General features: G+C 47.5%; 36 protein-coding genes across 36 annotated transcripts in view; 14 read left to right on the top strand and 22 right to left on the bottom strand.

Moving 5' to 3' along the window:
• The window catches only part of F4812DRAFT_169996 (mitochondrial branched-chain alpha-ketoacid dehydrogenase kinase-domain-containing protein), a 2,292-nt gene extending 1,628 nt beyond the window's left edge, over positions 1-664 (bottom strand). The window contains exons 1-3 of the mRNA XM_047929924.1: positions 377-664; positions 152-300; positions 1-89 (exon numbers count right to left, since the gene is read on the bottom strand). The exon at positions 1-89 is cut by the window's left edge and continues 900 nt beyond it. Of these exons, the coding sequence (XP_047793507.1) occupies positions 1-89; positions 152-300; positions 377-491 (353 nt within the window). The 5' untranslated portion in view covers positions 492-664. The remainder of the gene's footprint in view (positions 90-151; positions 301-376) is intronic.
• Positions 665-1,198: 534 nt separating this feature from the next.
• F4812DRAFT_169907 (uncharacterized protein) lies at positions 1,199-3,235 on the top strand. The gene is made up of 3 exons (XM_047929922.1): positions 1,199-2,654; positions 2,720-2,799; positions 2,866-3,235. Exons 1-3 carry the CDS (start codon positions 1,899-1,901, stop codon positions 3,116-3,118), a joined length of 1,089 nt encoding a protein of 362 aa, XP_047793506.1. The 5' UTR covers positions 1,199-1,898; the 3' UTR covers positions 3,119-3,235.
• Positions 3,236-4,780: 1,545 nt separating this feature from the next.
• Positions 4,781-7,831, top strand: F4812DRAFT_467375 (uncharacterized protein). The gene is made up of 7 exons (XM_047938647.1): positions 4,781-5,611; positions 5,677-5,703; positions 5,756-5,962; positions 6,023-6,246; positions 6,303-6,716; positions 6,777-6,902; positions 6,956-7,831. The coding sequence occupies exons 1-7, from the start codon at positions 5,080-5,082 to the stop codon at positions 7,385-7,387; spliced, it is 1,962 nt and encodes a 653-aa protein (XP_047793505.1). The 5' UTR covers positions 4,781-5,079; the 3' UTR covers positions 7,388-7,831.
• A 244-nt stretch (positions 7,832-8,075) lies between these two features.
• On the bottom strand, positions 8,076-10,548 carry F4812DRAFT_467366 (uncharacterized protein; the record flags this gene model as incomplete). The annotated part of the gene is made up of 5 exons (XM_047938646.1): positions 8,076-9,517; positions 9,667-9,772; positions 9,874-10,229; positions 10,281-10,307; positions 10,440-10,548. 5 exons carry the CDS (start codon positions 10,546-10,548, stop codon positions 8,076-8,078), a joined length of 2,040 nt encoding a protein of 679 aa, XP_047793504.1.
• An 819-nt stretch (positions 10,549-11,367) lies between these two features.
• Positions 11,368-12,510, bottom strand: F4812DRAFT_455299 (uncharacterized protein; the record flags this gene model as incomplete). The annotated part of the gene is made up of 4 exons (XM_047936800.1): positions 11,368-11,466; positions 11,517-12,137; positions 12,192-12,429; positions 12,482-12,510. The coding sequence occupies 4 exons, from the start codon at positions 12,508-12,510 to the stop codon at positions 11,368-11,370; spliced, it is 987 nt and encodes a 328-aa protein (XP_047793503.1).
• Positions 12,511-14,617: 2,107 nt separating this feature from the next.
• F4812DRAFT_455298 (uncharacterized protein) lies at positions 14,618-15,336 on the bottom strand (the record flags this gene model as incomplete). Its single annotated transcript, XM_047936799.1, has 3 exons — positions 14,618-14,866; positions 15,058-15,183; positions 15,235-15,336. 3 exons carry the CDS (start codon positions 15,334-15,336, stop codon positions 14,618-14,620), a joined length of 477 nt encoding a protein of 158 aa, XP_047793502.1.
• A 6,672-nt stretch (positions 15,337-22,008) lies between these two features.
• Positions 22,009-24,418, top strand: F4812DRAFT_455297 (Pkinase-domain-containing protein; the record flags this gene model as incomplete). Its single annotated transcript, XM_047936798.1, has 2 exons — positions 22,009-22,179; positions 22,238-24,418. The coding sequence occupies 2 exons, from the start codon at positions 22,009-22,011 to the stop codon at positions 24,416-24,418; spliced, it is 2,352 nt and encodes a 783-aa protein (XP_047793501.1).
• Positions 24,419-26,044: 1,626 nt separating this feature from the next.
• On the top strand, positions 26,045-28,664 carry F4812DRAFT_169729 (actin-like ATPase domain-containing protein). The gene is made up of 5 exons (XM_047929921.1): positions 26,045-26,374; positions 26,539-27,138; positions 27,194-27,445; positions 27,519-28,050; positions 28,212-28,664. Exons 1-5 carry the CDS (start codon positions 26,184-26,186, stop codon positions 28,545-28,547), a joined length of 1,911 nt encoding a protein of 636 aa, XP_047793500.1. The 5' UTR covers positions 26,045-26,183; the 3' UTR covers positions 28,548-28,664.
• A 2,916-nt stretch (positions 28,665-31,580) lies between these two features.
• On the bottom strand, positions 31,581-32,806 carry F4812DRAFT_169596 (uncharacterized protein). The gene has a single exon (XM_047929919.1). The coding sequence runs from the start codon at positions 32,350-32,352 to the stop codon at positions 31,663-31,665; it is 690 nt and encodes a 229-aa protein (XP_047793499.1). The 5' UTR covers positions 32,353-32,806; the 3' UTR covers positions 31,581-31,662.
• Positions 32,807-34,935: 2,129 nt separating this feature from the next.
• F4812DRAFT_169371 (uncharacterized protein) lies at positions 34,936-36,627 on the bottom strand. Its single transcript, XM_047929917.1, has 3 exons — positions 35,737-36,627; positions 35,462-35,671; positions 34,936-35,399 (listed from the first exon to the last, which is right to left on the bottom strand). Exons 1-3 carry the CDS (start codon positions 36,374-36,376, stop codon positions 34,942-34,944), a joined length of 1,308 nt encoding a protein of 435 aa, XP_047793498.1. The 5' UTR covers positions 36,377-36,627; the 3' UTR covers positions 34,936-34,941.
• A 1-nt stretch (position 36,628) lies between these two features.
• F4812DRAFT_169664 (kinase A anchor protein) lies at positions 36,629-37,872 on the bottom strand. The gene has a single exon (XM_047929920.1). The coding sequence runs from the start codon at positions 37,612-37,614 to the stop codon at positions 36,880-36,882; it is 735 nt and encodes a 244-aa protein (XP_047793497.1). The 5' UTR covers positions 37,615-37,872; the 3' UTR covers positions 36,629-36,879.
• Positions 37,873-38,816: 944 nt separating this feature from the next.
• On the bottom strand, positions 38,817-39,454 carry F4812DRAFT_455292 (histidine-phosphotransfer domain, HPT domain-containing protein; the record flags this gene model as incomplete). Its single annotated transcript, XM_047936797.1, has 3 exons — positions 38,817-39,069; positions 39,179-39,357; positions 39,437-39,454. The coding sequence occupies 3 exons, from the start codon at positions 39,452-39,454 to the stop codon at positions 38,817-38,819; spliced, it is 450 nt and encodes a 149-aa protein (XP_047793496.1).
• A 3,851-nt stretch (positions 39,455-43,305) lies between these two features.
• On the bottom strand, positions 43,306-44,418 carry F4812DRAFT_455291 (uncharacterized protein; the record flags this gene model as incomplete). The annotated part of the gene is made up of 1 exon (XM_047936796.1): positions 43,306-44,418. One exon carries the CDS (start codon positions 44,416-44,418, stop codon positions 43,306-43,308), a length of 1,113 nt encoding a protein of 370 aa, XP_047793495.1.
• Positions 44,419-46,205: 1,787 nt separating this feature from the next.
• On the bottom strand, positions 46,206-46,861 carry F4812DRAFT_467364 (uncharacterized protein; the record flags this gene model as incomplete). Its single annotated transcript, XM_047938645.1, has 1 exon — positions 46,206-46,861. The coding sequence occupies one exon, from the start codon at positions 46,859-46,861 to the stop codon at positions 46,292-46,294; it is 570 nt and encodes a 189-aa protein (XP_047793494.1). The 3' UTR covers positions 46,206-46,291.
• Positions 46,862-48,642: 1,781 nt separating this feature from the next.
• Positions 48,643-53,096, top strand: F4812DRAFT_169320 (IkappaB kinase complex, IKAP component). The gene is made up of 5 exons (XM_047929916.1): positions 48,643-49,018; positions 49,084-50,024; positions 50,075-50,860; positions 50,916-51,258; positions 51,308-53,096. The coding sequence occupies exons 1-5, from the start codon at positions 48,828-48,830 to the stop codon at positions 52,998-53,000; spliced, it is 3,954 nt and encodes a 1,317-aa protein (XP_047793493.1). The 5' UTR covers positions 48,643-48,827; the 3' UTR covers positions 53,001-53,096.
• A 26-nt stretch (positions 53,097-53,122) lies between these two features.
• On the bottom strand, positions 53,123-54,920 carry F4812DRAFT_169317 (uncharacterized protein). The gene is made up of 2 exons (XM_047929915.1): positions 54,166-54,920; positions 53,123-54,048 (listed from the first exon to the last, which is right to left on the bottom strand). The coding sequence occupies exons 1-2, from the start codon at positions 54,610-54,612 to the stop codon at positions 53,245-53,247; spliced, it is 1,251 nt and encodes a 416-aa protein (XP_047793492.1). The 5' UTR covers positions 54,613-54,920; the 3' UTR covers positions 53,123-53,244.
• A 3,308-nt stretch (positions 54,921-58,228) lies between these two features.
• F4812DRAFT_455287 (Rho type small GTPase) lies at positions 58,229-59,341 on the top strand (the record flags this gene model as incomplete). Its single annotated transcript, XM_047936795.1, has 5 exons — positions 58,229-58,296; positions 58,353-58,380; positions 58,638-58,835; positions 58,921-59,055; positions 59,186-59,341. The coding sequence occupies 5 exons, from the start codon at positions 58,229-58,231 to the stop codon at positions 59,339-59,341; spliced, it is 585 nt and encodes a 194-aa protein (XP_047793491.1).
• Positions 59,342-63,632: 4,291 nt separating this feature from the next.
• Positions 63,633-66,119, bottom strand: F4812DRAFT_467359 (transmembrane amino acid transporter protein-domain-containing protein; the record flags this gene model as incomplete). The annotated part of the gene is made up of 3 exons (XM_047938644.1): positions 63,633-64,817; positions 64,885-65,047; positions 65,121-66,119. 3 exons carry the CDS (start codon positions 66,117-66,119, stop codon positions 64,240-64,242), a joined length of 1,740 nt encoding a protein of 579 aa, XP_047793490.1. The 3' UTR covers positions 63,633-64,239.
• Positions 66,120-67,004: 885 nt separating this feature from the next.
• Positions 67,005-69,062, bottom strand: F4812DRAFT_168727 (acid protease). Its single transcript, XM_047929913.1, has 2 exons — positions 67,605-69,062; positions 67,005-67,522 (listed from the first exon to the last, which is right to left on the bottom strand). Exons 1-2 carry the CDS (start codon positions 68,905-68,907, stop codon positions 67,188-67,190), a joined length of 1,638 nt encoding a protein of 545 aa, XP_047793489.1. The 5' UTR covers positions 68,908-69,062; the 3' UTR covers positions 67,005-67,187.
• A 2,299-nt stretch (positions 69,063-71,361) lies between these two features.
• Positions 71,362-72,666, bottom strand: F4812DRAFT_168716 (protein prenylyltransferase). Its single transcript, XM_047929912.1, has one exon. It carries the CDS (start codon positions 72,404-72,406, stop codon positions 71,393-71,395), a length of 1,014 nt encoding a protein of 337 aa, XP_047793488.1. The 5' UTR covers positions 72,407-72,666; the 3' UTR covers positions 71,362-71,392.
• A 73-nt stretch (positions 72,667-72,739) lies between these two features.
• Positions 72,740-74,224, top strand: F4812DRAFT_413032 (CHD5-like protein-domain-containing protein). The gene is made up of 3 exons (XM_047932755.1): positions 72,740-72,963; positions 73,070-73,256; positions 73,366-74,224. The coding sequence occupies exons 1-3, from the start codon at positions 72,877-72,879 to the stop codon at positions 73,737-73,739; spliced, it is 648 nt and encodes a 215-aa protein (XP_047793487.1). The 5' UTR covers positions 72,740-72,876; the 3' UTR covers positions 73,740-74,224.
• Positions 74,225-74,426: 202 nt separating this feature from the next.
• Positions 74,427-75,914, top strand: F4812DRAFT_413030 (uncharacterized protein). The gene is made up of 2 exons (XM_047932754.1): positions 74,427-74,641; positions 74,746-75,914. The coding sequence occupies exons 1-2, from the start codon at positions 74,622-74,624 to the stop codon at positions 75,818-75,820; spliced, it is 1,095 nt and encodes a 364-aa protein (XP_047793486.1). The 5' UTR covers positions 74,427-74,621; the 3' UTR covers positions 75,821-75,914.
• Positions 75,833-78,714, bottom strand: F4812DRAFT_413027 (uncharacterized protein). Its single transcript, XM_047932753.1, has 5 exons — positions 78,434-78,714; positions 78,153-78,378; positions 77,924-78,075; positions 76,804-77,861; positions 75,833-76,745 (listed from the first exon to the last, which is right to left on the bottom strand). Exons 2-5 carry the CDS (start codon positions 78,187-78,189, stop codon positions 76,364-76,366), a joined length of 1,629 nt encoding a protein of 542 aa, XP_047793485.1. The 5' UTR covers positions 78,190-78,378; positions 78,434-78,714; the 3' UTR covers positions 75,833-76,363.
• A 248-nt stretch (positions 78,715-78,962) lies between these two features.
• Positions 78,963-80,713, bottom strand: F4812DRAFT_413025 (uncharacterized protein). Its single transcript, XM_047932752.1, has 4 exons — positions 80,599-80,713; positions 80,473-80,541; positions 80,030-80,413; positions 78,963-79,979 (listed from the first exon to the last, which is right to left on the bottom strand). The coding sequence occupies exons 1-4, from the start codon at positions 80,630-80,632 to the stop codon at positions 79,324-79,326; spliced, it is 1,143 nt and encodes a 380-aa protein (XP_047793484.1). The 5' UTR covers positions 80,633-80,713; the 3' UTR covers positions 78,963-79,323.
• A 132-nt stretch (positions 80,714-80,845) lies between these two features.
• F4812DRAFT_413022 (uncharacterized protein) lies at positions 80,846-82,532 on the top strand. Its single transcript, XM_047932751.1, has 5 exons — positions 80,846-81,302; positions 81,372-81,430; positions 81,540-81,618; positions 81,724-81,817; positions 81,917-82,532. Exons 1-5 carry the CDS (start codon positions 81,144-81,146, stop codon positions 82,030-82,032), a joined length of 507 nt encoding a protein of 168 aa, XP_047793483.1. The 5' UTR covers positions 80,846-81,143; the 3' UTR covers positions 82,033-82,532.
• Positions 82,533-83,726: 1,194 nt separating this feature from the next.
• F4812DRAFT_413018 (Cupredoxin) lies at positions 83,727-85,735 on the top strand. Its single transcript, XM_047932750.1, has 2 exons — positions 83,727-84,936; positions 85,007-85,735. The coding sequence occupies exons 1-2, from the start codon at positions 84,348-84,350 to the stop codon at positions 85,369-85,371; spliced, it is 954 nt and encodes a 317-aa protein (XP_047793482.1). The 5' UTR covers positions 83,727-84,347; the 3' UTR covers positions 85,372-85,735.
• Positions 85,736-87,008, bottom strand: F4812DRAFT_413016 (four F5 protein). Its single transcript, XM_047932749.1, has 3 exons — positions 86,616-87,008; positions 86,356-86,440; positions 85,736-86,201 (listed from the first exon to the last, which is right to left on the bottom strand). The coding sequence occupies exons 1-3, from the start codon at positions 86,676-86,678 to the stop codon at positions 86,158-86,160; spliced, it is 192 nt and encodes a 63-aa protein (XP_047793481.1). The 5' UTR covers positions 86,679-87,008; the 3' UTR covers positions 85,736-86,157.
• A 1,437-nt stretch (positions 87,009-88,445) lies between these two features.
• F4812DRAFT_168538 (uncharacterized protein) lies at positions 88,446-89,789 on the top strand. The gene is made up of 3 exons (XM_047929911.1): positions 88,446-88,714; positions 88,788-89,601; positions 89,669-89,789. Exons 2-3 carry the CDS (start codon positions 88,825-88,827, stop codon positions 89,681-89,683), a joined length of 792 nt encoding a protein of 263 aa, XP_047793480.1. The 5' UTR covers positions 88,446-88,714; positions 88,788-88,824; the 3' UTR covers positions 89,684-89,789.
• A 1,407-nt stretch (positions 89,790-91,196) lies between these two features.
• On the top strand, positions 91,197-93,931 carry F4812DRAFT_168520 (uncharacterized protein). Its single transcript, XM_047929910.1, has 6 exons — positions 91,197-91,702; positions 91,761-92,581; positions 92,634-92,829; positions 92,882-93,223; positions 93,290-93,394; positions 93,449-93,931. Exons 1-5 carry the CDS (start codon positions 91,316-91,318, stop codon positions 93,338-93,340), a joined length of 1,797 nt encoding a protein of 598 aa, XP_047793479.1. The 5' UTR covers positions 91,197-91,315; the 3' UTR covers positions 93,341-93,394; positions 93,449-93,931.
• Positions 93,932-95,498: 1,567 nt separating this feature from the next.
• Positions 95,499-97,614, top strand: F4812DRAFT_168457 (uncharacterized protein). The gene is made up of 4 exons (XM_047929909.1): positions 95,499-96,099; positions 96,182-96,455; positions 96,521-96,933; positions 97,051-97,614. Exons 1-4 carry the CDS (start codon positions 95,771-95,773, stop codon positions 97,604-97,606), a joined length of 1,572 nt encoding a protein of 523 aa, XP_047793478.1. The 5' UTR covers positions 95,499-95,770; the 3' UTR covers positions 97,607-97,614.
• A 5,899-nt stretch (positions 97,615-103,513) lies between these two features.
• F4812DRAFT_168273 (uncharacterized protein) lies at positions 103,514-104,597 on the bottom strand. Its single transcript, XM_047929904.1, has 2 exons — positions 104,267-104,597; positions 103,514-104,198 (listed from the first exon to the last, which is right to left on the bottom strand). Exons 1-2 carry the CDS (start codon positions 104,369-104,371, stop codon positions 103,959-103,961), a joined length of 345 nt encoding a protein of 114 aa, XP_047793477.1. The 5' UTR covers positions 104,372-104,597; the 3' UTR covers positions 103,514-103,958.
• Positions 104,598-110,672: 6,075 nt separating this feature from the next.
• On the bottom strand, positions 110,673-112,549 carry F4812DRAFT_168383 (uncharacterized protein). The gene is made up of 3 exons (XM_047929906.1): positions 112,172-112,549; positions 110,978-111,989; positions 110,673-110,930 (listed from the first exon to the last, which is right to left on the bottom strand). The coding sequence occupies exons 1-2, from the start codon at positions 112,432-112,434 to the stop codon at positions 111,323-111,325; spliced, it is 930 nt and encodes a 309-aa protein (XP_047793476.1). The 5' UTR covers positions 112,435-112,549; the 3' UTR covers positions 110,673-110,930; positions 110,978-111,322.
• A 416-nt stretch (positions 112,550-112,965) lies between these two features.
• On the top strand, positions 112,966-113,522 carry F4812DRAFT_168302 (uncharacterized protein). Its single transcript, XM_047929905.1, has 2 exons — positions 112,966-113,344; positions 113,420-113,522. The coding sequence occupies exons 1-2, from the start codon at positions 113,112-113,114 to the stop codon at positions 113,427-113,429; spliced, it is 243 nt and encodes an 80-aa protein (XP_047793475.1). The 5' UTR covers positions 112,966-113,111; the 3' UTR covers positions 113,430-113,522.
• Positions 113,523-114,138: 616 nt separating this feature from the next.
• On the bottom strand, positions 114,139-117,389 carry F4812DRAFT_412967 (P-loop containing nucleoside triphosphate hydrolase protein). Its single transcript, XM_047932748.1, has 3 exons — positions 116,761-117,389; positions 114,785-116,651; positions 114,139-114,710 (listed from the first exon to the last, which is right to left on the bottom strand). The coding sequence occupies exons 1-3, from the start codon at positions 117,135-117,137 to the stop codon at positions 114,591-114,593; spliced, it is 2,364 nt and encodes a 787-aa protein (XP_047793474.1). The 5' UTR covers positions 117,138-117,389; the 3' UTR covers positions 114,139-114,590.
• A 58-nt stretch (positions 117,390-117,447) lies between these two features.
• F4812DRAFT_412965 (uncharacterized protein) lies at positions 117,448-123,555 on the bottom strand. The gene is made up of 5 exons (XM_047932747.1): positions 122,864-123,555; positions 120,737-122,790; positions 119,345-120,685; positions 118,366-119,293; positions 117,448-118,312 (listed from the first exon to the last, which is right to left on the bottom strand). Exons 1-5 carry the CDS (start codon positions 123,263-123,265, stop codon positions 118,028-118,030), a joined length of 5,010 nt encoding a protein of 1,669 aa, XP_047793473.1. The 5' UTR covers positions 123,266-123,555; the 3' UTR covers positions 117,448-118,027.
• A 2,132-nt stretch (positions 123,556-125,687) lies between these two features.
• On the bottom strand, positions 125,688-127,651 carry F4812DRAFT_168032 (transmembrane amino acid transporter protein-domain-containing protein). Its single transcript, XM_047929901.1, has 2 exons — positions 126,085-127,651; positions 125,688-126,008 (listed from the first exon to the last, which is right to left on the bottom strand). The coding sequence occupies exons 1-2, from the start codon at positions 127,426-127,428 to the stop codon at positions 125,949-125,951; spliced, it is 1,404 nt and encodes a 467-aa protein (XP_047793472.1). The 5' UTR covers positions 127,429-127,651; the 3' UTR covers positions 125,688-125,948.
• Between the last annotated feature and the right edge of the window lie 296 nt (positions 127,652-127,947).

Below are 127,947 nucleotides of genomic sequence, written 5' to 3'. Positions count from 1 at the left end.
GGCCCTTTGCCGTTACTGAATTTCCCCGAGTTCAAGAGTCGATCTCGCACTTCTTTTGACAACTCTGGTCGCCCCAAGTTGATGATCTCCTATTATCACATGTCAGATGACTCATGCTCACGACCATCGCATTTTAAGTCAGGGAGCGTACCTCGAACGACTGCGCATACCAATCCTGGACTCTCCTGACCGATGGCATATCACTAAGTCCATCGGGAAGGCTTGTGAGCTCCTGCACTCGGTGCGCAAGGCGAATTGGTAGCTCTTCGGCGAGAAATTGAGAGGCTCGAAACAGGGTTCCTAAAACGGCAATGCAGAGTTAGCATGTTGCAATTGTAATCATGACGACAAAGAGGTGCAAAAAGTAATAACATACCAACTGACGGTCTCTCGCCAAACTGGACCATCTGCCTTAAACTTACCCCCGTGGCAGGGAAGAGGGAGTAATGGCGGATGGTGTCCATCAGCCTTTCGGATGCCTTCCACGACATGATGGGCGAGTTCGTTTGATTAACGAGGGCTCGGTGGTAGGCTTGTCGGGCCTGAAGATGTGTTGAATCTCAGGTAGGAAAGAGAAGTTCAGGCCATGAGACTCGAATTGGAAATGTGGAAGTTGGGGAAGTATGAGGCTATGAGCAATAGCACGAGACTAGATCGGAGTACCAGACCACCCCGCGGGAATTAGAATGACGTTGGATAGCAACGGGATAGCAGGGTCCTATCTGTAAAAGCTAAAGTGCCGAGGCTCTAAAAAAGAAATAAAGAGCTTTTAAAAAAGTCTAGGTTAGGTACCGGTTAGTTAGCCAGAACGCAACGTGAGACTCTTTGTGACTTCTTCTATAGACAAAAAAATTGACAAGAGATTAATAAGGATAAGAACAGCAACGAAGTAGACAATAGTTCATTATTGATGAATTGAATAGTATTGCCTCGAAGACTGAACATTTGAAAAAGATTAGGTACGTAAAATCCTAAGACCGTGTGAGATGGGCAGTTTAGACATTTGGAGAATGGAGATGGAGAACAATGGACCCGGCCATTCGTTAAGTGCAGAGTTTCGAAAGCCGTCATTGGCCGCTGGATTGTGGGGGCGCGGAGACATGGGAGGTTGGAAGTCGCACAGCTGTTTCGCCAGCTGCTTCCAGGTAAGAGGTACCTAACACAAGTTGGACAACAAAGTTTCTTTCCCCCGTATTTCCATATTTCCGTGTTTCCTACCCAGCTACCCAGCTACCCAGCTCCCTACGTTAAGCGTTAGGTACTAATGCAAAATCGGCAAGTGTTTAGGCGCCTCATTATGTACCTGCTAATGCGGGTCCCCCGCCAAATCTAGCCCTAAGTTCTAACTCTCTAACTCTCACTTTGACGGTTGACTTGATTTTTGGAGCTAGGTTTAGGTAGGTATTTGCATTGTACAACATAATCTGGAGATTTGAAATACTACTTACTAAATGCACAGGAAGTCAGTTCTTACGTTTTTTAATGTAAGAATATTGCGCAACTACCAAATATAAAACTTTATCTTACTTTAGATCTAGGAACATAGCGCCTCGACTTAAAAGGGAGTACAACAACAATAACAACAACACACACATGCTTAGTGCCCGATATGACTGCTTCGTATGCGGTTAATGTAGGCGCATGTACTTCCAATAGCTGTTGTTACAGGTGCCTTAGGCCTACACAAGACGCCAGCATTTACGGTGCACGGATCCAGGTTACATCAAACTTGCATCTATGATTTCCGACCGAAGAATATGTCACATCGTCAGGCATCTCTTGCCAGGCTCATCCATCACTCTTTGTCCAAATACGGAAGTTCTTATAAACGGCTATACGGACGTCCTTAATATAAACTGCCTATAGATATCGGACCTGTAGTTACCTTAATTTACCTTATGACGGACATAGATTCGGATGCAGAGCCGGATAGCCCTCCGGCCACGCCGGCCCTGCAAACGCCCCCTCGGAGCGCCAAGTTAGAGGAGTATCATCCCCCCTGGTCCTTATACCACGCTGCTGCAACTCCTCAATCATCACCACCAGCCTCTCCGTCCTTGCCGTCCTTGCGGCTTCACTCCTTAGGCATGTCTCCGTTCTCTCCAGCGCGTCGCCAGTTTACGTCGCCCCTTATTAAATCTGCATCCCTTGTGCATCTAACTGAGGCGGGGCGACCTGGGCGAGAATCCGTTGTACAAGACAGCAAAGACGTCCTCGTACAGCGACTAAATAATCTTGCCGCTCAGCTAAGCAAACAGGATAATATCCAAGAGCAGAATGTCAATAGACTGCATGCGAAAGTGGACGAGATGGAAAAGGCTCTATCCACGCGAGATTATCCGCCAAATCAGAAGTCTCTAAAGTCGAGACCTACCAGCATAGTACTGCAGGATAGCAGAAATGAACGCGACTCCTTCTGGGGACCGCTAACACCTGGGCATACGATGCCTAGTATTTCAACCGCGCCGTTACCTACGTACACGACTTCATCTACTCAAACTGAAGAAAGTCGTGATGCACGTGAAGTTGTCGCCGCTAAAGGGTCTCAGTTGTCGTCAGTGCAGGCTAATCGAGTCGCCGCGGAAGCACAAATTTTGTGCAAGGAACTAGAAGAGGTTGTCTCAGGACTACGCGCTCGACAGGAGGAAACAGATGTAAGAGCGTTACCAGCTCCCTTTATAAGCACATCTAGACTGATATGTATATACTACTTATGCAGCATATCCACGAACTACTTATCACACGTGCGGAACGCGCCGCGCAGAGAATCATTTACCTTGAAAAGCGGGTCAAGGAACTGTAAGTTTAGCCACGACGATCATTACCTACTCGAAGCTTTGGTTGGTGCTGACCGTTGCGGGGAAGCGAATGTGAACGAAACGAAGGTGAGATGGAGATGCTCAGCCTACAGATTCAGCTAAAGGCGATCGAGGTGCAGTGCTTAAGCTACGTGCCGAAAGATGCCGATGAGGAATTGCGAGAAAGCATTTCGGCATGGAAGACGGAGTGGTCTGCCCTGAAGCGAAAAAGGGCTCGAAGAAAAGCTAGCGCAGGCGAAGATCTAAGGACATTGGGAACTCACATCAGACAGCCGAAAAATACGAATTCCCCAGGCTGAATGAATACCGTACCGGCTACTTTTGTACATCATCGCCTGCTGAAGCCCGAATGTTTCTAGCGGTCTAGGGGTATTACTTAGAGGGGTAAACGGCGGTGGCGATCATACATATATTCCATCAGCTCGAGTTGCCCGGCAGGTGCTCGACATTGTATATATGTCAGTGTAACTAAGGCTGACTGAGGAATTCGCACAAAATCTGGTGGACCTACCAAAGAGGAATCTGGTTCGTGTATGGGTAGGACTCAGTTCAAGCTACACAGGAATTACCAGGAGGGTGGCACAAGTTGCGCAGATCCGTTTTCAGTTATAACATGCGCAAACAACGAATCCTGTGCGACAAGGCGAGGTTTCATCTACCATTTTGATGTACATATATTATTATTCCTTCTGTCTATCTGCTATGCATGCCTCGTCAAAGGTTCGGATATCACATAATTAGGAGTCTTTTTCTACTACTATCGCTCGGAACACCCCGAAGGCTTACTACAACAATGCAACGTTTAAAGTATGTTCAATACAAATTGTCACAGGGGTCTGTGTGTATGTAGGATATCAGAAATGTATACTGCATATATGAGAGGATGACAAGTATGAGAGGATGATAAGCTTATTGAAAAAGGTGCGGTTCGAGTTACGTCACAGGAAGCTGTTTAGGGATCTTGGCCAATTACATGCGGTATGTGGTATAGGTACCCCAACCTTTGAATGACATCCACTTCCTCCGCTTTCCTTTGTGTCGGGAAAAGAAATACGTATAGGTTACAATTACCTTAAGTATTCACAGCAGATCTAGGTGGAGAAGCAGAGAAGGCGCGTGCAATGGTAGAAGCTAAACCGGGTAGCTGCAAGGCTCGTGTAACAACTGATAGGTACGGGGTTAGTCTCTTACACCGAGCATAGGCATACTACATGGTACATCCATATACCGTAGGTATTGTACAGGGCAACTACCAACATCCAACATCCAACATCTTACATTGCATCTTCTACAACTTAAAAATGCCTTGACTGATTCTAAGTGTCATACCTGTCCCCCATACGAGAGCTTCAAAGTTACTTTCGATATGCATAAAACTTCATTCGGTATGGTCATGTCAGCGTATTGGCCTGGCCGTATTGGAAGCTCATTCTCTTTCACTTACATGGATAATGTGTGTGGTGCAATCTGGAAATCTTTTCGTTCCCGTTTCCGCGCAGTGTTGCTTCGAAGGATTCTAACCCCTATCACTTTTTTAATATATTCAGGCTTTCCAAGTACTGTTAACCATCGTTGTCCATGCTGCCGTTCGGATATCTGGCAAACCATGCCGGCAAAGCCTAGAACTATCTACGTCACTGTCCTCTCATTCGGCTTCTACTAGGCATCCTAGAGGGACTGATCAGGGACTGATCCATGAATTACTGCGGTTGGAAGCTTGGGGGCTCCTTGGCAAAAAGCAAAAGTTAATCGTCTTCCATTGGCTTACCCCAGGAATACTATACTTCAGCAAGCGTAGAGTCCGCACAAGTACCCCTGTCATCCCGAATAGAGCAGCACTACAAGATGACGTCGGCTCATTTTAGGGGAATCCTTCGGAGGCCCCTTTGACCAACGAGGCTCGAAGTATAGCCTTTGTACTACACTATATCCCGCCCGTCATGTATAGCTCTCACGCGATGATCGACGGTCATTTTTGCGAATAAAGGCTGCCGAGCCCGAGCCCTTGATCGAGCGTGCATATCGTTATGTGGCCCTTACTTACTGCCTTGTCCAGTTGACTGATATAATTAGTCCCGAGGCTCCCGTTCATACCTATAGTTGTTATTTTGTCTGTGTATTTTCAAGTTTTGGTTTCTTCTCCACCTTGCCAGTTAAGCTTGTATCAGCACTATATAAAGTCTCATAGGGGATGAAATAAGTAAACTGAGAACCAAAAGTTGTCTATACAGCTTCATAATCAAGTGATTAGACCAAAAACATGGCTTCCGATGCGGGAGACCCACCCAAAGATGGTCCGTCAGAGGAGAAGAGAGAGGATATCCAACCTCGGAAAGGGTCTCGCTATTCTGAAGCGTCTCCCTCCGAGCTCGAGCATCGTGAAACTAAAGACAAGATACCAGATGAAGGGGAGAGAAAACGTCTAGAAGCCACAGCCAAGCTAGAGAACCCTCTTGCTGGTCTCTCTCAGACACAGCTAGCCCAGCAAGGTGAAGAGTTCTGTGCGAAGCATGGCATTACCGATGCGGAGGACATTCGTGCTTTTCGGCTCGGCGCCATGATTGCCGGTAACTTGAATAAGTACGACACCATCGACGAGCTTACCGATCGTGAAAAGGGCATTCTCGACAAAGAGATCACACACAAATGGTCAAACCCCAAGATGCTCTATGCGGTAATTGTCATCTGCTCGCTCTGTGCCGCCGTTCAAGGTATGGATGAGACTGTAGTGAATGGTGCGCAGTCATTTTACAAAGCCGAATTTGGTATAGGAGATGCCAACTCTCAGAGGGGTAAGCTATTGAGACGATGTCACGTACACAACCCACACTACGTGCTAACCAATGCGTCCGAACAGATTCATGGCTCCTAGGCCTCGTCAATGGTAAGTCCATTCTTCCCGGCGAGCAGCTAAACAATAGCTGACAACCCTCCAGCTGCACCGTACATCTGCTGCGCCTTCGTTGGTTGCTGGCTTACAGAACCGATGAATAAGGCTTTCGGGCGCCGCGGTACCGTCTTCGTCTCTTGTGCCATATCGGCTTTAGCTTGTTTCTGGCAAGCCTTTACAAATACTTGGTGGCATATGTTCATCGCGCGTTTTGCTCTCGGTCTTGGCATTGGCCCGAAGTCAGCTACAACCCGTAAGTTGGCATTTTGGACTTACAGAACGATGGATATAAACAGCGCTAACTATCTCTAAGCCATCTTCGCTGCCGAGTGTTCCCCGCCGAAGCTTCGTGGTGCTTTGGTTATGCAGTGGCAGATGTGGACTGCTTTCGGTATCATGCTTGGATATGTAATGGATTTGGCCTTCTTCAACGTTCCGGATTTATCTGGAATTATAGGACTCAATTGGCGCCTTATGATGGGATCCGCTTTGCTACCGGCTGTCATCGTCTGCGCTATCGTATACTTTACCCCTGAGGTAGGTGACACACAGCCTCTAGAGATCCCAAGAAGTTAGTTACTAAAACACCATAGTCGCCTCGATGGTACCTTACCAAAAATCGACACGCCGATGCTTATAAGTCAATCTGCCAGCTACGGTTCGAAAAGGTCCAGGCCGCGCGCGACCTCTTCTATATGGACACCCTCCTTCAGGTCGAGAAAGAAACTATGCACATAGGCCAGAGCAAAATTAAGGAGTTCCTTACCATCCGTCGAAACCGGAATGCCATGGTTGCATCGGAGATTGTTATGTTCATGCAGCAATTCTGCGGTGTCAATGCCATTGCGTACTATTCAACAGAAATCTTCATTGAAAGTGGCTTCTCTACCCAAGAGGCTCTCGTGGCCTCGCTTGGTTTCGGTATCGTCAATTTTTTGTTCGCTCTTCCAGCGTTTTACACCATCGATACCTTTGGTCGGCGCAATCTACTTCTTACTACTTTCCCCGTAGGTCCATCTCTTTATAACTATCCATTTCATGGCAAAGTAGCTAACGTAGTAATACAGCTCATGTCTCTCTTCTTGTTCTTCACGGGCTTCAGCTTTTGGATCCCGGAAAATAGTACTGCCCATATTGGCTGTATAGCGTTAGGTATTTATCTATTCGGCGTGGTTTACTCGCCAGGAGAAGGGGTAGGATAAGCTCAATGCTTTCCGAATAATGCTTATACTAATTTACCTCTTAGCCGGTTCCATTCACATACAGTGCCGAAGCGTACCCGCTGTACATACGGCCAATCGGAATGTCGTTGGCAACAGCGACAACATGGTTCTTTAATTCCGTAATCTCTCTCACGTGGCCTGCGATGACCCAAGCATGGACGCCTCAAGGCGCCTTTTCATGGTACGCGGCGTGGAACGTTATCGGATTCTTCCTTGTGCTCTTCTTCCTTCCCGAAACGAAGGAAAAGACGCTCGAGGAGCTTGACGCCGTCTTTAACGTCCCAATCCGTAGCCTAGTGCGCTATGGCGCGGACCAGTTCATCTACTTTTGGGCCCACTACATCTTCCGTCGCGACGTCGCACCGCCTAAGGTCCCGTCCGCGACGGCGGATATCGAGTACACGAGGGAACGATTTTCTCAGGAGAAGACACACGATGCGACTTCTCGTGTCTGAAGAACTTGCGCTACCAACTTAAAGGATTGATTACCCCCTTTTTTTAAACTTTCTGTTGTCGAAGGGCCATACTCTTTTAGCTCGGACGTTTCTAGTCAAGATGATCAGTACTAGATGGGATTTAAGGATGAAGATTAATGGATACTCTTCACGCGAAATGCCTCTCATTAATTCTTTTTTTTATACCCATTTTTGAAAATCATCTTATATTGAAGGAAAATAGTAAATATGTACCTAAGGTACCTAGATGATGATGGACGGCTTGGGATATAAAACCACTACCTGAGTAACTAACCTACCTAGGCACCTTAGGTACATATAATTGAATCTTGTCATAGGAAAAGTGCCTATTAAAAGACGACTTTGTGAATTTATATTTTTAGTAGTATGATGCATAATGCTACCTTAGGTAGTAAGACTATACCGAAGTTGACAGGAAATGCCGCCTTGCTGGTATAAGTGTTCTGGTTCAATTTCCCCTTCCCGTCTTAGATATTATACGGACATTATTACTCTATACCAACGCCCTTGAGTACCTAGAAGTGGTATATAGCGAGCGAACTCTAAAGTTAGGTACCTAACTAGCCCATTCTTGTTGTTTCGTTCTTCCCCCTTTTTTCCAATCTTGCCCCACTATTCCTACTAGTACCCCCCCCCCCCCCCCCCCCATTTACCCCCTTTTCCCAACTCAATGGCTCGAGTGGTGTCGGGCATGATGATGATGATGGCTTTTCCCACCTTCCTTACTACTACTCCCTTCTGCTCTATGGTGGTGGTGGTGGTGACCGTGATTATGACCATGGTGGCTATGGTGGCTATGATCATGATGGTGATGTTGTTGATGGTGATGTTGATGAGCGTGAGGCTGAGGCTGAGAATACGAGCCCAAAGCCAACCCCGAACTAGGCGCTCTCAACACCTCCGCCCACGTCGGGCCCTTATCATCCTCCCCGTCCCGTCTTCCTCTTCCTCTCTCTCTTTCTTCGGTCGCGCTGTACCGCCGTAGCCTACCGCTGTAGCGGTGCCGCCTTTTTTCCCCGGCAGTCGATCCCAGCGCCGTGTTCTCCTCATCCTGCTCCTCATCCTGCTCCCGGACCTCCCCCGGGGGCGGGAAAGCGGGAGCGGAAGCAGTCGTGCTGGTGGTATGCACCGCCTCGATCCGCCCGCCGCTGCTCTGACGCCTCCCGCTGGCTCGTTGGGCGTGGTCCGTCGGTGAGTATGCTGCCGGAGCCGGAGCGGGGGGAGCAGGTAAGTACCCCGCTGACCGGAAGGAACTGCTACCGCTACCGCTGCCGCTGCCGCTGCCGCTGCTACTCACGATATTCGGCGCGGAGGCGCGGAACGGCCTTGTGCGCGGCGGTGGGCTTCGCGCGCGATGGGAGGCGTGGTTGTTATGGTTGTGGTTGCTGTTACTCCCCGACGACGCGATCTGGTACCGGCTAAGCTGTTTCCCGATGTAGTAGCGACTCTGCTCCCGATCGCGGTACGTTTTGCGCTCCTCCTCCTCCTCCTCCTCCTCCTCGTCGTCGTTGTAGCGTCCCGTCTCCGCGTGTTTGCTGCTGCTATATCCGTCGCCTCTCCGCTCGGGGAAGACGTACCGCCGGATTATCGGGACGATAGCACTGCTCCGGTCCTTGGTACCTTGCGGCGGCGGCGGCAATGCTGGTGGTCGTGTTGATGGTGGCATGAGTGCCAGCGAGGACCTGGGACTGCCGGGCTCGAGAAGGCGGAGATCGTACATCAAGTCGTCAAGCGCGGCGGCGAGGACCTTCTTAGACCGCGGGTCGTTTCGGACGGGGAACTGGCTGCGGAACAGCTGCCTGGGGAGCCTCTCCGGCTCGGCTGTACCCACCCCTTTACCCGTTCCTGTGCCAGTGTCGGCGTAGGCGTAGGCGGGGGCATCGGCCACGAGCTGCACGTCCGCGGCGATCCTGTCCAGCCGCCGGAACTCCTCGTCCGGGTGCGCGAGGACGCACGTGGTGAAGTAGCGGACGAAGCCGGCGGGCGTCAGGCCCGGCACGCGCGGCCGCGAGTAGGCGTTCGGCGGCACGAGGTGGTACTGGCAGTCCAGGTCCGTGAAGAAGTCGGCGAGGCGCTCGTGGACGTCCCTGGCTCGGGAGTTGAGGATTTCTAAGGTACATGTGTGTGCGTGGTTAGTTTATTCCTAGTATATACTCACTCCCATGGTCACCGGTGCGAAATCTGCAGGTCGCGGAAGACTGAGATGTAAGGTACCGGCAAAGGCAGGCTGGCAAAAAAAAAAACAAAAAAAAACTCACCGATAAAGGGGTAAATCTCCGGGTTCAGCCTATATCTCGAGTAGAGAGCGCACAGCTTCTCGGGGGTGATGACAAGGTCATTGCTTCCGGGCGCCAGATCATCGATCTACGACTCCAGACGCATTAGTCACCTAGTATCCAATTCCATACGGCAGCGTCTATCTTCCTCTCTCTCTCTATATATATCTGGGTAAATATGCAACGTACAATATACTTCGCCAGGCCCCTCAGGAACTGGTTGCTCCGCGCAGTCGCGTACCCGTTCTCGTCGAACAGCATACCCCATTCTACCACCCCCACCCCAGCGCCGGAGCCGGACCGTCGATGCACCGCCGGGAGGTGGCCGGTCGACGTTCGGGGTGGTCCGCGGTCGGTGAACCGGACCCCGGGCCTAGAGGCGTCTCCTATTGCTGGGCTCGTCGGGCTCGGTGGGGTTTTGATAGCGGCGGTTGTGCTAGTCGTACTTGTACTGTCGATGGATGAAGATATGGTTGAGCCTGAGGAACTTGATGCGGACTGTTCCTGGTGGGGCCTGGCGACCTGGTATCCCTCAGCTGCCTCGGCTGCTTGCTATTAGCGTCCGTCCACATTGAAATAATCAGGGCCGACTCCACCTTCATCTTCATCTACCCCGTGCTTATCTGTGAAATTTAAAGGTTGTTAGTCTCGAACTATTCGGGTTATACTAGCCCATCAAGCTAGAAAGGACGAGCTATCGCCATCGAGGGGTGCTTGAGGGTGGCCGCAAGAAAGCGGCCCATGCTGAGACGTACCGTTCTCCGGATACTCTGACTCCACTCCACGAATGCTCTGGGCCTCCCAGTTATGATTGTTAGTTTTCAAATGGTTGGCCTTGTCGTACGAAGGGTGTTCTTCTGCCATCATCATCATCAACTAAAGATTTAAATAGCCCTAGATACGGTTCATAAAGAAATAACGTACTTCCAGGCAAATAAAGATAACTCAAGGACATACATACCTAGCCATGATATTATCTCTGGGGACCTTTCTGAGACAAAGTGACGAAATGCCCTCCCCTTCGAAAGGGCCTCCGTGCTCCACGGGTGGTCACAGTAGAGGATTACCGTCCTTGATAGAAGCCGGGCGACAGAGTAGCATTATCAAGGGGATTATCCCTGTTCTTCGGGCATCGATATTCGGGAGAAAGATACCCAGTACGTACAACATATGATCGGTGTCACGCTCTCGGGTGGGAAAGGAAAGGAAAGGTTGGAGGTACAACGCGCGAGTCCATGAGATCGGAACCAAAAACCAAAGTGTACGAACTAGAAGACAAAGCAGCACTTATTATCATGAAGCAGAGGGTAAGCATAAATTAGAAAGCATCTACTTGCCTTATAGGCGTATAATAAAGCCCTAGTTCAGATACTAAGTCAGGGGATTTTTGGCTTAGCCATAAAACAGGATGACTTAGGCCACAATGGCAGGCCTTCATAATTCATGAGAAACGAACGAAAAATTACACTAAGAGTGAAGAAAATCACTATAATTATAGGACTATCTGTAAGAAAGCATCGCGATCGAGAACTGAAAGTACACCCATTGCTTCTGACGTTGCAGTCAGTAATTAGGCAGGGCTAACCATTTGCCAACCTTGCAAACATGCAAACTCATATATGGCAACACGAGCTATTAGAGCCACGAAAAAGTAACGCCCAATGTATCGCCATCGAGACTCGCCTAGTTATCCTCACTGTCACTGTCGGCGATGTGAGAATTCGCTAAGTCTGTCATACGATTCGCATAAGCTGGCGCCGCGTAAAATACTCGACGAGAATCCTAGAAACCGTTAGTTCCGTAGATTAGATACAGGATTCCAAAGCACTTACACCTCTGAACCATTTACCGGATTGGTCCTCCGAAACCTTTGATTCGGCCTTGCTGCTCGGTTCGCCGCTCGGTTCACCAGAGCCATCGTTCGAAGCCGTTTTGGCACTCTTACCAGAAGGGTCAAAGGGATTATAACCGTAGAGTCGATCCATGCGTGCATCCTTTCCGTCACTGGCGTTTGCGGTGGCTGTTGCAGTGGAGGTTGCAGTGGCGGTGACAGTGGAAGTATCAATCGACGGAAGGTAACCACCATCGGTAGTGTTCTCGACAGCCGGAGTGGTAGTAGCTCTTGCAGGGCCCCTGTGATCAGGATGGCTAGGCGGAAGATCGGCAGGCTGGCCGTCGGAATCGACCAACAACATGGAAGTGATGGAACGAAGCACCGACTCGTCAACTTCTCCTACCTCAACTCCGTTATCATGAGCATCATGGTCGGCTGGAAGTAGCTGGTTGGGTCTGTCCCCAAGAGCCGCACCGGGAGCCGCGAAGGCAGGAGCCTCCTCTTGTACTTCCATCGCCTGCGACAAGATGTCGTACTGCTGCATGTAAAAGCTCGGGGCTTCATCAAGAGCCTCGTCGCCGGTGAAGTTGCACGCCCAGAGGGTGCAGTCTATGCATTGCTATGATAACTAGTCAACAAAACGACAAAGTATCCATGGAGCACCGAAACTTACAGCATCAGGATTGTTACGCTGGTTCTTGCTGAAGTGATCTCTATGCTTCCATAGACCGCAAGGACCACTGCACTGGATTTCATAAGGTGCTGTAGTCTGCTTTGTGTGCTCTTTGCAGATTAATCCAGCATTGCCAGCAGTGACGCCATCCTCTCCCTTAATCCTCTCCCATTTAGCCATCTGAGTTCGAGAGAACTTGTCAGCAACAAGCCACTCGCCATCAACGGCGCACATAAACCTATTTGAGATGTTAATGAAAAATACCAGAAACCATGCCAATAAATACTTACTTCTGGGGAGAATCGTTGCTGCGCGACATCTTCGAAACTGCTCTAAGGGATGGCAAGTTCGAGAGTATGGTCAAAATTAGAATGGATATGGCCCTTAGTATGATTCCCTGTTAGTAGCCTGTGTTAGCAGAAGATACGGGCCAAGTAAACTGCAGATGGAGCATGTAAATAATAGTATAATAAAGTTTATATGACAGGTACTCAAAAGGCCCATATACCATGGCGGGGATAATGGGGGAAGAAGTGAGTTAAATATGAAAGACAGGAGGGTTAAGAGTATGGTAACGTACCTTAAGATCCCTTTCACAAGTAAACCAATCGCCCAAGTATTTGAAATATCAATCCAGGTGAAGCTGAAACGAGAATAACAAAGGGTAATGGCAAGGGATAAGTAGAGGTGTGCTTATTTTGTGTAATCAAGGCTGAAGTCGCCTTCAGTTGTAGACCTAGTAAAGACGTAAGAAGGTGCGAGAGACACTTGCACAAAGCAGAGAGAATTTAATCATGCGTGCTAGTGATAGGCAGACAGTAGTCATACGCATGGATGAAACTGGTAATAGTTAAGCCTTGTGAGGCTCTGCGATGGGGACAAATGGGAGTGCTTCCCAAGAAAGGAAAAGATAAGATATCTGCCCGAATGAGGACATCCCTTTGGGAAGCTTTATGTTGTAGAAGGGGGGACAGGGACATGGGCATAGGCATAGGCATGGGCAGTTAAATAAAATGAGATGGGGTGAACTGGTGTATAGTAGGGAGTACGGGGATCTTTGCACGAGTTTGGGGTTTTTGCTGTTGCCTTGACAAGGAAAATAAACTTACCCTAATATGAGTCTCGCTCCGTATCGTGACAGACCAAATCAATAACTAGTATTGATTAAATAGACCTATCACGTATTTGTTTAGGTACCTAAGGTATAGGTATCTAGTGGATGGGAAAATGATTGTTGTGTATGAGATGGAAGAAGTTTCGAGACAGAGGAGGAAAAACCGGAAGGTTTAATGTCGAAAAGGGAAGAAATAAACCAGGCAATAGCATGGGCCCCGCAAAAGATAAAAAAAAATAGAACCTTACATGTTTGGAAACTACCTAGGGTAAGTACCTTAGGCCCTTAGAATGCATAGAAGGCAGTAAAGGTAGGTAGGTAGGAGGAGTTGGAACCAATGCAAGAGATAGGCACCTACCTTGCCTAACCTTACAGTCGTTCTTCACCAAAATATTAATCAAGCAGCTGCCTTGGGTGCCTTATAGGTACTTATTACCTTATATTACCTAGTGTCCTCTAAAGGTATTCTCGGAGGTACCTGAGAGGTGACTTGACACTGTATTACTGTGCTTGGAGCGTCATGTGCCCCCTATTATTCACCTTCTAGATGGACAGTGAATGCATGTGAAGCTAAGGTTACAAGATCTTAAGTGGATAGAATTGAATAAAGGAACATATTGTGTTGCTCCTCTGCCATACCTGTCTCCTTTGAAGCAGTTGCATGAGAGTATGGTGATTTTTGTCCTATCCTTTTTCATATCACTGGCTAGGACTGTTTGTACAGACATCATACCACATTTGCATCTTTACCTGAGATGGATGGGCCGTGATCCTGATTGCCGCGCCTGTGGATAAAAGAAGAACAGGCAAGCAGTCCCAGGCGCTGACATTAGGCATCTAATAATAAGGAGCCACATGACATTGCTTGATGTAATTACTTACCTACCTAGGTACTTACCCTTAGGCTCCCTCTACATTCACACTTCTCAACAATAGCGTAACATACTTAGTCTGTAGCTATCATAGATGCATCTGAAACTACACGACCCCTACGGATTTATTATACCCATGAGGCCAAAAGGGGGGGATAGTCAAGCTCAACATCCATCTTGCTTTAAATGAGTTTCTCCCATATAATATATAGTTGTAAGGATACCTAGGTTAGGTAGACAACAAGAAATTCTGCATCTAAAAGGGGAAGGAATGTAGAGATTATGGTTGCCTTAGGTAGGAGATATACCCATTTCGAATAGACGATCTGTTTTAAATATGTACCTGACCTTACTACTTGAGTACCTCTATCTACACAAAACCAAATAATCACCACACCACCACCCGCACCAGACGCAAATACAACAAACAACAGTAGCTTCTACGCGCACTCTTGACTGTGCTCAGCCTCTATACCCGACCCGCTCCTATACGATGTACGAACCCTCGCCGACCCCGCGGACCCGTCGTCCCACGAGCGCACGTGGTTCTCGTAGTGCTGGAGCGCGGGCTTCGGCTCGGCGGATCCGTCTGTCGGTTGGTCCTGCTGCGGGTCGACGGTCTCGCACTCAAGCGGCTTGATGAAGATGTAGAAGCCGGACGCGAGCAGCGACCCGAGGGTCGGGCTGACCTAGTAGATCCAGTGGTAGTGGTAGTGGTAGTGGTCGAAGGAGCGCGCTGAGTTCACGCTTCCGTCGGTGTAGTAGACTCCCCTGGAAATCGTTGCGTTAACGATGTTTCTATTAGGGGGAGGGGATGAAGGGAAATTAGAATGTGGAGTATCATGAGACGGCTTAAGGGGAGATGATAAGGAAAACGTACATAAGCTCGGCAATGAACAGCGACAACCCGATCCCAACCGCCAACAGGAGCAATAAACATTCCACGATGCTTCTCAGCAGCTAGCATGAAGATAGTGAACACAAGCTTGGGCCACGAGGAACATCTCTATGGATAAGCCCTGCACGGTCGATGCCCCCACCCCAAGCTCTCGCTCACGCTCAGCGGGCCGGGTCCGCGGCTGACTCCCCCGATCTCGTGTTTACGGTGTTGGTACCGCCGAACGCGAACAGTAGGGATCTGGAGGTTTAACTCGCTCATCGCCACGATGAGGTGGTTCTTGACGTTAGGCGGGAGCCGGTCAAGGAGACGTAGTCAGGTAGGCTTCTCCGATCTTTCGTCTTCGTCATGTTTCCAGGGCCGCCGCATGCGCGTGTTGATTGATCTCTGTCTGCTCCATAGTGCTCGAGATATAGCTTTGGAAACGGGGTAGTCGAGAGCGTTAGAATAAAATGGTGAGAATCAGTGCCGACGTTCTTGAGCACTCCGGGCAAGTAGGTGATGGAAGAGTAAATTGAAGATGATCATACTTCAAGAGCGATGAGTATCTTATGTGGCTACTACTTTCATGGCATGGCCGCGGGATATTGTTTCCTAGGTACGTAGCCTACTTCCAGAGCTTACTGCAATATGATGCTGCTTTGCCCATTGCCAATGTTGGGACTACGTCAGAAGCTCCATCGACGGCGGCATCACTAGAAGTCTTTACTGGAGATCCGTCGGCATGTCGCATTTACTCCTTAGTTACATCTACTTACTACGTAGCTAAATAAGGCATCTCCCCTTTACTGATTCGTGAATCAGTTATACAGCCAAGCTAGTCTAGAAACCCTATAGACAATGCGGGTTGCGTATCGTGATGTTTTATTTAGTTACATCTAGACGCTTGCGCGTTTGTAAAGACCCGTTAATCTCCCGCCATCTACCCATCTCTAGGTGAGAATGAGACTCCGTCCATTCAAATGACTAGCCGGGCAATACTGAAAACCGTAGACCAAATATTCAAGTAACCGTCACCTATCGGGTGCGCGATTCAAAGGAGCCACATGGCTGGGTTGGGCCATGAATCGTATTTTGGTAATTCATGACATCAAACCGCACCGCGGAGGATTTGACCCAAACACTACAGAACTCGGACGATAATATTGTTTCACGTCTTCCGACTGGACACGTAACGATCTCCTCGAACGCAGTGTGTCCTTGTTCAGCCGTGTCCTACATACTTACTATCTGACGAAGATTGTCTTACAAGACGCCATCGCATCTGCGCCACTGGGCAGAGTAAACCGAGTAATATTGGCGACGGGAACGGCCCGCGTTCCACAAGCAGTTCAGCTCGATCTCGGAGAGACACACAATGCAGAGCCACCACCCTTCGCTCTGCTTCGCATCTCGTAGCCACATGGATGGTTCCACAATAAGAGGTAATTAATTAAGCCGACGAGAGAGAAAAAGAAAAAAAAAAGGAAAAAAGAAAAGTAAGTTCTGCATGTTGTCTGTCAACTTCATACTAGCAGCAGCGTACCTGGCACCTGGCGGAGAACCTGACCCGACAGCCAGAAACGCAGGAATGAAAAAGCATGGCCTTGCAGCAAAGGGGACATGTTAGTTAGGTAGTACACCCAGATCAAAGGCATCTTACATATTGTTACAAGGGAATAGATCGGCCGTCAAGGATGATAAAACACTGGCTCCACGATCCGAGCTGGAAGCCCCCCTTTCCCTTCCCCTCCCCCTGGGAGTTGGTAGTGTACTATGTATGTAATGCCGCATTCGTGCTTCTAGAAGATGGCGTCGAAGGCCCGCCAATCTGCGAGCCCCAATCCTTAGGACCGAGGGGTGTGTGTATGGCTGTGATTTGAAGGCGCGTTTTGAATTGAAAAAAAAAAAAAGGCCGACGCTCGAAAAAGACAGACCTGCAGCAAGCAAGCAATAAGCTTAAGTTAGATGATATTAGAAAACATATATCATCGACAGCCCGGTTTCTCCAGCGTATTACCGCCGATACATACGCTCTGGCCGCTCTTAAGTTTGTGCAACTTCCGTAGGGGACCCTGCGGGTTAAAGTGAACCGTGAACCGTGGATGATGATCGCCAACGGTTTAATCCCCACGGGCTTGGGCTTGGGGCTTGGGCTTGAGGTACCTAACCGAGTATCTTATCCGCAATCAATCAAGATCATTTCGAACGTAGACCGTGCAGACCGTGCAGACCGTGCAGACCGTTGCCATCGACATACACGTGCTAACGCCAGTGGGACCTAAGCGAGCTACTATTTACCAAGACTCAATAAATAGCCGTGTTTACCGTCTTTTCTCAAGTACTAGCATGGTGGTCTGTTGTTGCAGAGAGAGGAGTCGAAATGTCAACAACCACAATACACATGTTTACAGATTTTTTTTTTGTTATTGTTGCATGATTTTGGATCGTCGGAACCATATTTTGTATTAGGCACGCGTAAGAATCAAGTTTACGCGTTCCATCCTACGTCTTCCGTGACCCCGTCTGGTAAGAGCGGCAATTTTTCAAGTTTTTTTTTTGTGTTTTTGTTTTTACTTTGCGGTACCCCAAATACAGTCATCCGCATACAAATTATGTGCATAATAGATGGAACCGGTACCTAGACCTTGGTACTGTATATGTAACTTAGTACTTTATCTTACTATCATGCATTGAACTCAGGGGTTCTTTCGTGGTCTGGAAAGGGCTTAGATTGTATTGAATGGGTACAGGGAACATCGTACCGAGTATTTTTTTTATGCAGGTTTGGGGCGTTCGAACTGCCTAGGTATCGTATGGTAACTTGGTAAGAAAGGATATCTATATTACATGTCTACTGCATATAGAATATGTAGTATATTTCTACGATGTCCTCCAGATTGATTTGAGCTGAAATGATATTAGATAATTGATGTACAACGTAAGTTTGCAACTGATCGAATGATACAGTATTTGGGTTCTTTCGTGATATGCGCATTCAAGGTACCTAGATATATGTGCCTACCTCTTCTTATAGGTATTAGGTATCTAGGTACTTATTTACATGTGAGAAGTTTGGATCCGTACCAGATGTACATATACAGGTTCTCCACATCGACATGGCTTTTTCCAACGGATGGTGCCTGCTTCACCCGCGGTATGCCCCTTGCTCCGGACTTTGCCCGGAAAGGCTTAAGTTGATTGGACCGTTTTCACTCAATGTGCGCCACGTTGCCCGGTGGGGTGAGGAACGACTTCCATTGGTAGGTCTAAACGGGTAGTGGTCCCTGCGCATCATGCATTGCTCTTGACCAGAATTGGGATTTCACATTCTTCACATTCCACTCGGTCTCCCTTTTCTAATGTAGCTTAGTGGGATGCATGTACCTAGCTATGTATAATATTGCACATTTATCTTACCTAGCAGAATCGCGTCAAAAAAGATGCCCCCCAGCCAATACCTAATATTTCAAAACATACTCTTATTTTCATTGCTAATAACACTTTAGCGACATAACATATTAATTTAATATATTATTAACCTGCAGAATAATACTAAAGCTATCTTATAGTAATTTTTGATATTAAATTGACCTAGAATTGACTTTTTTACATTTAATTGAAGTTCTAGTAATATAATGGTATTTGGGTTTGGGGTGGGGCATCTTTTTTGACGCCATTCTGCCTAGTCTACCTGGAAACGTACGTAGTACATTATGTATCGTGCAGGTTATGGGCATTAGACAAATGCTAATACCTTCACGAATTGGCGGTTTACATCTACATAGGACTATGTAAAGACGGTGTGACCAATTCGTTTTCGAGTTGATTGAGACTTTTTGATCTTGTCAGCCTCCTTCTTTTTCCCTCTTTGATCATCCCCGCTTGGAACCAGCTTCTTCCCCGACCCGGCAGTGGGATGCTTATGTACTTGCTATCACGCAACTCTCGGCCCCTTTTTTTCTTCTTCGGGCTGCACAGGTACGGATCTTGATTACCTAAATTGTCTTGGAAAGTCGATGTTTGAGTTAGGGTAGGTTACATAGTAGGTTGAGAAAACCTCTAGCTTCTGTCATCCGTCGGTTGCATATATCTATACCTAATATAGTCTATCGAAGTTACATCGCCCGCCACCTGCTGTACGCCTGAGGCTTGACCAGAAGGAATACATGTATTGTCTTATTTTGGGAGAAGCCACAGGCTACTAAGGCGTAGCATATCTAAGCTGGTGAGAGTTATTTTTATTTTTTTATTACCTGCCTATGTACTACTTAGACATTTAGTATAGCAGGTATGGGTAGAATGATGAACATATACTATGTATGACGAAACAGCCATTACTCTCTGCTAGCAGAAGGAAGATCTGCCGCCGTTCATATGCATCTGAAGTATTGAAGGGAGATCGTACATAGTAGATGGAATAGGTACCTTACCTATCAGTACTTCTCATGTTTACTACGTACGTACACCGAGCTTTGCCTCTGGAGTACTTTTTATGATGCCTGTCGATCGGTCAAAAGTATTAATTGGCGAAATATGTTGAGTGCCATGGGTATTCGATAAACCCATGCTGTTTAATGTATTGCTTCGTCGTTGAACTAGAAAATAGTGTATACCTCTGTGTAGTTGCAACAGGGTAAGATCTTAACCCACGCGTCTGTTAACATGTACGCGTATTTCCCTATTAGGCAGCCCTTATTTGTTACGTATATGTGCCTTCAAATCCGTCATCTTAATAAGGTAGGTCACCTCAACCGAATGTCATACTTATATCAGCGCTGTATGCGTGCTTATTATCATCATCATCCAGTTTTTACTCTCTCAAGTGCTGAAGATGAGAAAAGTCTGCGAATAGGAGACACTTATGTCAAAAAAGGGTCTTTACCTGGTATTCACGTGGATCTCCAGCATTAACAAAACTATTGATACATACGGATTATGTACTTGACCGCGCAGACAGCAGGGACTAAGCAGGGCTAGGCTTTGACTGATGGATGATACACTACAGATTTCGTCTTATTGCACATTCAATAGCTTCTACAGTGCGTCGTACCGTTTTGGATGTGTACCTAGGTACTGAATAAAACCCGAGGTTGCTGGGATTTCGGCCCTGATAAATTCCCTTACGCCAACCAGGGCCTAACACCAAATAAATTCGATGGGGGCGGGAAGTGTTACCGGTCACTAAAAGATGGCTGGCATCGTGTAATAATACAGTAAAAATGGCCTGTATATACACTATGTACAGCGGGATATCCGAGTAACACCTCTAATGCAATTACTAACACTAATTTTCCGAACGCGTAATGGTACTTCAAAGGTTCTTTCTAGGAAGCACTTGAAACCTTTAGCTGCTTACGAGGAACTTCAGAGCAATCAGGTATACGAAATGTACCTCGGGAGGAATCACAATCACAACAATAAAAAAAAATAAAAAAAATAAAAGAGGGCATAAGGACATTAAGTATCAAAAAGGGAAAATAAGACCATAGCTAATTAAACTAAAAAAGGGGAATCCACTCGAATTGTAACTCACTAAAATTTTTCACTCTTTCTACTTTTAAACCCCTGGCCTTAAGCACAAATTGCTAAGATTGGCTCTATTTTCTTGGGCGACCCGACGTCTGGCCACAGATGAGTAAGGAAATTGGTGTCATTATGCTCCCCGGGGAACTTTATTATTCATGCTTTGCTTGTTAAAGCTGCTAAAGCTTGCTTCCAAGGGCTCCAAGGGCTTGAAGATCCCCCTTCAGGTACTTGGTATTGTACCACCTGCAACCACCTGCACCACCCACCACACCCTACCTAAACAACCCCACCCCCTCCCCCTTCCCAGTTTCCAGTCTAGCGCATGAGAAGGTCCTGTCAAACACCTCTGAAATCACTTCAGTCAATCAATCCATTCATCAATTCGTCCACTCTCATTCGAGATCCCTTCCCATCCGACCGTTCCAATTCGATCCCGTATCTTTTCTCCTCTTTCACTCTTTTTTCTCCCTCACACTCTTTTTTTCCCTTCTCAAGTAATGGTTTAGCTTTTCGCTCATATTCACATATCGAAAGGTGTTTATATGGCGCGATAAGAAAACCAACCAGTCGACTAGTTTTCACTATCCATTTTCCCCTGCTCTCATTGTACTGTTGATTCCTCTCACTCATAGATTATTTCCTGGTTCGTTCATTACCTGGCAACGAATACCTTAGGTCCGCTTTCGCTTTCGAAGCAATCAGGTTCACTTAGTCCTTTAATTCAAAGAAGCGTATTCGAAGAACTAAAAAAAAGTGACGAACTTGAAGAAAAATAATAATAAATCATAACGACCAGAAACCTTTACATTCCCTCCTTTTTTTATATATAAAAAAAAAGCAAAAAAAAAGCAAAAAAAAAGAAATTCAATACACGAAAATCGTCAATCTGTCACTCCCTTGGATCCCCCCAATACGACAACATCTGATACGCTAAGCAAGGAGCGGTGCAAGCAGTATTTCCAGAAGACCCTCCCCTACTACGCCAGCTTTGACCAAGCCTGACCCGCCCCCCCAGCATATTGGTTCTCATTAACAACCCCCTTGTTTCTTTTAATCATCCCAAACTATCCTATTAATCCATTCTCTTCCTGCTCATTTCCCGTCTTTGACCCTCTGCATATTATCTATCCTATTTATTCTATCTTGGTGGATTTTCGACGGCTCTTTTGGACATCACCGTCTAGTGTCAGCGTATCAAGTAGTTATCTTGACAACCACCCGAACCGCTTGCGCTCTATATCGACGGTTCCCGCCAAACTGAATGCACCCGTACGTCAGCATAGCTCTTCAATAGAGCTGTTAAAGAGGATATAGTGACTGTACGAGAGGAGGTAGTCGTATCTCTCTCATTCAGTAGGGTTAAAAGCAAAGAGCTATTAATAAACTAGCCATCGATATCGAACAAGAACGCAGGAAATGGTCAATATGACGGTTGCACATGATTCCCTCCGGGGGTCTTCGATACCTCAAGCGAACAAGCTACCCCTAGAGGATCGATTTGAAGTTCTAAAGGAAATCGGTGATGGAAGCTTTGGTAGTGTGGTTCTGGCCAGGGTTAGGACTGCTGGCGCGAGCGTGGCTCGTCGCGGCACTGTAGTATGTTTCGGTGAATAAGTATATCGAGTCAGGCGGTGGGCTAACTATACATCTATAGGTTGCTATCAAGACTATGAAGAAGACCTTCGAGTCCTTCACGCCGTGTCTTGAGCTTCGAGAGGTTGTTTTCTTAAGAACATTACCACCGCACAGTCATTTAGTTCCTGCTCTTGACATCTTTCTCGACCCATTCACCAAGAAACTCCACATATGTATGGAGTATATGGAAGGAAACCTATATCAGCTGATGAAGGCCCGCGATCACAAGTGCCTCGACAACGCAAGTGTGAAAAGCATCTTGTTTCAGATCATGCAAGGTCTCGAGCATATCCACGCCCACCAATTTTTCCATCGAGATATCAAACCTGAGAACATTCTCGTCACAACATCTGGACATCAAGACTCGGTGAACTCGTTTAGGAGGTATTCGGCATTGATGACGCCGCCTTCCACGCCTCCGGCATATACTGTAAAGATTGCCGATTTCGGTCTGGCGAGAGAGACGCATTCCAAATTACCTTACACCACCTATGTGTCGACACGATGGTACCGTGCCCCGGAGGTACTACTACGAGCCGGCGAATATTCCGCACCTGTAGATATCTGGGCCGTCGGTGCCATGGCAGTCGAGATTGCGACCTTGAAGCCTCTTTTCCCGGGAGGGAACGAAGTCGACCAGGTTTGGAGGGTTTGTGAGATTATGGGCAGTCCCGGGAACTGGTACAATAAGGCGGGCGCTCGAGTAGGTGGAGGAGACTGGAGAGAAGGAACACGATTGGCTGGAAAGCTTGGGTTTTCTTTCCCGAAGATGGCACCGCACTCAATGGATACGATACTACAGTCACCACAGTGGCCTGCATCTCTCAGCCAGTTTGTAACTTGGTGTTTGATGTGGGATCCTAAGAACCGACCGACGTCGACCCAGGCATTGGCTCACGAATATTTCCAAGATGCAGTCGATCCTCTGCGACCTAAATCCTCGGCGTCGAGGATACTAGGTCGGAAGCAATCCGACATAAGCCGCGGAAAAGACACCACCTCCGGGACGCCAACTTCATCGAAACCTTCATGGTTTAGAAAGTCGCTAATCGGCCGCAACGATTCCACCGAGAACTCGCCTGCACCCATCAGCGTGAAGGATATCGTCGCGGCTCCGCGCCCATCGCCAATTCACTCACCCGAAACCTTGGAAGTTCCCTCAGCCAAACCGAAACCTGCTGCTAGTAAGCGCACTACGTGGACTAATGGACCATCGAATGTTGCTCCTATGCCGATTTTGCCTACGATTCGACCTATCTCGCCCCTGTCTGATGCGGTAACTGCCCAGGCGTCAAGTCGCACTCCTTCGTATAATGATCTATATGCTAATATAAACGATAAGTCGAAGAAGATTGGTCGCCAGCTCTCGGTAGCTTCAAGTACAAACCATTATACAGAAATGCACCGACAACAAGCCGAGCGGGCTCTGAATGGCAACAGCGGGTTGGCATCCCCTCCAAGCGGACATAAAGAAAGCTTTTTTTCTCATCTACGCAAACGGGCAAGACGATTCTCCGGTAGGCATCAAACTCCTGTTTCGCCTTCGTACGAAGACCTCGAGGCACAGGCGGGCTGTGGGCCTTGGTCTAGTAACAGGTCCTCAATGGTTATTGACCAAAACGGATCTGCGGCGAAGGTGGATAATTATGAATCGTTGGATCGAACATTGCGCGACGCTCATCCCGCATTAAGTACTCCCGCCCCGCCTATTCATATGACTGCGTCGAGCGGAAACTTGAAGCGGCACCATTCTTTACCTCACCAGCAGCCCAGATCTGTTGATAACCTCATTGGCGTTGCTCGCACTCCTGGACCAATTTCTAGCCGAACGAGGAGGGCGCAAGCAACTTATGGCGTACAAAGTGATGCCTTAGACGAGGAAGACGAGTTGTTAGATGAAGCACTTCACTCTACCCACAAGGCTATGAAACGACTCGAAAAGGAGGGGAAAGCAGCCAACCTTCGGCAATCGGTTAGTAATGTTGGACTCTCAAATCCGTATCCAACACCATCGCCGTCGGCTAGTGGAAATGCTGTCCTTTTTGGGGATGGCCAGGAGTCGGTAGCACCTAAACCATTGGACCAACATAAGAATTCGGAACAAGACGCCCAACAAAAATGGCCCACGCCTCCATACGAAGAAGGCGAGTGGGCGTCTTCGGCAGCTGCTAGCATCTGGGCTGCTGGTAACAGATTCTAAACATTTCGATTGGCATTGGTTGTTTCACATGTTCCTCATGGCACGGTGTTCAGGAGTTTATTGCCAGGTTCGACGGAGTCTTAGGGCATTATATTTTGCAGCACTCATTTTCTAGCATACTTTCCCATCTTGGCTCGATTTGCGTACGTCGATCTGGAGCCCGGATTGGACATTTTGGCCAGTCGACCCTGCTCGATCCTGCGATGTAACAATCTCGAATCTCAAATACCCCCCAGCGGCTGGTTTATGGTTAAGGCCAGCTCATTTTGTGTTTTCGCCCTACTTATATTCGAGAATACCCACTATAGATTTGATTTTTTTGCAAGGTTCAAAAAGGGCATGGACCCAGCAAGAGATGATTTCCTTTGTTGGACGTGGGTGGCCTCAAGCGCGATTACTTCGTTGCATCTGACGGCGAAAAAAAAAGAAAAGAAAAAATAAGATAATTTAGGGACACATGTGGTTGTGATTACTGGGGCATACCTCAGACGGGATCGGCAACCACACCAACTGTACAAAGTAGAAAAAAAATCTGCATATGTTATTTCTGGTGTTTTGGGGGGTAGTTCGACCTGGAAGAATTTAACTTGTGTTCTAGAGATGTGTGTGGAGGTTTGCAACCCCTGATAGTTTGTCATATACGGTACGGCAACCGGAGGACAGGTATATAATGCAGCACTATTTATAACTTAACACTGGGCGATAGTGTTAGTTCTCAATCAATTCTCAAAAAGAGTCCTCTCTCTCTTTATATGGAGTAACTATTCAGGCTACCTTAGGTACCTAACTTACGCATTAGATTTTATCATCCTCGCGGTGCTAACTTAGTATATTTGGGATTAATACCACGTAACTTACTTTACCTTCTAGTTACCTCTTACCTCTTACCTCTTAATAAGTAATAAGATGTGATAAAGCAGTATACGCGCATATGTCAAGTTACATGCTACCTTTAGCGAACTTAGTATGGACCTACCAAGCTCTAGGATGGAAGCTGATTGGTGTGTAGGAACTCAGGAACAGCCCCTCTGCAGCTCTGCAGCCCTAAAGCTGATACATCGGTACAATACCTGTTTCCTTTTAACTCGGAATAGGTCCTATGTAAAAGCATGCCATCCATGTAGTTAGTAGCTTCGGTTCAGGCAGCAGAATAAAAGAGAAATCAACTCCGTATTTATGGGCAACTTCTCTCTCCTCCTCTTTCTTCTCTTAAGAGTTCTCAAAATTTCAATGCTCACAGACTTTTTTTTTTTCAGCAGAAAAAAAAAGATAATCTCGAAATTGAATGCTTAAGATACCTCTCTTTTTTTATACTAGACAGATCTGGTTAAATGCCGAGTCTTGTCTAGTACATTAGGAGAGGTCAGCCCCCGCAAGTTGCATACTAAGAAGTCTTGAGCGGCTGTGCGACGGCTGTGACTCCACGCTTCAACTTTACGATTATATTCTATTTTAATCCCCCCTTTTAATTTATTCTTTACTGCCATGGTACTTATATTTTAACTTTTCTGATCCTCAGTCTATTTGTGCTGTTCCAGATACCTACCTAGGTAGCTTTAACGTCGATTCCATCTTACGGACCTCCCTCCCTTGTCGCAAGTCTTTCCCCCGATAAGGCGTATACGCCAAGACGACAAGACCAACCACAAATATTGGGGGCCGCCCTATATATTGAACCATTGATATACACACGTATGAGTGTGACTCGAAGCTGACAAACTCGAAAAAAAGTAATACAATAAAAAAATAATAAAGAGCGGCAATAATGAATTTCAATTTACCAATTCGATCGTCCCCGAGTCCGAGGAATCAAGCTAGTAGAAACTACTTCACTAATTATACGCCGCCGGCATCAGCAGAAGCTGTCAATGGTCCGGTGCGTGAACCCGCTCGGGAGCTCCTGACTATAAATGATCGCCTCATTGTCGGGGTTGACTTCGGTACCACATTTTCTGGGTGAGTAAAGCTTCTACTATTGCAATTCTTCACATATCTTTCGGAAGTCCGGCATAGCATGAGCCTACTTTTATTTTTAAGATTATATAGTTTCCCAGATATGTCACATTGAACACATGGACAACGATAATCTATGTAGCTACAGCATACTAACTAGGATATAGAGTAGCGGCTGTATACACCTCAACGCCAGATGATATCGAGATCATCAAGACGTGGCCGGGAGGGAACGGCATCACGTCTGACAAAGTTCCCACTGAGATCTCATACGACTTCCCGCCCAACGCGCCGGCGGGGACAAGTCCCAACGTAAAATGGGGATTCCAGTTTAAGCCCGAGGAGTCGAGGTTAAGATGCATCAAGCTGTTCCTCGACCGGTCCCAGAAGCTGCCGTTCTACGTCAGCCCGCAGGAGACCGCCACGCTGCTGAAGAAGTACAATAAAACGGTCGTCGACGCCGTTAGCGATTATCTGACTGAGATCTATAAGCACACGATGAGCACCTTAACCCGGCGGTACGGAGAGTCGTTTATGGCGTCGACGAATGTGGACTTCGTACTCACCTGCCCGGCCGTATGGTCTGACGCGGCGAAAAATACAACGTTACAAGCTGCTGAAAGGGCTGGGATGGGCGTCAAATCGGAGATTCAGATGGTCAGCGAGCCGGAAGCTGCTGCTGTCTACACTCTGAAAGCCATCCAGCCCAACCATCTCAACGTGGGAGACAATTTCATCGTGTGCGATGCGGGTGGTGGGACAGTGGAGTTAGTGCTTTTATGACCCTTCAACACTCACAGAAACCATATCTAACTTGTACAGTTTAATCGCATATAAAATCATATCACTAAAGCCTCTAAGAGTTGAAGAGTCAGCTGTCGGAACCGGCGGTCTCTGTGGAAGCGCATTTCTAAACTACAGATTTGAGGAACACGTCCGAGGACGGCTCGGCCATAGCCAGTTCGAGGAGATGAAATTAAAGAAGGCCAAGACTTGGCAGATGGGCCTTCGGTACTTCGAGGAGTTCGTCAAGAGGAATTTCAACGAAGACGAGTATCAAGAGGTCAACGTTCCGTACGTCTCATCCGCCCCTAATATATTCCCACATTTTACTCTTCAAGGATAATCACTCACACATGCTCCGTAGATTCCCAGGTCTGCCTGACGATGAAGAAGCACGAGTAGACTCGGGTTTCCTCGTTTTAACGGCCGAAGAGATTAAAGAAATCTTCGAGCCTGTGGTAAAGGAAGTCTGCGACCTCGTCCAAGGTCAAGTAGACGTTATCCGCGGCAAGGGAGGCATCGTTTCGGGCATCATATTAGTCGGTGGCTTCGGCCAGAGCGACTACCTCTACCGACGCCTCAAGTCGCATTTTACAAGCACGGCACCCCCTCCTTACACAGAACGACCAACACACGCCACGACCAGCCTAGCATACGAAGGGAATGGCAATATCGAAGTGATGCAGCCCGTGTATGCGTGGACAGCGGTGGTTCGCGGAGCCGTACTACGCGGGCTCGAAGGGAATATGGTTATTAGCAGGAAAGCCCGCATGCACTACGGAACATCCTACGCGACCGTTTACGACAAAGATAAACACGACGTGAGCGAGAGGTATTGGAGTCCGTTGTGGGAACGGTGGATGGTCAGCGACCGGATGCAATGGCATATCGCAAAGGTAAGTCGTCGACCAGGGTCGGATATCTCCCCGCCTCCCTCCCCCCTATTTCCCCCTTTCTTTCGACCTTTCTTTGGTACTTCAACTTTCTTTATTACGAATATATCATTCATCACTTTGAAAATAATCATAATTCTCTAACCTAACCTTACCTATTACAGGGCGAAGCGATATCCCCGCTGTCGCCGATCGCCTTCCACTACACGCGCAACTTCCGGCCGGGGCAGTCGCTGGTGGTGACGGACGACCTGATCGCGTGCGAGGCGGACGAGCCGCCGGCGGCGTACTCGCGGGACCAGCTGGTGCACGTGTGCACGCTGACGACGGACCTGAGCGCGGTGCCGCACAGCCTGTTCACGCGGCTCACGACCACGCGCGGCGTCGAGTTCGACAACCTCGACTTCACCCTCGAGATGATCGTCGACAGCGCGGGGCTCGGGTTCGAACTGAAGGTCGACGGGGTTAGGTACGGGCGCGTCGAGGCCGAGTTTCACTGATTTCGCGGCGCTGCTTGTTTGCGCTACCTACCTACCTATCTTAAGTACCTAACCTAGGTTAGGTTAGGTATTCATAACGGCGTTGATAGCTCTTGGCTCTTCGGAGCGCAGAATTGCATTGGAAAGAAAGCAAGCGAGCGAGCGAGCGAAGAGTAGGAATTGATTCATTGATTGGTAGATAGGTAGATGAACTTTTGGATTGGATATATATAACTTGAACCGAAAACGAAGGATATGCTTGTTACGTCAGGGGAGGGAAGAGGAAAGGGGAGAGCGAGAGCTGGACACTGGTACATACATACATACCTAACCTACCTAAACATAGTAGGACCCCCATTTGAGTTTAAAGGGGGCGCTTCGGGTCGAGCCGAGGTTACACTGCTTCCGATGGTGTGGGAGGTTGTGGGAGGCGTGTGAACTAGTCGGTCGTATGTGCCGTTGGGTACCTGGTATACTTGTTATATATCGTTGGCGTGCCGTGTTGGGTCTTGTGTTTACTCGATTATGTTATACATGTACTGTGTACAGTATACTAAGATGTCTGTACAATAGGTTAGCTAGTGGACACGCGGGTTTATATTGACTAGGTACCTAACCTAGGGGGCCATGTGATGTATGTATGTATGTATTATTGGAAGAGTCCGTAGCTATCTCCTAGCCTACAGTAGGAAGAGACGTCGTAAGCTCAGAACAAGGGACGTGTAAGATAGGTACCTAGGTAACTACCTACATATCTAAATCAGCGACTAACCAACCAGCCAGCAATGCATGAAACGGATTCTTTACTGCTTATTGTTATGCATCTGTCTGGTCCTTTTTTTTTTTTTTCACTAGGCCCGACTTATATGAGAGAATAAGAGGGGCATTGTCCTAGAAAGAGCGGGATTGGGGATTCGACGAATCACAACGCACGTAGGACAATCTCGAATAGACGATGTCCTAACAAGCCGGGCGTAACGAGGAGAGAGAGAAAGAGAGAGATTAAAAAAAGAGGGTTTTTTAAATAAAAAAAAAAAATCAGGCAACAATAGAACCCACCAACCAACGACCACCGATACCCTATCAGACTATCGGATTGGGTAATAAACGGTTGCCTTGTCCTTGATTGTCCTGGGTCGATGCAGTCAGCGAAGCGACCGCATGCCCTGCCCTGCCCTGGTCTGGTCTGGTTTTTACTTTCCGTTGCAGATACCTACCTAAGGTAAGTGGATGATGAATGGTTGGTTGGTTGGTTGGTTAGGTGAGTTTTTGTCTACTTGGACTTTTGCGTACCTACCTACGACGCAAATCGCATAAGTTTATGTGAATTCCGCAGTTGTTAAGATCCATCTATACCTTAGGTAGGTACCTCCTAAGGCTAGGTAGGTAAGCAGTATGGACAGTAGACGATGTATATACCGCTTACTGCTTCTTCCAACCCGAAAAAAAAACAGTTGGTTGTCCTGTTTTTTTTTCTTGATCGACAATGGACGTTGTCCTTGAAGGCATGTCCTAGTTCTAGTCTTCTACTATAATTGGTGCAGGAGGGGGGGCTGGGTTAACTACCTACCTACCTAACCTAACCTACTCTCCCAAGCTGAGCTTTAGATATGTAGGCTAGGTAGGTAGGTATATATGGGGGGGTAATACACGAAAAGCGACGGGTAGAAGGGAAGTCAGAGTGAATATATATATATAAGTCTGAAAGTCCCTTTGATAATAGAGCTATGTACCTGAGGAATATAACATCTGGCTCCGTCGAAAGCGAATGATTGTTCCGGACGTGCGACGCCGCCTGCCACCCTGAGTACTATGTATACGATAGTTCTATACCAATGCATAAGTACCTCTACCATCATGACGCGGAACAAGATATTTACGTTTCCTCTCTCCGTCTCTTCTTTTCTTCTTCCCAATATATACTGTATAAAAAATTTCTACGTCTCGTCTTAGATTCGCCGATGGAAAGTAGACGAGTGAGCTACTGGTTGGTTAGGAAATTTTTAACTGGGCGGTCAAGTGATGGGGGCAGCGAGGCGAAGCTCCCGCTACGCCACCACGAGCATACGCAAAATTCACTCAAGGCACGGCAAAGTTGCGGTGAGATGAGCAAAACAGAAAGAGATTTTCATTATAATCATTAATAAGAAAAATAATAAAAGAAAACCCTAAAGAAAATTCCGAGTGGTATATTTGTCCCTCCGCCCCCTCCCCCTTGTTTGCATCCTCATTGTCAACCTTATTTCGACGACATCCATCCCTCCAAGGTATCATATCATAGTTGTGATCATCATGAGAGTCATTACTCGTCTCTTTCATATATCCATCCAGTTTCCAGTTCATTTGAAACATATTCAAAACGCCTCTGGCTTACAAAATAGCGCAATGGCCTCCCTGTTCACCTTAGGTGTCAAAAATTCGTGACATCGTTAGACGAGAATAAGTCGCTTCCACCAAACAAAAAAAAAAGAGAGAGAGAGAGAGAGAATACGTTTCCACCCCGGTATCCCCATAGCTGTTCAAGTACGTGTACAAACAGCGCGCCGTCCGCCTGTCCGCACTAGCTAAACGGTGTATGTGGTATGCGAGGTGCATGTCCTAGACGCGAGGCTCGGCTCTGGGGTTGGCCAAGCTTCGGAACCTTCCGACCAAGCCTCCTTGCATATGGTGCCTTGTGTTGCATCGGGACGACGCAAGCATAATTTAGACAAGGCAACCTGGGGGCCGTAAGGCTGGAAGCAATGCGCGATCCTGCCTTGCCGATCCCTCATGCATCATGCAGTGAAAGGAGGCTACCGATCTCGCATTCGTCCGCCACGTATAGCGTATATAAGATATCAGAAGACCCGTCCCCCCTTCTAGGGGTAGGGCTGTCGCTTGTTAAGTGTAGGAAGAAAATCAAAATAAGAGACCATAGCAGGGAAATAACATGGGGAAAAGAAAATCGAAACATAAAATTCGGCCAGATCTAAGCTGGCATCGAAACCGAAGAGCTGGGATCTCAACAAGGTTAAGATGTGGGTGTATGCTGCATATCGGGTCGGTCGTCCGCAGGCAATAGCGGTGGTGGTTCGCGGACCATTTTGGGGACATGCCCGCCACGCTAATAACCCCCCATGTCTCCCTCCTCACTTCATTACTTCGAACGATGACTCGGTTTGTCTCGATTTCCCTTCCCTTTGTGTGCTTTCTCTTTCTTCCGTCGCCTTTCTTCCTTATCATTGTCTACGAAGACCATCTCTGAGCGTCGCTGCCGTTCTTGCCTCTCCGGCGGCACAAAGTCACGTCGCTGGATATGCCTCATCTCTTCAATAGGGCACGGAACGTCGTTCCATCTCTTGAGGTAATGGTAGGTAGTCGTCGCGACCAGCCCATTTTTGCCCAGGTGTTCAATCATATAGAAGTCGGGGCGTATATCATGGACTGATTTACCATCTAAGAAGTGCTCGTAGATATGGTTCATCCTCAGATCGAAATTATAGCGTTGGTCGCCCCCAATATTAGGCGTGTTGCAATCAAAACGCCATGTATCGCAGAACCAGCACGCAACTATGGAAGGCAACTTGTTTCCAAGGTGGTCAGTGATCACATGCTCGGTCCAAGCATCGACTTCGTTGAAGCTGAAAGTTTCGTTGCAGCCAAGCCCGATAAACTCGCAGGGTAGACGCATCGGGGCCAGGTCCTGAAGCGTGTTCTGAGGGTTTTCGACAGCTGTATACCGAGTAGCTGTCGTGCAATAGCTACGCACTGATCCACCAGCTGAGAACGTGTCGTCATATTGGGAGCTTCCCGCGTAAGATCCATAGCCGGATCTTCCCCCAGACATGTTGCTTGGTGAGCAATTGAAGGGGTTGGGGAGGCGGTTTGGTGTGATTGGTCGTCGTTGACGATGTTAGGGCGAACTAGGGGGATACAACTAATGAAAAAAAAGGCGGGACAGCGACTAAAACCCTGCCCTCGATTATCGCTTTTATTTTACGAGACGAAATAATCACCTATCAAATATGATAGAGTACGATGGTCGGTGGAATTGTGCGTGCCAGGGAAATTTGCCGGCGGTCTCGAAGAGGTTTCGTTTAAGCTATACTTATATCGACGATGGTATATAAGCTCTTGGATCCTTGGAACCCCCTTACTCGGTGATAATGGAAGTGGTAACTTGGGATGAAGAATGTGTTACACAAACGTTGGCTATCATCGACTTGCTTTTTTTTTTCGACCATGCAGACATACAGTTCCCATATGTAAAGCTCGGAACTGGACTGGCATGGCCCACTTTGCTGCAGATGCTGATTTGCAACAATTGTGGCGGCCCCAAGTCCCAAGTGAGATGGTGAATTTGAAGGGGGGTAGAGGGGGTGAGCAACTTGGATTCGGAAATTCGGCGTAAGATGGATCTTGGTCCTGTGTAAGTTCAATATTTCTTAATTGAGATCTAGAAGGCTTGTCCAAAACCATGAGTCTCAAAGAAAAACAGGATAAGGGGCTTCTTGGATTATTATTCTCTTGAAATATCAATCTGATGAACCAGAGCATTTAGTGTTTACCGGCAGGGATAATAATATGACTTACCACACCCAGAACGAATGATCACCTTTCAATCAGGATCCGGGGTGTTGGTGCCCACCACCGACTGTTTCTAGGTGTACATTCAACCCTCCAGAGCTGCATGACAAGCTCCCACACCCACCCTGGGCCACGCACATAATGCAGCTACGCTACCTGGAGACGTGGATATCTTTGATCGGATGGCAGTAACGCCATTGACTCAGTATGAGGTATACTTAAAACCATCACTATCCGAAAACCGATCCGAAGATCGGCAATGCTGCCGGAAGCAGCATGCCAAAAGCGTTTACAGCAATGAGTTTCATATTCATTGCTTGTTATGATTCTAGGCCACTCATCGAAGCCATACTGAGGAGAGGGGGATAGCCTCCTGAGATCTGAATGGTTCACAAGAGATTTCCGTGCCAATCATGATCCCCTGAGTTACAAAGTGGGTTATCGTGGGGGAGAGGTCAGCTGTGCACAAACAAGTCGTTATAGATGCAGAAGAGCCGCGCAGACGATTCGTCATCTCTTTATCATGACGGCGAGGCGCTTTTCTCGCGGTATCAGCAGTCATACGCTGTTATTACTCGTTCTATCTCGAATTGACCAGCTCGAGTTTGGTAGGGAACCAATATACCTTGTCCAAGGTCCACTCACAAAGTCTCGAGCATTGCCTGATAGCATTAGCACCGAATGTCTGATTTCTAAACTATTTGACACCTGCGCAGCATCGTGTAGGTTGCGGTTTTCATAAGCCTGCCAAGCTATGATTTCTTTCTTTCGCAGAGCGGGTCAATGTCACACCAGTTGGCATGATTGGTCTTGATGGTCCATCATGTTGAATCCCTTCTCGTCTGTAGCTTACCTTCATGCTTGTGTTGTCAATTAGCGCATAGATGGATAAGACTAGCGTGTGATTCGGGCTTCTTCAAGATAAACCTCGGGTCAGCCAATGTTATGCACTTGCCTCGAGGCCTTATATATTAGCTTTGGACAGCTTTCTGTATCTTCTGCTGGCTTCCTCTCGTACATTGGACCATTGGCCCACATAAGTTTAAATGCCAAGGCATTTGATCAGGGAGTTAATATGTCTAGGAAGCGGAACAGTATTCCGTGTATCACAGATGCAGATCCGGTGGTCAGACAGACGCAATAGTAAAAGAGGCAACTCGCTTGGTTAGTTATCTGCGAGACCGGGGAACGGGATCGAGTAGGTGGTTTGCTCTCATAGGCTTCTTTTTTCTTAGGTGAGAAAATCATAAACTTCCTATAGCAGTGAACCTGGAACGAGGTTTACGATGTCTCCTAGACTTGGATGATATGTGTGGTAGGTGAGAGGTGATAGGTGTGCAAGGCCGTGCATACTACCAGGTATGTACGTTGCATGAGTCGAATCGCGGGTACCCATACACCCAGCGATTTGCCCCAATAGGTTCGATTGGTTTGGTTGACAAGTCAGTGAGGAGAGTTGAATCGGCAAAAAATTTCGGCCGCAGAGCCTCAATTTTGCCACCCGATGCATCCCGTTTTCCCTAGTTCTTCGTTTGAACCCCTCCTAATTCCCTGCCCCTGCCCTTGGGACGTGTCGTGTATATTTAGGATGATGATAATGCAGCTCCTAATTGGCTCAGGTTTCAACACGCCTATTGCGTGTCCCATTTTACCGTTCCGTATATGTCGTACGCATTCGAGTTCCGATATAGAGTTAGATCGTATAGGGAAAACATGGGGCACGACGTCTAGAATATGTCATCTTAAGAATTCGGGGCGAGTCGAGTTACCTATCTCGATCAAAATGTTTAAGTCACCGCCTTTTAGTCCGTCTCGGGTTTTGGTCTGGGTGAGATGAGTCGCTTCCGCTTCATTCGGGATTGCAAAGCACCCTAGCCTTTGCCACGACGTTTTTGAAATGCGGATGGTCGCCGTTCTCATCCCCCGTCTTGATAATTCCGGGGAACGTTACACAGCATATTTCACGTCCAGCCAAGTTGTCTTCGTCTTCAGCCCCAATGTCCTCCATAGTAGATGCTTCAAACAAGGTCCTTTGGTGAGGGTAGATCTTGGGCATGTAAACCTTGAATGTCGCCTTTTGCACTACCAACAAGCGTGCTAACTCAACCGAGTTATGTACCAGCGCGCGAAGCGCATTATCCCGTGCTTCCGTTGCGCTGGCATCTGTAATCGTATCTAAAATGTGATTGATCCTTGAAACGACGGACTCAATCACTAGCGTCATCTCTTCCTGCATCCGCGGGGTGGCCTCCTTTCGGAGTATAGTGAGTGTTGTCGCACGCCATTGGTTCACAGCTTCGATTGAGCCTACCAAAACGTCAGCTGTCATCCCCAAGGCGAGCCCAAAAAAAAAACTTATGGGCACCTACTAATCGACCTAAGATAATTCTCTATTTGGGTTAATTGGCGAGTTTGATCTTCAGGAAGACCAACAAAATAAGACTCGAAAACAGTCTCCACTAAGATGCTGGATACCACGTTCTGAAGGAGGTGCACTTTTGCTGATACTGCGACCTGCTCGTACATAGGAACAAGTTCTGCAAGATCGCGGATGGCCGCCTCGTCAGCATGCGTGAAATCTACTCCTCCGTTAGTTAATCTTCTGTTCGGTGCGCACATATAGTCAGTCGTTGAGCCATCCTACCAAGCTTCGCTCGCCTAAAGTGTACAATAACCCAATTCTGCAAGCCGTTCCCGAGCTTCGCCATAGAGTCTCCGAACTCTTCGTCGCTCGTCTGATGGCCTCTGGCCGTATTGGTGCTGACCCACTGTTTGAGTCCGGATATGTGGCCCTTCAAAGACCGTATTTCGTCGTCGCGTTCCTTGATCTCCTTTCGCAGACGGTCCCATCCTTCGCGCAACTCGGCTCGCTCAGCTTCTCTTACATCGACCTCGGCTCGCAGTAATTGAAGCTCAGTTTCGGTTCGTACGAGTTTCGCTTGCCAGAAGCTAGCCGTCTCGCCTTCTTTTTGAGAGAGCCTATCCAGTTCTCGCGTGAACTCGGCTTCCATCACTGTAAGTTCCCGTTTCAATTCGGCGATCTTGTCATCTTTTTCCTTGAGGAGGATGCTCTCCTTTTCTTTCGCGGCCAATGAGGAGATATTATCCTTGGTTCCGGAACTCGTGACATCTTGATTACTCTCGTTATCCGGACCGGGCGAAGACGAAGTTGAGGCTGCACGAGTAAGCTGTGCACGAGGAGGAGGAGATATTATACTGTTTCGTGACGAGGTGGAAGAACGGATGGAATGGGAATTGCCCCGCCGTTTCTCTGGTGGACTCATAGTGTGAAAATAGTAGAGTTGCGCGTAGAGTTGCGCGCGGGGCGTTGCAGGACAAATTCTACATCGGCAAAATTGGTTGTAAAAGGATGCATTTTTTTCGGTGCCTAAGCCAGCTAACGCGACTTACATGCCAATCCACATCAGCATGGAAGTTGCCAATACGGAAAGAACAGAGGAGGTGAGGTAACTTGAGGCTGTGCGAGTTGCGTAACGGCTTAAGTTCGGGTACACAGCCAGTACCTACAATACTTCAGTACAATACCTACTGCAGTACAAAACCGCGGTACAATGCAATACAATTTAGGTACCTGGCAGCTCTCTTACACCCAGACTGAAGTCCTGACTATTAGGTAGGTATATCAAGTTCAACTTTCTTATAGCGTCAAATGCATTTACTTCAGATACATATATGCACTTTTTTTTTTTCGTTACTTTTTCAAATAACAAAGAAAAAAAAATATTGACATGCAGGCATCAAGGGCTGATCATCATTATCATAATCATCAACAAGTTAGGTCAATTTCCGCTTCAACTTCGTACGCCTCATCACCGTCTTCTTGCTTCTTCGCGCCCATCTTACATATCGCAATCTTTTCTACCGGGACATCCTCCATCCATACGTGGTCGTGATAACGGTCTAGGATGTCCCTTGCGTCGATTGTCAGCTTCTCGGACCGCTTCCCGCTTTTGCGACTGCGCCCCTTGACGTATATCGTGTTCATAATCGTAGCATGCAGTAGCAAGGGGCGGTTCTCTTCTGCCATCAGTCCCGCTTCCTGGAAGGCCGACCGTAAGCTTTCGCAGAATTTGAACAGAGTGCCTTCGGTATCGACCGGCGGAGCGTAGAGCACCGACGCCTTAGACGCCGGTTGCATTGAATGTAGACCTTTCAGTGTTACAGACAGCAAAGGGGGTGGCGGTCCAGTTGGTTCTTGAGCTGGGCGTTCCGTGGATTTTAATGATTCAGCCGCCTTGATGCTTGCCATCATCTTCCTCGGCACTAGCGTCTTTAAAAGCGCCACTGCTTTATCCAACCCATCGTCCTTCGGAAAGCTCATGACCCCAATTGTGAGGTGAAGTGTACCTAATGGTCGAATAGCTTGCTCTGGCACTGCGAAATTGTCTGGGCTTGTCACATCTGCGCTAAACGCTGACAGACTTGTTGAGAGCTGGTGGCGGGATGCCCCTGTAACAAGTGGTAAGCATAAGAAGTGTGTAGGTGATGGCCGTGGTGGCATATTGAATACGGCGCGGCGCTACTTAAGATCCTAGATAAAGGTGTAGTAAAAAAACAGATTCGATATAGCCGAGCCAAACAGATAGGAAGAAAGTGTTGAGGATCGGGTAGAATCCGAGCCTCATACGTAATAGTAATTTAGTGCATATAGTTTATTAGAATATATCCTCTCTAATTACATTGGCTGGGGAAATTAAACTTAAGGTAGCTTTCTCATATAAATAACTTTTTGATACATAAATTGAAGAGGAAGGAAAAAAAAAAAGGTTGGCTCTTTGGTATATAAAGTTTATTAAAACGAGATATAACGATAAGTCTAATTTTTTGGACATTAAAGGTACCTAACCTAGCCCCGTAGCTTAGGGAATCAGATGGCACGAATTCCATGTGCAAGCCATCAATTATTAGCGAGCCGTGGCATTGGCTGGTCTCTGTATTGTGTACAATTCAAGCGCAACCTAACATTTCACCTCGAGTCCACTCTTTTAAGTCAAGCAATCAATCGATCTCCCCTACAATACTACAATATTGAGATTGCATTGTACACTGTCTGAGATCGGTTGGCGGGAGATCTACATTGATCACGTCGGAAGAGATGATCCTACAGCAGACATAAAGAGGTGTATAACGAGTATGACGTAGAGAAGTACGTCAAGATGCGTTACTACATATTAAGTGCCAGGGAAATCCAAATCTACACGTGAGGAGGCGGTGACACTCTTTCCCAGGATATGGTAATATCCATCGTGTTGAAGAAGCAAGGCCGCGGGTGAAAAATATTGGTGTATTATAGGAGCGCGACTTGTCTGTCTGATCGTAAGAAGCTTCCGCTTTCTAAGACTAAACCTAGATGATCGTACAGTGTACTGTGCTCCGAGTTACGCGCATCAACCAATTGTCGGCGATAAAACCATCATACAAAGTAAACTGCTCTTTACCAGATGATCAAAGGTGTAAAAGTACGAGAGGATAGGCGTGGGGGTATATCTGAAGTCAACTGATGGGTCAGGTAGAATAATCGGCTGCTACTTCCTTTCCCTCTGAGAACTTGGAGCAGCCATCATTTCTTGTGATGCTCGAAGCCCCTTGACAACGGTCGCGCCCCATAGAATTGTCCATGTGGTGACCATAAGTCGCAAAGGCTGCCGGTAGCATACTACAATTCGAATTCAAAACTGTAAGAACTCATCCCGCGTCCGTCGACTAGGTAGAGTTGAAGAAATTCTTGAGCGTCTGCTCTACGTCAGCGTACTCCGCCTTGACCGTCTTGAGCGTTTCTGTGATTCGAGATAGACAGAGTGCCTCATCCTTCTCCGGGCTGCCGTCGAGGTTTTCCTTTTTTCCGTAGCGCTGGATCTTCTCGCAGCTGTCCTTAACTTTGGTTAAGCCGAGAGTCGCAGATGAGCCTTTCAAAAAATGACCGAGTCGGTATAACTCCTCAAGATTTTGCGCTTCTCTATAATTAAAGAGGCCATATTAGTTCTGATCGTGCATGAAGAGGGCTGCGGGGAATACCAGAGTTCATAAAGAACATCGTAGGTGGTGACCACAAGGGTAAAGCTTACAGAGCCGTATCCATTGCCTCGAACGTCTCCTCGGCCTGTTCGAAGAAACCAAAGACAATAGATTTACTAAATTCACGGTCGTCTTCACTGTCATCCATCTCTAGAATCTGACTGAAAGTCAAAATGTCGATGGAATCCCCCAGATCGGGCAGGTTGCCAGTATCATGACCGTCATCGTTCTGCGCAGGCAGATAGGGACCTCGTTAGTTACTTGTCCAAGGATTGTTCATTCATTTAGAACTATGTTTCCATTCATACCTGGTCGTTAGCAGCCATATTGCCAGGCTGTGCGATGAAAGGACTGGTCCTGGAAAACGGCGCCAGTCAGAGAAGTCGACGTCGGTCGTGACGAAAAAGATACCCTTTATGGGATGCGCCCGAACTCAAAAATGGAAAAAGGTAGCGGCGAAATGGGTGAAATAATGTCCTGGGAAGAGGGCCGTGTGGGTGGTCTGAAAAAAACCGCGGCGACTTTAACCACTCTAGTGTTGATAGAGGAATTGTTTAGGTGGGGTCTATCGGTAGGAAGTGATGGTGATGGGTAATGGTAACAAGATGGGTTGATGGGGCGGTAGGTCGCACAGTGTATACAGGTTTATTTGCTACTAGACTATTCGCTGCCCGTCGGCACCTATGCCGAATAATACGTTGGAATAGGTGATCTTTATTTTGAATCTGGCGGGCTGCTTGGGATGCCTAGGGATGCCTAGGGATGGGATGTCCACAAGTCCACACGTCCACACGCAATTCTAGGTGTGCAGATGGTACCTAGGTAATTTATATAGGCAATGTTAAGAGGTAGGTAATGTAAAGATGTAGGAAGTAGGTAGGGAGGTTAGGTTAAATTTGTCTGAACGGTACGCTGAAATACGTGTTCGTGCGGTAGTTTGGTGCTTAGATTACGGTTTCGGCGTATTGTACCTTAGTAGGGGTTCCGTCAAGGGTCTTTAAACAACGTCACCAATGCGGAACCTGTGCAATTAAGGTAGGGGCGCAACTTATTAGGTAGCTAGAGGTAGGTACCTACCAAATTATTGTAATAAAGCATGTGCAAGCTGTGCAAACTACCTAATGATTTAGAATTTACAAATGACCCCTCGCCATTACCTAACCTTAGGTAAGTACAACTTAAGGAGAGGAAGGGCCGAAGAGTCAAAGGAAGGAGGAAAAAATCAAAAGTACAACAATAGGTACGTCTTAGTGATACCTATCGGTGGAGTACATACCTCATGTACTAGGTAATCCATCTTCCACTCTAAAAATTCTTGGCTCCAACCATCGTCAAACCCAGTCTATTGGAAGCTACTGCTGCTACCAAAAAGGAGCCGAGCGAACTCAGGAGATGAACACTATGCCCTATCCGCCGTTGTACACTATCTGCGCTTGTCGGACTTACACGATAACGCATCTACCCTACAAGCCTACCTAATAAAGGTGAAAGACCCCATCAGGTCCTACGCGGGATGATGGGACGACAAGATAGGTTACGAAAGATTTGCTAAACTAACTTTACCGCTGCTTAGATATGTACTAGGTTAGGTACTTACTTAAGACCCCCTTAGCCGCCGAGTCCTTTTTTTTTTCTGTTCATCGTTTAAAAAAAGATGTTCAACATGGACGTGTATACTTCGTGACCGGCCAGCTCGATCCCTCTTGTGAAGCCAAATATTCGCCATCAACACAACCTATATACATAGTAGTCCGGTCAAAGAGAGATGGTTGGGGGAAGACGGGAAGCCTCATCAAGCTTCCCGCCAACCACTCAGCGCAATAAGCGTCGCTGGAATCTTCTATGATCGACGTCGACGCACCTCTTTCTATGTACAATATTGCATGCTGCCCCGGTCTACTTGCGTCTTCAGGGCACATTGGACCCCGGACCGCATAGTTGCGGCCCGCCAAGCTAATCCTATCAGTCTACGGGTGTTACTACCAGACTACCTAGAGTGTATTCTAGCGGTCTTGTGCCACTTGCCAAATCCCAGGTTATTGGCAATACACTACTTAAACGTGACGGAACCAGAAGCTATATTATAGTACATGGTGCCGGTGGCCCCCGAACACAATGTACCTAAGGTAGCGCTACAGGAGGTAGTTCGCAGTTCGCTACTACGGCGTGCTGCTTGCAAAAGTCGCAACCTCAAGTGTTACCATATCTGCGGGCAACGAGCTGCGTTCAATCTCGAGCACCGTTGGCTGCGGTACGTCAGCCAAACAACCTCCACCAAAGCGATAATAAATTTCGGCACATCTATTTGTTCTTCTCGGGTTAATGGAAAAGGCTTAAACAGCCTCAACGGATGCAAGGTGTGCAAGGTGGCGGTCCAGCATTAGGATCTGTAAGAAAAAAAAATCAGTGTGTGGTATCGTTAAGCCCCTCCATATCATCACGTCGCGCCCCCCTGCACCGAGGGGTTGGTCACGTTGTTTATTCTCGAAGCTTTTCCCGGGTCTCCACATGCATCTGATGTTAAAGTGGGGGCATCTATCGGGAAAACGTCATAAGTAATCCAGACCCTGGATTCCCGTGTGACGTGACACAACACAGTGCTACCCGCACTTTCAGCATTTGTCTATCTGTTAGTCCTATCTGTTACCCGCTTGCATGTTGCATACCTACCTCTTAGGTAACCTTAGGAGGTACTTTTTCTAAGGTACACACTAATTAATTACTAACAACGATTCAAGAAGCACCAGATAATGGATCTCTACTCGGCGGAGCTCCAAAAGCCGGATCCGGACATAGGCCGGCATACTACATGATACCTATTCTCAGTACTTCGTCACAATTTACTTGTGCATGATAGCCTTAACAAGTGCAAAAAGCGGATCATCTTTACGGTTCTTACGGTTTGGCCTAAAACCCATAAAAGGCAAAGAGGAGATCTACCTAGTTTTCAGTTCCCGCGATTCTCGGCTACCACCAATCTGTATTTAATATTGGAAATATTGGAAATAATATTTTCAATACTCCTCCGCGTACGACTCCTAGGACCTAGATTCATTGGCCAATACCTGATTTCGCACGGCATATTTCGAGATTTATAATAAGTTCGACCGGTGTATTACAAAAGAACCAGCAATGTTCCTCTCATAAGCATCTTACTTGTGGCACAAAACGTTGGTGGATAAAAGGACGAGTCTTTATTTGATATCATTTCTCAAAGACCCTTCATCTATCACACTAAATAAGGCCCGTTTTCACATTTTTGCGCAGAAAGCGGAGAGTTAGCTCGATCACTAGCACCAGGACCCGGGATATAATCTGCCTAGGGGGTAGTTCCTAGCGAGCTTCGGAGCAAGGTACCTAGTAAGTGGGAAAAAAAATATCTATTGCTGATCTTGAGAGCAGTTGTACTTTTTTTTCTTTTCATTCTCCTCTCACCCCCTCGAGTAACACGCCTTATTTAAAGGCCTCGAACGTACGTTGCCTGCATTTTTATGAGTAAGAAAATCCGGTTTTGGGCCCTGCCTTAAAGCTAGCTTACCTACCTAAGACAGCTGAGCAATTCTCTCTGCGGGTTGGCTTGAGGCACCAATTCGCGGCCTTCCCCGCACCAAGACTACAGTCCTCTTTATAAATGGTCAGGTTACAGGAGAAACATTACAAAAAGCAGGCAGGGAGTAAGCGAAGCGGGCGCATGTGCATGCAACGTTTGTACGTACCTAACTAATGCTTAGGTTAGGTACTTTCGTTAAGCGCTCGCACAAGATGTGGGAGAAAACTCCTCAAAAAACCGTCAAGTAACGGTCTTAACGGTATCTAGATTCCTAGACTGATTTTAAGGATTTCCCCGCCGTATACTTCGTAGCCGTTTTCTTAACATTCTGGGGCATTAGGGCATTAAACCAGGACAGCTTCATAATCAGATTACAGAACTTCCTGTGCTATTCTTAGCACTTATACATCCCATTTCCGACAGCCAAAAGGAGGTAAACCCCCCGTCGTAGAAGTAGCTTTTCAGCACAGCTGCAGTGCGACTCTTCTTAGACGTGAGAGCTGACTGCCAATATTACACCTCTCGCCTGCTTATAAAAATGACATGCAACGTAAATGTAATAATACCTAGCTTATTAGTTCCTCGTGTTCCCCGTAAAAACACAACATCGGGATTTGTCTTAGATCGTCAAAGCAACACCTTGGACGCCACAGTCAAGAGCCACGCGGCGTCTCGCCAACCGCCTTCATCTGACTTGGGAGGTGGAATTCGTTCCTCTGGAGCGTCTGAAATGCGTTCAAAGTTCGCCGTGCTCGCGCCGCGGGGGAGATGACTTCCCTCGGTCTCGCCGTCCGACACCTCGCCGTCGTCCTCGTCCGATTCCTCGTCGTTCTCTTCGACGGAGAACAGCGACCAGACCCAGGAGCCCAGCCCGTTGTTCTTGCTGTAGACCAGCTTCCGAACCGCCGCCTCGTCCGACTTGCTCGTGTCCGCCTCGATGGCCTCGAGCTTCTCGTCCAGCCCCACGAAATCCGGGCCTGGGATGTAGTCTTCCGACGGCACCTCGTGCCCGAAGTACCCGTCGTGCGGCGTGTGCCGCTCCACCGGCGTTCTTACTAGGCGGGCCCCGCTCGCCGCTCGGCTCTGGGACCGGCTGCCGAAGCGACTGCTCGGCGAAACGATATCGTCGTCTCCGCTTGCTATGCTGCCCCGACGACTGCTCCGCCTGCTCGCGAGTTCCCTCTCCCTAGCGAGTTCCCGCTCGTATGCCTCCTCCTCGACGTCGCGCATGCCGGTCAAGCTGGTCGAGCTCGCCCTCTCGGCGAGCCAGGCCTGGCCCTTGGACTCCCGCATCCGCGCGCTGATCAGGGCTCCCGTGCGCAGGATCCAGTCATCGTCCCGCTCTTTGCTGCTCGACGGCCCGTAAGACTGGGGGAGGGGTGGCGAGGCGCCCAGGCCGGGACGTTTCGCGTGGGACGCGACAAGGTGGGTTGTAGACTTGCTCTTGGGCAGGTTCGTCGCGCCCAGCGGATCGTGCATGGAGGAGCGGCGGCGGCGGCTGGGGGAGTTGGCTCGGGTCCGGGACGGAGATTGGAGCAGCCGTGGGGTCGTGGGCGCGGACTTGCCCTGCAGGTAGGAGACGTTGTAGTGGAACGGCGCGGCGCTGAAGTCGGGCAGGTCTTCGGGGTCGGTCAGGGGGAACTTGGACGTGAGGGGCGCGAGGGACAGGTGCTGCAGATTCGTAGAGGATCTGTTTTTCCGGCGCGCCTGGTTGGCATGTTGCTTGTACGCGGCGTCCATGACTTGTTATACTTATACGTGTATGCGTATATGTGTACCTAGGTATATATGTGTATATGTGTATATCCCTAATACAAAAAAGGGGGGTGAGGGTGGGGATGAAAGGTTAAATAATAATAATAAGTTGGGGAGAAATCTCTAAGTTCGCGAGTATAAAAGGTTAAAAGCCCCAATTCTTTGAGAACAGAAAATACACGCTAGAAAAGGTTCAAATAAGGGTCCAATTGGGATTATGTACAAATTCGTAGATCGAAGAATGAATAGAATTAGTCCTACAAAACATGATACCTTGCCCTGTTGGAGATGAAATTGTTCGACGATCCGGAGCACGCCGCTTTAAGCTAGGGGCGTTTACATAATTGATAACACGACAATGAAATATGAAGATAACCGCATCATTTGTCTATCCAGAATATAATCCGTATACCAGCAAAACGGACAGCGTCAAAATAGGTGGCGCACCTATTTAGAATACCAGAACCTCATTTTTTGATAATAGGTTTTACAGCCAGTACCAACAAGAATAAAATACATAAAAATATCTTTATAAACTTCAGCTCTTATATTTTATTCTTATGGTTTATCTATTTCTCCTTAACAGTATTTATTGCGGCATTGTATTTCTAAGTTCTAGGTAACACAGGTATTCAGTTGTTTCTGGTAGAGACCGATTTATTATTCCTCCAAATAAGCTTCAGCTTTCAATATTTCTTATCAAAAGCAAGTGCCGTGTAGAATCCGTAGTAAGAAGTTCGTCGAGCAAAACTCGAGCAGCTCTGCAATGTTATAGATCCTGATCCTGATCCTGGTCCTGATTCTGGTCCTGGTCCTGGTCCTGGTCTGATATAGAAATGAGGGAGCAACGATTTTGATTTTCTGATAAGAGCCGTCAGCATATACCTATCGACTTATAAAAGAAATTAAGAAAAAAATATGCAGGGTGACTTGACGTACGAACCAACTCCAGGTACGTAATGCAGCGCTTTACAACAACAAAAGTTACAATAAAGCTCCAAACGTCATCCGTAGGCCAGGGCTCCAAGGTCCGGAACCACCACACCACACCCACCAAAAACGGCCTGGTGGGTGTACACCAGTGGATTTAGGTGGATGAGGTGGATGACTAGTACGCTAGGGCACGGGCCTTTAAATGAAGCTATCCCCAACTACTAAAAACACGTATTCAAGCCTTAGCTTAGTGTTGTAATACGTGATATTAGGTACACGTTGGTATCGTAAGCGTTAGTATTTTGTAAACGTTTAATTATAATGTTCTAGGGAAAGTTTATAAGTACTTACATATACATACAAAATTGTATGGGCAAAGCGGTACATTAGAGCGGTTAAAAGTAGTTAAGTGGACCTTTGAAGCACCGTGGACATTAGCGCCTCGAGGCTATCGATATATTAAAACAATATAAAATTGAATAACCCGCGTTTTCTTGTGTATTAATTATAGGAAAATTACATAAAAAATATAATTAAAAACGTTTTTTAAGGGTTTTTTAATGATATATATTTTGTCTTATAGGTAGTGCGTTTAGTAGATATTTTGTATAGTGATAGTGGTATTGATGTTTTTCGATTTTAGAATATAATGTTTTTACTGTTTATTTTATTAACCTTTAATATAAATTGTATTTCTTAACCATATTAAGCCTGTAACTTAAGCTATATATACTATTAGAAAGTGAAAATTTTGGGGATTCTAACGATATGAATTATCTTATTTTAAGTTTTATATTAAGCTTAAAACTTAAAGATATAATAAAATGTAAGGTAAATATTAACATCGTGGCTATGCATGGCCTAAACTCAACGTACTACTCCATACTTAACATACCCACCACACCCACCACACCTATTTCGAGCCTCATGGTGCGGTGGGTGTAAAAACGTGCACGGACGTAGAGAGACCTGGTGTGGTGTGGTGTGGTGTGGTGGGTGTACGCCAGGTGGATTTAGGTGTGGTGGTTCCGGACCTTGCAGGGCTCCAACCTTCGACAACGGGCGCGGGTACGCCTTTCGATTCGAGATCCTCCCTATCGTCCTTGAAGTTGCCCCTATCCATCTTCCGTCTAGCCAGCACGAGCCCCAGCCACACGGCAAGGACGATGCAGTCCGGGAAGACGATCCCCAAGCCGAACGCCAAGGGGTCCCACAGCGTGCCTAGGATGAAAGCCGCCGCCATGCCGAAAAGATTAAACACGCATGCGAAGCCTAGGCATAGGGCCGTCCCTTCTAGATTTTTCTTCAGAATTCCCGGGTCCGTTTCGGAGAAGATGTGTATGCATTTTGGTACGTGAAGCTTGCGCTGAGCCTGGCGGCCGCATTGGACGATCGTGTCTCGGCGTTGGACGATATGTATATCAACGAAGGCCATATAAGCGGTGGTTGCGATGGAAACAACGACTGCTGCAACCCAATCCGTCGAAAGTCCCATAGTTTTGGTCGGTCTAGTATAAAAATGCGTGGTAGGCTAGTATATGAATTTGATATACAATAGTTTGGTGATAAAAACTCACAACGGAAGGATATGGAATGGAAAATTCCAGTGGTCGGTTGTAGGGAATATATATACCACAACATAAATTACTAGGTAAGGGCTCAAGCAATAGAGAAACATTGCTCTTTGGTAGAATTTGAACTCTAAAGCTGCAAGATTCCCTTGCCACAACTTACGCACGGTTGTTGGGCAATTTGAGCTTTATGTATACGTACTATGGACACGCACTGCTGTGTGCAGCTCAGTACCAATTTCCTAGACTAATTGTATCTTCATCCGGACTCTGCATTTTCTATTTGCGATATCTTCTCTGCCCATACCAACGCTTCTTTCTTCACGAGACGTATACAGGTGCCCCTCTATATCATTCCATCTCGATACCTATCCCGAGCTCTTCTTCTTCGTTCTTCTTCTCCGGTGCTAGATGATAGAACAAAGTTCGAATGGGCGCCTCAGCTTAAACGAGGGTCGTTTTCAAAACTGAAACATCAGTATTAGACTACGTAATTGCCTGCAACTTGGGGAGGAAATGGGCAACGTGTACCTTTCTCTTCGAAACTTCGATGTGACTGGTCTTGCTATAGTGTGATTTCTATGTAGTATGCGGACTATCGAAGCTCCTTGCCATCCAAGTATTAGAGACTACCTAGGGGAAGTGTGTTAGCCAAGGTCAGTACATAAGTGTATAGGGAGATACTCCTCTAATTGATTTGAAGGCTGGACAGCAGCGTACTGTGGCAGGTTAAATTGCAAGTGGATGACAAAATAATTTACATAAATTAGAGAAGTGGCTCAAGACCTTAGCGGGTAGTATCGACATGTTCAAGTAGAAATTACATTCCTATTTCGAAGTTCTGTAATGAGCTCTTTACAATCACAATATATACCAGTAAAGTCTAAAAATGTTAGATTTAATATAATAGAGGTACCTAACGTAGGTAATAGCCAGGTACCTGATATAAAATCAAGAAAGTCCTATTGATATTATCCCTAGGGCACCTACCAGACAATAGAAATATACATGTAGTTACCTTAGGTAGGCACTTGATTTATAAATGTAAAAACGTATAAAGCAAGAATTAACAGTGTACGAGAACATATCTCCTCAAGTGCGAGAAGGCTATAGTACACGTCCCGCTTATATCAAGTAATCAAAGCTGTAAAAAGCTCTAGAATATGCCACCTTCAGAATAGTATAAAAGGTTCGAGCAATTGAATTGTTACTGGAAGCTTACATGTACCTAATGGACTGCAGTTTTCTTACACTTGAGGATATACTAAAAGCATCGTGTACTTGCATAGAGTTGGAAATGGTTAGGTACCTATTACCTGGTATGCTGGTATGTTAGGTGCCTACCTATAGACGTATGTTATGCACAAAACAGGTAATTACTATATAAGGTACGCTGCGAATGGAAGAACGGTGGAAAATAAAAGCAGCAATAGCTTTAGACCGAATTCGTTTGCAAGAAGGGTGTCCTCGCAGCCTCGGCAAGAAGTTTTGGGATGAGCTTTGACCACTGTCAGGCCAGCATTGACGACATGCCACTTGCTTTCCGAGCTCTGCCGATGCCCCACCGAGGCTTCCGATCTAACCTGATCTAACCTTGGAAGGCTAGCAGCGCAGGCAGGGGCTTTGAAGTTTGTGCACGGACCAAACTTTAATCAGATTCAAGATCTGCAAGTCGACGAGTACACAGTGCCAATAGTATCCACAAATTTTATCGCACGGAATTATAAGTCATCATTACTAGCAAAAGTTCTATATCACACTTATCGTCGCTAAGTGAGCGCAGCATAGGTGGTAACCTACTACCTACCTGCCTAATATATACATTATACATTGCCCCAAAGTGACTTAACAAGTTTATGGTCTCCTACGGCAAGACAAGGTGTTCCCAAGATGCGCAACCTTCGCAACGTTCGATATAACGCTTGGAAGTCATCGACCGATTTAAACGAAGAGGTTGTCACATCAGCATGTTGGGACCCTGCCAAAGATGAGGTCCTGTGCACTTTCGGCCCGAGCGAGAAAGATGCACGTATCCGTCTGGTAAGAATCCTCGAACACGTGAGGGCCTCGTCTATAGACATGTGAGTTTGCACCACCTGGTACGGACACCTCCGATAGTCCAAGCGCTCACCATTTATGACTATAGCGAATGTCAAGATATTGCATCATGGGATGCGCCAAGTCCAAACCCAGATTTGGTTGTTGACAGGATCGTAAGCTCACATCACTTCAGTGATACTTTGACGACATGTCTGGTCCTTGAAGGAGGCGATATAGTCGTCGTCCAAGAATCAGACGGTCCGAACCCTCAAGATGGAGTTCATATCGAGATTGAAGGTTCCGTAGATGAGGGTATCGCAGCTGCGAGCTGGTCTCCGGACGAGGAGCTGTTAGCTATCGCGACCAAAGCAAATACGGTGATCTTTATGAGCCGTAGTTTCGATTGTATAGCGGATATGACTATGAGTGCCGATGATCTCAAAGCATCTAAGCACGTTTCTGTTGGCTGGGGTAAAAAGGAAACGCAGTTTCAAGGTAGAGGCGCCAAAGCTCTACGAGATCCCACGATACCGGAAAAGGTCGATCAAGGAGTACTAAGCCCCAACGATGACGGAAGTACAACCATCAGTTGGAGAGGCGATGGTGCATATGTCGCCATCAACTCGATAGAGATTGGTATCCGCCGAGTCATTCGGGTCTATTCCCGAGATGGTGTTCTTGACAGCGTAAGCGAGCCCGTTGACGGTATGGAGTCCGCCTTAAGCTGGAGGCCAGCTGGGAATTTGATGGCATCCACACAGCGATTCGAGGACCGCGTGGATGTTGTATTCTTTGAGAGAAATGGTCTTAGACATGGCCAATTTTCCCTAAGAGCCCCTGAAGGCAGGTCAATCTCAAATGACCGAATACAACTTGAGTGGAACTCGGATTCTACAGTACTCGCCGCTATGCTTGACGACCGAATTCAACTCTGGACCATGGGGAATTACCACTGGTATCTGAAGCAAGAAATCTTTACACAGAAGCGCCCACTTTCACTTGCGTGGCATCCTGAAAAATCGCTGCGTTTTGTGTTGGCCGTTCCAGGTAAGTTTGACTCTTTATGGACGTATTTTCAACGCTAATGTTCATCATAGATAAGCTATTGCTTGCTGAGTATATCTTCGAGGTTACTAAAGGGTCTCTGACACCGCCATATGATTATGGAGCTGTTGCTGTCATTGACGGAAAGACACTTAAGCTCACCCCCTTTCGGACAGCCAATGTTCCTCCTCCAATGGCACTATTTGAACTGGAAACATCATCGCCAATTATCGATGTGGCATTTTCTCCTGCAAATACGTTCATGGCTGTTCTACATCAACTTGGTGTAGACGTATATGAATGGAAAATAAAGGGGCAGCGTTCTCTACCACCATCTCTGGTGGGTAGCATTACCTTCGCAAGAGATGATTCGGCCAATGGCTGTCTGTCTCTACAAATAGCTGTTACCGAAAACAGCGTCGTCCATTGTCTAGGGTTTGAAAATGGGCCTGTGATCCAGTCGCATCCTTTTGATCGAATCACTGGTGAATTCTCATCTAACTCGAGCATCTATGCTGGTTCGATGTTTGGTTTTGTACGTCTCACCCAGGCAGGATCCACAGAGGTGCTCGTTCAAGATTGCCTAGGTAGATTTCATGGTGTTGTCAGCCAGCAAGATGAATTGTACTCAGTCCGCCTTCCAGCCCAACTTCCGTGGAGTGAAGTTATCGACCTCGCTGGAAACGTCATTGCCGTCGGATTATCGCGAAACGGACATCTATATGCAAATTCTCGCCTCTTAATGAAGAATTGCACGTCTTTTCTTGTTACCCCAGCTCACCTAATTGTCACAACCACTAGTCACTTTGTCAAATTCATCCATTTGGTTGATGTAGAGAGTGAGTTTTAAAGATACCTGGTTTGTTCTTACCTATAGCTAACCCTGCTGTGTAGGTTTGGAGGTGCCACCAGACGATCCTGAGAAGGATGAGAGGTGTCGAAGTATCGAAAGAGGCGCAAGGCTTGTAACGGCTATGCCTACTAATATGAGCCTGGTCCTCCAGATGCCGCGTGGAAATCTGGAAACGATCTACCCCCGAGCCATGGTTGTAGCGGGAATTAGGCAACTTATAGACGCCAAAGATTATGGAACAGCATACTCATACTGCCGAACTCAACGTGTGGACATGAACATTCTTTATGATCACAGACCCCAACAATTCCTTGATAACGTTGGGCTATTCCTCGACCAAGTTGGAGACGTCTCATATATTGATCTCTTCCTTTCTTCATTACGGTAGGTAAACTTTTATCCCACATAGAGATTCATGTCTGACGCGAAGCAGAAACGAAGATGTCACGCAGACTATGTATAGAGATACCAAGGGTGTGAGGAACCAAGAGTTACCAGAAGTTACCCCCAGCGAGGTTCCTACTGGAAACAGTCCAGACAATTCAAAAGTTAACACTATCTGTGATGCGGTGCTGTCTCATCTCCAGTCTCGCAAGACTAAGGATCACGACACCTTGCAGAACATTATCACGGCCAATGTCTGTAAAGTTCCACCAGCGTACGAGGATGGACTATTGGTCGTTGCTACTCTACTGCAAGAAGATGAGCAGCTAGCCGAAAAAGCTGTCGAGCACATCTGCTTCCTCGCCGATGTTAACACCTTGTACGATGAAGCTCTTGGCCTCTATAACCTGGACTTGGCGTTACTAGTTGCGCAACAGTCTCAAAGGGACCCTCGAGAATACCTCCCATTCCACCAAAACTTGCATCAATTACCTGGCACGAGGCGGAAGTTTGCTATTGACGACCATCTTGGACGCCACGACAAAGCCCTAGCTCACCTTCAAACCCTCCAGGCACATAAGGAAGCCCAAGACTATACAGTAAAGCACGCGCTATATGCTACGGCCTTGAAGCTCTACCGTTACGACCAACTCAATCTTACCATTCTTACCGGTCTATATGCAACGTATCTTGAGACTTCGTCTCGCTTCCGAGAGGCGGGTCTTACCTATGAATCTCTTCACGACTATACAGGAGCTACGAGGTGTTACCGCGCTGCTGGTGCTTCCTGTTGGCGCGAATGTCTCTTCACGGCACAACAACAATCGCCCCCGCTGACTTCGGACGCCCTTTCTGACCTCGCAGCAACACTTGCGGAAGCCCTCTATGAAGCCAAGGACTACGCGTCTGCAGCGGCAATTCATCTTGACCACCTTGACTCTCTCGAAAATGCTATCTCTTGTTTCTGCAAAGGGTATCTGTTTGCCGATGCTATGCGTCTGGTAGCACGGCGGGGACGTCCTGAACTACTGACTAGTGCTGTCGATCCTGGTATCGCCGACTCGCTCGGTAGCAGTACCGAGTTCTTCGCAGACTGCAAGGCGCAGCTCCGCGCACAGGTCCCTCGTATTATGGAACTTCGCCGGAAAGCAGCTGAGGACCCGCTTGGTTTCTACGAGGGCGAACGCGCGGGCGCAGGCGACATCCCGGATGACGTGTCGGTGGCTGCTAGTTCGCGTATCAGTACGAGCGCTAGCTTGTTCACGCGATATACGGGTAAGGGAGCAGGAAGCGTAGGTACGGCCGGAACCGGTGTCAGTCGCGCTACGAGCAAGAACCGCCGCCGCGAGGAGAAGAAGCGCGCCCGGGGTCGCAAGGGTACGGTCTACGAGGAGGAGTACCTTGTCAATAGCGTTCGTCGACTAGTCGAACGTGTTGAGAGTGCGAAACCAGACGCCGAGCGCCTCGTCTTCGCGCTTGTACGTCGCGGCATGCACGAGCGTGCTCGTGCTCTCGAGGCCCTCGCCGCAGAGGTAGCGGACGCGTGTAAGATCGCTGTTAAGGAGGTGTTCGCGGGTGCCGGGAATAAGCAAGCCGCCGAGGAGGGCAGAGGAGACGAGGATGAGGAGTGGAGACCTATGGGTGCGGATGCGGTTCTGTACGAGAATCTCGAGGCTAAGTGGAAGAAGCAGGAACCGCCTGTTGTTACGGCCTTCGAGAGGCTATCGTTACTAGGTTCGTAGCAGGTTCGGAGGTAGTTAGGAAGTTAGGAAAGGGAAGGGGAACCAGGGCGGGGCATAGATAAAAAAAAGAAGAAGTTTACTACGATGTAGGGAATCGATCACATAGCGGGTTTACGCCCGGAATGGAATAAGAACTTTGGTTTGGATGCTCCGCGCGCTCCTGAATGCAATATGTACATTTATGTTACAGGCCTAAGTAGCGTTGTATTCTACAACCCATTTTTTATAAATTTCTTTTTTACTTTCATGCCGACGGTGGTGGGGGTTGCGTCTCTTCGGCCGTAGCCGTAGCTGCAACCGTCGTCGTTTCTGTAGGCGGTGGCGTTTCCACCGTTCCCTCCGAGGCCAGAGCGCTACTGCTGCTGCTGCTGCTGCTTTCGCCGCTGTTTTCACTCCTGCTTTGGAGGGCGCGCTCGGCAGCTTCCAGCAGGGCCTGTCCGTTGCGCGTCCTCTCCAAGTTCCTGGCCATGACCTCGCCGATCTTCTCGAGCATCTCGCGGGTGAGGCGGGGTTTGCCCTTCTTCTTCTTGCCCTCGCGCTGGGCGCGGTGGAACTCCTGGAGCGGGGTGCGCATGGACTCCTCGGTGCGGAGCTTGTGCTCGCCGGCGGCCTTCTCCTGGGCCTCGAGGCGCGCGACGTACTCGGGGTCGTGGCGGGTGCGGAAGCGGCTGTACTTGTTGCGGAGCTCGTCGATGAGGGGCGCGGGCATGGGCGGGCGGAGCAGCGTCGGCACGAACGTCTTGTCCTCGACGTCGATGCGCAGCGTGTCCACCTTGTAGTCCTTGACATCCTCCTCCTGCTTCTTGGGCCACGGGATGGCGATGTTCAGGCCGGGCACGATGCGCGACCATCGCCGCTTCCCGGACACCCGGTCGTGGAGGAACCCGCTGTGCACCAGCTGGTTGATGATGACGTCGCGGGTGACGCCCGTCGAGGGGTCTTTGATCGGGTGGACGAGGCGGATGTCGGAGATGGGTATGGGCAGCTCGATGTTGACTACGGAGGGCGATTCGGAATTGCGGAATTCGGATTGTAATCGGACGTTGCTCTATATCGTGAATTCATATCGTATCAGCTAGGTATCCACTATCTAGACTCTTCCCACTTATGCTGCTCCTGTGCTGTCTTTCTTCTTCTTCTTCTTTTTCTTCTTCTGCCAACTTACCTTGTTCAAATCCTCGACTACAACCTCGGCGTTGTCGTAATTTATGCTCTTTATCTTGCCGATGCGTCCCTTATCCGGGCCGTCGATCAGCACGACTCTGTCGCCCTCGGCGAGGTTCAGGTGGTACGCGCCGCCGGCCCACTGGCAGCGGCGATTCCGCATGGCGAGGGAGATCTTGCCGTAGCCGGCGAACCGGGCCTCGTGGATGGCGCCCTTCGCACCGGCCCACTCGCCGACGTCTCTTCGGGGAGCGAGGGGCCCTAGTTCCCACTCGTCCTTCACGGCCTGCTTCGCGGCGTCTAACTCGCTCCGGACTATAGATAGCTGCTGCTGCTGCTCCTGGAACTGATCCTTCTTCTGCTTCTTGTACCACTTGAAGTCCTTGGTCTTGGTCCGCTTGGCGACCACCCGCTCGGCGGTCGCCACACGGCGGAGGATCTTCTGCATCTCTCTCTCTCTCTTTTTTTTTTTTTCTCCCTTCTCTAGAAGACCTTCCGCAGGGAATACGGGAGGGATTGAGGTTCACGGGGGAGGAAGGGGTTGTTTTTCTTGTTTCCTTACGACCTCATCGTGTGTATGTGTGTGTGCGTTCGAACTTCGAAGCAATTGCGACTCCGGGAAACCAAAATTTTGGGATTGTATCTAATTGGTCCAATTGGGGGGGATGTAGAGCCTTGCCAGTGGGCCGTAGCCCGTTGCCCGTTGCCAGTTTGGAGGGAAAACTTAACCTAAGGTGGGGGTGAATTAAAAAAGAAAAAAAAAGGGCGGAAAATCTAGACTCCGATTAAGTAAGACCTGTCATTGGAAGGTACCTTATCTTATCTATGTACATATTATACATAGGTACATTATCCCCTTTCGATGCCAAGACCCCATGGGACCCGTGGTCGTGACCATGTCGTGACTTAGTGACCTAGTCGCAAAAACATGTCGTCGGCCTATCGTGCAGATTTAGTGTCGTAGTTGAGCTTGAGCTTAAGCTTATCAGTAACATTTGTTCCTGTCCGACCTTCCTGTTCAAACTTTGACAGGATATCAATCCACTATAGCGAAGGATATTATTGTATTCGATGGTATTTTCCCAGAGCAGGATCCGTTATTCTACAAATAAATAGATTCCAAGTCCTGAGTGTGTTCCTTTCTTTGTATGGAGCAATCAGAAGGTAGGTATAATAATATAGGAAAATTATAAAATTGATCTAACTATTGGAAACCTTGGGACTTACCCAAATGAGATCCTATGACGTGAATCAACTTGACCTCTATGCGTTGTTGTACCCTTTTGCAACCTCCCCGCAAGTCCCTGATGTTCTAGGTCCATTATAGCAGACGGAAGGGCTATTATTGCATGTTATATAATAAGGTTTTAAAGATCCAACGAAACAGAAACCCCAAGGTTTCGGCCGACCCCAGCGGGTTCGAACCTGAGATAAACTAAAAGGCTTCAGGAAAAAAAAAAGGACGGAAAAGAACAAAATTTGATCTAAACTAACACCGACCCTTTTAATAACAAACTAATCTAGCAAAGTCTCATCTTCTTTAGTCAATTGTAAGTACGTTTCATATTCATCAACATGCGGATCTGCCATGTGTAATTCGATATGTTGGTTCTCTCGTTAAGAACCCCCATTGTCGATATCAAGAAGTCGGGACGCTATTGATTTTTTTTTTTTTGTTCATACGGTGTTAATGTGGTACGCGTACATACCTAGGTACTATTGTACATAAGTAGTAAATAGGGCCAGTTACTACCTAGGTAGTTCCAAGTCACAAGCGAAGCCAAGCCACAGAAACGACTGGGTTTTACAGCCTTGACCTAACCAGAAAAAATACTAACTAAAGAGAAAGGGAAAGGGGTATAGGAAGGAGATATGTTAGGTACCTAACCTACCTAGACATAGGTAGTAAAAAAGGAGAATTCCGAGATGGATTGGCCCGTATGAAACAAAGTGACGACTTCTTTTAACTACGCGAATACCGAAACCCCCACAAACCAACTCGTATTGACGAGCGGCGGAAACAAAGAAACAGATTGCGCGATAGGGAGTACACTTGGGAATTAGGAAACTTGGAATATGACAATACCGAGCCATATCTGCTCAGCTGAAGAGCCCGGATCAACCAAGGGCTACTGCGGTGTTAAGTCGGTGAAGAAAGACGCAAGCTCCTTTCCCAGCTTTGTCTAGCTCGACAACGTTCGCATGCTCTCTCTCGGTAGGGGGGAGAGTTTGACTCAAATGTGCCTAGGGGGGGGAGAGCCGATCTGCCGGCAACGTCCCCCGATCCTACATGGTACATTTTCGAAGCATGAAAAGGTGAACTGCATGCAGTGATACTTAAAAGGTGTCAAACTTCAACGAAATATTTGGATAGCAACACCTCTGAGTCAGCCTCTGTCCAACTGATGATAATACTCATGTTAATAATACTACGAATGTTAAATAATGGTAATAATCATAAGCGTTAGTAATTTGATTATTATTATTCTTTTGGTGATATTTTTATGAGATATGATCGTATGAGAATGGTCGTGCCCGTCTTGTTTCTCGTAGAGTGATATATGACTTTGCTGCTGCGCCTGAATGCTACATTCATTCGTCTTTCTACCAAAGCTTCGAAGGGCGAGCTCAATAAATTCTAGTACTAATAACACCTTACCAGGGCTTTTCCAATGCAAGTGTGAATAGTCTTTGCATTGGACTCTATGCTAGTGTATGAATATATTCTAGAAAACTGCTGACGTATGGGGGAGTCTTATATATTCAATATCAATAAATTAATGGTTTCCACTTCATCTCATATAATATGGCATGAGCTTCAAAATGCAGGACGCTGCGCACAGGCCCACTTGAGAATACCTACTATGAGGTTAGGTACTATGTAGTCAGCTAATCCACATGTATGGAATATCTTCCATGCTGTGAGACGGCAGGACGGTGTCGTGGCTTAGTACAAATACAAAAACCCAAGTACCTTTAAACTTACCTAAGGTAACTAGGGCTTTAATGATGCGTGTTTTGGTGGGTTGCCTCCTCAAGATCCGAGGCGCAAGGGCCAAGGACTAAGGACTAAGGACTTTTTTAGGGACGACGGGGACTGATACACTAGGTAAAGGACGACTCATAAGGCACATGATGTATTGTACAGATAAGTACATTCAATTAGGTACATTCGGATTGGGGGGGAATTTGGGGGGAATAGGACGGAGACTAGAAGGCAAAGGCCGGCCAGTGCGAGAGTAGAAACGGAGGGAAACGTATAACTGGTACAGTACGCGGTGATGTATTGTACCTATCTCATAGTACCACGTCATGTACCTACCTAACCTACCTCTATCCAAGGACTCATTGCCTGGTATTAGCAACGTTTTTTGGCTGGTTTGGTAGTGTAAGCCGCTAGGACGACCACCAAAAACTTGCCTACGGACCTGGTAGGCTTACCTGGTACCTATTGTATTGTATTGTACAATACAATCCCTTAACAAATCGCAGAAAAAAAAAGAGGGGCCCACTAAACCCTGCCCCCCCGTTAGGCCTAGTGTACGGTCTATCTTCTTGCCTTGTGCCTCTGTGCCTGTCTGGCCCTGTCCACTGTCCACTGTCCCTGTCCGCCAATTGTCCCTTATTTTGGGCGGTTGACCCGCTGCTTCCTGTTGCTTTGGCGCCGGTGCTGCTACTACCTGGTTACCTGGAGCAAAAGTTATGTTATGTATGTATTGTATTGTACTGTAGTGCCAGAGTGCCTGCCTGCCTTATCCTACCTTGCTGGTGCTACTACCTAAACCGTTCAATTGAGCAACGACTTTCCAACCTTCCAACCTTCCAACCTTTCCTCCTTCTCACATTCTCCATCTCTAATCTCCTCCATCTTTCTTCCATCATCCAAAAAAAACTCCAAAGGAGAACCTATAACAAACAATCGCGAGGATTCAATCCATCATCAAGGCTTTTGACCATCTTTTCTTTTTTTTCTTTTCTTGCATACTCTCTGAATACCCTTGAGCAAAAGGCCCTTCCTTTTTCTCTTAACCCCCCCCTAAATCCGACCATCTTCTTCCCCAAACATGGCTGAGCTCCGCCGAAAGCTGGTCATCGTCGGTGACGGTGCCTGTGGTAAAACTTGTTTATTGATGTACGTCGCTTATCAAAACAATCTCCTCTCCGCCACTATACTAACGCAAACTATAGCGTTTTCTCCAAGGGAACCTTCCCTGAGGTAAGAGAAGAACTGCCTCGTCATCATCATCACCATCCATCATCATCAATACTTTCCTCCCCCCTTGTATCCAACCAACGGTACACCCGCGTCATACCGAAACAAAGGGACATCGGTCCCATCAATCCATCCGTCTTTTCGAGCTGGTGCCTCGTCGCCCATTGATGCCATCATAAACACTTATCGCGTCTCAAACAAATAATTAATATGTCGCTGTGCACAATACTGACGAAACCTGCTTTTGCTTTTTTCAATAGGTCTATGTCCCGACCGTCTTCGAGAACTACGTCGCCGATGTCGAAGTTGATGGAAAGCATGTCGAATTAGCCTTATGGGATACGGCTGGTCAGGAAGATTATGACCGTCTCCGACCTTTGTCTTACCCTGACTCTCACGTCATCCTAATCTGCTTTGCTGTCGACTCGCCTGATTCTCTCGACAACGTTCAGGAGAAGGTTAGCATCCCTATTTCTTATCTCGGCTATATATTAGGCTTCCCTAGATAAGAAACGACTCACTGACACATGCTCTATTCAATAGTGGATTTCCGAAGTTCTTCACTTCTGCCAGGGCCTCCCTATTGTCCTGGTCGGCTGCAAGAAGGATCTGCGTTACGACGCGAAGACAATTGAGGAGCTCCGGAAGACTAGCCAAAAGCCCGTCTCCCCTGAGGAGGTAAGTTATATCATACCTGTTACAGTCGTATCTTGCCCCCCTCGGTGCTCAGATATCTTCTGATATCTTTATCTCCGAACTTGGTTCGACTCTTCCTATGGTATCCATCCAGTTGCTGATATCGCTTTAGGGTGAGGACGTCCGCAAGAAGATCGGTGCCCACAAGTACCTTGAGTGCTCAGCCAAGACGAACGAGGGTGTCCGAGAAGTTTTCGAGCACGCTACTCGTGCGGCTTTGCTGTCTCGTAAAAGCCAGAAGAAGCACTCCAAATGCTTAGTCCTCTAAATGTACAACATTCCTATGATACCTTCGACATACCGTCATGATCCATCATCGTCCTATGTTCGTCTCAAGGACGAGATACACAGATGAATAAGGGTTTTGGACGGACTGGAAGGGTTGGACCGCCTCTGCGTCCTGGTCTCGACTGGAGCTTGATTCGTCTTCCCATCTAAACTGCTTCGGTCGGTGTGCAACTCAGGTCAACTCTTGCGTGTCTCCCGCATTATAAAGGGAGTATATTGGTGACGGGGTAGCGGGTATCGTTGTATTTGAATTCCCATGGTTCGAGAAAGGGGGGATAGGCAATGTATTGCCGTTAGAGAGATGTGGGTGGTGTGTTGTGCGTGTGGTATGTGTGTCAAGATTGGCGAGACAACCCCAGAGAATACGGCTATATCATAAATCTTCTCCTTTTTACTGCTCTTGGTAATTCCCGCGTCAGGCCAACCGGGAGACGGACATTTGTTGCACAGGGGCTACTCTTTCTACCTGTCTTTTTTCCCAATCATACTCCTTACTAATCGTCATGTCCTGTCTGTTTTTTGTTTTTGTTTGTTCTTCTATATGCGTGTTGTAAACGTCGTGCTGTTTTTCGTAAGCTATTCATCCTAAGAGACTGATAATGTTCCATTAATGATGACGAAGTTAAGGGTTACGCCCATGAAGTTCCTATACGATTAGTCTGGACTGTAACTTATAATGATTCTAGTAGTGTATGATGCAATGCTAGTTTCCTGTAGTGTTTGAGACATTTATTAGTGTACGCACTTGTTGAGTCTTTGGGTCCGGAGGGTAAGTGCCTAAATATAACGACGCTGAATGTTATCTACTGGTGCTCTTCACAATAACACCACGGGGCATGTGATCGCTGCTTACTTCCACTACTACGTACCTAAGAATATTCATCCAATAAGGCGGGGTTGGGGGATGTGCGTTTTAACTTGGGTCATTATAAGTAAGTATATTACGTCCTGGCGTCATCTTGGGGGCTTGTTGGGGAATGGGGATATTAACTACGTAGGAAGTTGACTATGGGGACTCTGAAATCATGGTAGTTCATAGATAGATAAGATTTTGCAATAGTTGATTTCTTGTTTGGCCGTAGAGGCTAGACAGAGTAGAGGTAAAAATACTCGCCAACATTGTGTCTGTTTGGTCTGTCTCTTGCCCAGGTTAGGTTAGGTAGGTACCTATAGGTATTCAGAACGCACTCCTCTCGATTAGTTTAATAGGTTGATTCAGCCTGACTGACTGACTGGTTGGCTGGCTGACTGCATTAGAAGAAACCCCTTGATAATCTTTCCCCGGGTTTTAAACCATCATCATCAGAAGAAAATAGAAACGAAGAGTGAACGGGTTTTGAAAAAAAACCACACCGAAATCATCAAACTTTCTCGTTGTATGCAGCCCTAAACTCAACTCAACTCAACTCAACTAAAACTCCCTTTGCTTTCTCTCGTTCCCCCCTTTAACCGCCGCCCTGCCCTGCCCGTGCCCCCTGCCGCCTTATCTACGCCTGGGAAGAAAGAGAAAACAAACAGGGAAAAAAATATAGAAAAATAAAAATAAAGGAATGAATGGATCTAGTAATTCCTTGGGAAAGCTGGAGTCGGGTCGGACTGTGCGGTGGCGTGCCGGGTTTGTGGGTTCTTAACTAATTCCCTGGATCCCCTTCTCCCCCATTTAGGTGTACTCCCGCAAGTGTCCACCACTGAAGTTCTGGTGTTATGTGTGGTGTGCGGTGTGTGTTTACACGGGGCAGGTCTGGAGATTGTTGTCAGCTTTGGATATAATGGGGTCTGGAGAGCTGGAGAGGAAGGGAAGGGAGGTAGGATGAAATAGCGAGAGTGACACTGCGAGTGCGATGCTGTATGGTTATTTTGCATCGGTATATATATATATATATATATATATATATATGTGTGTGTGTGTGTAAGAAGAATGGCTAGCTAGCCTGGTATACGAGAGCAGCGAGACGAAGCGAAGCAAAGACTAGAGTAACGAGAACTTACAGCGCCGCAGGAATCGCACTTCTTAGTGTCGCCGTTGAAGCTGACACCGCACTTGGGGCAAGATGAGTTATGCATTTTGGCGTCGTGGAAAGAGCTATTAAGGAAGGTCCTTAGGTGGTGTGCTATTTTTTTTTTAACTTGTGTGTTGTATGTAGTATAGAAGTATAGATCTGGATCTAGATCTGATTGCTACCTTGTATGCTTGTTAGCTGGGGACTGACTAGGTAAGGGGGTAAGGTAAGAGATTTATATCCCGAGATGAAGAGGGACAAGAGATGGAGAGGCGGCTGGGTTGGAGATGTTGATATATATATAGATAGATATAAATATGTAAGACAGGCGGGTAGGTGAGATAGGTTGGTATCACGGCAGTTGATAGGGAGGTAGGTACCTAAGCGCTTGGTCGCGCTTAGGGCGAAAGGGGGGATGGCAGATGAGTGGTCACATAGCACGATAGGTAGTGTCATCGTACTCACGAGATGAAGAGCTGATCTTAGCTTAGCTTAGATAGGTTTTGCTTATTTGTTATGTTGGCCGTGGTGTGATGATGGTGATGATGATGACGACGATGGAACGGGCGACTCTTTCTGTAGGAGGAATAGTGATAACGAGATTTGGAAGAAGGAAGACTAATATGGGTTTTTCTTCGAAAGGGGGGGTCTCGTTCCTGTCTTGACCTTTTTATCATAGATTGGCAAGCGGGGTTCGGTGTGATCGGAGACAAGTAGGACCACGGGGTCGAGTAGGCAGCGAGGGATGGTGTATATAGTATGCCAGCCCTCTACGTATGCGTGTAAGTCTGCAATACTGTATCATTGTACAACAACTCGTTTTTGTTCTGAAATACCATACCATCCTGTCGTATCCTTTTCTCGGCCTTGCTGTTTTTTTTTTTCTTCTGCTCCGTCCCGTCTTTGCCTCACCCCGGCCCTGCCTAGCTACATACACGCATACGCAACAATGCTCTTTCGATCCACGCCGTCTTTGCCTGGGCATCTTACCTTACCTTTACACACCCTATTATATCGCAAGCTTAGATATATTACACATTGCATCCCCGGATACACACGCACACACGCACGCGCGCATATATTAGGTACATATGCCAACTGATCAGACCTAACCTAACCTAACCTAAACCTATCTAGAGACCGTGACTAGACCAACAAAGTCACGGGTCCCGCTAGGACGTGGGTTCAAGTCTCAGCGCGGGAGCCTTCCTAATGGGGAGCGGCATCGACAAGGTCAGCTGCACTTTTTGCCTCCTCCGCCTGCTGCTGCTGCTCCGCGTGGCGGGATACTAGACTTGGGGGGGTAGCGCGTATACGTACATACACGAAGGAAGCTATAGTCAGTAAATCTACCTAATACATTATAGGTAAGTAGGTAGGTATGTATGTGTGGTTATAGTGAGGGGAAAGTAAATAGAAACATCAAGTATATCGATCTGCTGCTGCTGTTGCTACACGGTGACGGAATTTGCCTTCGGTCTCCTACGGCTAGAATATATATGCGTCTATATAGGTGTATATGTATCTCTCTCTCTGTGTGTGTGGTGTAAGTCTCTCGCGTGGCGTTTCTTCGTCGATATTCACCGACGTATATCCTGGGAAGCATACCTACATGCTTACACATATGCAAATACATGTACGTCCTTGGCATAAAATAAGAATCCTGTACTTTTATACTGTGTAGATTAGGTATGTATGCATGTTATCGTAAATATGTGGTGTATAAGTGGTATAAGTGTAAGCGCGTATGTGTAAGTGGGTAACACGGCTTCTTCTCAAACTGGTTCTCTGCATCGACCCATTCCCCCCCTCCTACCAGCCGCCGACTCGCTATCTAATCAATCGTGCATGTGCTCTCTGCCTTGTCCTTGCTCCTTTCTCATCTGTAAGTGGCCTGGAATAAGAAGAATTACTGCACAATTCCGCTTACTTTAGGTTAGCTACGCTTAAAAACCACCACCCAGACACAACACTCACACATAGGTACACAGAGACGAACCAAACCAAACAACAATATCGGTCCCGCGATAAGCGATGCATACAACCCACCCCAATACATCACACCCACGCCCACTCCTACCCCCCCTTTATGTTTAGTTACCTTAGGTAGGCACTTATTCTACCCTACCACTTAGCTACCCTGGTTTAACCCTACTCTATATTCTACTACTACTACTACTACTTGCTACTCTACCACCAACTACCATCATCATCACCCTTGCTGCTGTGCGCACACATGCAGGGTAACTAAAAACTAAAGGTGGAGAGCTGCTGGCACTGCACTGCACGTAGGCGGATCCCCCCTCCGCCTGAAGAGTATATTGCTCAAATCACAGACACGCCTTTCCTTCATCTTCATTCTCGGAATTCGACGCCCTGCAGCTTTTCGCCGTGCTGCCGATGCCGCCATGCCGCTAATGGGGCTGCCATCGACCGGTGGGGTGTTGCCCGATGATGATTCAACCGTCGCGCGACCGTTTTATTTAATTTTTTCGATGGAGACTTGAGAAAGGAAGAGAGGGAGGAGACCGGGAGACTGGAGTCATTAAATAGCTGCTGCTTGCAGTATGCAGCCAGCATGCAGTTTGCCTCCCTGCCCCTTTTCTTACTTCCTCCCCCCCTCCCCTTTTCCTTTCTCTGCTTTCACCCCAAGGACCTAGATGGAGTAAAAAGCCTTCACAGTACGTGGTGTTGTGAATAATAAGCATAATAATAATACAACGGGACAAGGACAAGGGCAAGGAATACGGGAATAAGACTTCTAATAGCCTCTTAGACACACCGAGACGGCTCACCCCCGCCTGCATAAGAGAAAGAAACATATAAGTCAGCTCTTAAATAACGGAGAAGAGACGGGTAGCCACGTCGGCCAGTTGGACTAACCTCTGACCATCTTGCCAATAGCTTGGAACATACTAATCACCATGACGGCACACCCAAACGCCACGACACCCATAGCGACGTACGTCTTCCACGACCTGGAGCTCAGCTTGATATAGCACAGCGGCGGCAAGATATACGCCAACGCGCAGGCGCTCGTCGCACCAACGAGCTCGAATACGACTCCGAGATCGCACGTCAGCAGGCTCAGAGTCATGGCCGACACGACTAATGCGGAACTGAAGATTAGGTGCAGGTTCATATTGAAGGGCTCGTTGGGAAACCAATAATTCATCATGACTTCCCGACAGACGAACGCCTCTAGCGGCAACGTCGTGAGCATGTTCAAGCCGAAGCAAAGCCGCGCGATCGTCACCATCGTGTTATCGGCCGGGAAGTTGTTCAGCACGTTTCCGAGAGTCTTGTCCCCAAAGGTAAGGAAGCCCGCGAGGGCCATAATCATACATGCCAGCATGGAGATGCCCGTAGAGTAGTGCGTCACCTTTGCAAACCGGTCTATCGTTGGTGTCTTTAGGGAGCCGTAAATCAGGAGAGAATTATGCTGGCAAACAAATGCTAGCACTAGTTAGCCGCATTCATTTGCTCAATTTGAATATTATTTTAACACGCAGTTTCGACGTACCAAAAGAAATAACGCCGACAGCCTGAAATATTCCATCGTTTATTGTGAGTAGCCGTAAATTAAAAGAGCCGCGGTTTTCCACGGGTGTAAGAACGCTTTGGACGACGACAGTAACTAAAATGATGCCCATGCTGATCAAAGCAAAAGTACTTGCTTTGGCGAGCTGGTATCTTGAAATTTAGCCGGTCGATCGTTGCCGGGCCTGTAGCAACACAACACAACAAACAAAAACTTACCTTGGCAATATCTCTATATAACGTCAAGGGGTAGCTAATCCCTAGTATGAAGAAGCAAATAACGGCCCTGCGGTCGGCGAGCAGCCACAGGACGGGCAGGTCGGGCAGGCCGGGCCAGACGGTGCGCAGGACCTGGGGGATGGAGTCGCCGACGATGATGCCGAAGGCGACCATGCCGCCGAAGGCGAAGGCCCACTGGGCGACGCTGATGGCGACGAGCCCGGGGCGGCCGAAGCAGCGCTCGACGGTGCCCTGGAAGCTGCTGGCGCCGCTCAGCTTGCTGTTGATGACGATCAGGCGGATGGTCCAGTCGACGACGACCGTCAGCCCCACGAGGAGCACGACCCCCGCCGCCAGCCCCGCGTCCCGGAACGCGTACGGCTGCCCGATGATCCCCGCCCCGATGATGCTGTTCGCCATGTTCATGAACGCCGAGCGCAGCCCCGACTTGGGCCGCGTGCGCTCGCGCTCCGCCCACGCCTGCACGTCGTCCTCGAGGCTGTTGGCTAGCGCGACGGAGGGGGCTTCGATGTCGGTTAGCAGCGGGTGTCTGGACGTGGAGTTGTCGTCATAGTCGTTGTCGTCGTCGTAGCCGGGGCTGTCGGGCTCGGCGACGTCGAAGTAGTCGGTAGGCTCGCCCGCTGGACGGTGGTCGCGGCCGTGGGCCTCGCCATTCGCAGCAGCAGCAGGCGGGATGTTGGTAGGTCGTAGGTCGAAGCGGACTCGATTAGGGGTTCTAGGAGTGCCGGGTGCGCGGATGGAGCTGGCGGGAGGAGCTTCGAGCTCGCCGCTCGCCTGGTGCGCTATGATGCCATTCTCGCCCTTGCGTATGCCTGTGTCTGCGTCTCTGTCCGTGTCCTCGCCTTCCTCGTCGGAAGCAGTTCCCGCGAGCAGACCATGCTGCTCTTCGTTGGTGGTGATGGTAGTGGTAGTTGGATTTGTGTTGTTGTTGCGCGTCAGCTCTCTGTTAGAGCTATGATTCGTGGTGGCCTTGGCCATTGTGTTTATCAGGGCGGCATCCTTGCAAAGTTGAAGAAATTCCAAAAAGTCGCCGTTCCTTTTCGATAACGGGTCTGTTTTTTTTTTTTCCTTCTTTCTTCTTCTTTTTGGGTTAATTAACGTTAGGTATGGAGTGTCAATGCGAGATACGAGATACGTACGTATGTAATTTCCAATCCAAGGTAACGGATCTCAAGTTGAGCCGCGCCTCAATCGAGTTCGAGGCCAGTGCCCCCCTAACTTTAGTCTTCTTAGCCAAAGTCAGCCACTCAATGAATGAAACGATTACGAATTTCCTTTCTTATCGTCATGTGATGAAAGGTACGTACTGGAAACTAATGCAGGGGGATTTTCCAATTGGTTTGGAAGCTTGTGAATTTGCAGACCCTGTAACAAGGTTGGTAGGCCTTGTTCTAGCTGTTCTAGGACCCTGTTACCTGGGTCTTGTCGTTAGTCCTAAGCTTCAACTTTATTAACGTCGCGTCCGAAGTTGAGTGGTCAGGGGCTTTGGATTTATCTAAAGCACTATTACGTAGCCTTGGGAGTTAATTACCTGTTTTATTCTAACTAACTTTCTTGAGTTTTCAACCTACATAGTAATTACGTTCTCAAGAGACTTATCGCATATTATGGTTTCTTCATTTACGAACAAACACTAATAGGAATAATAATGCTCAACTTGATAAGACGATCTAATGAATGATAACAGCTCTAAGAATTAAATATTTCACTGTCTATTATAATGTATAATTCCAAATAGTTGTAATATATCTCCCTCTCTCTCCCCCTTCTTAAAACAGCTAGGCAAACACTCATGGCTGTTTATATCCCAAAGATGAAGTATCCCCTTTCTATTTAAATGATAAGCACACTGTGACAATGATGATGGTAATGATGGTAATGATGATAATAATGATGAAGAGATCGACGTCGGCCTTTGTAAAGTACCTAGTCAGTGGTATTGTATTATATCCATGTATGTACCTAGCCTAATGTATATTCAATGCAAAATGCAAGCCAATTAAAAACCCAAAACACCTTTTCCTTTCTCTAGGTACCTAACCTATCCTACATAACCATGCCGAGTACCAGGATACACATCAATGACGTGTAGATACCCATCGCGCTTAGCTTCACGCCCGCAGAGTCAGGGGTGTTAGTGCTACCCGGCGCGGATTCTGTCGGCGAAGTGCTGCTGCCGCTGCCGCTGCCAGCGGGGGATTCCTGGGGAGTGAGACCAACCCCGGCACCGCCCGTGGGAACTGCTGAGCTAGAGCCATCCGATGTGTCCGTTGCGGTAGCTGATCCGGACGTAGCCGACCCGCTTGGAGATGCGGTTGATGTTCCGCTGGGGCTCGTGCTGCTGCTGGAACCGTTGCTGGAATGTGCCCTGGCGGCGAATCCTGTATTTCACGTGTTAGTTGGTCTCGACCAATATGCCTCTTTACATATATAGAGAGAGAGAATGCGCTTTCGAAAACTTACCGATTTGTCGGTGATCCATATCGAACACGGTGTACACGTTCTTCATGAACATGTCTCCGAGAAGCCAAGCACCCTCCACGAATTCCATTCCGAAGACCCTGCCGTAGCAAGTCCCGGAGGAGTCGGGCGCGGTGATGAAGTCCTTGGAGGAGACCGCGTAAGTCTTTCCGGAGAACGAGAACGCGACTTCGCCGTCGGTGTCGCACGGGACGGTCCAGTGCTCTCTGTCGTCGATGGTCTTGGAGCCGGGGATCAGCTGGTATAGGTTCGCGACATCGTCGGGGGGGCCGAAGACGAAGGTGGTACCGGTGTCGATATAGGCGAGTCTGCCTTTCACACCCGCGGCTTTGCCACCGAACGACACGTCGTCCATCGGGATAGCCCAGCTGTTGTCGGACTTGAGGCCGGTATACGCGATGTCGCCTGTGTACTTGGCCTTGTTCGGCGCACCGAAAGCCACCTCGCCGTCGTTCACGCCGTCTGCCTTCCTGTTCAACGCAACACCAAACACGTTGGCGTCAATCAAGTTGGCCTTCTTGAGTTCGGTCAGCCACGTGCCGTCAACCAAAGACATTCCCAGGATACCCTCGAAGGGGAATTGGGAAAATTGGTCTGAGGTGGTATTGGCAACGCCGAAGGGCATGGTTAGCTCCAACCCCCCAATGTTGATTTTGTCGGTTATAACGTGGCCGGCCACTTCTCCGGAACCATATTGGACCGAGTAATCATCCCCAGTGTCCTTGTACGTCTTGGAATCGTTGGGTCCGTAGAGGTTGTGCCTGGTACACGCGTCGGTGGTGCAACCCGAGCCCATAACCCACGTTGTACCGGAACCCGTATCGAAAAGCATATATAGCTTCTTCCCCTCGGAACCAAAGTTAGCCTCGACGAAGTAGGAGTAGTCCGCTCCATCCTGGCTGATTCCAACAGCGTTTTTGATCGTGGGCTTATCGGCGGGATCCACGTTGTAGTTGTTGGCTCGGTTGCCAAGAGCTGATTTCTTAGAGCTCATCTTGAACGTCACAAATCTACGATTCGGGCTAGAAGCGCTAGACTCTTTTTGCTTGTCATAGTGATGGGTGTGGGCTTTCGACGTAAACGTGACAAATCCAATATCGTCGGGAGCCTCTCGCTTTTCAAACTTGTGGACATGGGCCTTCGATTTAAAAGTAACGAATCCGATATCGTGAGGGGCTTGTCGGGCCTCTAAGCCATCATGACCGCTGGAGCTCTGACCCGCAGGGAGACCCTGAACGAGGGCAGAACCCCATAATAGGAGCTGGAGTGATTTGCTTTGGTGCATGTTGAAGATTTCCGCAACCTTGCTTCCCGAGTCGAGGTTACCAAGTATCTCGATTTCCGGTCTGGATTGGTTGCCGTACTTGAAGGATAATAAATCACGCCTGTATACACATTCGGATAGGACACTGCGTAGCTTATTGAGGCGAAGAAAGCTTGTTGGGAGCGAAAGCGAAGTGTTACGAGGCCAATTGGGTCCACGAGATAGTAGGTCCTGGCGTTTTGAAGCTCAAGATCCCCAAGCCTATCCGGTGTAAATATTATGGTATTAGATATTAAGAGAGCGTCGTTAATGATAAACCAGAAAGTCGGGAATGGAGAAATTGGCCAAGGAAAAAAAAGAAAACCCAGAAAAGCTAGAAAAGAGGTTGTTCGTGGAGAGTAGATACAAGACACGGAGGGGTTTCGTAAGGGTGTTCGATATGTTGATATGGATTCCAAACCAAGTGCGCCGTGGGGAGAAACACGTTTGATAAATAAATAATAAGACAGATAGAGGAATTCCAAGTAGGCCGCCCCGGTCTATTTCAGTTAAGGAAAAAAGAGAGGAAACCAAAACCAAAACGATCGGAGATGTGGCAGTGAAACAAAGACGACAACTTCAACCAACAATAGAAAAAGCAGATATTAAATGGCTGTGGAGGAGGCAAGACTCAAGAGAGTGTGAGAATACCTAGTGGAGGCGGGCAAAGACGGAGGAGGAAGCAGTCATCAGGCCCAATATCTTGGCTCTTCCTGATGGTTGGCTTTCTAGGTACTATGAGGATAGCGTTAGAACTACGAGATACCATTACATACTAACCGGTTAGTAGTAGATACTAGGCCTATTCACTTCCCACTTCTCCCAAGGTTATGTCTCCCATTACTCTCCAATGTCGATGTATCTAAAAACGATCCATCGGATTAGCACTAGGGGGACACAAACGTTCAAGGGGCAAGGGGCTGGTCCCTGCAAGCCAGGGGCTAAGTAGAGATAGCGCCATTTGGGACCGCACGGCTTTCGATATACTTAAAGATAACCTCAAAAATGCCATGCGCTATGGGGTTATCCAGGTACCCGTAAAGTAGTTTCCTAATTATGGTGATCTGCTCGTAAAATTGGGTCTCCTTCTTAACTAGTCGATGATTGGCCAGTCCAAGATAGAGTCTCTTTTGTTCTACATGTACTAGGTATGTAACCCAAGCGGTTGTAAACACTTGGGAAGTTCTTTTCTTCGCAGCCTCGAGGCCTCTTTTCGATACTTTCTTACCAACTGTCTCCCTTCCGCGCCCTGCCACAATGAAATTAGAAATCTACCTCGTAAATTTGCGCCCGGATGCTTGAGCTGTTGGTAGTGCAATTCGCGCCACCTTGTCCCTTGGCTTGGGAACAATAATAAATAAATAATAATAATGACTGATAACACAGAATCTACAGTGCGCATAGTGTAAAATACGAACTCGGCGATACCAACACGTCAACCCCATACAACGCTTAGGACACACTTAGATTGCTTGCAGGGATCCACACCAATGGCTCCATGTGTGGAGTTCGGACTGAACGGGAACTGATTATCGGCTAAGAAGACGCTTGGGTCGGGAGATCCTTGACGTAGGAAATCACATCTATGAATCGTGTACTTCCCATCTTGGAGGTTAATCGAGACGACCAGGGCGCCTCGAGAAACCTAGACCTGAAGAAAGGGATGATTCTTTGACAAGGTAAGTCAAGATTACGTACGTCGGGATAGAAAATAGACCTGCAGTTGTATGGCATCAAAGTGAGACTAGTCTCGGTTGACACGAGGCGGCCGAGTCAAAATGGCCAACCGCATACCGTAGTAAAGCGGTTGAGGCCGGAAGCTTGGCGTTATTAGTACCAAGTCCCCGTCATTCCCAAATTTTTTATCAACCACTTGAAAAACCTCGGTTGGTTTAAGCGGCTTTCTGCCACTTCGTAGTATGACGGTTGGGAAGCTCAGATCTCTGTCAAACCTTACAACAGGATCGGATCTTGATCACAGCCAAGAGTCTCGGATTTCTGAGGTTAGCAGTTCAATACCCAAAACGTAAGGTGATGAGATAATTATAGGACAAAATCCGTCTTGTGCCATCCACGTTGTAGCAGAACTAAGCCCCCTGCATCAACCTAACACTAACTTTCGACCTATTAGCATCGTTGTTTGTCGATTGCCGGCACGAAGACTTTCCTCAGCCGCGAGGTATCTGGATAAGCTACCCAAGTATGCATGTGCAACTGATGAGCCTCAACTCGAAGCAAGACATCCCTCTTATTCTGACCATTACGAGAAGGAAGTGCGGAAGTAAGGGCAAGAAGGAACCAAATGGCATAATAACAACCAGATTGGCCGTTTTAGTCTTTTGTCTGTTAGAGGTACCTAACCTATTCTTGGGTTCTTGGTCGACCAAGTACCTGTTGTATTGCTGACAGCATTAATGCCTAGGCCTTTATTCCCGACGGTTGGTAGCTTCGCTGGACCAATTCGAACTCACGCCGCCATTTTGGACCCCGTTGGAGGGCGATATTTTTCGCACCAATGTCGTGCACTATCTAAAGTTTTCCACTGGTCACTGGTCTCTACTGTTATGGAGGCGAGCTTCTTATTTACCGCCACAAATGACTCGAATTGTTGGTCACTAATAAGTCCCACCGTCGCTATAGTTCGCAGAAATGTCCAGACTGACTCGCTTATCCAGCGCAACGAGTCAGTGATACCGAGGACTTCCGCAAAAATAGAAGAGCCGACTATGCGACGGTCTTGCTTATTTTCGATCTTGTTTATGGCGTAGACAAGGAAACTCCAGCTGGAGATATCGGTATGATTCTTCAAGCAAAACTCCTTAACATCAGCAACGATAGAGTGAGCTAGTTCTAGATCACGATCCACCAAGCATCGAGCATGGTGCCAGGCCGGATAGTTGCGAGGATGCCGAATTCCCGCTATCATGACAACGTTTTTGATATCGTGGTGTAGGTCCACTACCACGTCGTGAACAGTAAACAGGTGGAGCAACCAGCGACGGTGTGACCAGAGTGTGGGTGATTTGGCATGTCGGTACAACCTCGACGTGAGAAGGCTGTCCACAAACTGCTTCTCTCGCCTCAATGCCAGCTCACCTGTCTCGCTGTTTTCTAAGCATGATATGAGCAGTCGTTTCCGGGTATTAGCGGCAGTTAGATGCTCGGGGTCCATAAGCAATAGCACAGCTGTTGCAGCCATTACTTCGCTGCTGTTTAACCTGCTGTCCTTATGATATGCCTGCAGAAATTGGCGAGCAACGAAGAATGCCTGGACCAATCTCAGCTTAGGAATTGCTACAGCCGTGCCATCTCTAAGGTAGTTAACCCCTGGTTGTAGAGGATGACTTTTCCCAAGGAATTCGATCTCCAGCAATTCATTTTCTGGTAGATTCGTGAGGAGCGCGGAAATGTCTTTGCATATCTGATTATGGTCATCGGCTTCCAAGTGGGCTAGAAGATCACTATCCAACGAACGGGACATTGTAAATGTGAGCCACTGTATATACCTACCTACCTAGGTACCTAATATATAGAGAAAGCACCTAGTTTAGGTAGTTAGACGTAGAATCGCTTCGTAAGATGTGTATATGTATGGTAGCCATTTATGCAGTCTCAAGCATGTTATGGTATATTATCCATTGTTCTAGAAGCCATACATACCTGGGTAAGAGGCACAACGAATAAGATGAAAGTGGTCAAAAAGTGATGGGGACTTTGTGATCTAAAGAAGGTTCTTTGGTGGGGTTAAGACACTTTAAAAAGGTAATACGTATAAATGCATTCTCAATCGTCATAGCACATTACACATTACTCTAAACCTTCTATTATCCATTATCGGATAGGACACGAATTTAAAGCTTTCTACTTTCGGTAGCCTTCTCTTACTAAACCTATTTGTTGTGACGTATTCATCTAATTCCAACACAAGCAGTCGGCTCAAGACGAAAAATAATGATATCTCTACTGCTTCTGATTTTCCTAGTCGAGGTCGGCGTTCACCTAGTGAACACAGTTGGCGCTGCGACGATAAATGACCTGGTAGGATATACCTATTCTCCGCACATTGCCAGGATGGATTAGCATCTTAGGTATCTTAGGTGTATGTGTGTGTCTCATATGGCTGACCGCGCGCTCGCTTTTGCAGCTATGGAACATATATCTAGCTCTCCCGACCGAATTCTCGAAGCAGGTGGCGGAAAGGAAAAAGCTGCAAAAGGAATACCTTACGATCCGCCGCGACCTGAATGCTACGAGCAGCCAGGACCAGTTTGCGAAATGGGCGAAGCTTCGACGGCAGCACGATAAGGTGTTGGAACAGCTGGAGAAGATGAGTTCGTTCTCTCCCCCCCTAATATGAACACACGGGATATGGATTATATATATGTGTGATATATGTGTGTAGGAGAGAGATGAAGTTGACAGATTTGTGTTTTTCTAAAGAAACCTCCCACGAAGGCGCCAAATCGAAGTTCGACAGTACCGTTAATATCCTACGTTGGTTGGCGACGTCCGGATTGAAGTTCTTCCTCCCTTTCTGGTACGCGAAACAGCCCATGTTCTGGCTCCCGCACGGCTGGTTCCCATACTACGCCGAATGGGTTTTGTCCTTCCCACGAGCCCCCTTAGGCAGCGTTAGTATCGCATCGTGGCAGGCGGCCTGTGCTGGGGTGGTCTTGTTGGTGAGGAGTACTATCACCGCGATTCTAGGATTGGTACTGGGTGCGAAGATGGAGAAGAAACAACCAGTCAAAGTGGGCGCAGAGAAGGGTCCCATACCGAAGTCACAAGAAGCAAAGGCCAAGAAGGATTCATGATTATTTAGGGGGGATACGTAGAGGTTACGTTAGATTGCTTGTACTATGTAGGTCAAGGAATTACTTATAATCATGGACTGGTAGATACGGGAAAGATATCATATGTCTCTCATCTAATTTGACGCAGAGTTTTTCATCGCAGAATGCTTGGAACTCTGTAACACGATTGAGATGACTCTTGGCAGAGTACTTTGGGTCGCTCTAGGCAGCATATTGACTCTGACGACCATCGAGAAAAAGGATCGTTAAAGCTTCGAAAGTGCCAGATATAATAATAATACATCACGGTTTGTCTTACCTTAAATCAGTATATAGTATCGCAGCGGTGATATATATATAGCTTAGAGACGATATCGACTTCGAAATGGGTATAATAGAATAATATGTAGTATATATTCCATTTCATTCCCTGCTATAGGTTCAATTCTTAGATACAGCTTATATATGCGCACTTGTGACTCGCATATTGTGTATGAAGAAGATTTGTTGACGAAGTTGAAGAGAAATAAAATAATAAATTTTCTGAAAGATCTGCGAAATTTGAAGCAAGATAAAGAAGTGGGTATGAAAACAACTGACCTATCAAAAGCTCAGACTCACTAGCCTCCCCACCGCTGCAAATCATGTACATCGGTACATCGGAAGGTATTGTCTGTCCTGACCTCTGGACCTTAGGTAAATGCGTCATGTACAAATACAAACAGGCGGTTGTTAATGAAGACAACACTACTACCTAAGGTCGGTCTATGTGTTTGACTCCAGTCAAACTGGCCTTGGAAACTACGAAATAACATTCTTTATTTAAACTTATTTTCCGCATATACTGGCGGCATGGTCAAAATACTACTCTATCTTGCCAGATAACAAGAAAAGAAGAACACAATGGCGATCCCTTGGGGAACGTAAGTTTAATAAACATCATTAAGTCAAGAGGGAACAACCCTAATAGTATTATTTGCACTCAATGTATAGAAGCTAATATACACACCTCCTTTCATCTCTCTAGGATAAAGTCCCTCCTCATATTCTTCGGGCCCATGCTCCTGCCCAAAGCCATAAACTACTACCGCTCCGTGCGCAACGCGCCCCTCGCCGCCGGCGTCTCCGTGCAGCCCCTCCCCCCTCACGCTCTCCGCGGCATATCCGTGCTCGTCGCTACCGCTCTCGCCTTCTTCCTCCGCGCCCTCCCCCTCTTCTCCCCCGAGAACGTCTTCGCGCGCACCCAGTCCCGCCTGCAGATCCCCACCGACGTGCTCTTCAACCGCCTCTCGTCCCTGCGCCCCCTCGCCCCCGCCGACGACGCCCTCCGCGCCCGCTTCGTCAACCTCGAGTCCCGCCTCCTGTACCTCCAGTTCGGCCCCGACGTCCTCGCCGAGTGCCCCTTCTGCTCCGCCGACGACCCCCGCTCCTACTTCTACTACGCCTTGCCCGCCATCCTCGCCCCGCACCTCGTCAACCTCGTCCTCGCCTCCCTCGCGACCTCCGAGATCCTGTCCGGCCCCTACGGCCCTAAGTGGCGCCCCACGGCCGCCGTGTCCGCGGGCCTCGCCGCCGCCCTCGACGTCTACCTCGCGCAGTCGTACAACTACCAGGCGAACGCGCGCGCGACGCGGCTCGCCGACCTCGACCCGTTCTTCTGGACGTCGCGGGCGGCGCGGCTCGCCGGGCTGGCTTCGCTGGACCTGGCGCTCGCGTACCTGGTGTACCTGTCGAGCACGAACCGGGCGTTCGTGGCGCCGCCGCACCCGGCGCAGCGCGTGGACGCCGTGGCCCGGCAGCTGCAGGCGACGAAGGGGCGGCTGAACGCCGTGGGCATCGTGAAGAACACGGCGACGCGCGACGAGGAGCTGCGCGCCCGCAGCCAGGCGTACTGGCGGCAGGAGGGCGCCATCATGCGCGAGGTCATGGAGGAGAGGGACGTGGTCGAGGGGGTCAACGACGCGCTGCAGAATAGGATCGACATCGCGGATATTACGAGGGACGCGGATGCGTATGCGCTGAACGTGCTGCCGAGGATGGAGGAGATGGTTACCACTACTACTACTACCACCACGCCGCCCGAAACGACGACGGTCGGATAGCGAGGGGTGGTGCTTTGTTGTTATTAGATGGTGCCGTGTGTGCAGATAGCGTCGTGTTTAGATATCATATGGAGTTGAGCTTGTTTTTACCGAAGACTTGAACCTTCAGTTTAGTAGTATTGTTACGTGAATGTCTAGACATGTGTATCTCGATTCAAGTCGAACTCTCCTAGACTAGGACGTCTCTTCAGAATTACTTAGAAAACCTGCAAGTAAGCGGAAGGTAAACCTACAATAAGGAGGCATCACTCGTTTAGTAGAAGAAAAACCAAAAGTTGGCCGTAACTATACAAAGGTGTGTAGCTGATGGCTAATAAGATCCAGATTATTCATTTGAATAGTCTATCCTATCCGTCCTCCTAGGAACTAATAACACTGAGGGTTGTCTTGTCCCCTTGAACCGTATCCCGACAAACGCCATCAGATGCTGCATAGTATGCTATCATGTCTTTTATCAAAAGCTAGCCGCAGTCGAAACAGAAAGAAAAGAAAAATGCATTATAACGCAGATACACGGGTAGCAAAGTAGTATTTACTACCTAATTAAGTACCTCGGGCGTCTGTTCTCGGCGTGCCGGCTGCGCTCGACATGCTGCCCTTCCTCGATCCCGTCTGCGAAGCCTCTTCCACGCTCCGTTCTAAGAACCCGGCCCATAAATCGGCAAGGGACTCTTTGCTGGCCGAGGTTGGCGTTGTATCTGAGAAAAATTCCGCGCTTAGAGACGGCGTACTAGGTGTTCTGTGGAACGGAGAGCTGGGGAGGCGGAGACTGTTAGTAGAAGTTCCCGGCCGCGCGAGCCCCGCCTGTTCCCTCTGTTCGTCTGTCCAATTCAAGAGCCCGGCGATGATCTGGAGGATCTGGAACTTCTTGGGATCAGAACGATCAAGGGCAAGGAACTGAAGGAAGTGGTTCGTGACAATTTGCCTATATGAAGTTAATAATCATATTATAGGGGGTGTTAGGATAGCGAAACTGGACATACCTATCGATGCTATCCTCAGGTTTGGTCTTCTTGAGGTATCGAAGAGCTTTCGTTAGGTGATCGTTAAGGACGATGGCTTCATGTCTTAGCTTGCCGATGAGGAGGTTTTTCTCCTTAACCTCTTTCTCGAAGGGCGCAGTTCGCTCCAGTTCCTTCTGTAACGATTCCTTAACTTTTTCGGCTTCGGTTGCTCTTGTGTCCGCCTCTTGAACGATCTTCTTGAGCGCCTGGAGCTGCTCTTCTGATGTCTCAACCATTTCACGCAGCTCCTTTTTGCGGGCCTCCTGAATCTCTTGGAGTGCCCTCTGGAGACTGTCAACAGCTTGAGACTGGGTATCTCTCTCGGCTATGATTCGCTCATAGCTTTCTCTCATGGTAGATAGTTGTTCTTCTAGAGCAGCTGCTTTTTCGGATAAGCTCTCCCTAATTGATCGTTCTTCCATAGCCAACACTTCCCAGTCGCCCATCGCATCCTTAGCCGCTTCTGCTTCTTCCCTTAAGTGTTGTATCTGTCGCGTCAGATCTTCCTTCTCCTTCAATGAGTTATGTTGGGAGAGGTTGTTTCTGCTTCGAAGACTAGACAGTTCTCTCGTCGCATCTTGCAGTTCGGTCTTGAGCTTTTCGATCTCATCTTGGTAACCTTGTGCGCCGTTTTGAAGCTCCTCATTTTGCGCTTCTAACTCTTCGATGCGTTGATTTGCTTCTTCCAATTCTTCCTTTCCTCTCGCTAGTCTGTTGCCGACGTTTTCTTTAATCTTCTCGACCCTGTCTACGAGGGTTTGATATTGCTCCTCAACCTGCTCCTTGGCGGCTTCAGATTCTTCTAAATCTGATTTGAGTTGAGCGGTCTCTTGGGCATGCGTTTCTTGTATGTTTTCGAGCTGTTTTCGAAGTTGTTCTACTTCTGCTCTTAGAGCTTCACGCTCTTGCGTTATGGCGTCTAGCCTGGCGCTTGTGTCTGTGGATTCGGTTGTATCATTCGTGGCTGATTCGCGAGCAGGATGTCCATTGGTTGTAGGTGATGTGGCATGGCCATTTGTAGATTGTTTTGGTGTAATCTAGCAACTGGGTTAGCACTCAACTGACTATATAATCTACATTGGAAGTAAACCATGCTCACTTCTGCTGCGGGTGTGTCTGGCTCGTCGGATTCGTTACCGTCTTCTTCGGGACGCTCTCCATCCTGATTTATATCTATGGCTTTAACTCCGTCCTCGAGCGGTTTGGGCTTTGCTGCATTCTTCTTCTTTTTGTTATTCTTTTTCTTCGCACCTATTCAACACCACGTTTTGGTTAATATGATCACACTGCAAGACAACAACGAGAATATTTAGTAACTAGGTACCTACCAGCATTTAACTGCTGCGAAGGCTCTGTGGGAGTCATTATGAAATCATTCGTGAAGATTGAATATCTGACACGGTGACAACATCAATCGCCGACAGACCCGAAAAAAAAAAGGTGATTGGAGAGACGTTTAAAGACGTTTAGAAGTTGCGACGTTCTACTGCAAATCTCCAAAGTCCACAGTCCACAATCCAAACGTAAGCCGTTGCTGTTTATCGTAGTTCCAGCCTAGGACCTAGGTTAGTACCTGTACATGCCCTGGGTATTGTACCTTGCAGTGTACCTAAAGTGGTTATTTTAGGTACCTAGCGAATCAAATTACCGTTCGTTAATTGGCAAGTGCTTAGGCACTTAGACTTAGGTAGGGCAACTAGCGACTTAGCGTCTCAGATACAGGGCACGTTCCAACTATCCAACCAACTATCCAACCGCTATAACAGCAGAGACTTATCAACAGGTATCTTAGGTACCTATCAACTGATCGTCTTTCAAGTGTCTAGACCATCTTAATGTCACCATCTAATAGGCCGAGAATTTGTAGAAGAAGAATAGCCTGTTACACCTCGTATGAGTTTGTCTTTGAATACGAGATTGATTTAGCGAACGGTCTTAATACAACTTTTAGTATTACTTATTCTTTAGAAAAGCCCCCACCACCAGTGGCTGACGTGAAGATGTGGCTTGCATTGGGCCACAGACCACCTAAATCAATCCCTATAATACATCTGATTGGTCAATTAATTTCTACTACAAAGAAATCTCCAGTGTTCGAGTTGTGTCCAAATTTTCTTTTCTTCTACACATATTTTACCATCTTCACTGGAACCTTTTGAAATCGAAGCTACCTTGCTCAACTTTTGAGCATTAATGGCTGGTTCATCCTTTCCGGTCGAAGTAGAACGAAAATTGCCCTTTATAATCCCGCTGTCCGCCCGATCTCATCCACGGGTACAATGGGTTCGCTATGCGCAAATATATCCATCATTCTACTAAATAAGGCATAGTTATGTGAAACGTAAGAATCGGAGAGGATAACAATAGACGCATATTTTCCACATAATAATACGTACATAACGCAAAATGCAATTATTTGAAGTGATCAAGTTTCTTCCCACGGGAAGGCATCATAACATTGCTGTAAACTAAGTAGGTATAAAAAACGCCTCGAAAACATTACGCAGCTACCTTCTTTGTTTTCGCCTTTGAAGACTTCTTCCCTTTCTTAGTAGATTTAACAACATCCTGCTTGCTTGTCTTACCAGTCTCCTCGGGAGAATTATCATTATCATCCTTCGCCGCTCTCTCGACCGGTTCCGCTTCTACAGCCTCAGTTGTAGGTGCTGACTCAATGGCTTTCGGTTTCTCGCTATCGCCACCTTCAATCGCGAGAGGTTCACTAGCCGCTTCATCAATCGACTTGATCTTAGGGGCTTCGAAATCGTAACCCATGTCCTGTAGTTTCTTTGCCCGTTGGCTACGCTTCTGTTCTTCTTTCGTAATCTTCTCGGTCCACTTCGACTCGGATAAAGGTTTCTTTAGTTGGTTACCGGCCATCTTGTTTAACGGCACTTTCTTGAAGCGCTTGTTTGAACCCTTCCAGAGGTCATCATGAATTTGTGACTTGGGAACAACCTTAACTTTCAGGATCCGACCAAATAGGAGATAGTTGTCCATCGTTTTAGCAACAACGGCTGCAACGGCTGCAGACGCGAATTCGATGAAGGCGAAATGTCTGCTGGCACCTGTCTTTTTGTTCCTAGACATCCTCAACTTCTCGATTTTACCGAACTGAGAAAAGTAGGAGCGCATCTCATGTTCGTAGAAACCATCTTATCACCATTGTTAGCATTGTTATAAACTGATTGAAGACTTAACCTACGAGGTAGACGGCCAACATATACAACGCCGCGTTCTCCATCCTCGGAATTGGATGATTTAAGCAATTCCTTAGATGCTTTAGGAATCTCGCCTACATCTTGCCCCTCGTGAAATTGGACACTGGTATCGGCTACAGCATCTTCGTCGTCGCTGTCAACGACCTTCGCAAGAGCTTGGGCGTCATCGTCCTCGTCCTCCGAAGACTGCAGGGTCTCTTCTTCATTTTTAGCCTCACTCTTAGCTTCAGTCTTATCCTTCTTGCTCTCTTTCGCGGATTTGGAGATCTTCGTCTTTACTGCACGGTCTGCTTTGGTATTCTTCAATTGACTCTCATCTTTGGTTGATTTAGATTTCTTTACCGCAACAGGGCTCGCATCGTCGGCCGCTATGGAATTTCTTCCTGTCAGTTTGCGGAGGATAAGACATGATGATTTTCGTACGGACCTTTTCGCTTGCTAGCTAGAGCGTCGACCTTGGCTTGAGATGCGGGCTTCGCGGCCGAAATGCCGGCTTCTATCAATATTTATTAGTTTAGTTTTGAATCGTAGCTGAAATTAATTAATAATATACCTTTTGATTTTCTTTTTCTGAGCTCTGGTGCCATTTTTCTTGTATTGTTGACAGTTGACCGTACAGCTTTAATCCGATCGGCTCTTCCACGCTGCTATGTTGAGTTCGAACTTTTTTTTTCTTTTGCGCCAGGATTCTGCCGTTTGAGCTTTGGCGGTGAGATGGATAAACCCCACTTTCCCCAGATAAGAGAGATACGTACCCGTACCGAGATACATCGGTACGGTGTGTTACCTTTACAGTGGCTGTAGCTGCAAGTTGCTTTTGGCATTAACTTTTGACATCTGTGACTGGGAAAAGTGAATATTACATCTTAGGGGATGCATTTTATAGAGTCATTCTTTTAAGTACTTAAATGAGCGGTTAATGGATCTGTTATAAAGTCACACGAGACTTTTCTATATAAAATCAGATTCAAAAACTCGGTCAACCAAATTAATGTTAACCCCCCTGACAAGTAACCACCTACAAAGAAACGCTCTTCTGAAATCGGTTTCGCATGCACATCATACAGCAACATACATCTCACGCCTAAAGTCCTGTGGATGATTTTCATTCTTCCCGAGTTAGTCAGATATATCAATCGATCAAGAGGCCTCCCCGCTCTCAACATGGCTCCCCCCAAAAAGCCATTGTCCCATACAGAGATTTGGGATGACTCGGCTCTTATAGACTCGTGGAACGACGCGCTGAAGGAATATGAAGTATGTACCCAAGTTTTTTATAACTTCGTAGTAACTGATAAGAACCGATGTCTAACCAACAAAATCTAGAAATATCATAGCATCCACAAGAATGGAGGCAATGTGGAAGACCTTCTAAAGTCCGACGAGTAAGTTTTCACCCCTCTCTCACCTGAGCCCGACTCCCTAGATGTTTCGTACAGTCGCAGTACTGGAGCCGCATATACGCATGGCATGCTTACACGGGGATCATTCAAGAACTACGGATGCCAAGGATGAAACTCAAGAGACGCATCCCCTCGAAGCAGATTCCGAAATGGGAACTGAAGCTAATATCGTAAGCCATAAACCCCAACCCTATGGTAAAGGCCTACCCTTGAGAAGATCCTAGAAGATCAAGAAAGCTTGGCCCAGATCTCCCAAGATTTCTAACCAAACACAGAACGGAAGACAAGAGGACGGAAAGTCGACTTCCCAGCACAGCCACCCGCTTGGTGGAGGTCCCGGTCCTGGTCCTGGAGGGCTTCTAGGTTCAGGTGAGCTTCAGACTAAACCCTAGTCCCCGTCAAGGTTCTAGAAAGAGGATATCTCTAGACGCGACGAAGTTGGTTGTGCTAACGATTATGTATCAACAGTACGTGATGAAGGTCTGAAGAGACTGTTGATGTCGTGGTACTACGCTGGCTACTACACAGGCCTTTACGAAGGCCAACAAAACCAATCGCAGGAACAAAATTCCGAATCGAGGTAAATGGGGGAATTCGGAGATATCATAACTCTAATCCTGAATCTGGTTAGAAATCGTTGGGTGGGATATTTCGTGAGATCGACCTGACAGGCAGGAATCTGTAACGTTGGCTGTTACAAGCTGTTGTGACAACGATAACGTCACATAATAGTAGTTACCTTAGGTACCAACGTAGATTAAATTCTACGAGCCAGCAAGCATGCGACAAGTTATGCGCCGGCCCTTATCTAAAAGAAACAGTACAACATAATACTAGTTACTAGTAATTATACTAGTAATTATGAGATGTCGGTTGGGGGGAGCGAAGCGAAGAAACAAATTCGAGGTTATCATTACGTTCTTCATGGAAATCATGGCCTGATTCCTCCGTGTCTTGGGTCGCGGTTATGAGTGCATAGCCAAATACCCGGGGTTTTCAGCTTCCTCGAGAGGAAACAATTTATTGATAGCACTTCAATTTGAGGCCATGACGAAATAACTGCTAATCAGAATAATATCGTCTCTTTTTATTACTTATTCGTATAGTTATTCTGATATAGTGTTGTAGTTTGGTATTACCAATAATCGGTAGTCCATAGATACCTCCTAATGCTTCTATACCAGCCTAATAGTTCCAATATTTCATAGGCTACCTACAATTAAGATAACTGACAGCAGCTACAAACTAAATTACAGCTCTTCCTGATTCCAAAGTCCGAGCCAGCCGTTGCTATGAGGTCCCCGCTAGCATTGCCTTATTAGGATCCTTTTTTTTCTCTTCCAATACGACGCTATGGTGTCCACGAGCTCGGAGCGTTTAAGATGAACTTGAGAATGAAGCTAGTCGAGAAACGGTGCATGGTGCGGAGGACTAATAAGAAACAGGGATTGCATCGAAGACAAGCATTGGCATATTCGGCTTAGACTAGGCCAGACCCGGATCTTTTCCCACTCGAGTAAAGGTTGAGAACTAGGATATGGGTTGCGATAAGGTCAACCCTTAAGCAGGAACAATCTTAACGGTCAAGTTCGGATGGCGGAGCAAGGAGGATCTCGGCACGGGTCCTTTCGCCCATATAAACAACGTGCAGATTTCTTGGTAAGCATGGGTTTTTCTCCATGGGAAAGGTTTGAAACTGGCTTACTAGTATGTACAGAGATCAGTTTATTAAAGGGCTACAGAGAAAGATTCCGGCTCCGGCATAAAACAAATATGTTTGTAAAACGTGGTTCCCTTGAGAGTTCGATATGTGCTAAGAACAGATCGTAATACATAGTACAGGCCCTGAAGAGGTTATAATGGAAGTGCTTCTCTTGGTTTAGCCGTAGTAATCACAGGCTCCGGGCCTAGACCAATAGCTGCTGTGTTATATACTAGGTGGTAAACAATTCAACGAAGTGATAGCTTTACAACGGGAGAGTAGACTTTGAAATACATCTATTTGGCATGATTGTCTATAACTTAGGTACATACTATTGAACTCACTGTAAATCCTAGTACTACATAGCGAGGAACTATTGTTCATGACGTTTACTACAATAACCTTCCGAAGGAATAAACGATAGGTAGAATAACGATACCTTATTCAAAAGGAAAAAAAAAAGGTCAACCTCGGATTGGCTGTCCGCAACCTTGGCATCCCAATAGGGGCTCGAGCTATGACCGTATTCCCCTGGTCTCTTAGTCTTATAAGCGAGGGGTCCAAACGCCATCCGAGACAATTCTGTCACATCCACCTCCTACCCCCAAGCCTTGGAGCCGCGAAACCCGTCTTCTTCATGGGCTCGCCCTAGTCCTTACTGGACTGTGCTCCGTCGTCGCGAACAATTAAGTGGCATACTTCCGGTTGCCGTGCGTCTCTAGTCGTGATCGGGCGCCCTTGGCCCCGGCAAGGTTCATCCCCAGCTGCAGCTGCTATGCTGCACGGAAGTTTTTTGCCCTCCCTGTTTCGAGCGCAACTCCTGGTCAAGGAGGTATCCTCTCAGGGTCCAGCGCCAGGCCGACTACAGGTTCAGGAAATCGTCATGCTCGATTTAAGTGAGGATGTCCCCCCTTCTGGGCCCAGGCCTGGATTGTTTCTTTTCACTCTCTTCTTCAGACGACTTGTCCTGTGTAATACGCTCTTTTGCCTTTTTCCATCGTCTCGGTGTGATTTTACGTCCTTGTTCATTCTCTTAATCACGAGCAGGCCCTCGCCTTTTTTGAAAGCATCTCTATTGCCAGGCTCGCCACGGTCATTCAGGAATACCGATAATATATCGAAAAGCTCCCGTAAAAAAGGATCATCTAACGTTTAATTCCCCAAATCCTTCGAAAGAAAAACAAAAAACCAGTCAATATGAAGTACGCCACAGCTCTTTCGGTTGCCGTTGCGCCTCTGGCCATCGCTAAAGCCGTCAATAACGTCTACCCCCAAAAGAGGTCCAACCACAAGCAGGAATTAGAAAACCTCGCGGGCCTCGCGGGCCTCGGTGGAGGGATCAACCTTGGTGTTTCGTTAGGACAGTCGACTCAGGTCATCGTCATCTGGGCGAACCCTGGAAACGACGCTAAGACGACGACGCTGCACGAGCAAGTCACCGTAACCCAGACCGTCACCGCTGGCGCGGAAGCAACAGCGATCGGAACCGGAACCCTCGCCGCCGGAGCTACCACCACAGCTGCTGCTGGCGCGGTAGCGACCCACACCGTCCAGGTCGGTGGCTCCGCCGGCTTGGTCTTCGTCCCCGATCAAGTCAAGGCCAACGTCGGCGACATGGTCATCTTCGAATTCATGAACGCAAACCACACCGCTACCCAGTCCACCTTCGCCGAGCCCTGCAAGGCCATGGAGGGCGGCATGGACTCCGGCTTCCAGCCCAACCCCAACAACACCGTCAACCCGCCTCCCAAGGTCGCCATGCAAGTCATGACGAGCGAACCTCTATGTAAGTCCATCTATCCATCCATCCATCCATCTTTCGCGTGATCATTTCAGCTAACGGAAGAAAACCCTAGGGTTCTACTGCAAGCAGAAGGGCCACTGCGGCAAGGGCATGACCTTCTCGATCAACCCCACGGCCGAGAAGTCGCAAGCCCTGTTCCAGGCCAAGGCGATCCAGCAGAACGGTTCCGGCGCCGGCAGCGCCATCACGGGCAACGCGACGGAGCCCGCCGTCGCCGCGCCCGCCGCCTCCTCGGGCAGCGAGACCGCCCCCGCCGCTCCGGGCGTCACCCAGGGCACGGGCACCATCCAGAACGGCGCCTGCGTGTGCGCCGTCCAGTGCAGCACCGGCAGCTTCCCTGTCAACGCGGCCCAGGGCGTCGGCGCTTTCGGCGGCTTCGCGGGCGGTCTGCCCGCGAGCATGATGGAGGCTATTTAAACAGAAGTAGTGGTAGCGGGGAAAGGGAGACAAACAAACAAGCAAACAAACGGCGTCTGGGGAATTACGACTGATACCAATGGCTAGCTAGTAATTGTCGCCGAGGATCTGAGATGATTCTGATATATCTGAGGCGGAGGAGGGGGGTTTTCTTTTATTATTGACACACCTGAATGATTAGACTTCTTCTTTTTTTTACTATTATTCACCTGGCAATTAGGGATTCTTTTTATTTTTATTTTTTTTGTTCAAGAGATATGACTGGATCGTACACTAGGTATATATATAGGTGCACTTAATAAGGTCATCAGATCAAGTATAAAAATATACCAATACTTAATTCAAGATGATGTTTGCGCCTTACCTAGCAAGATATAGAAAACTGCATAGCGTGACGCTTGAGTGAACCGAGCAAGCAAGTAAGCAGACAGACAGGCAGACAGGCAGGCAGATATTAGTAATTACCCGAGGTACCTTAGACAGTCACGTCGAGAGGGGGGACGACTACGGATTAATGATGGATCGCATTAATCAAAAAGAACGAGATGCGTGTATGAGAAAGAAAGTCCAGACGCCGTTCAACACGCCCTAGAACCCCCGCCGTTCGTCGGTTGAATAAATAAAAAAGACGATTCGCCCCGAATCTCATATATCGTTGAAATCAATCATGTGTGTGGTCCCTCGCTATACCCCCCTATGCTACGGGATATATATGTCTATGTCCTAATACGCCTCTCGCTATGCTGCATTGGTGTGTGGTGCTTCCCCTTTCCTCCCCGAATAATTTTACTTTCCGCCAGCAGCGGCGGCAGCAGCTTTCTTCGCGTCGGCTAGGAGACAAAAAGGATTTAGGTCAGTTTTACGAACATCAGGCGCATAGTGATAATAATATACGGGAGAGAAGAAGTCCAGATAGCACACATATTCTTCTTCTTCTTTGTCGTTTGAAAGGGGATGGGGATGGGGATGGACTATATATCTTACCGGCAGCTTGCTTCTTGCGCATCATCTCGGCGACGGCTTCCTTGTCGCGCTGCATCTCCGTGCCGCTCTTGTTGTTCTTGGATTTCTGCGCGGGGGGGAGCGGGTTAGCATATCAGGAGCACACTTATGTTGTACGGTCTTAATCTTCCGCCGCTTTTGGATCCCGATATACAACGCTGAGCACGATTGCAACCAAGCGATGACAGGTTGTGGTGGTGGTGGTAGTGATGCGCAGGCGGATGGGAAGGGGGAAAACTCACCTGGGCAGCCTGGGCCTTGAGGTTCTTCTCACGCGCCTTTTCGCGCTGGTTACCGCGGGCCATGATTTCGGAAATAGAAATAGAAAAAAAGAAACGAATAAGATGTGGAGATAGAGAGTACCTTAGGTACGGTAGGGAGGTAGAATCAGAGCGATAATGTTATGCGAAAAGGCGAAAGGGTTTTAGCGGAAGCGCAGCGCTTAATAAAACGCGAGCGGGTGGTTTATGGCTCTGATTCGGTCTGAGAGATTGTTCTGAGGATTTGAAATTTAGAAAAAGAGATCGAAAAGTTGTCCAAATTGTTTCTTTTTTAGCCGCCCAGCTGGCTTAAAATAAAGGGCGCCCACAGCAGTGCAAGCAGCGCCGCCAGCGCCGCAAGGGTTGTTTCCCGCCTAGAGCCGCGCTGTTGGCCTGTTCGTGTGGTCTGTGCGGGCAGGCTTACCGCTTAAAACTTCGATTGCAGCCAATCAGATCACTTGCTCATCACTGATCTAAAGATTCTCGATCCTTCCTTTTATCGAGAAATCGGCTTAGCGTGTTGGACTTTGATAGATCCCCTGGATTCCCTGGATCCCCCACATGGTTTTACTGATAGGTTTAGGTACAAGCATGTCAAGTGGTTACATGGTAGAACAAGCTGATAGATGCGGTGTTCCTGATTCATTTCAACGTTGTTAATTACGATGGCATATGTAAATGATATTGTTTTTTATCTTCGTAGGTACTTGCACACATCTACAAACCTTCAAGGTACAATATATGAACCCTAGAGGTACAAGAACACGCTGTCAGGTATGTATCAGGTAAATAAGGGTAAGCTGATTTGAAGGGAATCAAAGATGACAAACAATAGCTTAGAGAACAATAAAGATCAATACGGATTATTATCCAAGATAAGGAAAAGAAAAAACAAAGGAATAGTTGGATGTCTCATTATTTCCTACAAGATTCAATCGTTTTAACTGAGGTTATTTTCAAATTGTTGCTCCATGTATGATTCCGGAGCATATCGAAATCATCACTTATAAGAGGCATGGTGTAGGTATAATACTAATGTATAAGAGCTTTGGTGGGGGTCTGGCTAACGGGCCAAAAATCGATGTGAAACCAAAATCGTTAACTGACAGCCAATCGAATTAATGTCGTAACCCAATTCTCACGATGTATTCGCTCAAACGGAAAATAGACCACATTTAAATCATTGGATATGATGATCTCGTGCTGCAGGCCCATGCCATTTTCCTAGCTACCGGTTTCTTGCTATCATAGTATCTGTATTGTTAAGAGCAATGATTCGTGTCAAGCGCCGGGACAGTTGCAGATCTAACCCGTCTGAGGGAACGGAGATTCACCAAAAGATGCAAGCAATAATATTCAGAATAGAACATTCAGATCGTAACCATGTCTTCCGTACTCCGCGGCCTGCGGTTGAACCTCTTGGCAGTTGTAAAAAAGGATCTAGTTAAACAGCTTCCTACCTGGGTCATGAACACGCGTTGACCAGTCCCTTCAACTTGTTCAGTACTGACGAGGGACAATCCGATGGGCAATCCGAGGGGTAACTCAGGCTTCGATCCAGCTTGAGACCATTCGCGCCCGACAAAATCTATTGGTTTAAGATACCTAAGGTACCTACCTAATGCAAACCGACTCGTAGATAATCTCATGAACTGATTAGTCCTTAAGGTCACTTCTTGATTGTCCCTAAATACATCCTCTTTCCTCGCCCTGCATCACTTCTTTCAACGTCTTTCTTTTTTCTCATTACTATTTAAAACTTCTAGAACCAACCGGTTCTTCACCACTTTCCTTGTCCCGTCACCTTTGATTCACGTGGATTCTTATTGTCCTTGAAGGACGTACATAATAGCAATATCTTTTCGCCTAATCCATTGTGGTGAATTTTTATAAAACTTAACAATACCATTCGGTATTCGGTACTTTATTATTCTTTTCCTTCGACCACAACTTTTTCGTTCGACTTCTTTCCTTCAATCACCTTCGTTCCATCGACTTCGATTAGATCTGCGAGCCAGATCCCCGGTATACCAAAGGAAAAAAAAACGTAGATACGCAACAAGCTGCTGGCAGTTTCAACAGTTGGTCTTCCGAGTTCTTATAATTTCCAACTATGCTGCCTAAGTTGCGCAACGCTAATGCTTATACACCCAGGGACACGACCCTAGGTCTTGCAAAGTTCACCGACAAGATGGGTATCAAGTCTAGTTCCGGATTCCAAGGCTCCGCCTTTATTATCCTTCAGGTTATCCGTGCTTGTAATCTTGCTGTCCTGCTGGCCGTTATCTTCGTCTCGGGGGTCATGATGTACTTCGCCAAGATGCCCAACGGCTTCCAGTTCTTCAACGACGTCTCCCTCGCCTTCGTTATCGCCGTCGCCGGCCTCCTGTTCTGGAGCGAACTACCAATCAAGACGGGTAAGGCGATGATTACCCGAAACTGGCCGGCAATCGGTGAAGACCGCGGCTTTACCTGGCTCGGCATCGCTATGATTGTCATTGGATGCCATCATCTCGGCGCGCTCAGCAACAGGACTTACGACAACGAGGAAGTGCCTTTCCAGGTCTGGCAGGCTATCATGGCGTCCGGCATCATCGCAATCGCATTTGGCGTTACTAACGTCATTGCCTCGTTCGTCTTCAGCAACCGGGCGAGCGGCGTGCATGCCCGAGAGGTCCGCAACAACGGCGCCATCACCCGAGACGTCAACTTCACCGAGGAGTACGAGAGCTACCGAAGCAACTCGATCCGCAAGGAGAAGAAGAAGAGCCGATTCTCCCTCTTCGCTAGGGGCAACTCCAAGCCTAAGATCAGCCACCCGATGCCCCATGACGTCGAGTTCGGACACGGCGATGATCACCTCCCCATCGACGACCGCAGCAGTCCCATCATCCCGGACGTGAAGCGTCCCCCCACCGCCCTGCACCCCGCCTACAACGCCGGATCAAGGTCAAGCCGGTACAGCGAAGCAAGTCATCTCAACCGTTTTGATGACAATAGGTTTTGAAACTAATCGGTTTTGTGATGTTTTTTAGTCCGCGTATTCCTAAGCGTTTAAGGCATTGATAGGTGTTTCAGTGAGATGATGATGAAGGCGGCGTTTGGGTATGGGTATGGATTTGGCTTTGGCTTTAGCGATTTCGGATATACCCAAGATTCTGGACAGCGGACATGATTTTTTTGCTTTTTTTTTAAAAAAAAACCTCCTACTGTACGAAGTAGTAGCATACATTAGTAACTGCCATAATTAAGTAGGACAGCGATGACGATGATTATTCAATTTGAGTTTTTTTTTTTCCATTATAAACGTATTTGGGTAGCTAATGTAATGTGTAAACCTGTCACAATGGAATTATACCAACTGTGCACTTGTACGTACGTGATTCCGTACCTTTTATCTACATATGTACGGATCCATAGCACGTGACTGGGTCAAGGTTAGGTAGCCGCGATATTTGATAATCAGGCAAGTGCCTAACATATGTACCTCTAGTAGTACCTAAATGAGAATGTACTGCGTACCTTTCAATCGTTACATTTCGTCAACAAGCTAAGCGTTCTCATTAGCCTACGTCCTTCTTCAACCTTTTATTTCTTTCAATTCCCCCCAACTTCAACATGACAGTTCAATTTCCATAAATTATTGCACTCTTCGCACCATTTTCTCGCGGCGGATTGACGGGATTACTTGCGACAGCTTTTTTCCCTCGAATAATCATCGAGCTGTGAGAATCTTTAACTGGTCCACCACAAATCAAATTTCCCCATCTACCGATGAGGCATCAACCACCTTACGATTCGGTTCATTCGCGATCGCGCGCGTCCATCTCGCTCGTCAGTCATCTACAAGATTAAGTATCGTTTGACGGAAACACGGTATTGCATACTGCTTAATCCCGTAGCCCTTTGGCGTAGAAGGATCTTGGGAAAGACAATGCTTTGAGCTCTGATAATCTCTTAATACCTACTACTACCAGGCAATTTCTTGTGCCCTCTTCGGGAAACTGGTGAAGCCAGGCAGGAGTGGTCCTATCTTACAATTCTCGTGCCTTTTGTTTTCCTTTTTTTCTTCTCTTCTGGTGGGAAATATTGAGGAGGGGCATTTGTCTGCATATTGCCTTTGTGACATCTATACAATCTTAGATTGGGTCATTGTTCTTCCACACGTGCAGGTGGCAGAAAAAGCGGCGATTTCAGAGTTCTCTCCTCACTTTATTACATCGCGAGGCTACCCTCGTTAGTACATCAATTCAATCCTCGCGTGCTTGCATATATTAAGCAATCATGTCCAACGAATCCGAGTCTGAGGCGGTAGCCCAGGACTTTCGAGATGCTCTTGAAGATCTTCAAAGTTTCGATAGAACGGAAATTAGCACCTTGACCGTAATCGCAAGAGAGAACACCGAACACGCGCATGCCATCTCTGGCGCCCTTCAGGATCATATCAAACGAGTGGGTTAACTTTCTTCTCTCTGCGCCGACTACATAGTAGACGGTATCAGCATTCTCCCGTCGTCACATCGCCTACTAGTTCGTTTCAAGTATATTCCAAGAGCATACTAATAGTAATCTAGGTGATCCCCCAAAAGAAACTACCTGCCCTGTATGTTCTCGACTCTATCGTAAAGAATGTGGGTACACCATATACGCTGTACTTCGGCCGAAAGCTCTATCAGACCTTTATGGATGCCTACGCATCCGTTGATATGCCTACCCGACGCAAGATGGATGAAATGCTTAGGACCTGGAAGGGACCCATCGCTGGTTCGCTTGATACCCGACCTGTTTTCCCTCCGGATGTCACGCGTCCTATCGAAAACGCACTTATTAAGGCGAGGACAGCACATCTCCAAGCGCAGCAGAAACATCAACAAGGTCAGCAACAGTTGCTTGGACGTGGTAGGCCGGCAAACCAGGGGGTACCATATCGAGAGACGCCTACTCCGCCAGGCTACCATCCGCCTCCTCAGGCTAACGGCTATCCCGCTCAGCCTCCCATAGCTAATTCTAACGGTCCATCTTATGGTAGCTCGAGCCAACTGCCTCCGGCGACTTACCCGCCTCACCCCGTAAGTTCCCAAGCCTACCTATATAATATAGTTTGACCATTCCTAATATCCTGCTCAGAGTCAACCACAGCCTACGAGGTCAACACCTCAACCTACGCCGGGATTAATGGCCTTCCAACGCCCCCAGCTAGGAGGCTATGGCGCACCACAGGCTGGAATCAGCATAGATGCTTTGAATAATGACATCCAGGGACTGATTACGGCCTCCAAGGCCCAAATCGCACTGAACCCGCATGACCCTAGTATACAGACAAGGTTGAAGGCGCTCGTGGATTTGCAAACTATACTACAAACGCAGAACCTGCCACAAGATCAGTTAGTGCTTGTTAAGAATCAAATTGCTGATCTTGCCGTGACTATAAAAGCACCCCAATCACAAACACCTACTCCCACGCCTATCCCTCAACCTCAATTACAACCACAACCAGCACCCGTAGCAGTAGCTCCCCCGCCGGCAGCGGCGCCAAAGGTTTCTCTAGATTCGTTGTTTGGTGCAGGTACCCTAGCCGCTTTAATGGCACGAAACTCTGTCACGCCTCAAGCGTCTTCACCTTACCACCCTCCTGCACCTGTCGCTATTCATACTCCGCCTCCACTATCACAACCAAAACCAGTTGAACCTAAGAAACCAGTCACCGCACATCAACCACCACCTCCTTCTGACCCTATGGCACTCATGAATATGCTGAGACAAGCTGGCTTGCTCCCGAGCACGGTACCGGCTAGTAGTTCGACACCTGTCTCTCATCCAACACCTTCAAATTCATTTCCAATTGCCTTTAACACCCCGGCTACGGTCCCGGTCATTCAACACGTTCGCCCTTCTACTATCGAAGGTCTTACAAGTGATATCATTCTGAGAGCATCGTCTCTTAAGCAGTACGTTTCTTTCGGAATATATGTGTATAAGTTTAAACTAACGGGCTTGTAGATTTCGCCCCCAACTGTTGCCCTTTCTGTTTGAATCTCTAGGACCTCAATGCACACAGTGCGGGCGACGATTTCCGAAGGACGAAGAGGGAAAGAAGAAGAAGACGGCCCATATGGACTGGCATTTCCGGGTGAACCAGCGTACCGCCGAAGCTGAGAAGCGAGGACAACACCGAAGCTGGTTAGTCGATGAAGTGGTAAGTATTCTACCCGAACTGTGCCTCGCAACTACGGTACTAATTCGATCAGGATTGGATCAAAACGAGGGAGATCGTCGACAAGGATTACGTGGCCCCATCAGGGGATTCTAATTCGGCCTCAGGCGGCTTCGCCCCTAAAGAGCCCCAGTTGCAGTATATTCCGGTGCCTGATGATCCTAGCTTAGCAAATAGCGTTTGTAGCATTTGCCAGGAGAAGTTTGAGACGAGGTGGCTAGATAAGCAACAGGAGTTTGTGTGGCCCGATGCTATGAAAGTAGGCGAGAAGATATATCATGCTAGCTGTTATAAAGAAGCGTTTAAGGACGGCGGAAACACGCCGGTGTATTCCAGAGGCACTCCTGAGCCAGTAACAGGGAAAAGGAAAGCCGAGGTAAGTTTTGACATATTGCAGCACTAAATCGTAGAGCATCTGTTTTTGGTACTAATGCATAACAAGCAGGATGACTTGGTTTCTACACGAAGTAAGATAAAGGTGGAAGCTACGTAGGACGTACGCTCTGGTCCTGAAACCCTTAATCCATCGTGTTCTGTATCGAAACGCGTACGTGTGATCCGCTCCGGCGTCGTCCGTTTGAGTACTCACTCCAGCCCAAAGAGCTATAAACCGGCACAATCCAGCCCGTTGAAGAACTGTACCTAATAAGGAATTGACTGTCTACGCCTTAGACACTATGGATAGATTAGGTAGCTCTGGTTTTCACGGGTTTTGCTCGCGGCCTCATTGGGTTGCGGCTACGGCTGCGGACAGCAGGATAGACATTCGGTTGTGTGCCCTACTCGTCTCCTGGAAGGGACTCTATTGGCAGGTAGAACGATAATAAATACAGAACAGCGATCATAGTTCGTTTGTATCCATTTCTCTTGGTGACTTTATGTCTGCCTTTTCTGTCGCCATGGTAACCCTACCGCGTGTGCTATGAGGTTGGAGCGTAGCGGAAGCTAATGCGGACTGCAAGAGACTGGTTTTAGATGTAATGATATATACCTACCTACCTAGGTACCTAGGTAGGCATGCTCACGTTCCAAGTAGCTTTGGGGTTAGTTCGCTATGCTTCGGGAATTAAACACTCAGTTGCCTAAGATATGCGCAAGTTGGCCCAACAGAACTATAACCCAAGAAGGAAAATACTCGACTGACAAGCGTACCTGGCCGAAAGAGAATTGGATTAATTGGATGATGAACGATACCGTCGTAGCGATGCGTATGCGATGTAAGTTCTTTTAGTGAAAGTAAGGAGCCAACGGCTGGCTTGTAGTCTATCTTTGTATTTCTTTTTTCCCCCTAATGTGGTGTGAAAATGGGCAGCGGGTCTCGACTTATCTGCGCCCTTAGCCCATCCATGCAGGCAACTATCATGGGAGAGGAGTATCAAGTGCGAGTCTATCCGTTCAAGGCGATAATGTTATAACGATTTTATTAAGTACCTAGATAAGAAATAGGAGACATATACGATCGTAAAGAAGCGGAACTTCTCATGGGGACTCCTATCGAGGTGGGATGGGAATGGTTCAATGGGCTGGGGGATGGGCATGCGAATATATAAGGGCAATAACCCACGCGAGATATAAGGGAATATGACAGGTACCTACCTAGAGTGTAGACCCCGCGAACACTCGCTATTTAAGTGGGAGCTACTGGAACTACCTATCAATATGGCAAATTCAACCCGCGACGGGGTTCCATTGAACTAAGGGGGCAGGCCTAACAGCAGGTGTTCCCTCAACCGGCGTCGTCCAACCACCTTCGAACTTGACCTCCACCGATAAAGCAGACCCTTACGATGTTGCGATTATAGAGACAGGCTACGCAAGTTTATCTGCCGCCCGCGACCTTTCAGCAGCCGGCTTCGAAAGTCCTGGTTCTAAAAGCACGAAATCGTATCGGCGGTCGCACGTTTTCAACTGATATCCGGGGGTGCCCGTTCGGATTAGGCGGGACCTGGGGGCATTGGTATCGGCCGTTCGTCTGGAGGGAATCATCGCGATATAACCTCGCGAACGGGGACTGGGCCGGCGGGTGGAGAGGATGCATTGACGGGGCGAATGAGGAAGGGAGCAGGGCTAGTAAGGAAGTGTCGGACGAGTTCAAGCGCGAAGAAGCGTGGAGAGAGCAATAGCATTAGCAGCATCACCATTACCGAGATGCACTCCCGGTAATGACATCGGTGTTTTGTGCTGATGCCAGCAGTCTCATATGGCTTTTGGGTTAGGCATGCTATATTATTATTAGGAGGAGGACGGACAATGGGCTACTTTTACGACTACCTAGCCTAATAGTGATACTATACGTAAAAAGTCTATCTGTTCGATATTCATAATGTCATAACGGAGATTTAGGTAGGTAAGGAGTTATCTCCAGACATCTCGATCCTCAACGGCTTACACAGATTTGTCGATGGTGTGTATTAGCTATAACGTCTATTTCAAACTACTTTGAAGATCATGATGACTATCTACTCAACGCGTTACACGAGGTAGAATATGTCTAAAATAGGATTACATACCTGTCTTCGTGTTGGTTTGTTTCTGTCTTTCTTGATATCGGGGATAGGTCGTAAGTGATAGGTACCTAAATTTATTCACGATATAGTTAATGCTATGCTTATGAAAAGGAGCGGGACCGAACGGTGGTACCCGGGACCGGCCGTAAGCATTAGCCAGCCTTATTTGATGGGGAACCTTTAAATTTCCATCCCACATGCAAGGGACCACAACCACGATCCATCATCCAGGTGTCTGATGATGTCATAGCCCAAACAGGGGCTAACAAACAAAGGCACCCCTCAGATCACAATCAGGTACCTACTATGTGAGGTACCTACCTCATAATGCAACCTCAATTTACATCCCGTCGTTACCCCTATGACCTATTTATTAATACCTACCAAAAACTACCTAAATTAATACCTAAACGCGAATGGCAGTAATGTCGTTTCGCTTAGAGCCGGTATGGCTATTAACGCTACTCTCAACCAGGACTGTCCTGGCAGCCCTTGCGGTACCGGCTGTGCATCCTATGATCACACCAGCTCCCGACCTAAGTAACCGAGCCATAGACCGCCGCTTGGACGTCGGCAGTTATGTCAACAGCTTAATAGATAGCCTCGGGAGCGACGTCTCGAGCTATGTAGCGTCAGGCGTGCCTCAATTCTTCCAGGACTTCCCTAGTGGCGAGGCCGTCGCGAGCTCCCTTGGAATTCACAACTCGGACCTGGATGCTAAGCCTACCCAGGTTCTAAATATCCCGTAAGGATACCTAGAATATCTCCCAGTGTAATACTTCACCGCAATAGAGATAACTTCACTGCTAACGAGGGGTGTGCTTCAGAGCATATGCAAACTGGACTGAAGATGGATGGAATGTTCGTGTACATGGCAATGTATATAAGCAGCCCGATATTTCGGAGGAGAAACTCAACGACCTAACCGATGTGTTTCTCGTCGATACCGATATTGATGAGTTGTCTATTCCAGAGCAGAGGCAAGCTCGGAATTTAACAGCCTCCATATTCGTCGTTCAGCAGGGAGATATGAATGTCACTATCGACTTTGTGAATGACGTTGATGTTCGTCCGGATGCGAGCGGTGGTGTGATCAATGCCGTGAGTTGACTAAGTCTCAGCAGACTAAAGATACCTATTGCCGGTCTACTAACAAATAAAACCAGGAAGGCGGGGTCCAATCCATTGGCCTTCCCTATAAAACAACAGCCGAAGGTGATTTTGACGCCTTCGTCATTCTTCAGAACACGACTGGCCCCAACAATGGACACCTAATGGCCGGCAATGCGACTTCATCCATCCAGGCCCTCAACATGTACGCTAGAGGTACGGACACGGGGAACGCGACGGCCTACCTGGTGCCTCCCGAAGGCTTCACGATCATCTCCGATATCGACGACATTCTCCGCGTCACCAAGATCTACGATCCGAAGGAAGGCCTTTTGAACTCGTTTGCGAGAGAGTTCACTCCCTGGATGAATATGCCCGAGATCTACGCCAATTGGTCTGCTACGATCCCCAATTTCCACTTCCACTACCTTACTACGACGCCGGAACAGGCGACCAGGAATTACATGGAGTAAGTACCTACTTAACCTCCCTTTTACACTCTTACTCCATTGTTGGGGGTCAGGGGCGACCGATAAGGGGAAACGGTTTACCTTAGGTTGGGTAGGTACCAGACTAACGACATCAGGTTCATCTACAAGACGTACCCGCTCGGCTCCTTCGACACGCGGCCGCTCAACTTCTCGGACGTGTCGGCGACGCTGTCGATCCGGCAGGCGCTGCTGGACAAGATCTTCCAGACGTTCCCACGGCGGCGGTTCGTGCTGGTGGCGGACACGTCCAACTCGGACGTGATGCGGGACTACCCGCGGCTCGCGCGCGACTACCCGGGCCAGGTCCAGTGCATCTTCCTGCGCAACACGAGCGCGACCGACGGCTCGGACCTGTTCCCGTACGACACCTCCGGGTTCGAGGGCCTCGACCAGAGCCGGTACATGTTCTTCGTGACGCCGGACGACTTGAAGGGCGTGGATATCGTCGGCGGGGACTGCCACAATCGGGCTGTCGTGCAGAATGTTACGTTTGGGTACCAGTGGCGAGGTGGTGGGGAAGAGGAGGACGACAGCGACAATAACAACAAGGAATCGGGGTCGTCGACGTTGTTGGGGTCGTGGAAGGGCGCGTGGGGTTGGGCGTTGGTGGTAACCGCGCTGTTTGTGGCTCTTGGATTTGGGATGGGTTAGCATGGGTGCGCTGTGTTATTGGGGGGGTAGAACGAAGTATGCTGCTTGTTTATGACTTACGTTAAAAAAGACTGAATATAATCTGGATAGCTTCTTACTTGGTATCCCCTGGTGATTCCTACTTGGTACCCATCTATTGAGGGTTGGATGTAAGAAGGAAATCTCTGTACATACAAGTCCGTTCAATAAGTTGATTCGAGCCGTAGGTAGCGGCACCGGCCAACTCACGAAGGAAACACTCCATCGCGACATTGGCGTATTGTATTGGTTTGATGTGTATGTGTTCCGGTTCTAGTCCCTGTTGTACACCGTCCATTTCGGTTTCCGGCATCTTTGAATATGTCTCTTAGTAGATAGCGCATCACCACTCGCAGCGATCTCGCCCCCAGGTCAGAATACCTATTAGACTAGCTTAAAGGTATACAGTTGCGTCTAGATTCCCACGTCTTCTTGGCGCGTCATGTGTCGACTACCATGGGATTAGGGACGGAATCCGAGAAAGCGGCGGGATTTGTCCGTCTCATGTCCATAGCGGAGGAAACACGTTGTGATAGCTCGAGATAGTAACGTATACCGTATACCGAAGGCTTGCGAGCAGAACTAACGTCAAATTTGTCGAGTAGATGCCTGGGCTTGTAGTAATGGCCTCATCTCCATCCATTCCGTTGGATTCTCAGCATCCTAAGTATCTCGAGCTCGACCTACCTAGTGATATGCTGACACGAACTTTGGGATCATTGGTTCTTGGCGGTATCGATTCGATATTATGAGCATGCTCCGCGCCATTCCGGTTGTCGCCACGTCACGGAAGTAGGCTTATTCGCAAAATCGAGTGTTCGGGTTCCACTACCTAATAGTGGTATCGACGAGCATAGGGGTATTATATGAAGTTAGGGGCGACGTGGTTACTAGTTAGACCTCCTCTATAACCGGTAGTGTTAGCGGCTAGTTAATTACTCCTCATTCTAAGCTTGGGCTAGGCTGTACTGTACATACGAGGAAGAGAAGAATCAGTCGTGAATATTCCCCACGCTGTCGAGCTTTTGTGATGAAGTCGGCAAATTTTGCTGATGGAAGGGGTATGTGTTGACTGTTGCGATTCGTAGTTTTCACGCCTGAAAGGGGGTATCGGATCGTTATAGCCCTAGTAAGACCTGTTCTACTAGTGATGTAATTCTAATAGGTACAACCGCTACCAAATTAAGCAGAGAGGCAGATATCGCTTCCAGCAGCACTTTGCAATCTCTAGCTAGGATTATGTAAAGCACCATGTTTTAGTAATTAATTTTTTGCATACTCCTTTTGCGCCAATTTTGCGTAGTTGTGTCAATCATCTTGCCACATTCGGCGTTACATGACAATTTCGGGAATAGGGGAAGCCTCTCTACCCAGTTGGTAGGTAATCAATTTTTCCCCATCGTACTCTCAACGAGTAGGAATTAGGGATCCCCGTAAGTTGTGCCAATCATGGGCTCGTAGTCTTCAGCATAGTTATATCTGGCTTCCCGCTTACAGGCAAGTTTCTGCTAGGTGATAAGGAATTGAAGATCGTTTAGAGCATAGGTAAACCGAGGGCCCCCCCCCGTGTGGTGGACCACAAGAGCCCGACTTTAGGAATATCCTGTACCAATGTACTCTTCTATTTCAGCCAAAACATTTCCTATCCAAGTAATCCTTATGTTAGCTAATCCGACACAATATCCCTCCTAAAGTCGGGCACATAGCGGTTTAGAGTCCTATTGCCAAGTAAGGGAGACCTTATACATCATAGTTAAGCCACCAATCTGACTGCTACCCGGATCTCTGTGACGCAGCTATGCGGAAGTCTTCTTACATTTGACCTATCAGTAGTCATTTTATCGGTAATTCTCGATCGTCGATCATTGCCTGCTCGAAAATTGCTTCGGCGGTAGGAAACATACAACCATTGGGCCTTTCAACTCCCGAGTCTCGCTAATCCGGAAGGCTAGAACTTTCGTGTAATCCAGGTGACAATGGACATATATGGCAGCACGTCTTTCTCACAAACATTGCACAAACTAAACCTAAGGTACAGCTGTATCTGATCATTGGATCAACCTTTGAAGCGGCAGAACTCGTGTGGTTACATTCGTCTCAATCCTTCGACCAACACCAGGCTATCCAAACGAATCTGATATCAAGGGATAGGCCGGAGTGTCCAACTGACACCCCTATTTTGAGATAACCGGAAAGTACGTGTAGGATCCCGTCGCTGGCAGCTTACAATGAGCAGCCAATGCCAAAACCCCCAATGCATCCCTACTTAGAACTAGTCGGACATTGCTTGAATGACTCTTAGCAAACCTACAGATTAAGACCTAGTTGAGCCGAGGGGTTATAATAGGATACAATATGAAATAAAAACGTGTTGAAGAGCTTCGCGAAGTGTATACATTCAAGTAGCATCAAGGCTTCTGACCAATCATATACTCCTAAGCAACTCGCCCTAGGTGTGGCTTAAAAGGTACAGCCTGATACAGAGCGAATGGAAATCCGACTTTCGGGCCAAGAAGATTAGGCACACTCCTATCAAGGAGTCCCAGTTAATTTCCAATATATTCTACACAGTACAATGGGTAGTACCGATTATGTATACCTTACAATCCCGTATCATCCCTTTTTCTGAAAGGTTTTCTTAGACCATCTAGCGGAAGCTTTGCTCCTGTCGACCATCTACATGCCTATTTTACTAGACCGCTAATCAAAACCCTATTGATACCGTAGCACCTAGAACACCCACTATGCTATGGTACGGCGAATCAACATGATCTCGTCGTTCGGTGGAAACTCCGAGTTCCTTCGTTTAATGAGGAAAACGAAGTTGACGCCACATTCTTGGATAAGTGGCTTCTCGCCTTTTACCTAGGAGTTCTAGTTTAGAACCAGTAAGGACAACAGGGATGAAAGAACCCCGTATATGCTAGTAGCCCGTCCCGACGTTATTCATAGCCCTTCTAAATGGCGTGACTGCCTCTTTCCCAATTTACTCGTCTTGTGATATCGCGATTGATCGGTCTCATTAGCGTTGAATATGGGGCGTTGGCATACTAGCTAGTAGGAGATATCACCCAATAATCAAAACTACCTGCCAAATAGAATTAGAATTTGTAACGCGCTTTGTACTCTCTGATTATTGATTGGTTTATTTAACCTAACAGATAATATGTCAGGTATCCACGATAATAATTAGTAGCGTTGCCCATCCCTTCGCGATATGATCTATGATCTACCGTATGCCAATCATATCGGAGCATCTTCGTCCATGGCTTCATGTAAATATACGTATATTTCCAGGAAGTATTACCGAAACATAGAATGTGACATCGATTTGCAAAATGCAAATATCTTATTAAGCCACCTGGTTTGGAGTGGCCCCTATCGGCCCCTTTCCGTGATGCGAAGTAGGTAAAGGTAGGATGGCATAGAAAAAAAAAAGTTCTTACTAGCCATCACATCACAGGCTTATCTTTTCTAGCACTACTCTATGCAGCTTATTTGCTTCAAGTAAGTGTTTGTTTACATTTGTAAAATTCTGGTTTTAACCCCATATATGACGTGGGTATTTAGCCTCTGTTACGGTGTTATCATATTATCATAGTTCTTAGGCCAGTTATATAAAGAAACTGGCGGGGAACACTGCTAGGTATACTTCATAATTGAGTTGCTATCCATTCACTTAAATTTGCTGGTTCATGTTTCTATAGACAGTCGCGTAGTAACGCGTAAAGTGTTGAATGATAACTGTACGTACTATGTATGTATTTCTGTTAGGTAGACCTACATCATGATGATGCTATCGAAGGTTGTATCGTCATCGACTCTGTGGCGGCAGTTAGTAGGCTGATAGTACCTAATGCGGTAGGTAGCTATTATATAATAATGTAAGGGGCGTAGTACCCGATCGGCTGGTACCGGAAGTTAACAGTAACACAGCGTTGAAATGGTCCGTTCGTTCACCGAACGAATGTGTCCGTATTCTATAAATGGACATAAAAATACTAGGTGCAGAATTGAAATTTCGGCCCGGTGCGATGCTTATCGTACAATACCCAAGGAGGTACCCAGAAAGAAATCCAGAGATTTCAGCTCAGCAGGAACATAAGGGTTAGCGTAGATCATTAGCCCCGAAAGGTTGACGCGCGTGGCAGGGGGTGGGAACATCTACGGGGGTGAATGGGAATCCTACGACATGGTAGATACCTACCTACGCTGATACGATACTTACCCGCAAGTGTGATGAAATATGTTATGTCCCATAGGATGTCCCATGGGGTGTCCTATAGATATACCTAACCTGATGCAGCTGGGAATCCGACGCACCCAGGAAGGTAAAAGATAGTAGTAGTACAGCATATGAGACATCAATATATCGGAAAGATGTCGTACGAGATTTGCAGCTGCGAGATACTACATATTATTTTAGATCTTGTTCGTGACGTTACGATTGCGTCTAACTACCTGGATCTAGGTAATGCTACCTAAGTAACATCGGTTGCTTGTTTCACACTTTTTTGGTTGCTTTAAAGGTCTTGTGCAACTGTTGAGGCTGAAGACTTATATAAGTTATGGCTAAAAGGTAAAGGTAAAGGTAAAGGTGAAGGTGAAGATGAAGATGAAGATGAAGATGAAGGTGAGGGTAAAGGAGGTACTTAGAAAAAGGGGTAAAATTAATGGAAAATAATAAAACTTTAAAGAGACCAGCGGTTGAAAGGTGTGGAGACGCATGGAAGTGGAGGGAGCCCTGTGGAGCAGAAAGCGGCCCGGTACAAACATTAGGAAAGCCAAGCACGTGGCCGAACAGGGCCTTGACGCCCCATGCCAAGCGGGCCCCCACTGTTATCATCCCTGGTATGTACGAAGTAACGGTCACGGATAGATACATCCTTAGTGCCTGCCGTTAGCGCCTGCCGAATTCCTAGTCACCTTAACCGGGCAATGCCTAGGTGACGCCGGCTGGTTCGGCTAGATTGGGACCCGCTCTACCCAAAGGTTACTACTATTTACTGGCTGACTTATAAGATCTCTCTCTATGACACTATAGGAGTGTAGATGTAAGTATTCTTTCTGGGTAGATAGGCTAACAGGTACCTGAATAAAGGTGATTTTCTGATTTTTTTTCCCCCAAAAGAGAAAAAAAGGAAAAAGAAAAGAAAATCATCACGAAATAGGCAGTCGAACCACTATCCTCGCGTCATGCTTCATTACCTTTCCGGACAATGCTGACATGAAAAATATTATAATACATCCTGATGTCATTTTGGCCGTAGCATTCTTGCAACATAAATCGGACATAACTCACGACTCCGCGTCTTGGTTCGCCTACTGAAGCGATGCATATAAGCTTCGCAGACCATTGCCTTCTTTGTAGCTTTACCTATCTCTACGTGGGAGATTAAGATATATAAAGTTGCAATGCGCAAGCATATGCATAAGATGCGCATAGATGCTGTTGTATTGGCCCTTCTTCAAGAGTCTTTAGGTTAATGAGGTAGTGAGCAACCCTGGGTATCAAAAGTCAGCAAGCTGGTAGACTCCATCTCAAGGTTAGGATAAGTTAGATTACTATATACTGGGGAAAGGCGATCTATCATCACGAGGTCCGTAGTGAACGCGATGGCTAATGCAACAAGCCCGATTAAGAATCCTAGGATCTATACTGCAACATTGTTCTGTTCTAGAGTTACATGCCGCCTCCATTCCAATTTATCCGCTAAACTCCATTATCGTAATTTGAAGCTCTTACGGTAGAAAATTAATCCTAAGTCGAGGTTCTTTTTTAGTAGGCGGATTCCTCTCACAAAAATGCGCTCAAACTCCGTGTCTTGACATTTATAGTTACTATTAATGTTTTGTAGAGTCTAGACATTAGGTGAGATGGCCTTGCGTAGATGATTCAAACTAATACCATATTAATCATTAACCCTCGCCCGTGCTAAACCTCAAAAGTAACACCATTACTGCCCAAATACGTGCTCTTTCGCTGTAAGGACCGAACTCGGCGCAATCTTTGGTCACCTAGAATGTTTTCTATCATCTGTCGAAACCGTCACAATTCGCCATCTGTCCCAGTGAAGCTAACCATAGTCGGATTTTGTAGTAGCCGCCGCCGCCGCTTCCGCCATGCGATCGTCAGTTCATTATTAGAATCTGGGGCTGCTGGGTAGCTGCGCCCCACAATCCCGGCTTTGGATATTCATCCCCCAGTGCCATTAATCCACTATCCTCAATGATCCCTGGAAATTACTAGAAAGGTCCCATACGATTAGGTATTACTAGCATTCGGTCATGTGTATGACTTTGCCGTCATCGATTATATAGACGTCTTCCTCTTTTAATAGCTTGTTGCTGGAATCGGGGCGCCAGGAGTGGCACTGGTGGTCATCACTGTAGGAACCTGAGTTTGATTGACTTTGTATCTCAGAATCCATTGGCTTGGGGACTCGTTCGTGTTGACAAGCTCCATCAAAGTGTAGTGGACGACGCCGTCTTCAAACCGTGGAACGCAAATATCATGCGAGGGCCTCGGGAGACTCATTTCTGAGGCTACTCCGTCGACGTCTCGTCCCTCCGCCTACAGGAAGTATTAGCCAAACTTGTGTTGAAAATGGAGAGTTCAGCATGTCCGGGCGAGCGACTCACGCAACAGTTTGCACAGGGGGAATTATTCACATATACCCAATTAGGGCAGTTGTGAGTATAGAAGTACTTGCACCGGTACTTGTAGAAACCACCGCTTCCGCTCATTGTCAAAGATGCCGCTACTGAAGGAAGAATAGAGAGAGAATTGTCGGCTTTAAAGAGCGAGTCGTAGTGACTTAGTCGCGAGTAATGAGTTGTTACCGAATGGCAATGGGTAACGGTAAGAGGTTACTGCCCGCTGGCAGCCAAGCGATAGGGTTTCACTGACGGACTGCAAAGTCCAGATCGAGTGGGTGAGAGTCTAATAATATAGGATACTTAAGAACCTCGAAGTGGTTCTCGTTGCAAGGGTGCTCGAAAAGGCAGAGCGGATCTACCAAACTAGATGTGTGCGGAAACATGGTTATTTATCTCTCCAAGGGTACGTCAATGTCGTATCTGATGTACGTAAATACGTATCCTATTTGAGTACGTAGGTTTATTGAATACTTTCCCTTTCTCACTCTTATTAGTTGCTCTTGCAGCTTACCTCAGGTACTTCTGCCTAGACCGTGTCGATGTTTTTGGAGCACAACAGAAGCCGTCCGCCATACTGCCGTATTAGAGACAGGCGACAACCACCTTTCCAACGGGAGCGCCCCTGTAATGCAACAATGGAGACCCTGCGGCAACAAAGGTCCATAAAGTGGATCCACTGGTATTCTGGAAACATGCCTTCATTTACGATACAGTCCTGTAAGAGCAGCTGGGATGTTGTCCGACATGTCATATGTATGAGGGGTCGTATTATAATAGATGAAAGATGCGCCCCTTTGGAACCAGCTTGTGGAACGACGACCTAGGCCTTTGGAGAGTGCGAATAGAGAATCATCCGACCGTTATTACCAAGCCGTGGTCTTCTGATTATTGGCATATCAGAGGTGTATGATATGCGATATAATATTAAATATAGCCTCCTTGCCTCATTGGCCGGATTTGGGTAGAATGAAGTGGTAAGTATAAACTAAATAGGGACTCGAGAACTTGGAGTTTATGAGTTATGACCAAAAGAATCAGTTGGATGGCGAACATTACAAGCTACGTTCCAACGCAACCAAAGATTTATTTTTCACTTAGTTTCGTTTATGACTTTATTGTCATACCCTGCATTCGACCTGTTGCATCAACCCCCAAAAATAAATATAAAAAAAATTGAGAATGATCTAGGTAGATGATGGTGGGAGACTGCCGGGAATCGAAGCTCGGGGTTCCAGCGGTAACGCGGTTACACTGCGGCCAAAGAATCGAATGATACAGCGTAAAGGCTTGAAGCTTCTTAACAAGTAACATCAGACCCTCCCCAACTATAACCACGCTCGCCGCCATCTTCTGCGCTTCCACTCCCCTTCGATAGCGGCCCTACACACATTGACATAAAGCCATCGTCCAATGCAGAACAGATATGCCCCAGATGAGGCTGAAAACTGACAAGAAAAATGGAAAGGTTATCCTATTATTGGCCGGAAGGTTTTCCACGGTGGATAACGGCTTAAATTAATTAATAAATTTCTCAACATCGTTTAACCTGCATCACGCCCAAAGCTTTATACTTATACCTACCTCCTATACTTACCTGGTATTATATGTGTAGTATGTAGGAAGACATTTATGTACGTACGTATATGCAAGCATTGAGTGCCTTGTGTAACACCTAATCTAGGTACATAATGTAAGATTTCCCGCTTACGTGTATTAAGAGCTCTTAATAGGTACCTAGTACCTAACAGGAGGTAGTCTGCTAAATGGACTCTTGCGTCCTAGGTCGTGATGGGAAACAAGGAAGCACCTGCCGGAGCAATGCCAAAAAGAAAACCAGGCAAGTCCCAGGGCAGCACTGACTCCCGCTGTGCTATGAGTAAGATCCTAGGAAGGCCCTCCGCTCCACTTAACTCAAATGTCTCTAAACTTAAATCCTCCCCTCAAAATCTCCGGTACCCAGGGTCAGGGACCAAAAAAAAACCTGGACTAGGACAAGGTCGAAACAATCTGACCCTTGACGTCAAATCTTTAAATTTCCCACACCATCCAAGACCTACTACAACAATACATAACAGTAAAATGTCAGCCATCAAGAAATTTCAGAAGCACAAAAACCCACAAAGGCTTTACTACCTACCTGGTATGGAAACGATAGAATCCATCGCGCCACGATGCCCGCTCACGCACATTACATAGCACATTACGTCTACTAAGCACATCGACCTATCATATGGTTATGCCTAATCGAATGCATGCAATCTTTCTTTCATCTACCCGTGTCATGATCTGCCTTCATCTGCAGACTTATCCTGTCGTCCACATCCACCCTCATCAAATTTCTTTTTCTTTTTTTTCTTTTACATCCGTCTCCAGCATACCTACCATGGAAGCCGACCGTGCCTATCAACAGACCACAAGCTTCAAGATTATCAAGATATACCATTATAGGAATAGTAGAAGAGGGCTAAGCCAATCAAATTGAGGCGAACAATATTATGCTTAGCTCGCCCTTGAGGACATACTTCAGCCACCCACTTATACGGATGCATGGCTTACAGTAGTGGCCTCGCGTGTTTGTGCTCTGGTCGCCGAGCCCAAAATCAAACACAATTTCCTTTTACCGTACGCACGTATGTATGGTTTCGTAGCTATGGTCAATCATTTACTACCTGCATCAAGCCTTGCTTTCGATAGGCTTTTTTTTCTTTTTTTCTTTTCATTAGACCCGGGTAATAGGCTTCCAATGTATGATGCTACTCTCTTCGATCTCATGGCACTTATGGTGTTCAGAAATTGTCGATCTAAGCTTGCCATTGGCCGGACCTTTCATCTAATCGACTGACTATGAGTATTCGAAATTAACCAGGTTACCCTCTACCCCATTAGGTACATATCCTGATTTGGGAAGGAGACTCGTCGTATGTTTAGGTCATATGTCCACGAAGACATCATTCAGTGTCCCGTAAAATGCAGGAACATATCTAACGGCGAATATTATAAGTCGGCCGGACTCTCAACGCATTATGCATGCATGGTATCACAATGGACGACGTATACTCTGTTATCATATCCTTAAACGAAAATTGACGGATCAAAAGGGGCGTATCTCTCATCGGGCAGCATGCCGGTTGGCTAATCTAGGACCGACATATCTTAGTAATGGGTGCTACTTTGTCTATGGCATGTCGAGCCATGACATTTTCAGATCTACCGCGCACGTAGAAGTGTATGCCGCGATACAGATGCACAGATGCCTCTCAAGCCCACGGCTTGATTAGGTGGCTGTCTGCGACATGGTGCGGCTTGACGGTCTACTACTGCTTGATTACTTCTCCACTGCGGACCACTGGTGTCATCTGCAAGGCTATTGTTGGCCAGATACGTATTTGGAGGGCAAAGCGGCTTTGAACGGGTTTAAAGAACGGGCTGAGGTACAGATTGGCGTTAATATCGCTGTCTTTTGTATTGGGCGCTTGCCTATCCTTTTCGCCCTCTAAGCCGCGGGCAGGGTAAGCTTTAGATCATTTCTAACTCTAGAACTAGGGTGTTTACAGTCAACTTTGAGCAAGTTGACGGTGGCGGGCTCACACCCTTAACCCGTTCTTACTACCTCGGTATTAGGGAGAGTTCCATGTTCATGACGAATGCTTTACTGGGCCACGGCTTGGGGTCGGCGCCTACACATGTCATGGTTTTCGACTTGGAGACTACCCATAAGCGACATCAAGATAAGCTTCGCCATGATTGGCAACCGGGGTATCCTGATGGTATTATTAATAGTGTCGATCCAGCTAGTCACCCAGGTTGTTGGCTCCAACCCTTATACTCGCTACCCGGAAGGCAGTCTTGGCCACTTGGATTTTATTACTACCCCATTGGCGGCATGCAATGTGACGCTCCGCGGTGGTCTGCGTCGTATGGTATTACAACTTAAGGAGGCCACTATTGATTGCTAAAGCAAACTTTTGGCTCAGTAATGGGTTTATAGGGAATATTGGTCGTGATCCAACGAGAGAAATTTCTGGTTACGGAGGGGTTATGCCGAATATTGCACTGCACCTATGTTGTTCTGGGCTCGAGTGGGAAGATAACATGACCAGCACTTATGCTAAACGCAGATACACCGATACCTCGTCTTGGGAGACGTCGGAGTTCGAAGAACATGAGAGGAATTTACTAATACGGTATCATCACATTGCAAGGGAGATACATATTAATGCGTCACAGTTTAGATGGCGCTCGGTACCTACCTAACTTATTAAACTTTCCGGGCAAGATACCAGACCCCCCTAATGGAGGATGCTCTACTTGGCCGCTTAAAATCGGATTTCAAGACACGTTACCAAGGAACAATATGTCGCAAAGGATCGTCTACATGTGTAGCATATAGAAGAGAGCTATGAAAAGCTACTATAGGGCCTCGGTGTCCGATGCCCTCAAGCTGCTGTGCAACAACGGGATCAAGGAAATCCGCATGAGGATTTTATCACAAGCCTTTCGAAATCCAGGCAGCTATAGGCAGCTAGCTACTACATTTCATGCTAAGAGGTCCCTGCAGGAGTTGCATGGAGGTGTTGTTACAACTTGTACAACTACGTCTCCTCAGTTGACTCACAACTCTGTTACAGGTTCACTCAGTTGCCATTTGCGAATCAGCACCACCACCCCCCCTAATTTATGAATCTCTAGGTAATTTACAGGACCAATAGTCACATTCGCGCTCCATGCGACTAGTTAAAACCGAAACTCGTGTCGGCATTTCACACAGGGTGCAAGCTTCCTGTTGTTTCACTAGCAGGAGAATGGAGACATCTTACTATACTTATGGTTGTGCATGTCTTATCCTTGTTGGAAGCTATACCTGATGCTGCTGCCATCGGTGGTACCCTCGGTACATCATGGGAGGGTAGCTCTCAACGGTTGATCAACATGCTTCCATCATGTGCTGGATCACCCTCTGCGAATGACTTGTCACTTAGACAATAGCAAGGCAATATGTGAGCTATTCTGTGACTAATTAATTATGCTAACGTGGGATGGAAGATGTTTGAGCTTTTACTCTTCTCAGGACCCTGCCTGGCGTTCTTTCAAATTAGTCAAACAGGCGTAATCCATCATAGGCATATGGGGCCTGAGATGACGTCCAACTTAGTAATTGTTGGCCTCATCTAGGGACATGTGAATATATCCTTATTCTATTGTCCTTAATTCCTTGAGAATGCCTTCAGTTGTGGCGAGGTTGGAGAGACGTGGAAGCCTTCTAGCACAATACGATGCTACTGGAGCACCAGGGCAGAATTTGCGGCCCACAAAGAGGGCCGTATGTCGAATTCGTAGCAACATTGTTATCACGGTGCCGATGCGAAGAAACCGAACACGCCAACTCCTCTGGAGCTACATCCTATTTGAGTCCTATTTTAGGAGGGGCTATATGAAATCATTCTCAGCCCGAGGCATATCATATGAGATCTTCGAAGGTGCAGCTATTTCAATTCAAGATTGCTTCGAGAAGTATTCCGAATGGGATGGTGATGTCAACGAAAACTTCCCCGCAATGATCTCAAGATGATCCATATCTGTAGCCTAATCGGCTTGGCTTTTGTCAAAAGGCTTCGCTTAGTTAACTACCACCATGCTTGGGCTTTTTCTCTAACCCCACGACCTGGTTGTCTCCTCCATGTACGGCTTCCTTCGGACTTGACGATCATCAAAGAGAGTCGAATTGACAGAAATACGTATCTCCGCAACTTGGACTTCTCCTGGATAAGCCTGAAGAAGATATACATCGTCACATGAACGCGGGGGTTGAACGTTCTCGCCGGTAAGCGTGCGTTGGTTCAATAATGGGGCTGGCTTGTCTAGAAACCATCCAGGCTGTTCCAGAACCTAGATCTCTCGGCTTCTAAGGCATCGTGACGGGCTCCCCGGGAAATATCGTGGACCAATACCATGTACGGAGATCAATGCTTTGTGTTTTGAGACGGGAGATGCGGCCGGTATTTGATCGTTGCCTACAACCTCTCGTGCTCGCACTGTTGGTATCTAGGCCTCATTACATGCGTGATAGTTTAATCCCCTTTGCGTCTTGTGCTAGACGTTTACGCAAAAGGCGGTTATACGCCCAACTGGCTCTATCCACTTTTCTGGGCAACCGAGGCCGCATCACGTCTTAAGGACTACCAGGTACGTCTCGACCGAGGTCCCTCAGCAGCTAGGTAGTATCCTCTTAAGCGCAGTTACAGCTATTGGCATTCCCAGGGATAGGAAATTAAAGCAGATATGCTTTAGTTCCCAGCTGAACCACCTTTCACATAGCCCAATCGGTCTCATTCAACTGCATGAGACTAGCTAGCTAGCATCTCGTTTGAATACTTCCGAAATAACATCTAGACTCGCTTCGAGAGCAGCCCGAGAATTGATTATACGACATCCCTGGAGTTATTGAAGAGAACACTTTGGTTGGTTGATGGTTGATGTACCAGACATCTTTCAAGTCCCCTCAATCGGTCGGTCAGGGGTAGTAGTCTTGTCCGAAGGTGATTCCTTTTTCTTTTTTTGCCCCTTTTCCCTCCAATAGGTTAGGTACCTGTACCAGTCTATCTCCGCAGGTCCCAGAAAGGAACCTTATCAAGTTTCTATTCGACATCTAATTCTAACATCAATATTCATTCTCGTAGCTATTTATCTACCTACCTGTACCTAGGTAAGGAATGGCAACTACCGAAGTCCTATCCTGTGCCGCTATATAGCACGGGAAGACCTGTGGCGAATAAATCGCGTCTCTGCAGGTGGTCTTTGGTGCGTGAAAATTTTCAACTCAAGGCTTTTTACGCCCCCTCGCCTCCCCCCTTTTCTTTATTACATCCACCGCCCTCTTGCCTGTCTATCATAAAGCGCCGATCAGGGCGCCACGGCTTGGACGTGGAATACTGTCTTTTGTTCGCGTGTATATCCAATTATTTGACGGAATGATTTCCGAATCCATTATTAGACCAGTTATTCGCTCGCCTAGTTTCTAATTCTCTCTACCCAGGGCAATTACCGCTGGTGCTGATACACCGCTCTGCCGTCTGCTTCTATGGGCACCTGAGGCTCGGCGCTCATCTCTTTGTAGCCGTGCTCATTAGCCAATTCGGAGGGCTGCCAGTTGGCTTGTATCATGGGCTGCTGGGTATTAGGTGGTGTGCCCCATGTAGTTGAGCTCCAGCTGCTAGGACTTACTATATTCGTTGGGGCTTGCAACCCGGCCGCCTCCTGCCGCCTCCTCTGCCGCCGCGACCAAAATACCCATGCTACAGCCGCGCCCAAGGCTAAGACAGCGAACGCAGCCCCTACACCGATACCGGCGCCGGCGCCGGCACTAAGTTTGGTGTCCCCGCTACTATCAGACTGGTCTTCTCCTGTAGGAGGCGACGTTTCGGATGCGGGAGGGGAATCGCCTGGCGATGATCCGGGAGTTGCGGTTGCCGTCCCCCCCGCCGTCGTGGTCGTCGGACCGCTCTGGATCACAACGCCGTACGCCATGACAGTAAAGGGGGCGAACAGACTGGTTAGCGGCCCGGCTTCTTCGTCTCCCCTTATCGTACCGTTGATCGTCGTGAAAGTCATCTCCGTGTTCGCTCTGTACACGGACATGCAGCCGAGTGTCGGCCCCCACGGGTAGCTGTAGCTACTCGAAGTAGGGGCGCATTGGTAATTCCCTTGCCTAACGAGGTACGTCTTATTAGATTTGTACATTTCAGTATATCTCCTTGTTCATTTCCGTTTCTCTCTCTCTCTCTCAACGTGGACCCTAGCAAGCGCTACGAACGCGTGGTGACTCCTACGGAGATTTTCAAGAATAAGGAGAAAAGAAAAGAAAAATGCGTATGCGTTAATAACACTTACGGGCAACATATCCCCCGTGTAACGACGACCGTCTCTCCTTCGATGGCCCTAGACTCGCACGCACGCGTGTACCCGGAGGGGCATATGCCGGGGCTGTAGTACTGGTTCTGGTAGGGAGAGTAGTCGTCAGGGAAGCACGACGACTGTCCCGGCCGGCCCTGTAGCCAGTAGAAGGTCGAAGCGGTGTTGACCCAGTACAGCGCCGACGACGCGATGCAGTCCGCCGGCGGCGTGAAGGTCGTTGTAAGAGGACCGAGCGACATGCCCCGCGCGAGGCCTCGACCGAGTCGTCGAGGAGACAGGGGCAAGTATGTTATCTTGGAGATCCCGTGTTTTACGTCCTTCTCCGCTACCTCTCTATCCCGTGCCTTTTTCTTCGTTCACAGACCCGCCGGCAATAATAGTCTTCGCTATGCGCCGCAACCTGCCGTGCTCGGTTACATTCGTTCCGTCCCGGTCCTTCTCTGATCTTCTTACTTGATTCACCAAAGAAATGAGAAACAAGGCGATTCGTTTTCGTGGTTTTTTTTCTCGACCTTCTCTTCGTGTTGCGCGCGAGGCTGGATGGATGCTAGCTAGCGAGAAAAAGAAAAGAGGAATTGGTGGCCCACGACATACATACCTCTGCACGCTATGGATTGGCAACATGGCTAGTATATTAGAATTCGTTAAGTGATCGTCTTAGGACCCAAAGAGACCCGATCGTCCACACCTAAGAGGACGCCAGAAGGATCGGCATCCCGGACCGGCCATGATCCCATGTCGTACGCGATAATCTTTTTCAACTTCTACGCTGCTTCGCTGTCCCCGCTAGTACCCGGCTGAGCAAAAAGCCAAAGGGGGCTCACGTTATACCGCTGCTATTGGTGAGGCTTATGTCCTACCCCGCCACTTTCGTAGCAAGGACCCGGTTGTTCTATCGTTTTCTTACCACGCGGAAATGCATATATTGGCAGCTGGGGTAGCATCAACGCGCCTTTGTGTCAGCCGAAGCTTGCTACTTTTAGTAGGGGATCGACGAGGCAGACCATTCTTTTTGAACTCGCCTTCGAAAAAGCCGAGCTGCAATGTTTATTGTTTTATACACATATATCTGCGAATGATTTGGAATACCTTAGGTGGTTCTTACAGCACAATGTTCAAGAAAGGCGGCGGTTTTGAGAACTATCTAAGGTAAGGCTTATTAAATTCCTACCTATTTACAGGCGGTCGTTCGTCTGAATGCTGCGGAATACTTATTGTATCCAGCATTCAATAGCCCAGAGTCCAGACAGCCTGCTTCTCTAGCGCGTTATGCGGAGTATAGGTAGGTAGAGGTAGGTAATAAATAAGCCGACTTGAATGATCGACTGCGTATCCGCCTCTCATCATCTCTCTTCCCCCTATCAGGTACCTAGCTAGTATCGGCTCATTGACTCATGGCAACTACTTGCGATTTGTTGTATGTACTTACCTAAGCTAAACTACTTGAATCACACGTTGTCTCACTTTCTTACGACTTGTGGATTCTCAGCTGAATCGTCAGAAACATGTGTGTGTGTGTGTGTGTGTTGTGTTTTCGCCTCTTACCTTTATGTCAGCCCGCCCGGTATGACCGTCCGGCCAAGCTTTCGAGGCGAAACGTTGGCCGGAACCGAATAACATAAGTTAGGTAACAATTAGGTACATGCTATAGTCATCTATTGTCCTTGTCCCCCCTTAACTTCCGCCTCTCAGATTCTCGTCAGTCATCCTCGGTGAACGCGGCTGATACATACCTGCTAGGTAGGTTCCTACATGTAGTCTGTTGATTCATTCATTTACTTGTAGCTCATCGAGAAGCTTGAATACGATTTTGTGTCTAACATGACTCATGATTGTCACTCAGGGGTAAAAAAAAAAAAAAAAAAAAAAAAGAAATCAAAAAACTAAAGCTTTTCGCGCAACTCCGTCAACTTGAGTAATTTTTCGACGGATACCAGATACTATTAGAGCCAATATATTTCTCATTTGTTTGTTTTAAGACTTTATCTAACTACCTAGATACCTTATATTAGAACGTCTTCTGTGCCATTGCTCTCTATCGCGGCCACGGTCTCTGATCTAAAATGCTTCTTCCTGCCTTGCTTTAGCCTTACAGCTCTTTGCCTAGTAAGTTTCTTTTCATCAATTATTAACATGACACGCATCATACATCTCCCGCGAATGCTAGGATAGCGATAAGGTAGTATAAGATACACCTTATAAGATGTTCCGGACTTCCTGTCTCTGAGCAATCCTCATCTTAGACATGCTTTGTTAGCCTTCGGATTGTCAGTTCCAAAAGTTCCATATTCCCCAGTATATCAACTCGACTCTGCATGGAAAGGAATCTCGGGACCTCGATCGTCCTAATTCGTAGGGCATTATCGTTTTATCGCGGTAATTATGATAGCCTGGTTCAGCGACCACCCTTCATAGCAGCCCGGCGTCTCATCTTGTCAGCCACGGCCTTCAGTGCTAACTTGACTTCTTTCTGCCCGTCCCAAGAATCGATATCGTAATATGCGGGGGCAAGTTCCTACAATCATTTAGTTAGCCATATTATCCATACTCGATTGAAAAATATGTGAACATAAAATAGTATCGACTTACCAAAAGCCACTCTGGTTTAATTCCAGTGACTGTTCGGATGTAATGCTTAGACGTCATGACGAATTCGTTGTAGAGGACCCAGTCGTATTCTGTCTGGAGCACCGTGCTTGGGTGCAGCATAACTTGCTGGCTGTTGTCTTTGAGGGTGCGGTATACCCTGTCCTTCTCCTTCTTAGCTACTTGCATGAAGAAGCCGGTGATGAGCGCGCGACGAATATTGGTGTAATAGTTCTTATCGTTGAAGTCTGTGCTGACGAGGTCCAAGCCCTGCGTTTCCATGATGCGCTTGAGTTGAGCACGGACGTTATCCGCACTGGAAAGGTGGCGGAACGACAGATAGTGCTTGTGACACCAATTCCTTGCGTCTTCACCGCGGTTCAAGACTCCCTTGAAAGCGTGGTACACGTTCAGCATCGTCAAATGGTCTCCGTCGTTATGTTTAAACAAATTCTTCATTTCGTCAGCTTCCCGCCTCTTTTGGGCTGGGCGCACGAAGATTTGAGGCACCGAAAGGAGGGCCGTGATTGATAGAATTTCGTTGGAGCAGTAGAACTCGGGGCTTGAAATCAACATGACGGCTAGGCTGGGATCCAAGGGAAACTCAGATGCTAGGCCGCCGAGGGCTGTTAGTTCTCCCTCGTCGTCGAGGCACCTGAGATAATTTAGTTCTTCGAGGGCTCGCATCATCGTCTCGGGCGCAGGAGGATCCATGAGATCAAAATGCACCAAATCCACAACACCAAGCTTCTTGAGCTCGAGGACGGTGTTGGCAAGATTAGATCGGAGAATTTCGGGGTACGTCTGCTCAATCAGTTCCTCTTTGAATGCCTTTTCCGTATAGAGGCGGAAACACTTTCCAGGTTTCGTTCGACCAGCACGACCAGCTCGCTGCTGAGCGGAAGCCTTGGAGATGGGAGATACCAAAAGCGACTCCACGCGTAGCCGAGGGTTATAGATCTTCTGCTTGCTGAAACCGGGATCGACAACGTAGACGATACCGTCAATTGTCAAACTTGTCTCGGCAATATTGGTTGATACTATGCACTTGCGACCAGGCCTGCCGCCTTTCCTTAACGGCGGTGGTGCGGGGTCGAAGATTTTCTGTTGCTGATGCGGAGGAAGGGTACCATAAAGGGGGTAGACGCTCATTGGTCCACAATCGGTTTCCCTCACAAGCTCATCGACCTCAAGAGAAATCTTCCTACACGTGTCCTCAATCTCTTCTTCACCAGTGAGGAAGAGGAGAATGTCACCCTCGTCCTCACCAGCATGGATTTGAAGCACAGTACGTATCGCGCCCTCCACATAATCCTTCTCGGGCTCAGGTGTATAGAAAATCTCGACAGGAAATGTTCGACCTGGAACAGCGAGCAAGGGCGCGTCGTAAAAATATCTTTGGAATTTCTGGGCATCTAGCGTGGCAGACATGACAATAAGCTTGAGGTCGGGCCTACGTCTGGTGACCTGCTTCAGAAGTGCCATCAGAATGTCGGTAGCAAGGGTACGCTCGTGCGCTTCATCCAGAATAATACAGCTATATCGCGACATATCGTGGTCATGCATTGCTTCTCTCAACAGCATACCATCGGTCATGTACTTAAGCATCGTCTTGGAACTCGTCTTGTCCTCGAAACGAATGCTATAACCGACCTCCTCTCCTAGGGTGACGTCGAGCTCGTCGGCAACACGCTGTGCAACGGACATGGCAGCGACTCGTCGGGGTTGAGTACATGCAACCATCTTTCGGTTCAGATGCGGCAGTTCGTCGTAGACAACGTATTGTGGAATTTGCGTCGTTTTACCGGAACCAGTCTCACCGACGAAAACCAGGATCTGCGACTTGTGATATAGATCGAGAAACTCTTGTCTACAGCAGGCGCATTGTTAGCATACCTAGGTAGGATTCATCATAAAAAGAGACAGTACAGGATGAAAGATGTGAAAGATGAGGATTAACCAATTCGGAGAAAGCTTACCTTTGCTTATATACGGGAAGGTTGCGTCTTGCCTTCAAAATATTAAAATACTGCTGGGAGTGCGGTTCTCCCGTGAAGGGGTTATTGTCGCCATTCTCAGCTTCGAATGCTTGTTTGGCAGTTGTCTTTCGTCGTTCGAAATGCGCCAACGGGGAGCCTTTCGGTAATCTATCGCTAAATCCGGAGCCATTCCCCTTGTATTTGCTATCAGAATCACCGTTGCCGTCGTCCCAATGCGCAAGGTATTTGTTGTATTCGGTCAGTGTCGAGTCGTCGCCGTCTTCTGTTTTAACGCGCTTTGTAGGCGTCTCAACATCCGGACTACTTAGCCGCTTTTTATCATTTTGCGAAACATTCCCGCTTGATTTATCAGCCATCTCTCCTGATTTGTCCTTTTTTTCTTCTTCTGCTGATAAACCCAAAGATACGTCGTTGCCTTTCCGAAAATTTGGGTGTTGTCGCAGTAAGATGGTTGGTGAGGACAAGGCTGAAAAAAAGGCAGAAAGCTTAAGTGGTCAATGATTTTTATTTTTATTATTATTATTATTATTTTTTTTTTTTGGTTAAACATTTTGGGCCCCACTTCTCCGAATCTGTTACGTAGATATGATAATAGCTAAGGGCACATAAATTCATTTAGGCATAATGCTAATCCTTCCTATTAGTTTTTACATGCATCTAAAAGAACTTAGGAGGATGCTTAAAATTAATTAGGCAATACAAATACTACATAGTAAAGCAGGTACTATAGTTCATAATGCACTACCTAGGTACGCATACACTAAGCTTTAGATACCTACCTAGGTAGGTTAGGTTAGGTACCTATACAGTCGTCCGAAAATCAATCATTGCAATAGAATTTCTTGCAGAAGAACCCCCAAGATTCCAGGAAATAACACCTCGCCTAGCCATACCTACCTAGGTACATAAGTATACACCCGTCCAACTCCTCAAATCCCGCCCACCTAACCGCCTTATCACCTATAAATCCCCATCGTATACACTAATTGAGGGGCACGAAATGAAAACACCCCGTTTTTCGTCAATCCTTTGCCCGAAAAACACACAAGCCCATGCAGGCACTAGGTCTAACTGCGAGACGATCATCTGCCCGAGGCTAAGTAGGATGTCGTTTAATCAACGCCAAACTCCGCAGGACAGTGCATGCTATCTTCCGTAACCATCTCCTTTTTTCATGGTTTCGTTATGCTTGTATCCTGTCTGCACATCCCATATATTCCTCCCGAAAAACGGAAACCATGGCATCCTAATCTATGGTGTTACAGTGTGCGTTGCTGATCCTCCGAGCATCTCTAATAATGCTCTCAATCAATTCCATGGAATCGTCTGGTACTTCTGGAAGATCACTTGTGTCCGCTTTTATCAAAGGTACAGGTACCGGGGCTAAAGGGGTCGTGGTATATCTCCCTGGTGATGATACTGGTTCTGCTGCGCTTGGTCGTTGTGCAACTGTGGTGCTTGATAATTGTTGTACATCTGTTGATTGTACATCATGTACGGGAACTGCCCGTAATTCGTCTGCTGGCTGAGGCTGCTGCTGTTAGGCACTGTCTGCGGGAACTTCTGCCAAAAAGGTCCGCTTACATTGCTGGGCTGGGGCCCTGGACTTTCTATGTGCCTTGGAGTTCCGGATCCGCCGTTAATCAACGGGACCGACGTATTCGGAGTAATAGTAAGATTTGCTATAGTTGGCGTTGCGGTACGAGATGTGTGTTCCATCGAGGAATTCTGGGGTTGAACCGGGACTTGCGACTTACGTAGTGTCTCCCACGGTCGAGGAGGAGGTATATAAGTCTGTCTGGGCGGCTGAATCGGTGTTCTCGGAGAACCATTCGAGTTCGTTGATGAGGGCTGCTTCTGGACCGTAGCGGCTGCGACTGGCGGTAAGGGACTATCTACCTTAAGCTGTGAGGAGTCAGGGTTTTGAGAAGAGATGGTTGTTGGTGATGGGGCGGAGGGAGCATGGGAAGACAACAATGGTGCTGATGGCAACTGCTGCTTCGGCATAGCTTGGTACGTTTGAACGGCTGTTTGGTCGTTGCAGGTTTCGAAGTTTCTTGACTGCAACAATGCAGCATATTGAGCTCGGATTGCAGGGTGCAGTTGTGTTATAGGCCCCTCACTGAAATACGAGGAATCCGCGACACGTGATGGTGTTTGTTGGGCTTCTGACTGTCTATTTGATGCTATATGTGTCGGTGGTAGCGTCGCTTTCTGCGTTGCGAATGGAGTAGGGGAATCACTAGTTGGTACAACTGCCGATGAGCCAATTGAACTGGAGTTGCCTGCAAATGGCACGGGGCTGGGCGTGCCGTTGCTCGGGTTACCATTACTGGGAGGAATCTGACAAGCGTTAGATAGACCAGGAGTACCGCTGCTGAAGCCAGATGATCGCCTTCTAATTCCAAATAGCGCCTCGGGCGATCTCAGTAAATGAGCCCGAAGGTTACCCTCATAACCATTAGTAAAGCCACCCCAATTAGCGTAAGGCGTCCTATACTTGGTAGAATCCCTAAAAGACTGTTAGCTAAGAAATGAACAGGGAAATTTTTGACTCTCATACCTGTTATGATGGACCTGGAAAAAAGCATATTTCTGAATAATACTTGGCCGCACTTGCTTAGGGGTAACTGGCTGCGAGGGGGCCTTAGCTTCTGCCATAGCGCCTTGGGCCGACGCGGAAGGTGGCCGAATAGCAGACGAAGTCATTGGCATATCGAATGAACGATTAGATGCCAGTGATCCAGATCTAGCTCTAGCTTGAGCTTGGAAAAGCTGGCCGTTTTGTGGTGACGGCGACGGCCCAAGACCAGGAGGTTGTGTAAATCCATGGCTGAAGGGTGACTTAGCAGCAGAATCAATTCTGTTACTCCCGTATGAAAACGGCGGTGTTCCAAATCGACGATCCGAGCCGAATGCCAAAGACTGGCTACTAAGTGATGACCGGTTCCGAGCATGTCCTGCCCTTGGAGGCGTTAGTTTAGGGACAGGAGCTGCTGGTTTTGATACGGGGTATTGAGCGGTGGCTTGTCCGTTGGGCTGCGGCGTCGAAATCAGCTTAGGCGTAGTTGGCTGAGGGACGAATTGTCCACTTTGCTGATTCGTACAAGTCTGTTGACGAACAGGCGGCTGTGGAGGATAATGGTTGATGAATCGGGCTGTAAAAATGGGTTTCTGAGTATTCTGTTGCGGTGTAGACGCCCCATTTTGTTGTAGAATGGGTGGCGTAGGCGCTGGTTTCGTTACAGGCTGCTGGAGAGTATGCTGTAGGGCCTGTTGAGGAACAGGAACAAATCCCGAACCCGTGGGTTGTGGATAAAAAGGTGGTCTTGGCATATATTGCCGTTCCATGAAAGGAGAAGGCTTCGGAAGGAACTGTTGGGTCGTAAAGGGAGAATGAACATAGGAAGGTGTAACGGGATCCCTTGGTTTATATTGGTATGGCTTCTCAGGCTTGGCTCCTGTTGTAGCCGGGGTCTGCACCGAAAACGTCGATCCGTACGATTTTCGGGGCTGGGCTATAGGTTGAACTGGCCGAGGGACAGTTTCTAAGAAATTGCTCTTGATATTGTGTTTGGGATTCTTTGGATCTTCTGTATACTGAGCGCGCGCTTCCGTTGACGTTTTACCAAGGTAATGCCAGATCTGGTTATCCTTAGAGAAATCCACTTTAGTTTGAGCCTTATTCGAGCATTCGTATGAATTAAATTCGGCCCAGGTAAATCCTTCAACGAAAGGTGCATCTGGACGTGGAAGTTCCTCTGTAGCTCGCTTCGTAGCGTTAATTTGATCCTTAGCTTTACGTGACGTTGGCATGGGTATAGCATTCGCAGACGCCCTTGGTAATCGGAAGTCGGCAGGATCTGGAAGGAGAAGCCATTTCCATTCAATTTCGATACGGTCCCTGGAGAAAGTTAGCGGCTGGATTTCGCGAGTGTAATTATAGGTTTTGTACCCGTTAGGAATGATATCCACAAGCAGTGTCTGCTCATCGGCCCGGTTCTCAACGACAACACCTGCGAAGATATCACCGCGGTAGTACTGTAGTTGGCATATATCTCCTTTCTTGAGAGCAGCTGCCGCCTGGCGAGTCTTTTGACACTCTTCCAATCCATCACCATCCAACTTCTTATCCCTCTTAGTCCTATGAAAACGGCAGCTGAACTCAAAACCTTTTTCCTTGTATTCGGTCCCATCCTCGCCGAATATGGGGACGTCTGCCTCTTCTACCAGGACCCCAGCCGCTGCAGCGCAAGTAGCGTGGTAAGAGCGAGCACATTTCTTTTGAGAACACTGGAAACAAGCGCCCCTCTTGGACCGGCAATACAAGCACTTAAGTTCCAGGCGAGCTTTGCCGACGTTTTCAACGTTCGCAACAACTTCTTTTCCATCAACTGTCTCAATCCAGGTTTCTGATCCGTAAAGTGCGCAAATTCTATGAGCTTTGCGGCCATCGCTTGTCGGTAGGACATCTTGTCCTGGTATATCATGAGGACACAGGCAGCACGGCGGTTCAATGTGGTTCTTAACGCGGAGTCGTATCTTCTTGGTTTTCTTCTCCCCTTTATCAGCTGCTAGACGTTTGCGTTTACGCCCAGGCTCCTTGAATCTCACTGCATGAGACGAAGCCGGTGTCGGTGCGCCATTGTCAAGGTCATCGTCTTCTTCCTCCTCCTCGTCATCTTCTTCATCTTCCGTTTCCTCGTAATCCGTTTCTTCGCCTCTTAACTTACGTTCAATCTCGTACACATCAACCCAGACGCTGTCCTGTGCCTGGGCACATTCACATCTCTTGGCGATCTTTCCCATCGGTAACCATGAGTCCAAGGCAAAGTTCACGGCTTCAGCGCAGTTATATCCTAGGTTGTATCCCGAATGGTAACCATATGGATAAGTGACAACAAATTCCCCTGGATAGGAGACACACTTATTGACTTTGATATTGAAGAAGTTTGCCAGGTGGTTTGGTGAGATGAGGAAAGCTTTGTGTCTCAAGAATTGGTCGCACGCCTTCGCGTCTGTAGGCCAGATACTCTTCATCGCGGCTTCAAACCGACGTGCATCACCCTGAGAAATACTATACCACTGTTTTGGAGCACCAAAATGCAGGTAGTTGATACTGTATAGGTCGACGTCTTCAAGATGCCACGCAAAGGTCGCCTTCCACATGCCTAGGTATAGATATGCCGTGTTGACACCGGGAACCTTGGTGCCTAGGACGTCGAGGAGGTTGGGAAGCTTGTTAAGATTCCAAGTATCACATTCGTCGTCAAAAAGCGTCCCAGGGAGATCAGCACCATACAGCGGCTGCGCATAAGTAAGAGTTTTCCAGTATATGCGCTCAAGTTCCTCACACCTCTCAGGCGTGTATTCCGAGATGTCCATACGGTAGTCGAAGTCCTTGAAAGCTTCTTCATCGATCCTGGCCGACGCTTCTCGTTTCGAGTATTTCCTCCTAGCCGATGTCGATTGCAACTTGGGTTTGGCTTGCCTGGCACCACCCATCCGACCAACGACAGGGGTACTGTCGTCATCATCATCTACTTCAGCACCTGGATCCTGCTCTACGGATTGGATAATCTCTTCGCTCGGCTTGGGTGAAACAGGTGTCATCGGTCGATCTTCTTGGTCGGCCTTATCTTTTGCTGCAGCCCGCCTACCTCTTCCTCTAGTTGGTCGGCCCCGTCTCTTAGAATCGGTGGCACTTGAGGACGGAGCTGGTTTTGGCTTGGGCGGCGCCTGGGCGCGCCTCTCGCCGCGTTTAGCAGGAGGCTGGTGTTCACTTTGATCGCAGAGCTGTCGCCACTGTGGGATATTGTAGGATCTCTGATGAAGAATGTTGACCTGTCGATATGTGCCATTGGATCCCATGATATCCTGTTTGATGGGCTCCCTAACTCTGATTTGCTTAATCATATCATCAAGCGGAGGGCGTTTGTCTGTCCATTCCTTCGGGGGGATGACCTTAATGATTCCAGACTTCATACCATAACAATCGACTTTTGTCATCTAATAATTATACGAGTTAGCGATATCAGGATCAGATGACGAATGAAGAGACGGGAGTAAAATGTAGCCATACGAATTTCTTAAAATCCTTGAATTGGTGCATGTTTGGTTTGAAGACGGGAACAGTACCAGACCAATGGTCGGGAACAACCTCTCCGATATCTTCATCTTCCTTTTGTTTAACATCTTGATCATCATTCGCAGGTTCAGGTTGCGGAGCATCGGAAGACGGCTTGATATCCAAATGCATGTCCATATCCATGTCCATGTCCAGGAACGAAGGGTCGTCGAGATCACTCAATTCGGAATCATCGCTACCGTCCAACTTCATAGCGCTGTTACTATCGGGCGGTGAGTGAAGGCCGGTGGCTTTATTAGTGAGTGCGTCGTTGCTAGGTTGGTCATTTGCGACTTTGATCTCAACCGTCTCCTTCTCGGGCGCAGACGCCATTGCGGCGGTCGCTTCGGCGGACATGACGATTGGTGACTACATGCGACCGGTGGATTTAACGTAATGCTTTCCCAATCGGCCTTTTGTTAATTCTTCTCTTCTAAGTTGAAATTTATTTTTAGTCGACTGGTGGAGAACGTCGAGGGTGGAAGTCGGAAAAAAAAAAAAAGAGAATTGTCGACCGAGTTGTAAAGCTACAAGTTGACTCCTTGTTAGATGAATGGTCGAAATGAAGTCGGTAGGTGTCGGTAGGTGTCGGTCGTAGCACTGTGGAGGTGGTGTGGGATGTAACTGCCAAGTGGTGTATCAAAGCTTTTCCCTTCCAGGCTCTAACAAACGCCCCGGTTAATCTTCGGCGGTCGTAATGGTACGTTGATGGTACGTTTTTGCGTTCTTTAGGTAGGTAGTTGTAGCCTGTAGGTTACCTACCTAGGTACCTTACGGGGGTTGTTTTGGGGTGGATATTTGGGGTGCGGAGGCCTTGGACAGATGGAGGCTGGGGGAGCAAGCAAGGAAAGAACGGTTCTTATCATGTATTGTACTTATCGTAGGTAGGTACCTAACCTTAGGTATATGTAAACAGTCGCAGGTGTTAGTTGTATTTAGGTACCTAATTCATACACTTCGCAAATAAAATGCGGATGACAAAAATAATTCAGTCAGACTGGGATAAAATGGAGCAGGTAGGTTAAGCAATTGCTAAAACTTTCGAAAAAGGGATCTCAAGAAGGATAAAAATCCGATAGCTACTACTTAGAAACTGTTAGAACTACCTAAGGTACCCTAGGATGCTCTATTGCGGATTGATACTGCGGACATATTCACTGGAAGCACGTACCTATCTGCATGTACCTTGGTATTCTGTATCAGGTACCTATTCCCAGGCAGATCTTTCCGTTATCTGATGCTGCAGCTCGGACCTATCAGAATTCTTTTTGGAGAACGGAAGTCGGGATCTAAAAAGTACGGCATCTACAAGATCATCTTGATGAAGAGCCTCTTCCTTACTTTAATTGGTAACTACCTTAGGTACCTACCTAACCTAGTAGGTATCGATCTACCTACTAGGTTACCTCAGAGAGATCAAGCCCCCGCAGCTCCTATTCCCAATGGCCAGTTTAATTTTTTCTAAAGTTACCTACATTAGGTACATATTTCGCCTCTTTTATTAGCCTTCCACCTCGCATTTACACCCGTCGCCACAACATTTACCTATGGAATGTACTATGTAGGTATGTAAGAAAGAACGCTCGCGTAGACTTTAGTGCACGTCACGGCTATGTCATCATTAGCCCAGATTTAATTAGAACGAACTCTCTATCTGCCTCGAAAATTAAGTTTAATTCTAATAGAATCGGGGGAAAAAAGAAGAAAAAAGAAAAAAAAGAAATCATATTCAAGTAAAACACAATTTTGCAAATTATATCATACCTTATATATAATCCTTAGTATAAATACCTATTGATATCAAAGTGCCGAGACTGCGCATTTAACTTTCGAGCCTGACGGACTCTCGAGCTCTAAAGAGTAATGGAAGCCTCATATAGTTAAGGTTAAAACAATAGTTACTCTGCTTAGAGGATAATACAGTATGTACACTCACAACCGATTTTTACTTCATTGCCAGCTTACCTTAAGTACCGAAGGCACCTAACCTATAATAATATCACAACACTCTTGATTGAAGATCATATCTTTCTAGTGTATCAGATTGAGTCTTTCACCAATTTCTACACGTTTCATGGGAAGAATATGGTTGATCCTGTCGTGTGGAATATCAGGCATACAGCCTTGAAGATATTATTTCTTCTTTTACGCTGGTAGGGTTTCCCCTTAAGTGGTTATCTACACCTGCCATAATCATTTAGTTATCCCGTGAAGGTATAAAATTCCCATTAGAAGTTCTAATGAGCAGCAACACCGCACAACTACGCCGCGGCCAGGATGGTAAAAACAAGCAAATTATGTATGTTATTATTATTTTTTTCAGTAAATCCCTTCGTTAAATATGAACGTATGCTATCTCTTGACCATGATTAGCTGCTAGTATAATACGAAAATCAACTTTATTGAAACTCTGTCCCGTTCGCATCTACGTCATAGACGACGGTATGATTCAAGGAAATACTTGTTTCATCTATTCTCGAATTCATTTACTACCTCCCTAAACGCTTCACGCAAATGACGCATAGCAGTTCTAAATCCATACAAACGTGAATAACTCTCATAGTAGATCGTTTCACCTGCTAGAACCAGAAGGACATTGATATCGAACACATAACAACCCTACAGACGCATGAACCACACGACAGGAATGCCCGTTTTAGAAATCTGTTTTTTTTTGTTTCCACTGCGCAACGCTAATAGTAACACGTTCATCAATACAAGCCCCTCCCCAGGGAGTAATTCGACAAAGTCAACATGTAACTCCTAGAGAAAACAAGAATGCCACCCTCAAACTCCTTCTGGGAATAGGTATCGGATTTTTTTTTATCCACGAGGTGCTTATCCAGTGCTCTAGAAACCAGATGCTATGAACCCATTGCTCGCGCGCGATGCTTGAAAAATAGAAAACGAGGTATCATAATGTCATCGATAGTCCCAATCATGGTCGTGAAGAAAGGCGCGCGTCTTCTATATTCCATCCAGGGAGCATAAATAAAATAGAAAAAATTATCTTTCTGAGCCTTCAGTTTTCCCCTTTTTTTTACTCGAAGGGAGCACATGTGAAGGCACCGCGGACTTTGCCCTTTTCGTATCCGTCCATCTGTAAAGGGTGTGTTAGTTAATGACCTGATAATGAAAAGTTGGACGGGCGACAAGCCGAGAAAATGGAAACTTACGATGTCGACGATACTAGCATACGTGCCACCAACTAGCACAACCGCTCCGATAATGAATACCAAGGCGTTAAGAAGACTCTTCAGAATGTTCTCCTTGGCGTACCACTTGCCCTGCTTGATGAGCATGAACCAGAAGATGGCAGGGAAGTAGAACGTGAATCCGGAGATGAACAGCGCCGAGGAGATGGCGAGAAGATCGGAGAAGAAGGGAATAGCCTCAGCGATAACCCACGCGATGATGGTGATGACCGTGATGAGTGCCAACCACGTGACCCAGCCCTTAGTGGTGTTGATGAATCGGGTGACCGAGTCCCGGTAAATGCGGCCGTGGATGTATCGGCCTACGACGGTACCGTTGATGGATCCGGAGATGAAGATGACGGGCAGAGCAATGCCGAAGGCGACCTTGGAAACCAGATCTCCGGCCGACAGTAGGGACGGAGACTTGACGCCCTGGCCCACGAAGCAGTAGATCAAGGCTCCGGTGAGGGTGTAGATTACGATCTCGATCAAACCTAGTGCCCAGATGGACTTGACGAAGTGCTTGGGAGTGTGCATTTCATCCATGAACGAGAACTGGCAGATGGCGAAGCTGTAGGCGAAAACGATGTTCGTGATGGCAATGAAAGCCTCGGTGAAGGTGAGGTTGTCCTTAGGCCAAGCGGACCAGTCAGATGGAATTCCGGAATCTGTTCGTTGCACACCAGTCGCAATGATCGTGATGAAGATAGCGCCCATGATAGAAACGAAGTCGATGTAACCTAGGATGGCCACCTCGGCAAAAGAGGGCGGAATAGCGAGGAGCAGGAGGATGATAGCCGAGACGACACCGAAGACTAACGAGCAGGTGCCATTGTTGGTGATGTTGAGGAAGGCGATAGTACCAGTCAGACAGTGAGATCCGACGAGGAACACCAGTTGCAATACGAACATTCCACCGACCAGCTCATATCCGAATTTACCCATGATCAAACGACCGGCATCCGCGTAGTGCTGCACGTCCGGGAATTTCAGCTTAACCTGGCCGACGACATAACTCGTGTAGATGGCAAGAAGGCCCAAGCCAACGCTGAGGATGACACCCGCCACCATTCCCAAGGTGGCAAACGCCGCAGGCATACTCAGACTACCGAGAGCGATAGCCTCGACGATGAGAACCACTGTTAGTCGCTTCCATCCTAACCTTTTGAAGTGAGCGTGGCCCATGGCTACTTTTTGCGCCTCAGATGCCGAGATATCGCTGACTTGGCCAACTACCTCGGTGCTGGACCCCAGCTCTTGCCCCGAGGGGGTGTCCGAATCGAACATCTTCTCGTGCTTCGTATCCGCCATCCTTTCTGCCATCGTGTCCGCGAGGATTGTTAGTGGAGCGTCGTTTCCTCGTTCCTAGATGTACAGTTGATGTTGTCGTCGTTGTTTTGGCGTAGACGACAACGATAGGGTAGAGGGGCTAGAGGATGGGGGATGGGGGATGGGGGAAGGCAAGGCAGAAAAAAAGGGCAAGGTTGATGGCGGGAGGGATTCGATTCCAGAGAAGCAAAGCGCCCGGGTGAAGAATCAAGACCAAACTCTAAAGACGCGCGGGCACCCCAAGGGTTTATTATAAAAGACCGAGGGACGAACTGCACTAGGCAAGTAGTCAGGTGGATTAATATTGACTTCCACCGAGAATCATCCATGGGCATGGGCAGATGGGGTTGCCCCATTGTGGGTATTATACAGAGAGGCCAATCACGCCGGCGTTTCCGACTATCTCTGGTGACGAAAGCCCTAACGATCGACGCGATTACGTTACGTTTCACAGTCGAGATGGTGGCTCAGTCTCCAGAGTTCCCCCCAAACAGCGGTCGACATCCTAGGATA

Source organism: Daldinia caldariorum, assembly GCF_022478825.1.
Source record: "Daldinia caldariorum strain CBS 122874 unplaced genomic scaffold F4812scaffold_2, whole genome shotgun sequence".
NCBI lineage: Eukaryota > Fungi > Ascomycota > Sordariomycetes > Xylariales > Hypoxylaceae > Daldinia > Daldinia caldariorum.
This window is presented reverse-complemented; position numbering and strand designations above follow the sequence as displayed.

What these genes read in the sequence shown, in the direction of transcription:
- F4812DRAFT_413030 (XM_047932754.1), top strand. Translation starts at nt 74,622, where the DNA reads ATGGCGATCCCTTGGGGAAC. An exon ending in ATGGCGATCCCTTGGGGAAC is followed by an intron (nt 74,642 to 74,745) that starts GTAAGTTTAATA and finishes TCATCTCTCTAG; the next exon opens with GATAAAGTCCCTCCTCATAT.
- F4812DRAFT_168716 (XM_047929912.1), bottom strand. Translation starts at nt 72,406, where the DNA reads ATGTCCCGTTCGTTGGATAGTGATCTTCTAGCCCACTTGGAAGCCGAT.
- F4812DRAFT_413032 (XM_047932755.1), top strand. Translation starts at nt 72,877, where the DNA reads ATGATATCTCTACTGCTTCTGATTTTCCTAGTCGAGGTCGGCGTTCAC. An exon ending in CTGCGACGATAAATGACCTG is followed by an intron (nt 72,964 to 73,069) that starts GTAGGATATACC and finishes TCGCTTTTGCAG; the next exon opens with CTATGGAACATATATCTAGC. An exon ending in GGAACAGCTGGAGAAGATGA is followed by an intron (nt 73,257 to 73,365) that starts GTTCGTTCTCTC and finishes GTTTTTCTAAAG; the next exon opens with AAACCTCCCACGAAGGCGCC.
- F4812DRAFT_413016 (XM_047932749.1), bottom strand. Translation starts at nt 86,678, where the DNA reads ATGGCCCGCGGTAACCAGCGCGAAAAGGCGCGTGAGAAGAACCTCAAG. An exon ending in TCAAGGCCCAGGCTGCCCAG is followed by an intron (nt 86,441 to 86,615) that starts GTGAGTTTTCCC and finishes CCCCCCGCGCAG; the next exon opens with AAATCCAAGAACAACAAGAG. An exon ending in GCGCAAGAAGCAAGCTGCCG is followed by an intron (nt 86,202 to 86,355) that starts GTAAGATATATA and finishes TTTGTCTCCTAG; the next exon opens with CCGACGCGAAGAAAGCTGCT.
- F4812DRAFT_169320 (XM_047929916.1), top strand. Translation starts at nt 48,828, where the DNA reads ATGCGCAACCTTCGCAACGTTCGATATAACGCTTGGAAGTCATCGACC. An exon ending in CCATTTGGTTGATGTAGAGA is followed by an intron (nt 50,861 to 50,915) that starts GTGAGTTTTAAA and finishes CCTGCTGTGTAG; the next exon opens with GTTTGGAGGTGCCACCAGAC. An exon ending in CTCTTCCTTTCTTCATTACG is followed by an intron (nt 51,259 to 51,307) that starts GTAGGTAAACTT and finishes GACGCGAAGCAG; the next exon opens with AAACGAAGATGTCACGCAGA.
- F4812DRAFT_412965 (XM_047932747.1), bottom strand. Translation starts at nt 123,265, where the DNA reads ATGTCCGCCGAAGCGACCGCCGCAATGGCGTCTGCGCCCGAGAAGGAG. An exon ending in TCAAGGATTTTAAGAAATTC is followed by an intron (nt 122,791 to 122,863) that starts GTATGGCTACAT and finishes TATAATTATTAG; the next exon opens with ATGACAAAAGTCGATTGTTA. An exon ending in GTGGATATCATTCCTAACGG is followed by an intron (nt 120,686 to 120,736) that starts GTACAAAACCTA and finishes AACTTTCTCCAG; the next exon opens with GGACCGTATCGAAATTGAAT.
- F4812DRAFT_168032 (XM_047929901.1), bottom strand. Translation starts at nt 127,428, where the DNA reads ATGGCAGAAAGGATGGCGGATACGAAGCACGAGAAGATGTTCGATTCG. An exon ending in ATGCTAGTATCGTCGACATC is followed by an intron (nt 126,009 to 126,084) that starts GTAAGTTTCCAT and finishes CACCCTTTACAG; the next exon opens with ATGGACGGATACGAAAAGGG.
- F4812DRAFT_169317 (XM_047929915.1), bottom strand. Translation starts at nt 54,612, where the DNA reads ATGCAGAAGATCCTCCGCCGTGTGGCGACCGCCGAGCGGGTGGTCGCC. An exon ending in TAGTCGAGGATTTGAACAAG is followed by an intron (nt 54,049 to 54,165) that starts GTAAGTTGGCAG and finishes TTCACGATATAG; the next exon opens with AGCAACGTCCGATTACAATC.
- F4812DRAFT_168538 (XM_047929911.1), top strand. Translation starts at nt 88,825, where the DNA reads ATGGGTATCAAGTCTAGTTCCGGATTCCAAGGCTCCGCCTTTATTATC.
- F4812DRAFT_168457 (XM_047929909.1), top strand. Translation starts at nt 95,771, where the DNA reads ATGGCAGTAATGTCGTTTCGCTTAGAGCCGGTATGGCTATTAACGCTA. An exon ending in ACCCAGGTTCTAAATATCCC is followed by an intron (nt 96,100 to 96,181) that starts GTAAGGATACCT and finishes GGTGTGCTTCAG; the next exon opens with AGCATATGCAAACTGGACTG. An exon ending in GCGGTGGTGTGATCAATGCC is followed by an intron (nt 96,456 to 96,520) that starts GTGAGTTGACTA and finishes AAATAAAACCAG; the next exon opens with GAAGGCGGGGTCCAATCCAT.
- F4812DRAFT_169596 (XM_047929919.1), bottom strand. Translation starts at nt 32,352, where the DNA reads ATGTCTGGGGGAAGATCCGGCTATGGATCTTACGCGGGAAGCTCCCAA.
- F4812DRAFT_168727 (XM_047929913.1), bottom strand. Translation starts at nt 68,907, where the DNA reads ATGCACCAAAGCAAATCACTCCAGCTCCTATTATGGGGTTCTGCCCTC. An exon ending in TATGGATCACCGACAAATCG is followed by an intron (nt 67,523 to 67,604) that starts GTAAGTTTTCGA and finishes CGTGAAATACAG; the next exon opens with GATTCGCCGCCAGGGCACAT.
- F4812DRAFT_169664 (XM_047929920.1), bottom strand. Translation starts at nt 37,614, where the DNA reads ATGCCACCACGGCCATCACCTACACACTTCTTATGCTTACCACTTGTT.
- F4812DRAFT_412967 (XM_047932748.1), bottom strand. Translation starts at nt 117,137, where the DNA reads ATGGCTGATAAATCAAGCGGGAATGTTTCGCAAAATGATAAAAAGCGG. An exon ending in CTTCCCGTATATAAGCAAAG is followed by an intron (nt 116,652 to 116,760) that starts GTAAGCTTTCTC and finishes CGCCTGCTGTAG; the next exon opens with ACAAGAGTTTCTCGATCTAT. An exon ending in TTAAACCAGAGTGGCTTTTG is followed by an intron (nt 114,711 to 114,784) that starts GTAAGTCGATAC and finishes AAATGATTGTAG; the next exon opens with GAACTTGCCCCCGCATATTA.
- F4812DRAFT_168520 (XM_047929910.1), top strand. Translation starts at nt 91,316, where the DNA reads ATGGATGCCTACGCATCCGTTGATATGCCTACCCGACGCAAGATGGAT. An exon ending in AGAGCATCGTCTCTTAAGCA is followed by an intron (nt 92,582 to 92,633) that starts GTACGTTTCTTT and finishes ACGGGCTTGTAG; the next exon opens with ATTTCGCCCCCAACTGTTGC. An exon ending in GCTGGTTAGTCGATGAAGTG is followed by an intron (nt 92,830 to 92,881) that starts GTAAGTATTCTA and finishes TAATTCGATCAG; the next exon opens with GATTGGATCAAAACGAGGGA.
- F4812DRAFT_413027 (XM_047932753.1), bottom strand. Translation starts at nt 78,189, where the DNA reads ATGACTCCCACAGAGCCTTCGCAGCAGTTAAATGCTG. An exon ending in TTCGCAGCAGTTAAATGCTG is followed by an intron (nt 78,076 to 78,152) that starts GTAGGTACCTAG and finishes GGTGTTGAATAG; the next exon opens with GTGCGAAGAAAAAGAATAAC. An exon ending in CCTGAGGATAGCATCGATAG is followed by an intron (nt 76,746 to 76,803) that starts GTATGTCCAGTT and finishes AACTTCATATAG; the next exon opens with GCAAATTGTCACGAACCACT.
- F4812DRAFT_168383 (XM_047929906.1), bottom strand. Translation starts at nt 112,434, where the DNA reads ATGTCGCTCGGTCCTCTTACAACGACCTTCACGCCGCCGGCGGACTGC. An exon ending in ACACGGGGGATATGTTGCCC is followed by an intron (nt 111,990 to 112,171) that starts GTAAGTGTTATT and finishes GTACCTCGTTAG; the next exon opens with GCAAGGGAATTACCAATGCG.
- F4812DRAFT_413018 (XM_047932750.1), top strand. Translation starts at nt 84,348, where the DNA reads ATGAAGTACGCCACAGCTCTTTCGGTTGCCGTTGCGCCTCTGGCCATC. An exon ending in CATGACGAGCGAACCTCTAT is followed by an intron (nt 84,937 to 85,006) that starts GTAAGTCCATCT and finishes AGAAAACCCTAG; the next exon opens with GGTTCTACTGCAAGCAGAAG.
- F4812DRAFT_168302 (XM_047929905.1), top strand. Translation starts at nt 113,112, where the DNA reads ATGCATATATTGGCAGCTGGGGTAGCATCAACGCGCCTTTGTGTCAGC.
- F4812DRAFT_467375 (XM_047938647.1), top strand. Translation starts at nt 5,080, where the DNA reads ATGGCTTCCGATGCGGGAGACCCACCCAAAGATGGTCCGTCAGAGGAG. An exon ending in CCCGAAGTCAGCTACAACCC is followed by an intron (nt 5,963 to 6,022) that starts GTAAGTTGGCAT and finishes ACTATCTCTAAG; the next exon opens with CCATCTTCGCTGCCGAGTGT. An exon ending in TACTTCTTACTACTTTCCCC is followed by an intron (nt 6,717 to 6,776) that starts GTAGGTCCATCT and finishes GTAGTAATACAG; the next exon opens with CTCATGTCTCTCTTCTTGTT.
- F4812DRAFT_413025 (XM_047932752.1), bottom strand. Translation starts at nt 80,632, where the DNA reads ATGGCACCAGAGCTCAGAAAAAGAAAATCAAAAG. An exon ending in TCTAGCTAGCAAGCGAAAAG is followed by an intron (nt 80,414 to 80,472) that starts GTCCGTACGAAA and finishes GAAATTCCATAG; the next exon opens with CGGCCGACGATGCGAGCCCT. An exon ending in ATATGTTGGCCGTCTACCTC is followed by an intron (nt 79,980 to 80,029) that starts GTAGGTTAAGTC and finishes AATGGTGATAAG; the next exon opens with ATGGTTTCTACGAACATGAG.
- F4812DRAFT_169371 (XM_047929917.1), bottom strand. Translation starts at nt 36,376, where the DNA reads ATGAGTCCACCAGAGAAACGGCGGGGCAATTCCCATTCCATCCGTTCT. An exon ending in CTTTAGGCGAGCGAAGCTTG is followed by an intron (nt 35,672 to 35,736) that starts GTAGGATGGCTC and finishes ACGGAGGAGTAG; the next exon opens with ATTTCACGCATGCTGACGAG. An exon ending in GAATTATCTTAGGTCGATTA is followed by an intron (nt 35,400 to 35,461) that starts GTAGGTGCCCAT and finishes ACGTTTTGGTAG; the next exon opens with GCTCAATCGAAGCTGTGAAC.
- F4812DRAFT_169907 (XM_047929922.1), top strand. Translation starts at nt 1,899, where the DNA reads ATGACGGACATAGATTCGGATGCAGAGCCGGATAGCCCTCCGGCCACG. An exon ending in CTCGACAGGAGGAAACAGAT is followed by an intron (nt 2,655 to 2,719) that starts GTAAGAGCGTTA and finishes CTACTTATGCAG; the next exon opens with CATATCCACGAACTACTTAT. An exon ending in GAAAAGCGGGTCAAGGAACT is followed by an intron (nt 2,800 to 2,865) that starts GTAAGTTTAGCC and finishes GTTGCGGGGAAG; the next exon opens with CGAATGTGAACGAAACGAAG.
- F4812DRAFT_168273 (XM_047929904.1), bottom strand. Translation starts at nt 104,371, where the DNA reads ATGAGCGGAAGCGGTGGTTTCTACAAGTACCGGTGCAAGTACTTCTAT. An exon ending in CCCCCTGTGCAAACTGTTGC is followed by an intron (nt 104,199 to 104,266) that starts GTGAGTCGCTCG and finishes TACTTCCTGTAG; the next exon opens with GCGGAGGGACGAGACGTCGA.
- F4812DRAFT_169729 (XM_047929921.1), top strand. Translation starts at nt 26,184, where the DNA reads ATGAATTTCAATTTACCAATTCGATCGTCCCCGAGTCCGAGGAATCAA. An exon ending in GCGGGTGGTGGGACAGTGGA is followed by an intron (nt 27,139 to 27,193) that starts GTTAGTGCTTTT and finishes TAACTTGTACAG; the next exon opens with TTTAATCGCATATAAAATCA. An exon ending in TGCAATGGCATATCGCAAAG is followed by an intron (nt 28,051 to 28,211) that starts GTAAGTCGTCGA and finishes TACCTATTACAG; the next exon opens with GGCGAAGCGATATCCCCGCT.
- F4812DRAFT_413022 (XM_047932751.1), top strand. Translation starts at nt 81,144, where the DNA reads ATGATTTTCATTCTTCCCGAGTTAGTCAGATATATCAATCGATCAAGA. An exon ending in GACCTTCTAAAGTCCGACGA is followed by an intron (nt 81,431 to 81,539) that starts GTAAGTTTTCAC and finishes GGATCATTCAAG; the next exon opens with AACTACGGATGCCAAGGATG. An exon ending in TGGAGGGCTTCTAGGTTCAG is followed by an intron (nt 81,818 to 81,916) that starts GTGAGCTTCAGA and finishes ATGTATCAACAG; the next exon opens with TACGTGATGAAGGTCTGAAG.